A 144,179-nucleotide genomic window follows, 5' to 3' on the forward strand; every position below is an offset into this window, starting at 1 on the left:
TTAGTGTGTGTTAGTAGCTTGAAATAACCTAGAGTTGTGAGGTCTAGGTGACAACAACATATAAATCCCAACATACCATGATTCTTATGCCAATGGGGGTGTCCACAAAAGTAGTGACTCTCTTATTAACATAATTGTTAATTGGTTTTGAGATGAATATGCATGCTTTCTTGACCTCCTTCTCCTCCTTTGTGGGACACATTGTGTGTTAATATGTATGAATAATAAACACAGAGTAATAAACATGATATTGAAGAACCAAATATGTTGCATGTTGGCATCTTGGAATAGCTTCTTCAACTTTAAAATGTTTTTGCCTCTCTCTTCTCACCATATTAAATTGGGTAATATACCATATTTATGCAAAGTCAACATTCATAATTTCTTAGAGAGCAATCAAAATTATATTGACTCCTTGTGTGCTATCCTATGTTGGTTGCGAGGTCTTGTTTGTAGCATCATATAAGTCATAACATACCATGATGCTTATGCCAATGGGGATGTCAACAGAGCTAGTGACATCCTACTAACATAATAGTTGGTTGGTTTAGAGATGTATATGTATTCTTGTTTGACATGCCCCCATTTTTTGTTAGAGGTATCATGTGGTTAGATACACGATCATAATAGACAACAAATATTAAAAATGACATCAAGCAATGGAATATGTTGTGTGTTGACATCTTAGAGTAGTTTTTACGACTTTGAATTAGTCTCACCTTACTTTTCTCACCATATTGAATAGACTATTATAATATAGGGATGCATTTATATTCTCTTTACAATCTTTATCAAATGAAACAAAAAGTGTTTTAAACACTTGTAACTATGCCATTATAATCTCTATGCTAATGATTAAAGGATCATTGCTATCATTATTGCACAATCCACTTAATCCATTATTCATCGTTTCATTGTCAAAGTGACTTATTAATTTTAAAAATAACTCATGTTAACATGATGAACTTGTCATTTTACACTTGATTTTGGGTTGCAAAAATAACTATAATGATAAAGCTTGATTTTGGGGTTGCAAGAATAACTATAATGATAAAGTTTAAATTCTCTCATGGTTAATGTGGTGTTACCTATACAACACCATTAACTTCAAAATTTAAGTAGCTTAGCATATATAACTTCATTTTACAATTGATTCTAAGGTTGTTCTCTTACATGTCTCACATTCCTTGACTAACTTTATGTCTATGGTGATCATTAGTTTGGTGAGATTATTGAACTTGTCATTTTATTTTTGATTATAAGTTTTGGTGAGTAACTTGAAAAATTAATTAGCTTAGCATATAAAACTTTATTTTACAATTGATTTTAGGGTTGTTCTTTTATTTCATGTCTCACTTTCCTTTGACTAACTTTATGCCTATGGTGATCATTAGTTTGGTAAGATTATTGAACTTGTCACTTTATTTTTGATTTTAGGTTTTGGTGAGTTTATTAAGGTTGTTATTATGTATTTTAGTTTAGAGTTGCAAGGTCTATTATAATAATAACTTTAGTATGTATCATATTGGTCATTTAACTTTATATCTACTTTGAATTTTGATCAATGTTTCACTAGAGTTAGTGCAAGAAATCAAGGTGGCTAAGATAATGTAAACACTTTTTTTTATTAGTTTTAAAATTGATAAAATTTATTATAATTTAATGGTCAATTTTTTATAAGGACCATCATCACTCAATTTCAATTTGTAAATACAAGCTAACTTGTTATTCAAGCAAACCCATACCATCTAAAATCATTTTTTATAAGTTGCCTTGTTATTCAAGAAAAACCATACCACCTAAAATAATTTGTCTTAAGATCATTACATGACTTCTTTATATTGAAAAATAAAATCTTAACTAATTAAAACATTTTTTAAATATTACTCAAAAATCAAATGAGAATTTTACTTAAAATAATATTAACAGGAAAGTCAATATACAAGTACTCTGAATAATAATTATATCTCACTTTAATTTCATAACTTAAATAAAATAATATTTTCTTAAAAAAAATTCTAACTTAATGATTTAGTATTTATTTTAAAATAAAATAATATATATATGATCGAGTTAAGATAATTGGTGACGTAGTATTCTGATCATAAGTCTGCAAGTCTTACCAAAAATATGCATATGGTGACGAAGAATATTGAGCTATATATATATTTTGGGTGACGAAGACTAAAACTCCTCGAAATATGTATATGAATGCTCAACGTGAAATAAAGACCCCTGAAAGTCGTCTATAGCGTTTAGTTTATTTTGAAATATGTGTATGAATGCTCAACATGAAAGAGCTCTGAAAGTCTATTGCGTTTATCTCACCGTGTTGACATCTGAAAGTCTTGCGTTTATCCCACCGACTTTGAGTCTATACCCAAGTAGATAAATTAATGCATCTGTATCAGGCGGCTGAACAAATTCTGAGATCCCATTTTAACTGGCACGCACCATTATCCATGGTTTTCTAAATTCAATACCTGCAAGCTAATTTTATTTTATGTAAGAAAACACCAGTGACAACTTTTCGAAATTGTTCGTTGAATTTGAGGAAATCCCGCTTAGTTCTCAATGCAAATGGCTGGGAAAGTTATGAAGGCTGTTCAGTACAGTGGATACGGGGGAGGCGCTGCAGCTCTCCAGGTAAACTTATTGAATTCTTCAAACCCTATAAATCCTGATGTTTTTATTATAATTGGCTTCATTTTGTTTGAATTATTTGATGCTATGATTGTCAGGCCGTGCCTGGCTGTTCTTGAGGTTATGAATGAAAAAATTTGAACTAGTTGATGCCATTCAGCTTATTAAGTAGATTCCCTTATTCGGCTATTTTACAGTATTTTCTGTTTTGGGTGAAATGGGTTTTTAGGCCCTCTCCCTCAAAATACTTTTAACACTGATGTTGCTTGACATAGAGTAGGATCTTTGTTATTTGCTTAGACAGTTCAATGAAAGTATGAGTTCGGAGTAGTTTGTAGTTATGTTTTTCTTTTATCATCCTTAGAGTTCCGCTGGTCTATTGGGCCGCTTTTTCATTTCTTTAATCAGTATGGAGGGTATAAAATGCTTCTTTAACAATTTTTATAAACAGTAATGTGCATGGCATTTTACACCAAACAAATAAAGGAACGGGAGTGAAGATCTGCTGGGTTCTAAAATCAGAAGATAGCCACTTAGCTGTACTAGTCCATAAACAAGACCTTTCTAAAACGCGAAAGAAGCAACAAATTCCTATCCAGCTGGCCACATCTCAAGAGACATATAAGTACACTTTTGTGCCTTAAACAGCAGTTCACAAGAGTTGAAACAATGAACAAAGTCCTGTCCAGTTTAGCTACGTCGTAAGAGATGCACAGATACACTCTTATTCCTTAGGTAGCAGCTGGTACTAGTCCCGCTCCAGGGGGGAGTTCATCATGACCGTTGGGAATCGGTTTTCAAAAATTAGCAGCAGGCTCAGCATCATGTACTATCGGCTGGCGGCCATCTTTCCCAGATTCATGTTCCGTAGGCTTTTCAGCCTTTGACATTGGAATAACCAGTGTGGGGAACTTGTTACACACTGATGTGCAGGAGGAGGGGAACAGCTGTGGCAATGTTCGTTCGTTAGAGAGTCAATTTTTTTACGTAAAAAATTCATTTGAGTAATAATAAAATGATATATGGAGATTTTATACAAAAAATTCTGTCCCCACATGCAGCCTCCACAAGAACTAGCAAAATATAAGAAATACTCAAAACAGGGGTTTCAAAATCACCCATCTACATATCTAACCAGATTGATGAGTACCAGACTGCTTCAGACATAAATCCTTACCTTTACAAAAGCTCAGGTGCTCATGCAAGGGAGCAGCATGAGGCTGAGCATCTAAATCAGATAAACAATCCCCGCAAGCTGATGATAGGGTCTGTGACTCTGTACTCTGTGGGGGAGAACACATCCGCAATGCCACAACAAATAGAAGACAGCTGAAATCCAGAAACTCTAATGAAGAATGAAGCGCTGCGGTAACGAGCTGATAGTCAGGGTAAGGGATTGGCTGATACCCGAGAGAATAGGGCTACCAAGTAAACAATGGAGGTAGCATCTGCTTGGCCCTATTACTGCAGTATTTCCCAGATTAATGCCTTGTTTCTTATTGTCAACAACAGAAATATTTGAATCTTGAGAGGAGATCTGATTTTCCATATATCCTTCCACCACCATTGAATACCTTCTGGCCCATCAGGGACAAACATAGCCTTGTAGCCAAGTTTTGGCGCATAATTCCTCATACATGGGTTCTTCAACCGCACTTGTTCATCTCCCGGGTTCTTGATCTAACATGGATTAACTTTAGTTTTGATCTCGGCGGATGTCGGTGGCCACCCACCTAATCCACCGGCTCATAGCACAATTTGCTATTTTGGCAGTTTTTCTACAGTTTTTTTTGGTCTTGAACTTCCAAAGCCATTTTGAGGCCCTAAACAATGTTTTTTGGTGAAATCGGCATTCGTCAGTCATAGACTGCTGAGTGTAGTCGAAAAATGTACTTCTTAATTAGACCTTTCCAGTAGTCTACCAACCGCCCCAAACAGAGATTATATCCCAAAGTTACGACCTCGGGAGGATGACTTTCCAACTTACCCTATGGAGGCCCAGAAGCCTTTTGGTGTTATATCTCTGTTGAAAATTGTACTGAGAGAAGGTCTTCTGGCTCGTGCCTTAGCAAGAAAGACCGAGTTTGTCTTTCCTTGACCATGGACGAGTTCGTGGAGACGGAGATTTCATATGAGGTGTTGAAGGGTTAGTTATGTGGACCCTCAATGTAGAAATTTCTCATTTCCCACCCCAGTTTTCAGTTTCACCTTATTTCTCCAAAATAGTTAAATGCCCTTTCCTATATCCATACATTCAACCACTGGAAAATAAATTTTGATGAAAACACAAATTCTGGAAATATTACAGAATGCTGGAAAATGCAGAAATAAATATCAGCACATACAAACAGCCATTCAACACATTTAAACACAGTGATTTTTGGTCAAGGTGACCCTGGAAAAACCCCCTACAACTCTTGGGGAAAACCAGTTCGAAATCTCCTTCTTATTTCTGGAAAATGCTTTTTACAGTGAGAGCAATATTCAGCGAAAAATCCAGCAAGCAAACTTTTACAACTTATCTCGTTTTCCATGCCTCACAGCCAACTGGAAAAACTTGCAAACAGCAAAATAGAATAGCAATAAATGCTGTACGACCTCCTCGATTTTTGTGCCCAAATTTCAGCCTTAAATGTTGTTGTACGGACTGCCTAGAAAAGCGTGCAAGCTGCCATAAATGCTGCTATATGGTTTTCCTCAATTTCTGTGCAGAAAAACAGCAGTACAACTGTACGGATTTCTGCCTAGAAAAGCGTGCCAAGGTACAGCCACTTGCTGTACGGCCTCCCTTGAAAAATGTGCCAGCAAACTTCAGATTTTCTACTCCTCGATTTCTGTGCTAACTTGCTGTATGGCCTCCTTGGAATCTGAACCAAAACTGCTGTACAACCTTTCTAGAAAATCGTGCCCAAAATCTGCCTTTCACTGTGTGCTAACTCAGCTGTACGGACTTGCTGAAACGCTGCCTTGGAATGTGTGCCAAGCTGTTGCCTCCTTCTCTTCACTGTCCAGAAATCTCCCTTGCTCTCTTGCTCTCCTTCTCTCAATCTGCTTATGAAAGAATTAATGACCTTTTCCTTCTTTCCCTCCTTTAATCTAACCCTAAGTGACTTTTGGGGAATCCCTAAATCCAATGGCTGAAATAGATTGAGATCTAGGGCTGAGATTAAATGCTCATTTAAATCTCACTTTTTATTTTTTAATTCACCCCACTTTAATAAAGACCCACTTAGTCATTTATGTCCAAAATCACTTTTCCTTTCTAATTTTACATTGACTTTATTAAAGTCACTTTAAAATTAGACTTTAGTAACTTTATCACTTAAAGTCACTTTTAAATTAGATTTGACTTTATAAAAATTATAAAGTCACTTTAGGAGAAAAATTAAATTCTTTTGGACACTTTTCCCTATGCCAAAGATCAAAGCCTTATTGAACCACCTGTCCTTCGGTACCAAATTTCAACACTCCCTCTTACCGAGGAAGGTGTTTCTCACCACACCCATTTTGTCTCTGAAGTAGACATGCTTGCCTCGTGGTAAGGCTTTGGTAAGAATATCTGCAACTTGCTCATTAGTGGGAATATACTCAAGTTTCACAGCTCCCTTCTGAACATAGTCTCTGATGAAATGATATTTGATCCCGATATGCTTTGACCTGTCATGGAATACTGAATTCTCCGTGAGTTTAATGCAACTCTGATTATCATAGTAAATTACTGAAGGTCTCAACGGCTGACCAAATAAGTCAAACAACATCTTGCGAAGCCAGATGGCCTCACAACTAGCTAGATTGGCTGCCATATACTCTGCTTCTGCTGAACTCAATGCCACTGACTGCTGCTTCCGGCTGAACCATGACACTACTGCCGAACCCAACCCAAAACAGCACCCTGAAGTGCTCTTCCTATCAGAAGCACAACCTGTCCAATCAAAATCAGTATAACCTGCCAATCTCACTCCATCCCCTTGCCTGTAGTCCAGACCATAATCCATTGTCCCCTGTAAGTATCGCAAAATGTGTTTTGCAGCCACCCAGTGAACCTTCCTAGGCTCACACATAAACTGACTCATCGTGTTGACTGCAAAACAAATATCTGGTCTAGTGTTGACCAAATACATCAAGGAACCAATTAGCTGCTTGTACAATGTGGGATCCACCAACTCGGAATCCGAAGCATGAAGCTTCTTCCAGTTGGTGATCATCGGTGTCAACATGAGTTTACAATCCTCCATGTGGAATCTGCCAAGGATGTCCACAATATACTTCCCCTGCCTTAGGAAGAAATGCCCCTCCTCCTGCCACACCTCCAAACCCAGAAAGTAATGCATTAAGCCGATGTCCTTCATCTCAAACTCCGCCGCAAGATCTCTCTTGCAGTGCTCTATGAGTCTCTCTGCACCTGTAATGACCAAGTCATCCACATACAACACCAGAATGAGAGGCTCCTCACCTATCACAATATAGTAAAGGTTCAGATCTGCCTCACTCTTTGTGAAACCCATCCCCTGCAAGTATGTATCTATCCTGGAGTACCAAGCTCTGGGAGCTTGCTTCAGGCCATAAAGGGCCTTCTTCAATCTGCACACATGGGACTCCTTCCCATGCACCTCAAAGCCCTGTGGCTGCTCAATGTACACCTCCTCCTGTATGAAGCCATTGAGAAATGCAGTCTTCACATCCATCTGGTGGATCTTCCAACCCATCTTTGCTGCTATCGATATAATGGAATGGATCGAAGTATATTGAGCCACGGGAGCGAAGGTCTCCTCATAATCAACTCCCTCTACCTGGGAGAACCCTCTAACCACAAACGTCACTTTGAATTTCTCAATGCTGCCATCTGCAGCATGCTTTACTTTGTAAAGCCATCTGGAAGTAACCACGGATTTGCCCTCAGGCCTCGGCACCACCTCCCAAACATCATTCTTCATTATAGAAGAATACTCCTCCTGCATGGCCTCTCTCCAGGCCTGCTGGCTAGCTGCCTCCTCATAGCTACAAGGCTCAGAGTCAAGGATGCTGGTAGCCATTGCCATATAGCTACAAAACCTCTCAGGTGGTCTACTCTCTCTGACCGGCCTCTTAGGCCCAACAACAGATGTGGCATCTCTCAAGGTGTCCTGAAGCCACTTGGGCTTCCTCTTCCCTGAGCATACTTCTCCCATTGGAGAATGAAACTCCTCCTCATCATCATCAGGAGCCTGAACTCCTGACTGTCTGTCTGCTGTCCTCCTCCCTGCACTTGAACTTGTAGAAGCTGAGGTACCGTGTGAACTGTCCATCAGTGGACTCCCTAGTGAACTGCTCTGTGGACTGCTTTGCACGCTGCCCGGAGCACCACCCCTCTGGCTCGGCGAGCCACTGCTCACTGACGGACCTGACATCGTCATAGATGTACCTCCGGATCGTCCTGATCCCTGCCCACTGGATCCCTGCCACTGACTCAACTGCTGCTGAGGGTCTGGCTGATCCAGATACTCTAACTCTCGTGACCTCCTAAAGGCCCTGTCCTCCTCGAACTTCACATCCTGTCTGACAACAACTTTCCTTTGTGCAGGAATGTAAATCCGAAAGGCCTTTGAGGTCTCACTGTAGCCCACAAGATACCCTTCTCTGCAGTGGGCTCTAGTTTGGTCCTCTTCTCCTTGGGTATGTAGGAGTATGTAATGCACCCAAAGATACGAAGATGACCAATGTCAGGCTTTTTCCCAGAAAAAGCCTCCTCCGGAGTCATGTGCCTCAAGGCACGATGAGGACTCATGTTCTGCAAATAAACAGCTGTGTTGCAGGCCTCTGCCCACAAGAACAATGGCAACCCTTGATCGTGTAACATGGCTTTGGCAGCCCCCTCCGATGGATCTGTTCTTCCTCTCCGCAACCTTGTTCTGCTGGGGGTTGTAAGGAACAATGAACTCCCTCCTAATGCCTGCCTCCGCACAATAGTCAACAAACTCTCCAAGGGTGTACTCTCTCCCATTGTCCGACCTCAGGGACTTGATCTTCCGACCTGTCTGTGTCTCCACAAGAGCTCTAAACTCCTGAAATCGCTTGAAGACCTCACTCTTGGTCTTCGAGAAATAAATCCAGGCCCTCCTGGAGTGGTCATCAATGAATAAAACATAGTACTCATATCCACTCAAGGAAACATGAGATATCCGACTGCTCACATAAGAATGAATCAAATCAAGTATCCCAGTCGCTCTGCTGTCACTGCTGGGAAAAGGGGATTTGGAAAACTTGCCCATTGCACATCCTCTGCAAGTATCAAAGTGATCAGTACTGAAATCTAGCACACCTGTAGTGATCTCCTGCAAGGTCCTCAAGGCTCCATGATACATATGCCCCATCCTGCGGTGCCAAATCTCACACAGCTCAGAACTGCTAGCTTTGCTGTCGGTACTACTGCTCAATGCCAAAAGGGGTTGGAATGCAAACTTGTACACCTTTGCATGGCGTACACCTATCACTCTAGCTGAATCCGTTGGAGTGCCCTTGGGATACATCAACACCTGTCCTCCCCTGAACAGTACCTCATATCCTTTGTCCCCCAAAGCTGAGACGGATATGAGGTTCTTCTTCATCCCTGGCACATAAAGAACATCTGACACCTTCAAGGGAGGTTTGGACTCCCTCTGAAATGTCAGTGTCCCCACACCGACTGCTCTAACAACTCTGTCATCACCGAGTACTACCTCTATATTAGTGCCACTCTCTGAAAGCTCTGAGAAGTACTCACAGACTCCTATCATGTGACGTGAAGCCCCACTGTCCACATACTAGATACCCGAAGATGCTCCGCTAATCGAGGGAAAAACATGCTCCCTTTGAACCTATGTGGCAGGTGCACTAGAGGACTCACACGCAGTGAACCCAAACTCCCAGTCAAAATGATCTGCAAAGTCCTCAACCTCTGCTGAAGCTGCGATGCTCTGGTTCTTCCCCTTCTTCTTCTTCTTCTCCGGACACACAACTGCATAGTGTCCCATCTTTTGACAATTCCAACACTTCACCTTAGAATAGTCCTTCTATGTGTTACCTTGTTTACCCTTACCTTTGCCTTTGCCCCCACCATTGCTTGTGGAAGCCTGCTTCTTCCCTTTGCCTTTCCTGCCTCCTGCCAACAGTGCTACATCCTCATCCTGCTCAACTGGCTTGGCTGCCCCAAGCTGACCTTTCCTGATCTCTGTCTGAATGCAATCATCCCAAAACCTCTCCCATGTGGGAAGGGTCTCACGTGCACAAACCCCATCAGCAAAGTTCATCCATGAACGGGCGAGGCCATTCACTGCAATCCGCACCAACTCAGTGGGTGGAATGACTTCTCCAACTTCTGCCAATTCATCTCTCACATTAGTAATCTTTGTGAGATATCCAGCTGCACTATCATTACCCATCTTAATGATCTTCAGCTTCTCCTTCAGGACCATTTTCCGGTTCTCATTGGTACTCTAGTAGAGATTGGACAATGCTGTCCACATCTCATGGGCATTTCTCTTTCCTCTCACATGAGGAATGCAATGGTCTTTGACTCCGTCTAGAATTAGTCTCTTACCCTTGTTGTTCTTTTTATTATAAGTAGCTAACTGAGTAGCATCAGTAGGCACAACAACAGGGTTTTGTGTGGTATGCACCTTAATGTCCCAGACTTCTGTCTCCTCAAAGATACTCAGCAATTATCTCCTTCCAAACGCTGTAATTGGTATGCCCATCCAACCTATCCTCCACCCTCAATCCCAATGACATCTTACTGTCCTAAAACTGAAAAATAGCACTGCTGTAGTAAAGATAAAATTGTTGTTTGTGAAAAATCAGCTTGCTGGAATTTTCCTCCTTGCTGTCCCAAACTGCACTTCAGCACTCAAGCTCTGATACCATGTAGAAATTTCTCATTTCCCACCCCGGTTTTTAGTTTCACCTTATTTTTCCAAAATAGTTAAATGCCCTTTCACATATCCATACATTCAACAACTGGAAAATAAAATTTGCTGAAAACACAAATTCTGGAAATATTACAGAATGCTGGAAAATGCAGAAATAAATATCAGCACATACAAACAGCCATTCAACACATTTAAACACAGCGATTTTTGGTCAAGGTGACCCTGGAAAAACCCCCTACAACTCTTGGGGAAAACCAGTTCGAAAGCTCTTTCTTATTTTTGGAAAATGCTTTTTACAGTGAGAGAAATATTCAGCAAAAAAATCAGCAAGCAAACTTTTACAACTTATCTCGTTTGCCGTGTCTCACAGCCAACTGGAAAAACTCGCAAACAGCAAAATAGAACAATAATAAGCGTTGTTCGGCCTCCTAGATTTTTGTGCCCAAATTTCAGCCTTAAATGCTGCTATACGGACTGCCTAGAAAAGTGTGCAAGCTGCCATAAATGTTGCTGTACGGTTTTCCTCGATTTCTGTACAGAAAAACAGTAGTACAGCTGTACGGATTTTTGCCTAGAAAAGCGTGCCAAGGTACAACCACTTGCTGTACGGCCTCCTTTGAAAAACGTGCCAGCAAACTTCAGATTTTCTGCTCCTCGATTTCTGTGCTAACTTGTTGTACAGCCTCCTTGGAATCTGAACCAAAACTGCTGTACGACCTTTCTAGAAAATCGTGCCCAAAATATGCCTTTCACTGTGTGCTAACTCAGCTATACGGACTTGCTGAAACGCTGCCTTGGAATGTGTGCCAAGCTGTTGCCTCCTCCTCACTGTCCAGAAATCTCCCTTGCTCTCTTGCTCTCCTTCTCTCAATTTGCTCATGAAATAATTAATGACCTTTTCCTCCTTTCCCTCATTTAATTTAACCTTATGTGACTTTTGGGGAATCCCTAAATCCAATCGCTGAAATAGATTGAGATCTAGCGCTGAGATTAAATGCTCATTTAAATTTCACTTTCTATTTTTAAATTCACCCCACTTTAATAAAGACCCACTTAGTCATTTATGTCCAAAGTCACTTTTCCTTTCTAATTTTACATTGACTTTATTAAAGTCACTTTAAAATTAGACTTTAGTAACTTTATCACTTAAAGTCACTTTTAAATTAAATTTGACTTTATAAAAATTATAAAGTCACTTTAGGAGAAAAATTAAATTCTTTTGGACCCTTTTCCCTAGGCCAAAGATCAAAGCCTTAGGGAACCACCTGTCCTCCGGTACCAAATTTCAACACTCAAGTGGCAATTCGAGTTTGGAATAGGATGAGTTGGGAGCTTCAGTTTCGATTGAGGCAAGTACGAGTTATAACTCCAAGTTATGATTGGAGAGAGATCAGTTCGAACTCAGTTAACTTGTCAATCACAACTGCTGTTCTAAATTTGTTAATTGCCTAATTTTAGCATGGATTGAACTGATAAAAGGAGGACGAAGGCACAACTTGTATCATTATTGTCTTGCACGAGTTTGTGTGTGAGAGAGTTCTTTGTTGTGGCAGCGTATTTTGGAGGAGCCAATATGCAGTTTGTAGAGAGCTTCCTTGTTGCAGATTTGTGCTAGGAAATAGGAGTTGAGCCCTAAGTAATAGGGAGCCCCTTGTGCTAGGAAATAGGCAACTTGTGCGCAAGGAACTCGGGCCTATCTCAGTGCAAGGAAGCAGGTGAGTAGAGGTCGAGTGTTTGCAGGGTGTGTCCAGCTAGTATAGTGAGGACAAGTGTGTTCTTTGGGTCACTGTTTGCCTTGTAAGAAATCAGATTGCTCAGTCTCTATCAATAAAAAAATACTACAACAAAGAAGGGGTTTTGCTAAGAAAAAATATTATGTCTTTTGTGTGACTGTGTTTTTATCTCTTCGTTTTATTCCGTTGCTTATTTAGTGTTAAGAAAATTTTGTGTCTTGGTGAAAGAACGTTTAGTTTCAGATTATTCATCTAAGCAATTCCAGGATTTTCGTGGAAAATTAACAATCTTCAAGGGTTAGGTTATTGGATGTTTAGGGTTTCTTCATTGCTTCTTTATGATAAAAAGGCCTTTGAGCCTCGTTGTAAGACAATCCGGAGAAGGTGTGTAGCCATCACATCTCTTTTCAGAGATAAGCTATCATCGTTCGAGCTAGTTTGTTTTCATTCTACATTTTTATGGTTTCAACACTTTCCATTTATTAATAGAAGTCAAGTTTCACTGTATTTATGTATTTTGGTTACAAATTTGTATATCATTTCGTTCCCTTCATAAATTCGTATCAATGCTATTAGTGTGGTTTGCTCTTAATTTTTTTTTTGTGCATGTCCCCAACAAGGTTGGGGTATAAGGAGTTGGGACTCAAACTGCTTGACTCCTTGCAAACCGTCCTTGCCGACCTTGATGGCTTCCCATGCTGGAAGAAAAGAAAGACGAGGGAGCAGGAGATCCTATTAAATTGTTGTTCGAGGAGGCCCTCGAGTGACAAAGGAATGAGATGATGGATAATTTTTCCCAGATTTTTCGACGAATGCCAATAGGCGACATATCTTCATCAAGTGGCCACTTTGGAGGCATCAACCCCTTCAAGGTACAAGTTAATTTTAATATTCTTATATTTGAAGGCCAGATAGATGCAAATGCTCTATACAAATGGTTAAATCTGCTAGATGGGTATTTTTCGCTTCACACTTTTTCCAATAGAGAAAATATTACCTTGGCACTTCTTAAGGCTGCCCCCCATGTCAAGGATTGGTGGGAAACTTACCGTGAACAAAAGGCCATCGAGGAATTTGCACTATTTTCAATCACACCCACTTGGGACTCTTTTGGGGATGTTGTTAAGGAACAATATTACTCTGTTGGAATGTACAAAGACCAATACATGAGATGAACCACACTACAGTAGGATAGAGTCCAAATAGTGCCAGAGTTCACAAGTACCTTTCATACCTTACGCACCAAGCTGGGTATCAAAGACTCTGAGTGACATCTGGTGCTCAAGTACAGTGGCTGTCAGCACATATACATTTAGATAGAAATGGAGTTTCTGGACATATCCTCACTTGGTGCAACATACTAATATGTTGTCAAAATTGAGCAAAAAATTAAATAGAAGAATCGAGACTTTGGATCTGCGAATTCCTCAGAGGAAAAGCAGGGCAAGGGCATCCCCAAACTGCAAAACAAAGGACAGAGCTTGGGTGGACCACTCTAGGAAAACCCATCTAAGCCACAAACAAAGAATGGTAATGGGAAGACGAAGAAAGACACGGGAAAGTGGTGCAATTTCCACAAGAGCTCCTCTCATATCACTGATGAATGTTGTGCAAAGCAGCCAATGGTGTCGAGCTAAAATCCTCAGAGTCAGATGTAGATTCCGACTTTGAACTAGAACTCAACAAGGGGAAATAGATCATTGATGCAGAATCCAGTGCCACCATTGCGACCACCAAGGTCTAGCAAAATGAGCCTGAAGATCCGGAGGAAGGTGAGTGCTTCTTTCATTCACAAATGTGGGTGAAGGGTGCTGCATTGCATTTCATTGTCGATAGTGGGAGTCAAAAGAACCTCATCTTAGTAGAGGTCGTTAAGAGGTTTGACCTGCTGACAACACCACACTCATATCCATACACCATTAGGTGGCTCCACCAAGGATTAGATGTTTGCGTCAACCAACGATGCCGCCTATCCTACAACATCAAGCCCTTCAAGGATGAGGTATTGTGTAATATTGCTCCCTTTGAAGTTTGTGATGTTATTTTAGGCCAACCATAATTATGGAAGCATCATGTTGTATATGACTCTAGACCTCGTAGTGTTATTATTACTTTGGGTAGCCTCACATACTACCATTTCTTTGATCTATGCTAAGCAATGCAGTAAGGTCATTTCCTAGACCAAGAAATTTGTTTTCTTCCTGATTCGCTCTCAAGGTAAGGAGAAGATTGTGGCTACATCCATGGTCTCCACACAAGGCTCCTCCATGTAACATAGGCAAGTGGACAAGGATGTGGAAGAATACAAAGACATCTTCTTCTCACTCACTGGGGTACCTCTACACTGTCATGTCAAGCATTCAATTGATCTGACCCCCGACGCACCTCTACCCAATGGGCCAATCTACTGTTTTTCTCTTCTAAAAAAATGAGGAAATCAAGAGATAGGTCCAAGAGATGCTCCAAAAAGGGCACATTTGATTGAGTTCTTCACCCCGTGGAAGCCCAATTGTAATCGTGCAAAAGAAAGACTGGACTTGGCGACTTTGCATTGATTATTAGGCCCTGGACGAAATCACAGTCATACTGATTCCCTGGTTTGATGATCTTCGTGAGCGGCTCAAGGGGGCCAAGTACTTCGATAAGATTGATTTGAAGTTCGGCTATCATCAAGTCCTAATAGAACCAACTAATGTATGGAAGACTGCTTTCAAGTCCAAGGAGGGTATTTTTGAATGGTTGGTCATGCCCTTTGGTTTGAAGAATGCCCAACAACTTTCATGAGGCTGATGGATGATATCTAACGACGTTTCACCAACTCTTTTATGGTTGTATATCTGCATGATATTCTCATCTTTTGTAAGAGTTGGGTAGAACACTTGCAGCATGTTCAATAGGTGCTTCACACTCTGCGACAACACAAGCTATACGGTAACTTGGAAAAATCCTCTTTCGGCGTGAACAAGGTCCAATACTTAGGCTACATTATTGATGAGCAAGGTGTGCATGTGGATCTAGCCAAGATCCAAGTCATTCAAGATTGGCCAATCCTAACGACTCTACCAGAACTTTGCAACTTCTTGGGCCTTGCTAACTTCTACCAAATATTCGTGTTGGGTTTCTCTTATGTCGCTTAGTCCTTGTAAAAATTTCTGTTTTCCCACCTCGGTTTTCAGTTTCTCCTTATTTCTCCCATGTAGTTAAATGCCCATTCCCATAACCATACATTTAACAGACTGAAAAAAATAAATATTGCTGAAAACACAAATTCAGGAAATTTTTCAGAATGCTGGAAATTGCAGAATTAAAAATCAGCAATCAAAAACAGCCATTAAAACACATTAAAACACTGATATTTTTGGTCAACTTGACCCTGGAAAAACCCCCTACAACTCTTGGGGAAAACCAGTTTGAGAGCTCTTCTTTATTTCTGAAAATTGCCTTTTTACAGTGAGAATTATTCAGCAAAAAATCAGCAAGCAAATTTACAACTTATCTCCTTTCCCGTGCCTCACAGCAATCTAGAAATTACAACAAACAGGACAGCAATAAATGCTCTACGGCCTCCGTTTTGTGTGCAGAAAAATCAGCAAACTGCTCCTCAATTTTTGTGCAAAAATCTGCCTTTCAATATGTGCTGAATCAACTGTACAAATCTGCTCAACTGCTGCCTTGGAATGTGTGCCAAGCTGCTGTCTCCTTCTCCTCCCTGCTCAGAAATCTCTCTTGCTCTCTTGCTCTCCTTCTCCCAATCTGCTCATGAAAGAATGAATGACCTTTTCCTCCTTTAATATAACTCCAAGTGACTTTTGGGTGATTCAAGTGACTTTTGGGTGATCTCTAAATCCAATGGCTGAAATAGATTTAGATCAATGGTTGAGATTAAATGCTCATTTAAATCTCACTTTCTATTTTTTTAATTCACCCCACTTTAATAAAGACCCACTTAGTCATTTATTTCCAAAGTCACTTTTCCTTTCTAATTTTTCATTTACTTTAAAATTAGACTTAGTAACTTTATCACTTAAAGTCACTTTTAAATTAGATTTAACTTTATAAAATTATAAAGTCACTTTAGGAGAAAAATTAAATTCTTTTGGACACTTTTCCCTAGGCCAAAGATCAAAGCCTAAGGGAACCACCTGTCCTCCGGTACCAAATTTCAACACTCCCTCTTACCGAGGAAGGTGTTCCTCACCACACCCATCTTGTCTCTGAAGTAGACATGCTTGCCCCGTGGTAAGGCTTTGGTAAGGATATCTACAACCTGCTCATCAGTGGAAATATACTCAAGCTTCACAACTCCCTTCTGAACATAGTCTCTGATGAAATGATATCTGATCCCGATGTGCTTTGACCTGTCATGAAATACTGGATTCTCCGTGAGTTTAATGCAACTCTGATTTTCACAGTAAATCACTGAAGGTCTCAACGGCTGACCAAATAAGCCAAACAACATCTTGCGAAGCTAGATAGCCTCACAACTAGCTAGACTGGCTGCCATATACTCTGCTTCCGCTGAACTCAGTGCTACTGACTGCTGCTTCCGGCTGAACCATGACACTACTGCTGAACCCAACCCAAAACAACACCCTGAAGTGCTCTTCCTATCAGAAGCACAACCTGCCCAATCAGAATCAGTGTACCCTGCCAATCTCACTCCATCTCCCTGCCTGTAGTCCAGACCATAATCCACTGTCCCCTGCAAGTACCGCAAAATGTGTTTTGCAGCCACCCAGTGAACCTTCCTAGGCTCACACATAAACTGACTCATCGTGTTGACTGCAAAACAGATATCTGGTCTAGTGTTGACCAAATACATCAAGGAACCAATCAGCTGCCTGTACAATGTGGGATCCACCAACTCGGAATCCGAAGCATGAAGCTTCTTCCAGTTGGTGATTATCGGTGTCGACATGGGTCTACAATCCTCCATGTGGAATTTGCTAAGGATGTCCACAATATACTTCCCCTGCCTCAGGAAGAAATGCCCCTCCTCCTGCCACACCTCCAAACCCAAAAAGTAATGCATCAAGCCGATGTCCTTCATCTCAAACTCCGCCGCAAGATCTCTCTTGCAGTGCTCTATGAGTCTCTCTGCACTTGTAATGATCAAGTCATCCACATACAACACCAGAATGAGAGGCTCCTCACCAATCACAATAAAGTAAAGGTTCGGATCTGCCTCACTCTTTGTGAAACCCATCCCCTACAAGTATGCATCTATCCTGGAGTACCAAGCTCTGGGAGCTTGCTTCAGGCCATAAAGGGCCTTCTTCAATCTGCACACATGGGACTCCTTCCCATGCACCTCAAAGCCCTGTGGCTGCTCAATGTACACCTCCTCCTGTATGAAGCCATTGAGAAATGCGGTCTTCACATCCATCTGGTGGATCTTCCAACCCATCTCTGCTGCTATCGATATAATGGAGTGGATCGAAGTATATCGAGCCACGGGAGTGAAGGTCTCCTCATAATCAACTCCCTCTACCTGGGAGAACCCTCTAGCCACAAACCTCGCTTTGAATTTCTCAATGCTGCCATCTGCAGCATGCTTTACCTTGTAAAGCCATCTGGAAGTAACCACGGATTTGCCCTCAGGCCTCGGCACCACCTCCCAAGCATCATTCTTCATTATAGAAGAATACTCCTCCTGCATGGCCTCTCTCCAGACCTGCTGGCTAGCTGCCTCCTCATAGCTAGAAGGCTCAGAGTCAAGGATGCTGGTAACCATCGCCATATAACTACAAAACCTCTCAGGTGGTCTACTCTCTCTGACCGGCCTCTTCGGCTCAGCAACAGATGTGGCATCTCTCAAGGTGTCCTGAAGCCACTTGGGCTTCCTCTTCCCTGAGCATGCTTCTCCCATAGGAGAATGAAACTCCTCCTCATCACCATCAGTAGCCTGAACTCCTGACTGTCTGTCTGCTGTCCTCCTGCCTGCACCTGAACCTGTAGAAGCTGAGGTACCGTGTGAACTGTCCATCAGTGGACTCCCTAGTGAACTGCTCTGCATGCTGCCCGGAGCACCACCACTCTGGCTCGACGAGCCACTGCTCACTGATGGACCTGACATCCTCATGGATGTACCTTCGGATCCTCCTGATCCCTGCCCACTGGATCCCTGTGACTGACTCAACTGCTGCTGAGGGTCTGGCTGATCCAGATACTCCAACTCCCGTGACCTCCTAAAGGCCCTGTCCTCCTCGAACTTCACATCCCGTCTAACAACAACTCTCCTCTGTGCAGGAATGTAAATCCGAAAGGCCTTTGAGGTCTCACTGTAGCCCACAAAGATACCCTTCTCTGCGGTGGGCTCTAGTTTGGTCCTCTTCTCCTTGGGTATATAGGAGTATGTTATGCATCCAAAGATATGAAGATGACCAATATCAGGCTTCTTCCCAGAGAAAGCCTCCTCCGGAGTCATGTGCCCCAAGGCACGATGCAGACTCCTGTTCTGCAAGTAAACAGCTGTGTTGCAGGCCTCTGCCCACAAGAACAATGGCAACCCCTGATCATGTAACATGGCTTTGGCAGCCCCTATGATGGATCTGTTCTTCCTCTTTGCAACCCCGTTCTGCTGGGGGTTGTAAGGAACAGTGAACTCCCTCCTAATGCCTGCCTCCGCACAATAGTCAACAAACTCTCCAAGGGTGTACTCTCCTCCATTGTCCGACCTCAAGGACTTGATCTTTCGACCTGTCTGAGTCTCCACAAGAGCTCTGAACTCCTAAAACCGCTTGAAGACCTCACTCTTGGTCTTCAAAAAATAAATCCAGGTCCTCCTGGAGTGATCATCAATGAATAAAACATAGTACTCATATCCACTCAAGGAAACATGAGACATCCGACCGCTCACATCGGAATGAATCAAATCAAGTATCCCCGTCGCTCTGCTGTCACTGCTGGGAAAAGGGGATTTAGCAAACTTGCCCATCGCACAACCTCTGCAAGTATCAAAGTGATCAGTACTGAAATCTGGCACACCTGTAGTGATCTCCCGCAATGTCCCCAAGGCTCCATGATACATATGTCCCATCCTGCGGTGCCAAATCTCACACAGCTCAGAACTGCTAGCTCTGCTGTCGGTACTACTGCTCAATGCCAAAAGGGGTTGGAATGCAAACTTGTACACCTTTGCATGGCGTACACCTATCACTCTAGCTGAATCAGCTGGAGTGCCCCTGGGATACATCAACACCTGTCCTCCCCTGAACAGTACCTCATATCCTCTGTCCTCCAAAGCTGAGACGAATATGAGGTTCTTCCTCATCCCTGGCACATAAAGAACCTCTGACACCTTCAAGGGAGGTTTGGACTCCCTCTGAAATGTCACTGTCCCCACCCCGACTGCTCTAACAACTCTGTCATCACCGAGTACTACCTCAATATCAGTGCCACTCTCTGAAAGCTCTGAGAAGTACTCACGGACTCCTGTCATGTGACGTGAAGCCCCATTGTCCACATACCAGATACCTGTAGATGCTCCGCTAATCGAGGGAAAAGCATGCTCCCTCTGAACCTGTGTGGCAGGTGATCCTGCACTAGAGGACTCACATGTAGTGAACGCAAACTCTCGGTCAAAACGACCAGCAAAGTCCTCAATCTCTGCTGAAGCTGCCACGTCCTGGTTCTTCCCCTTCTTCTTCTTCTTCTCCGGACACACAACTGCATAGTGTCACATCTTTTGACAATTCCAACACTTCACCTTGGAATAGTCCTTCTGTGTGTTCCCCTGTTTACCTTTACCTTTGCCTTTGCCCCCACCACCGCTTGTGGAAGCCTGCTTCTTCCCTTTGCCTTTCTTGCCTCCTGCCACCAATGCTACGTCCTCATCCTGCTCAACTGGCTTGGCTGCCCCAAGCTGTCCTTTCCTGATCTCTGTCTGAATGCAATCATCCCAAAACCTCTCCCATGTGGGAAGGGTCTCACGTGCACAAACCCCATCAGCAAAGTTCAACCATGAACGGGGGAGACCATTCACTGCAATCCGCACCAACTCAGTGGATGGAATGGCCTCTCCAATCGCTGCCAACTCATCTCTCACATTGGTAATCTTTGTGAGATATCCAGCTGCACTATCATTACCCATCTTAATGTTCTTCAGCTTCTCCTTCAGGACCATCTTCCGGTTCTCATTGGTACTCTGGTAGAGATTGGACAATGCTGTCCACATCTCATGGGCATTGCTCTTTCCTCTCACATGAGGAATGCAATGGTCTTTGATTCCGTCTAGAATCAGCCTCTTACCCTTATTGTTCTTCTTTTTATACTCAACCAACTGAGTAACATCAGTGGGCACAACAACAGGGTTCTGTGCGGTATGCACCATGATATCCTAGACTTCTGCCTCCTCAAAGATACTCTGCATTCTCTCCTTCCAAACACTGTAATTTGTATGCCCATCCAACCTATCCTCCACCCTCAATCCCAATGACATCCTGCTGTCCTAAAACTGAAAAATAGCACTGCTGTAGTAAAGATAAAACTGCTGTTTATGAAAAAATCAGCTTGCTGGAATTTTCTGAGTGAAAAATCAGCAACTGTGATTTTTCCTTTTGCTGTCCCAAACTGCCCTTCAGCACTCAAGCTCCGATACCATGTAAAAATTTCTGTTTTCCCACCCCGGTTTTCAGTTTCTCCTTATTTCTCCCATGTAGTTAAATGCCCATTCCCATAACCATACATTTAACAGACTGAAAAAAATAAATATTGCTGAAAACACAAATTCTGGAAATTTTTCAGAATACTGGAAATTGCAGAATTAAAAATCAGCGATCAAAAACAACCATTAAAACACATTAAAACACTGATATTTTTGGTCAACTTGACCCTGGAAAAACCCCCTACAACTCTTGGGGAAAACCAGTTTGAGAGCTCTTCTTTATTTCTGAAAATTGCCTTTTTACAGTGAGAATTATTCAGCAAAAAATCAGCAAACAAATTTACAACTTATCTCCTTTCCCGTGCCTCACAGCAATCTGGAAATTACAGCAAACAGGACAGCAATAAATGCTGTACGACCTCCGTTTTGTGTGCAGAAAAATCAGCAAACTGCTCCTCGATTTTTGTGCAAAAATCTGCCTTTCACTATGTGCTGAATCAGCTGTACAAATCTGCTCAACTGCTGCCTTGGAATGTGTGCCAAGCTGCTGTCTCTTTCTCCTCCCTGCTCAGAAATCTCTCTTGCTCTCCTTCTCCCAATCTGCTCATGAAAGAATGAATGACCTTTTCCTCCTTTAATATAACTCCAAGTGACTTTTGGGTGATCCAAGTGACTTTTGGGTGATCTCTAAATCCAATGGCTGAAATAGATTTAGATCAATGGTTGAGATTAAATGCTCATTTAAATCTCACTTTCTATTTTTTTAATTCACCCCACTTTAATAAAGACCCACTTAGTCATTTATTTCCAAAGTCACTTTTCCTTTCTAATTTTTCATTTACTTTAAAATTAGACTTAGTAACTTTATCACTTAAAGTCACTTTTAAATTAGATTTAACTTTATAAAATTATAAAGTCACTTTTGGAGAAAAATTAAATTCTTTTGGACACTTTTCCCTAGGCCAAAGATCAAAGCCTAAGGGAATCACCTGTCCTCCGGTACCAAATTTCAACAGTCCTTAAGTTAGGTGACCAGGGGCAGAGCAATATCAATTTTTTTCTTGGTTTGAGTCACAACAGAAGGAATTCGATGAACTTAAACACTACCTTTGCTTTGCACCATCCCTCACCCTACATGACTTGCAACAACCATTTGAGATTGAGACATATGCCTCTGACTATGCCATTGGTGCAATCCTCATTCAACACAGACATCCGGTGGCCTATTAGAGTGAAACATTCTCCGATATTGTTCGAAGATATACCACGTATGATAAGGAGATGTATTCCATTGTGCAGGCCTATTGACAATGGAAGCATTATATTCTGGGGAAGGAGGCAATCATCCACACTTATCACAAGCCTATACAATTTACGCAGACAAAAAGGAAGTTATAAAATGACTGCCATCAGAAATGGTCCACATACTTGCAAGAATTCCATTTGAACATTACATACAAGAAGGGTAGAGCCAATCATGTTGTAGACTGCCTCAGTCTCCCCCCATGTATGGCACTAATCGTAGTTCTCAACTCTTGTGGGCACGACACTTTTGGGTGGCCAAAGTTATACAATAATGACTTGAAATACGCTGCCACATACTAGATGATGGCAAACAAGCAAGTTCTAGACTTCCACCTCTAGGGTGTACTGTTGTGCTACTTGGGCCACCTTTGTGTTCCTTCAAGCGAGCATGCCACGCTGATCTAAGAGGCTCATTACAGTTGGGTGGTAGGATACTTTGGTGTGGAGAAGACAATGGCAGTATTGCAAACGTATTTTTATTGGCCAAAACTTCAACAAGATGTTGGTAAGTATATTAAGTCCTGCATCACCTGTGCCATTGCCAAACCAACCATTAAGAAACAAGGCTTGTACACCCCTCTACCTACTCCTAATTGACCTTGGGAATCCATCTTGATGGACTATATGTTTGGCCCTCCTTCTACCAAGCATGGCAATGATTGTGTGTTTGTGGTCATTGATAGATCTTCTAAGATGGCCATTCTAACTGCCTACAAGAAGAGTATCATAGTAGAAGCCACTGCCCAACTCTTCTTTGAACGGGTGTGGGTACATTTTGGGATGCTGCAGACCATCATATCATATCAGGATAACAGGTTCCTAAGCGCATTCTAGTCGAGCCTCTAGTCATTGCTAGATACCAAACTCACCAAATCGACTGCCTTCCACCCCCAGACTAATGGCCAAACAGAGGTCATCAATAGGATGATTATGCACATTTTGTGAATGTATAACTCCAAGCATCCACACACATGGGATGAGAGTCTCCCCTATGTTCAACATGACTCCAACATAGCTCTCCATAGCTCAACTAAACACAACACCTTTCAGGTGCGCCTGGGATGTCAACCATTAGGTTCCATTGATGTCGCACCACCCCTTGCAACTACACAAACATAAATTGCATATGTTCAATCTGGATCCATCAAAGCTTATTGAACAAATTCAACACATCCACTGGCAGGTCCATGATATCTTGCAAAAGGCCAATACTAAGTACAATCAACGCCATGATCAACATCAGGTGCCACACAAGTTTCAAGTGGGAGACAAGGTTTGGTTGCATTTGTAGAAGGAACACCTTGTGGGGTCCCATTGAAAGCTTCGACCACTTCGCCGTGGACTTGTCGCCTCAAAATATAGCAAGTCTTGTAAAGGGGTACCTTACAAGACAAACACTAAACCAAACAACTACAATGAGGTGTGACCCACAGTCACCAAGCCACTACCTCTTGCTCTTTATGGACTTTCACAAATGGGAGGCTTCCCGTTAGATAGGTCACCTATGAGAGATATGCTAGGTTCAAGGATTAAGGTGACACAAGAAGTTTATAGAGGATATATCTTCTTATGTACAAGGCCCAGTCAAAGAAAGAGAGGCAACTCATATCCTCTAAAAAGATCAAACTAGGGCACAATTGACCTAGGGCTTGGGAGATAGCAAGGCAAATGGGATGCCCTAGGATCAATGGGCTAAGAAAAGGTTTCTAGACAATGAATATTAGCAAGAAAATGGTATAATAAACTTTCAACAAGCCCTCAAGTTGAAGCGTTGCAGAACTAGGCTTTACCTAGGGTAAATCTACCTAGGGCAAGAGAATTAGGGCTTGAAATGGAAATATTGTCCACTAAGGGAGGTTAATTTTGAGGCATCCAAGTCTTCCCTTAATGTTGAATCCTTTCACAAGCTTAAACTCTTCTTCTAGGCTAATTTGTACCAGGCCCTAGCTTGGTCACTTATCCTTAACAGGGTTGAAATTAGGAAAGAGAGTGAAAATTTAGTTTTGGGGTGAAATCGTGTTTTATCACCAAATTGACAAGGCCAGTGCCTAGTCCTTGGGATGATGGGGTCAATGGATGTGATAGATTTTCTAAATCTTGGAAAAGAGTACAGATATTTTGATGCCCTAGCACAAAACCCTAGCTATTATCTTTGTGAGGGACCAAGGTCACTTGGGAGAGCTATTACAAAGGTTCACCAAGGGGATTTCCATTCACATTTCATACATGAGTAATGCATGCAATGATGTTATCTAGATTCTATACAATTGATCTTCAATAAGCAAAAACATAATAGAAAAACCTTAGATAATCAGTTCATTTCATGCATTAGACATACGATAAAATTTTTATCAAATGCAAGGCTTACAAGTTACAATATAAAATGTACAAACAATCCTTTATTGATCCAAGATGACTTCTCCAATGCCAAGAAATAGCTCCAATAGACAAGAATGCTCCATAGAATCACATCTCCTCAAGAAACAAAAAGACCAAAATCTCTAAGAGGCCGGATTCAAGTCCCAAGTGATGATGATGAGTTACAATGGTCCTCTTTTCTATTTATAGGAGGTGGATGACTACTAATTAGCCTACAAAACCCCTAAACAAGTTTCATGGCAAAATGACCTTGGGTTACAAGCCAAACCACTATCCTTTTACAAATATGCCTTAATTAACCCACATGTGTGAGCCACATGGCCTTTAGGGCTGATGTCATGCAATAAATGTGCTCCAAATGTGATGTCCAAGTGAGATGAGGTGTCCAAGGTGGTGTAGAAGCATGTCAAGTTCATAATTTGAGGGTTGGCCCTCAAATCCACCTTATTGCCTCCTATGGGGTCCTAAGACCTAGCTAGGGCACCACAAAGTGGCCTCCATGGGTTTCCAACTACTCAAAGTGGCCTCCTATGCTCCAACATTGAGGACTTCTCAGGTGCAACAAGCCCTTCCTAGTCTCTCATGGTGAGACCATCCACATCTAGGCTCTAAATTAGTTGCCACCCATCAATTGGTGTCAAGGCCATCCTGGGGCATGCTGGGTCCCACTGTGTCATCTTGAAGAATCATCATGTTTGGTACAAAGTCATCCAATGTCTTGGGTGCAGGAGGAGCTCTGGTACATGTGTCATCTAATGTTGTTGCTAGAAGGCCCAAGAGTTTCAATGCTTCACTTGTTTGTGCGATTATACTTCTTTGGAAGGCTCAGGTACCTATGGGGTAGGTGCCTAAGACTTGGGCTGCTGAACCACCTAACAATAACAACATAGATTCTAGTGAAAGCAACTAGTCATTAGGGACAATGATCATTAATGCATCTAAGTGAGCCAAACTTGAATGTTAAGGGAAATTTAATACTTAACAAGGACCCCCTTCCAAAATCAGAACCCTGATCTCGCAATGGTGTTTTTCCCTAGGTAGGGGCGGCTAAAGGTCAAACCTATTAGGTGCTTCCAACCCCTAAGGGGAAGTAACATTTACCTGGTCCACCCTTCAGTTGATAAGTGTTAGTGACTAATCATGTTGGCGATGGAGGGGAGAAGTTTTCATGGTCAAGTGCCATGGTCAAAGATTGTTAAAAGGTGCAACTAGGGGCTAATTCCCCTTCCTAGAAGCCCCCCCTTTGATGGCTTATCACTCCATTAGACTACCCTTGATGGCATTCATCTTCACCTCAAAAATTAAAATTTTTGCTCACCTACAAATGCCTCATTTTCAAGTTGGCCTCATTGCCACAAGCCTACCCCTCATCAAGTCAGCCCATTAGGATAAAAAACATGTCTTTTGACCCCATGTTAACCACTATAAATTCACCTAAACACCTCCTCATTTTGGCATCTCAAACACACATCTTCTTTCTCATGTTGTGATTGGTTCGTACAGCCTGAGGCAACATCTTCTCTCCACACGTGCGAAGGGTTTATTGGCAACTTTGTTTTCTTTGCGTTGACTTTCTGTAGTGAACTTTGACTGACATTGACCGAGGTGACTTTGGCATTGTTTGACTTTGATTATTGTGGAATATTCTCTGTTTGGGCAGGTCGCATCTTCTGGCACATATTTTGAGGTTTTTTGGGCAGGTTGACCAATGTTGACTACATGCTGGATTGCAGATATTGACTGCAGACAGTTGATTGATCTTCTCTCTGTTTTGGGCTGAATTTGACCCGTTGAAGGGGTCGAGTTTCTTGCTGCATTATATGAATCAATTGAAGGTTGTTTGACTGCTGTTTGACCACCGTTGATTGGTCTGGTTAGGGCATATTGACTGATCTTAGAATTGCAGACTTTGACAAATCATATTGGGCTTCTTGTTTTGGATATTGATTGGTCATTATTGTACTAAATTGGATCTTCTCTCTCTGCTGAACATTTGATATTAATCAATAAGAAGGATTGGTTGGGTTTTCCCCCTTGTGGGGTTTTGCCCTGGCATTAGCCTAAATCTCTGTGTTCATTGTCTTGGCTTGTCTTCTTGTGCATATTGTTGATGATGTTCTATCTACAATTACTGTCAATAATGATCTAAAGTATATGCTAAGTGATTGTTACTGAAATCTATTGTGATTGCTATTGGAATCTGAAGTGGAATTGCTATTGGGCTAATAAGAGATTGAAGTAATTGTTGCAAGCATAGAACATACCATAAAAACTAAGAAAGGAACTAGTTGATGGGTGAGTCCACACCTCGAGTGTATAGATGTGAGGAGGGAGCATTCGTGGATGCATGAGATACCACTTGGCCCCTGTTTTTCCACCCCTCTTGTGCACCTTTTACTTCTTCTTGATTTTTCTTTGTATTATTTCTTATAGCTCAAGGGTTAGAGCTTGCTTTGAATGATATAACAATTATATTACCCCTTAATGATGAGTCAGTTCACCACTCATCGAGATTAGGACATCAAGGGTTCCCTCTTTTGATGTAATGGGGTGACATGTGCTCAGGAACTAGGTGATGGCCAAATGAGTGAGGTAGAGCTCATGCTAGGCTTTTGCCCATGTGCTAATCTTTATGTCTCTGGCCATCTTTTGCATTTTGATTTTCTTTCTTTTATTTATTTTGCTATGGCCATGATATGCTCTTTCTATTTCTTTTAGCTGCATCAATATCCCAGGGCAAAGTTTCTAGGCCTTACCCAAATATGTGGATAAATGGGTGCCAAATCCCAAAGAACTCATGAGAAGTTGAACTTGAAGAATGGAGGTGAGATATGGGCTTGCAATGTAAGATGGAAGGTGTTAAGTATGATATATAGGAAGATGAAACCATGCTATTTCAATCGGGGCTTCGCAAGTAGTGCCCCTTTTATACCCAAAGGGCCATTAAGGAAGGTCCCACTGGACTAGAATCAAAGATTAACCCCCAATTTAAGGTGAGAGAACAAGATCATGGTCAAAGTCTATCAGTCTTCCAGATTACCCCATAATCCATACTAAATGCCCAAAAGCAAACAAGTTTAAGCATCTGATTGCAAAATGACCAAAGTACCTTTTGAGTGGAAACCCACCTTTGTACATGTGCTCATGTTAGATGGGTGAGAAGCAAATGGCCGATGCAAGTGGTGGAGATATATGACATATCATCATCTAGTTGTGGTTGTCAAGGGTTGCTGGCTATATGGCTAACCGACTGGCTGTCAAGAATAGGAGAAATTTTTTCTATTATGGGATTACCCATTTTGGTGGGTAACAGGACCTTACACCATCACCAAGGTTGTGTGTGACAATGGTTTTGACTAAGTATTCCCCCCTGGGCTGCACCCAATGTTCAATGTGGAACTCCTTCGGTCATACTTTCCACCATTGTTGGACACATCGGAAATTGCAGAGCAACTGACACCCACATAACTCATCCCAGATTGCATTTAATATGCAACAATTGATCAAATCATTGATGCACATATTAAGAGCACTCACCAACAAAGGATCTAGTTATATTGGGTTGTCAAAGCAAGCCAACTCCTGCACTAAGAAAAGTGGTTCCCTAGGGGCCAAGTTCAGCAGAAGCTTCCCCATCTCATGGAAGCACTCAACGCAATGGAAACCACTGCTTCCTAAGGGGGGAGGACTGACCCCGGTGGATATCGGTGGCCACCCACCTATTCACCGGTTCACAACACTATTTTCTGTTTTGGAAGCTTTTCTACAACTTTTTTGGTCCTGAACTTTTGGAATTGTTTTGAGACCCTCAATCCCGTTTTTTGGTGAAACGAGCACTTGACAATTGTTGACTATCGAGTGTACTTGAAAGATGTACTTCTTGGTTAGACCTTTCCAACAGTATACCAAGCGCCCTAAACAGAGATCGTATGCCAAAGTTACGACCTCGGGAAGTTGACGTTCTAACTTATCCTATCAGGGCCCACAAGCCTTTTGGCGCTTCATCTCCTAGGGTTAGGTCATTGGATGTTTAAGGTTTTCTCATTGCTTCTTTATGATAAAAAATGCTTTCAGCCTCCTTGTAAGATAGTCTGGAGAAGGTGCGTAGTTGTCACATCTCTTCTTAGAGATAAGCTACCACCATTCGAGCTAGTATATTTTCATTATGCATTTATAGAGTTTCAACACTTAACATTTATTAATAGAAGTCAAGTTTCACTGTATCTCTGTATTTTGGTTACAAATCTATATATCATTTTGTTCCCTTCATAAATTCGGATCAAGTTTTCCCATATATCCTTCCCATTCAACCTTCTCGTGACCTTACCAATCCTAGCTGTTCTTCTTTTAGTCTTGATGCCAAATGGTCAAGGTTTCAGGTGATGTTGCATGTGCTAAAGTAAGTATATCTTCACTATGTAAAGCATTGATCGCTGCTTCTGAAAGTTTAAAATAATTTCCAAAACCCAACCATCGGTCTTTCCCTATTCTTATCATGTCACCTTTCCCTACCTTCCATGCAAGCCAATTCCCTACCATTGGAAAAGTCTGCACCATCGCTTTCTATATGATGGATATACTTGTTATTGACTTGGATGAGATTCTAATCCAATCTTCAATAGAGTTAGGTTCATTGTATTTTTGAAATAACTTTTTGAAATCAATCTCCACACTCTTGACTACCAATGCTTTACCAAATTGAAATATGTATTTTAGCCCCCAACCTCCCTTACCTTTTGGCTTTGCTACTTGATTAGAAGAATTTGAAACTAAACCTTTTGGGTTTTTCAAGAATGCTTTTTGGGATGTATGCTATAGTATCCTCGTAAAAAAGGATTACTTCTAACATTGATTTAATGTTGAAAATGTAGCAAGCAAGGTCTTCTGGCTTGTGCCTTAGCCAATGAAGACCTCAAATTGTGTGCCTTAGCCAATGAAGACCTCAAATTGTCCTCATGAGTTAGACTTCAGTTAAGATGAGTTATTTCCAGTTTGCTGAAATAATCATCAAGTTAGCATGTGTAGAGTTGGAGCTTCAGTTAAATAGGAGTCTTCATCAATTTGACTATAGAACGAGGTGGCAGTTACAGTTTAGTTAGAGCGAGTTAGTCTCTAGTGTCGATTAGAGAGAGAACGAGTTTAGAACTCCAACAGTGTTACTTGGGAGCGGGAGTGACATTTTTCAGAAGCTCCTGGTTTGGGAGCGAATCCCGGAGCGATTTTTAAAAAATATATATATATATATATATATTATATTTTGATACATATATGTCAACAAAAACATGTAGAATGATGAATTAGATATAAAAAACATAAAAAAACATAAAAAAACATAGATTGATCATTGATCATTGAACCATATCACATCAATCATCTAGAAGTTATAATCTTCATCAAACACGTCCACAAGTTAGTAACATACATATTAAAACATATTGAGTCTCGTGAATCATGATTCATCAAATTCAATCTTAAAGTTGCAACTTCAAGCTTTCAAAATTGAAAATTCAATATATAACATTTATCATCATTGATCACCAAAGTTGTACTTGTAAGCTAAGTTTAACCATTACAAGAAATAATATCTAAGTTTCTAACTATTAACATGAAATGAAATGTTATAAAATGAATTATGAAATGAAATGAAACAACTTTAGTCTTTCACGAAGCATCATATTCATAATTCAGAATCATTACCAATGAGTTATAATTGCCAACTTCAAACTTCAAACTTTCATTGTCACAGTCATATATTGTTTACAAGAAATATCATTACGATATGAAAGAGTCAAGAGTCAAGGGTCAAGGACTCAAGACTCAACAATTATGAAAACTAATAGAAACTAGAAAAGACAAGTAAATTGTAAATCTATTATCTACTACTGCATGTGGCCCTTGCCACGAGAGTCTATTGTATGAGTAGGTCGTGGTGGTCTTCTAGGAGTCTCCTGCATAGACCGACAACCAGAATTAGAAGGCACATGCCCTCCACGTGAGGGTGTAGATGGAGGTGGCGACAACAAAGGAACAAGATTCGAAACTCGAGCACTGCTACTGGATGGTGGAGGTGGCATGGCTGCTGTAGCTACTTCATCTTCATCCCTTATAAGTCCCTCTTCCAGTTCTTCAAGATGTATAGTGCCATCCTCCAAATGGTCATCCTTTGGGTGGTTGTCCCAAATTTTATACGTTGGATCCTCATAAGCTTGATCACAGTAATGACTCAACAACCTCAAGTTGTAGTGCACATAAACCAAGCTTTCTGCTTGGAATTCATTGAGTCTGTTTCTTTTCACATTATGTATGAAGCTGTAGGTGCTCCAACACCTCTCTGCAGAAGAAGTATTTACAACCTGTGATAGAACTTTTTTTGCCAATTTTGGCAAAAGTCCCTGGCCGCCATATGATTCCCACCATGTGAGAGCATCAAATCTGTCTCTGTCTTCCATTGCATGGAAGGTACCAAACAAACCAATGCCACTGAAGTATCTGCCTATTTCAAGGCGCACACTAGCACATTCCTCCCTGTCAGGTATCAACTTTTCTAATGCATCCAAATATCCTCTAGATACCTCTTCATCTAAATGGGGTTTGGTCCTAACCCCACCCCCTGGTGCAGGTTGGCCCAACCAAGATGTAGAGTAGTATTTTGGCGTAAGGATATACACCAAGCAATGTAGTGGAAGATTAAGTTTATTCCATCGTATACACACACAACCGTGAATCAGTTTGTACAAGTCGGGATCATTGCTATGAACAATATCTTTTATTTGCCCCAACATGGTATCCATCTGCTCATACACCTTGCCAATCACTAGTTTATCTGTATCTGCAAACCGAATCATGTGATAAATGGGCTTGGTGAAATCCAATACTTTCCTCACACTTGCCCAAAACATACCATCAAGAGTGGCCTCCTCCACCTATTCAAAACCTCGCTTGTCAGCGGCATTTGTAGCCCTTTCCTTTAATACCTGCCAGTGTGGACTTGATACCATGCTAGCCAATGACTCTCTTACCTTCAAAAGGCACTTGAAGGTGAGGTAATAGCTACCAAATCTAGTCCTTGCATTCTTCAACAACTCCAATCTTGAATCACTGCGGAAAAGGCCATGGGTATTGCTATGATTTGTAATAAATTTTATCATTTGTTTGCCTTTCTTGTACAAATCACCAATCCATTTGTATTGTTCATTTTTGTTCTTAATAACATCGTGCATCAAAAGGTTCAATGTGTGAACCAAACATGCAGACCAAAATATGTTAGGGTATTTATCCTCAATAATTGCTCCCGCTGAATTACAATTAGGAGCATTATCAGTGATGACTTGGATGACATTGTATGGCCCCAATACGGTCAATTGTTTCAAGTAATGCTTTTGTAATGTTGATGCCGGTCTTGAACTTCTCTGAGTAATCATATGCATTTAGAAAGATGGCACCACTAACAGACACAGCAAGAACACTTATCAATGGCTTGCCTTTTACATTTGTCCATCCATCAGATACAATGGACACCCCATGGTCAGTCCAAGAACTTGTCATTCTATTCAAAGAATGTGATATTTTTGCTTCTTCATGATCAAGTCCAACGGTTCTTGCCTTGTCATACCCAGGGCTCTTGTATCCTTTAGGAGCATCATTTATGGCAGAAACCATTTCGTGCCAATAAGGTGAGCGAAGAACATTGAATGGTATCCCACATGCATAGAGAAACCTGTAAACTTTTGAATCCACATCATTTCTACACCCTTCATCAAGGAAATTTGATATGGTTCTACGCCTTAAAGCTGATGACGCTATGCCTCCATAACCACTGCCTTGGGAGGATGCTGAAGGAGTTCTTTGTGCTTGTGATTGTGAGCTTGGTTCAAAGAAAACCCTTGATTTTTTAGATTTGTATTGGGCTTCCTCCTCTTCCCGTATGTATTTGGCTCTATCTGCTGCTAACACACCTGCACAAGTTTTGATTCCTATTTGTTTATCTCCAGCCCATGGCCTTTTCCCGCAGAGGTGTTTTCTAGCACAGGTGTATGAACCTGTGTAATTATTGTTGCAATAGGGGCAATGAAATTTAGTGGTTCCACCCCCTTTTCCTACTTCAGGCCTGTTAACATATTTCCACAATGGGATTTGGTCTTGTTTAGTTTTTTCAGCTGTTGAATCACGTTCACCCTCCTCCAGCTCCTCCTCACTGGGTTTTTCATCAAATCCACTTTGTCCCCCTTCTTCATCCCGTTCTTCATTTTGAACCCTCCTTTTTCTACTCTCCAGCACCATAATAACCAGAAAAGGAACCAAGAAGAAGAAAATGCCAAGAAATATAACCATGATGTTTGAAATTTGTAGTTTTGAATCTGCAAAATTTAATAAAATGGAATGGGAATGGGAATGAGAAAAATGTATTTATTAATTTTATTTATTTAGATTCTAGAAATTAGGAGTAAATTACTAAGTTACTAACCTACCTCAAATCCAAGACTCCTTGCTCCTTGCTCCTCGGCGCTCCTCCTCGCTCCTTGGCTCTCCTTGGCTCTCTCAAGTCACAATGACTTATAAAAAGCCCTCCTTCCCTTTATATAACAAAACATTTCTTAAATTTTTTATTTTTATTTTTATTTTTATTTTATTTTATTTATTTATTATTATTTTTTTTATCGCGCAGATTTTTTTTCCCGCCGGATTCACTCCTAGCCGTAGCGTGCATCGCTCCGGGAGCGAAAAATAAAGCCAGGGAGCGATCGGGAACGATCGCTCCGTGATTGCTCCCGGGCTTTACTTTTCGCTCTCGGAGAGACGGGAGCGACGTTCCCGAATTTTTTTCCGAAAGGTGCTCCTGACCCACTCTCGAGCTGCTCCTGCTCGGAGTGCAGATTGGGAGCGGGATCGGGGGGGGGGGGGTGCTCCCTCGCAACACCGAACTCCAGTGTTGATTGGAGAAAGGACAAGAAGAACTCTTAGTTAACTTGTCAATCAGAACTCGAGTTCTAAATTTGAAATGGGCCTCGTATGTTTGAATTGGGCCTATAAAGAGGAGGACGAAGGCACAAAGGATTCATTGTTTTGTGCACAAAGGTTTGTGAGAAAAAGAAACTCACGATTTTATGAGAGGAGCCTTGATTGTGGAGAGCGCATGAATTGTTTCCTAAGAAATAGGAGGAACAAGTGCGAAAGGATTTAGGAGTTGGTTATGCACACAGAATAGGAGCTAGACTTGCGCTAGGAAATAGGAGCTCCTTGTGCACAAGGAAATAGGGCTCCAGTGCACAAGGATGGAGGATCATTCTTGAGGGGATCAAAGATCATATTATCCCTCATCTCCATGAGAAGAAGACAACATATTAGATGTTTAAAGCCATCTTAAATCTATATTAGGGTTTTAATGATGCCATGAAGCTTGCTATGAAGGAGAAGCTAAGAAGTATCGAGATGAGCAAAGGAGAGCCCATTATCACATATCTTTCAAAGTTCACTCAGATGCAAGATGAGCTAGGTGGAGTGGGCGTGACTATAATACATAGTGACTTTGTGAGTCTTGTGCATTTGGGACTTGATAAGTGTTGGTATCGTTTCCAGGATGCAGTAAGTGGCAGAGAGAATTTCCCAGTTGGGAAAGATTATGGATTGATTGCATTCGAAAAGAAATCCGAAGAGGGACAAGAGCTAGGAGAGAATCTCCAACAGAGGACGAGAACTTTGCCTTGACAGGCAAAGGTAGCAGAGCCAAGGGCAAGAAGGGCCAAGGAGAGGTCGAGTCCAGTCAGAAGGGCAAGAAGAAGAAGAAGGATCTAAGCAAGATCAAGTGCTTCCATTGCCATGAGTTCATGCACTATGCCACTAAGTGTCCTAATCGGAAGAAGGAGTCCAGTAAGGATCATGTGGCTGCAACAGTTGAGGTAGATGTGTTTTCTGCGTAGTTCAAGAAATATTTGTCATTGATAGCTTGCATGGAAAGCTCAACAAACAATAGTGTATGATATGTTGTTTCAAGAGCATCCCTCCACATGATCGAGAACAAGGAGTATTTTAGCCACCTGAAGGAGGACATGTAGTTTCATATTGAGCTAGGAGATGATGGCCAATAAGCAACTAGGGGAGTTGGTGCTGTTAGTTTTGAGAGGGAGTCAGGGAGTTCTCTCCATCTCAAAGATGTTTTCTATGTTCCAGGCCTGAAGAAAAACCTTATTTCAGTAGCTACCTTAAGTACAAGGGTTATGATGTCATCTTCAATAGAGGTAAGGCTTACCTCCAACACTTAGCTTCTGGATGTAAGAAACAAATAGGTGTAAGAAAGAAGAATCTGTATCTACTACAGGTTGAGATTTGCACAACCTTGAGTAGCAAGGCAAGAAGTGTGCAGAGTAGAGACATGCGGTTTGAGGAGAGAAAAGCTCTGAGGGAGTACTTAGAGTGAGAGAAGATTAGAGCTCCCAAGAAGGAGCCTCAACCAATATCACAATGTGAGTCTTGGTTAGTTGGCAAGTGGGTTGACCAATAAGATGATGAGGAGAAGAGACCAAGTCGAGTGGAGGCAGCCACTTTGTCAGTGGCTCCCAGTATAGGGAAAGTTCGATCCAGGTGGGTAGACACGTTGTTTGGGGGGATCAGGAGAGAGTTGGATCTCCCAGTACCACATTTAGGCAAAGTAAACAACCACCGAAATACACGGGGTACATGGGACTTATGATTGAGGTGATAGATTGGGATCATAAGAGCATGGTTGGAAGGAACATGTCTTCAGATCAGATCTCGCACCAGGGAGCATGAATGTCTTCTAGTTCAGAGGGAGCAACTACAGCAGTGGATAACGTGGTAGTGTTGGAGACAGATCCAGGTGGAAGAGGTTATTCGAGAAGTACCTTTCTTGCTAAGAGGGAGTGTTGAAAATGTAGCGAGCAAGGTCTTTTGGCTTGTGCCTTAACTAGTGAAGACCTAAAATTGTCCTCATGAGTTAGACTTCAATTAGGATGAGTTATTTCCAGTTTACTGGAATAATGATTAAGTTAGCATGCATAGAGTTGGAGCTTTAGTTAAATAGGAGTCTTCATCAGTTTGACTATAGAACGAGGTAGTGGTTACAGTTCAGTTAGAGTGAGTTAGTCTCCAGTGTTGATTGGAGAGAGAACGAGTTTAGAACTCTAGTGTTGATTGGAGAAAGAACGAGTTTAGAACTCCAGTGTTGATTGGAGAAAGGACCAAAAGAACTCTTAGTTAACTCGTCAGTCAAAACTTGAGTTCTAAATTTGAATTGGGCCTATAAAGAGGAGGACGAAGGCACAAGGAATTTATTGTTTTGTGCACAAAGGTTTGTGAGACAAAGCAGCTCACGAGTTTGTGAGAGGAGCCTTGATTGTGGAGAGCGGAGGAATTGTTTCTTAAGAAATAGGAGGAACAAGTGCGCAAGGATTTAGGAGTTGGTTGTGCTCAGAGAAGAGGAGATGGGGTCCTAAGAAATAGGAGGCTGAAGTGCACTAAGAAATAGGGCACAAGTGTGCTAGAAAATAGGACCTGAAGTGTGTAAGGAAATAAGAGAAGTGAGCAAGGATTTCGGGCTGCCAAGTGTGCAGGGAAGGAGGAGCAGGATTGAAGCAAGATAACCAAGTTTGCAGAGCCAGTCAAGGAGGCAGCAGAGAATTGGTTGCGAGCTAGAGGGACGAGATCAATTAGTGATCAAGGCAGGTTGACATCAACCATATCAGCTGATATTTGTGAGAGAAGCAGAATGCTTTCTCAAGAGAGACAGATTGTATTGTAATAGTTTCAGTTGCTCCAAGACAATCAATAAAAAAACCACATCAAGGGAGCAGGTTTTCCTTGTTGGGGTTCCTGAGAAAAATAAGTGTGTCAATTGTGTGATGTGTTTTTATCTGTGTTTTTATTCCGCTGCTTATCAATAGTTAAGAGACTATATCTTGTTGAAAGTAAACTAGATTTCAGTTTTCAGATATTCATCTAAGTAGTTGCAGAGTTTCATGGAAATTTAACATTTAACAAGTGCTAACCTTCCTTTCCTAGATAACCATCTGTTGCATCAGTGGTCTATTATTTTCTCCACCGTTGTTATCAACAATTTCCAGTACACATGCAACCACTTATGCTTAACTACTAAAGAGTAAGATTCTTAGTCTTGAAGTGTGTGAATGGATGCCTGTAAAACAAATGCTTGCTAACATGTCATTGAATTGCATCTTCTAGTTGAAGGGTGGTGCAATGGGAGATTTTCATTTCGAATGATTGTTTAATGTTAATCACATAACACAAAATTCACTTATAAATATATCATGATATTCTAAGGTTCTTTAATTACTATAAATGTACAAAATTTTCAGCAGATTTTCATAAAACCTCTGCAGTGTGCAAAACCATTTGGCATTTTTCTCTATGGTTGTTGCGCTAACTTGATAATGGATACAAACAAGTGGCTAGTAGATTTCATGCATGGTTTTGCATTAGTCTATACCATATGCTAGCTACTATAATCGTTCTTCATGTATTTATTTATGAAATTTTTAATTCTTCAATTGCTACAGCAACTAGTGCATTTTTCTTTCTATATTGATAGAGCAATGTTGATGGTTATATCAATGATTTATCACCTGTTCTGATTTTTCACATTTCAGTATGTGGATGCTCCAATCCCCACTCCAAAGAAAGGTGATCTGTTGATAAAGTTGGAGGCAACTGGTCTGAATCCAGTAGATTGGAAAATACAAAAGGGAGAGCTTCGTCCTCTCGTTCCATCAAAATTTCCTTTTATCCCTGGTAAGTCATTTACCACTATTTTTAAGTTTAGGATATTGCTGTGTAACAATTTATTACACGAAGCAGACTACTGTGTGATATTTAACCTCTTTCAATGAACTTTCATTCTGTCCTTGGTCAGTGAATAATTGTTGGAAATTGACAAATATTCAATTTAGTATTTGTTGTTTGTTTTCCATGTATCATTTTACTCATAATATTTGTATCTAGTTTGGGGTATTGTTTAATGTGTATTATCTTGTTTACCAACTCTTAGTTCCTTGATGTTGTTGTGGCTAATTAGCTTAACTAGACAACATCTGGAAGTGGACCCATTTTTTTCTGTTATTTGTCTATAGTAACTACTTAGGGGGCTTGACTAGGCAAATTGCTGGATATGTTAGAGATAATGTTATGTAACTGTTAGAAAAGATAGATTCTTGAAACTTACGTAAGCTAGTACTTCGATATGATTTTACCGGTTTCGCTATGCAATAACTATTGATAAAATTTGCTCAAGGAATGTTTTGTTTCTTCAGGTAAATATAGAGTGCATTTCAATCCATAAAACAACACACAAGATTGTAGAGAATAATAGCTGTATTAATATCTAGTAATGATGCAGCACAATAGGCTAGCTCAAGGTGAGTTGCTCATGTTGATACACAAACCGTTCTCCGAAGTTATCCAACCCCTGCAATATCATTTATGGTATAATAGTGCTATAAGCTTGTTATCATTGTTTAACTACTTAATATCAGCATTAATATAATTGTCACATCTTGATCATTTCACTAACATTAATAATAATATAAAATGGTCATACATAATAATATAAATGTTCACGTGTTAGCAATAGATGTTGGATCTCATTATTTGCTCCTATAATACTTTGTACAAATGGGAGCTCCTACTAAAGCTCTTGATATTTAATCTTCTTGTCTTTGTCTTCAAGGTCATTATCTACCAACACTCAAGCTTGATGATTGTCATATGATATATCGACTCCCTAGATGAAATTTGCAACTGCAATCCTTGACCGTTGATCAAAACATGAGTGCCACTTGTTTCAATACATCCTCTTGACCTCCATGTAGAGATTATGGAGGAATTTTAACCATTGACCAAACTCCTATGTTGGTATGCTTACCAACCGTGCATAAGCACTTGCAGTCAATTCCATAAGCTAATAAACTATTTCACATGAACAACACCAATTTTCCATGAGCAACTGTATCTTACAATTTGAAAGATTCTCAAGTAGTGTGGTCATACCTGGAATGGATGGGTAATCAACCTCCGATTAGGTTCAAGATTAACAAGGCATTCCTTCTTTATGTACCATTATATTTTGGTTTCCAGTTGCTTTTATAGTTTTTGAGTATTTCCTTCAAAAGATTGATTTTTTTACTATTTTTATCTCCTTCAAAAGTCTCCGTTTGTTTTTTTGTTGTTTTCTTATCTTTCATTTTGCCATAGTTTCTTTACCGGTTTATTTGTTTTTAGATTCATCTTCAAGGTAGTGGATGAATATTGAAAGTTATCTTGTGGACAAGACTAGTCAAGCGATGAAGATATTTTCTGTGGTACTCAAGAAGGATGCAGTGGCATCTAGATACTATATAAAGACACAGTTATTCATAGTGAATAAGGAAAGATGTCTAGAGTTATACTTCCAATAAAAAATTGGTATTTTTCCCTTTTATACTATGTTGCAAGAAATGCCACTTCAGGTGCTATATTAGGTGTGTTTTCATACGGAGATGCAGAAACGTGTGATGTGGTCTTAAATGTATCTCCAACTATATGTACATGTCCCTTGTATAGGAAAAACATTACATATGGCAGGAAATGCGTTTCCGAGCTGTACCAATATTTGTATGATGTGTTTTCAACACTAAATATGCCTATTTGACTTGGTTTGACCAAAAATGGCAGGAATTAATTTTAATATTTGAGAGTAATTCCAACCTCATCAGACTTCATATGGGGGATGTTGACAAATCTAGGGCATAGCAATTAAGTGATTTTTCTTCTATTAGTAACTGCCTGTGAGTGCTTTTTACTTCTTTAGATTAGGATCTTCTTTTACTTAGGTTATTAGTGTTTTTCTTCATCAAACAGCTACCAATGCATAAACCATAAAGAGACGAGACACAGAATATAGGGTATCAGCCAGGGCCAAAACCTCTTCCACTTGTGAGGAAAACCCAAACAAATTCTTCTTCTTATAGAGGTTCCAAGCGATGAATATCAAGACCAAGACCCTTGACCTATTTGCCACTCCAAGACTAAGACACAAGTTACCTTAGTCAACGATAGTCAACTTTCTGCTCCTTCCCTTTTCTCGGCTCCTCTTCCACTTCGAGCTCCTTCTGCTTCAAACTTTCGGCCTCCTTGAATTAGGTCTGCAATCCTAACTTAGAAATCCTAGCTTATGCACAAGACCTTATCTTATGCCTTAACTTTCATCGCTTTGGATAGGGTCTTTTTCTAGCTTGTCTTGGCCTCCCTTCTTGACTTGATCTTCTTCCAACTCTACTACCCAAGGGGAATGCTACACTTCTTGGCTTCTTTTGCTGCAACTAAGCTCTTGCTGCCTCACACGTTTAGAGGATATATATTATAAACCCAAAAACAGACCAGAAAAGAACTCGGATTATACTCTTCTCTCCTTCGCTTGATAATAAGCTTCCTCACTGTACTTCACACCTTTTTGCTTCAGACTTGATGATGACCAAAAATATGTGTCAGAAATGATGCCGGGCAACTCTATTTGTCGTTGATTCCCTGTCAAAATAAGTCGACTTGTTGGAGGGTAAGCCAACGTGTCATTTGGAGGAGATCATTTATTCTATTTTGTAGCCGACATGAAGGAGATGTCTTGTGCTTGTCTTGGATGGCTTTTTATACCTATTAAATGACTCATACAAAATGTAACATGCCCAAGAAGGGTCCTTCTTACATGACAGACTCAAATTGACTTTTATGACTAGATGACAATGGGAGCCATTACTAAAAATAAAATTCCTTGCTCATGAAACCCATGAGATAAGCATTACAATAATATTTTTATTTTTCTTCTTTTCATCAATTACATAAAATCACAATTCCACATGTCATTATGAAGACTGAACCTAGTTACATTTTTCAACAAGGGAAGTAAGATGTCCTATCCCAAAATTTAGTGGACTTAACAGTTTTCAGAATTTCAGGATTGGTAGGGTTGCAAGTTGCAACATTCATTGGATTCTATCATGTGAGGTATGGAATTGACATTTAATCAAGAGGACCAAGCCTTTTATGCACCCCAATGTTGGTGGTGTTGATTGTTGAACTCCTCTATCATGGCCTTAGCAAAAATGTACCCTTCACTCAAACTGAAAACATTGATTAGGCATGTTAAGTTTTTTCTATCATATTTTAAGGCTTGGATTAAGCAGTTTCATCAAAGTTGGGTGGTGTTGATTGATGTTGCTAGAGGATTGAGGTAGCAGCAAAGCCTAGATGAGAGGCAAAGGGTGAAACTAATGATGTGGATCATAATATAAGTGATGGTGGAACATTGCTTGTCATTTAAATGTTCTTTCTCTTTTATTGATATTCATATTGCTTTTTTTCGAAGTTTTGGTATAATGTGCTATTTATAAAATGTGTTTTCTTGTTTCCATATTTTTTGGGGGTCACATTTCTAGTATGTTTATGTTTGGAAAACTCATACCCGTTTCCCCATATTGTGCAACTTAGGAAAGTATATATATATATATATATATATATACACCAATTTTGCACGACTCGTACTCGTATAAGACTTGTCACAACATTGACTCGTCGACTCGTATAAGACTCGGAACGACTCTTATAAGAATCATATAAGACTTGTCAAAATACAAAAAAAAACTTAAAATATGGTAAATTTTAATCACAAAATGGAACTAATGACAATTCCAATCCTTATAAGTTATAAAAACCACAATATATGCAATAATTCATAACACCATTTCATATCTATAAAAGTACAACATAACATATTCGATTTTTGTAAGCAAAACATTTAGATACTGAATAAGAAAAGGACTCATGATTCCATAATTAAAATAAAAAATGTTAGCAAGTTCAAAATTTAAATACATATGTCATAAATGATAAATAGTTGTCTCATAACAATCTTGAGTCTCATCACTCATGGACGGCCACGCCTATAATAAGCCCTTGTGGAGCTAGTGGTAACATCAGAAGGCTGAAGCAACTGTGAGGCAGGGGTATTTGGAGTCTCCATTTGAGATGGCAAACTAGAGAGATTCTCAGTCTCTTCATCAAGCCAACTCAAGTCAGGGGCCTCCTCCTCCACAACCCAATCAGACTCTAAATCAATAGTATCCAATAAAATTGGATCTGTATCCTTTGGTTGCACTTGTTTTGTGATCATTCGAAGGTTGTAGTAGATGAAATCCAACTTCTCTAATCTCTCATGCTCCAACCTGTTTCTCTTTTTGCTATGGATGTGCTCAAACACTGTCCAATTGCGCTCACAAGAAGAAGCACTGCAGGGTTGACTTAGAACTATGATGGTGAATTCTTGTAATTGTGGTGCCTCAGTGCCACAATCTATCCACCAATGAGCTGTAAAAAATAACAACAAAGATTATAAAAGAGAACTAGCAAAATTACAAGCTAAGTTCTAACAATTTGCACTTATAAGGCATTTTCTTGTCCTTGAGACGTTGGCTTGAGATGAATCCAAACATGCCAGATGCTTACTTGTACATATCTCATTGTATGTTGATTTTGTCTTGAATATCTTTATTCAGGAACATATTCTCAATGCATATCATGCCACCTCTCATCACCTTGGGATCTGTTTGAATGCTAGACCCCTCATTATAGAATAAGCTCGGATTGAGATATGCTCCCACTCCATGCAATGGTGAATGTAGTTGCCTGTCCCACCTGGAATCAATAATTTTCCATATAGGGAGATATTTAGATTCATTTCCCTTATATAAGGTCTTGATGACCTCTTTGGCCCTGTCCATGCCCTCATAAATATATCCCATTGCAAGTTTCTCTCCATCCACCAAGCTCAAGACTTTCACAAGGGGTTCATTGTAGTTGACAATCTCAATGACTTTGTCCCACAAACTATCACCAAAGACAAATGCTTTCATAGACAATGCCTCTGGTTTTGTGCTATCTTTCCAAAATACCCATTGTTGGCTACAAAACATTCTTTTCAAAGCTTGGTACTCATACAAAAGGCTTTGGAGGGAAAGAAAGTTTGTAGCAAATCGTGTGACAGCTGGGCGACTAAGCTCACCCTGTGTGAATTCCGTCATAAGGTTCAACACCCAAGCATGAATATAAATATACATGTTAATTTTCAGCATTCTTGCACAACATCTTGCACCCTCTCCAACTTCCCAATGTCCTCTAGCATCATGTCTATGCAATGGGCAGCACATGGAGTCCAAAAAATGGTGGGATATTTGGCACAAAGCAACCTTCCAGCTGCCACATAATTTGCTGCATTGTTCGTGATTACTTGGACAACATTTGCAACCCCAACTTCTTCCACCACATCAACCAACAATGAAAAAATCAAATGTGCATCTTTTACATTTGCAGACGTGTCAATGGATTTTAGGAACATGGTTCCTTTAGGGCAAGCTACAACAAAATTTATTATTGTTCTACCCCTCTGATCTGTCCACCCATCAGACATAATTGTACAACCTGTAAATTTCCATGAGCTTTTAATGTTTTCCAATTGTTCCTTGACACACTCAAGCTCGTCATCTAGCTCTTTCCCCCTAAGTGCATTATAAGATGGGGCTTTGTATCCAGGGCCAACACTTGCAATGGCATCCACCATGGGCTAATAAAAATAAGACTTTGCATAGTTGAATGAAACACTGTTATGGTACCAAAGCCTCCTCACTGCCATATTTGCCTCCTTCCTCTTTTTTTCATTAAAACTCTCCAAGGTTGGTTGAGATCCTGGAGTTGTACGAGGACTGAAGAAAGAAGAGGCTATACTCTTCTTTTACCAATACCTAGACTTTGACACTGTGTTTCACTCTGAGATGAAGATCTACCTATACCAACAATCTCATCCTTCCTTCTTGTCCTCTTAGAAATTTCTTCTTTAATGGTTTCCAAAGTAGCTGCCATTTTGGTAGTGACGCAACTTTGACAACATCCCACACCATTCCTAGGAATTCTGGCTAGGTGGTATTTCAGTCTGTTTATGCCTGCATGCATTGTGGCATTGCAATAATTGAACTTGATATGGTGGTCATTATCGACAATGGTTCATTGACCATGTGCCCATGCTGGATCACGGGACTGTCTAGAACCCTTTGGTGGCATGGTGTTTTTTTTTTAATTTTTTTTTGGTTATGATTTTTTTTTAAATTGCAAATTTTTTTGGCCCTGCGCTGAGTTTCTCAGCCACAGGCAACCCCAAACATAAAAAAAATTAGAAAAAAAACAAACAAAATTGAATACATGGAAAGCATTCAAACAAGGTTCATGAAGCCTACCTGAAGCTAAGTCTGATTCAATGAAGTCTCCTTTAGCCTCCTCTAGCCTCCTCTAAGAGCTCCTTCAACCTCCTCTAAGAGCTCCTTCAACCTCCTTTAGCTTCACTGCCCAACACTCATACAAGTTAGGCAAGCTGCCAAACACTCAAATGACAAGTGAATGAGAAATGGAAGGGAGGGAGGTTCTTATAAAGCATTTTTTTCCCTCCAATTTCCTTTTCCTCCACCTCATTTCCAAAAAAGAAAAAAAAAATCAAAATTTTGAACAGTTTGTGGGTTTTGAGGCTCGAAGGGTCCGATGCGGGTCTAATAGGCTATCCACGGGTTCTATACTGGTAGTCGGGTTTCATGCTAAACATGCCAGGTCTGGGTCTTAACTGCGGGTTCTATGCGGGTCATGCTTCAATGATATACACTTTCCTAAGTATGCACACACACACGAACTCCAGTGCCAAACTTGTTGCCTGCAAATTTGGGCAAAGCTTCTAGCCATTTGGAACATTTGTACCCTTGTTTCCAATGCCCCCACGTTCTGAAAACTAGTGCAACAAGTTTGGACATTAATAGAATTATCTTATATAATATTTCCAACACATTTTCATTTCAGAAACTTATAGCTGTTTTTCCCCATATTGTGCAACTTAAGAATGTAATCATATGTTATGATTTTATATAATTTAAATAATATGACTACCACTCCCAAACTTGTTGTTTGTTGTAAATTTAGACAAAGCTTCTACCCATTCTGGACATCTGTATCCTTGTTTCCAATGTCCTTGCATTTTGGAAACTTGTGCAACAAGATTGGACATTAATGGAAATATGATATATCTAATCTTATATGTAATCTAGAACTTTTGTCTCAGTGACTATGACTTTTGTAGTTTCTTTTTCTTTCAATTGTGAGTCAAACTAAGAAACTTGGCGATTGCACTCTTTTAAAATGAGCACCAATGGATTCCTTGTTTTTGTTTGGCTCATGTCTTTTGAGTCATATTCAACTTTGTCTCAACTAGAATTGGTTGCCCCATATCAAGTGAAAGATAGTTCGACTAGACAATCTACATGCCTGCGAGTTGGTGATATCTCAGCCCCTAACTCGCGTCGTCCATTGCCAAATTGTTCAAATTGGCAACTAGGGCCAAACTCCATGTAGGTCATCTTGTTTATGGCAGCTGATATTTTTCTTGGATTCCTCTCATCAAGAGGTGTAGGATTGATCTAACGATCATCCGATTCCGACATGTGTTTATGGAGATATGAATTTATTTGTAATACTTGACAATTTGTCAAGGTCGGTCAGCAAGATAAAGTGTGTGGCACACCCCCAGCTTAACCTCAACGATTCATATAAAAGAAAGATACTTTGTGGCATTATTTCTTCATCTCAACACTCATCTTCTCTCTCCTTATCTTATTGGGCCAGTGTAGGAGCTGTCTCTCTCACATGTGCAAGAAGAAGGACAAAATTTTCTGTTTAGGGCAGCGTTGACTATTTCTAGGGTAGTGTTGACTTTCTGGGCAACGTTGACTATTTATGGGGCAACGTTGACTTTCTGGGTTGCGTTGACCAAGGTGTAGGGCTGCTGTGAATGCGTTGACCAAGTGTTGACTTGTGCATTGCTGTTTGGGTGTTGCGTTGACCAAATCGTTGACTGGTTAGGGCTGACCACAGGTTACTGATTTATTGGCTGTTGTTTTGACCATTGACTGAGCACTGTTTTGGGCTGCTGATGTTTACTGTTGAAGACTGAGTTCTTCAAGATTGACTAGAGGTCAAATCAAAGCTGTTTGACTAGCTTTGACTTTGCTGGTTGCTGATATATTATTTCTGATATAAAATATCAGATTTGTGATATTGTACTATCTCTCTCTCTTTGCTGAATTATTGAAGAATATAGAAGAATTGATCAAAGGGTTTCCCCACATTGGGGTTTGTCCCTGGCTAGCCGCCACATCTAGTGTCTCTTGTCTTGGCTTGTCTTCTATCGATTTATTTACGTTCTATCAACGTTTTACTTTATGTTAATGTGATTGCTAAACTGTGAAATTGAGATTGGGCTAATAAGAAGAAATTGAAGTAAATTGCTCTAAGCATAGAACATACCGTAATTTAACATGGTATCAGAGCTGAGGTGAAGACAAAGGCCAAGCAAGAGCAAGAGCAAGAGCGATCACCGAAAACTGTTGGGAAAAGTCTTAAGACTTCATGGGTTCCTCATCACACTTCCTCGCCGAAGACAAGCTCCGTGAGACGTCTGACTATAACGGATGGAAGATGTCTCCCGATCTGACATTGGAAGAGTAGGAAGTGTTGGACAATGTGAGAGGCAGAATTACAGAGCCTCCATCAAATGCACCGGCTGCTACAAGGAACAAGTACACTAAGGGTGAAGTCAAAGCGAAGAAGATCATCCGGGACTCTATTGACAAGCGCCTGGCGGCCTTCGTTTCCGAGCGGAACACCTCCAAGGAAATCTATGCTAGACTAGTAAGCTTGTTTAAAGTTAGTGATGCAAATCAAGTTTTGTTCCTCAAAAATAAGCTGAAGGAAATTAAGAAGGGCAAAGATGAGGATATGCAATCCGACTTCTTAAGGATCATCGAGATCAAGAATGACCTCCTATCGATTGGAGAAGTCATTCTTGACAGGGAACTGACTATCACAACTCTTGGAGGGCTCCCATCTGAATGGTATGTATTAGAACCACTCTTCTCAACAATAATATAATTCTGGGATTTGAGGAATTGATGGCGAGATGCATTCAGGAAGAGACAAGGATGGAAGAGTAGGAAATGCTTTCATTTAAAGGTAAACCCACTGCTTTCTCCTCTCATGCTAAAAGGAGAAATAATTCCGGGTCTAAATCCAAGGAAAGGCCAGACCAAAAGGTGGAAGGAAGGGAAGATGTTTCGATTGCAATGAATTTGGCCACTATGCGAGGGAGTGTCCAAATAGGAAGGACACATCTCATGACGATGATCAAAATCATTCCCAGGGCAATTCCAACCATAATCAAAGAAATGGCAGGTTCAATGGCAAAGGAAAGAGGAATGCCGGAAATCAAGGAAGTGGTCAACCCTCCAAGAAGGCAAGGAACTCCAGGTATGAATCTAATGTTGTTAACAATAAGCAAGATGAATATTATCTGATATCGACCCTCTCTACTACTTCCCCTCCGGACTCGTTGGGCAATTGGCTTATTGATAGTGGTGCCTCAAGGCATTTCACTGGCTACAAGGAAGCTCTCTCTAATCTGATAGAAAAGGAGACCAACTTGGAGATTATTCTTGGAGATAACTCCACCTATCGCGTAAAGGGTGTAGGGATTGTTACTCTTCAATTAAACAATTCATTTGCAAGAAGTCCTATATGTACCTGATCTCAAGAAGAACCTGGTGTCCATTTCGGCAATGGAAGATAAAGGCTACAAGGTGGCCTTCATTGGTGGCAAGGTATGTGTGTGGAAAAAGAATTTTAAAGATGCTTTCACTCTTGGGTTTCGAGTTGGCTCTCTATATCAAGTTGGAGGAAGTCCGTTGCGAGTCATGTCTTGCAACACATCTTTTCAGTCCAAACTATGGCACCAGAGGTTTGCCCACCTTCATTATAAGGCTCTACCCGATGTGAGACAAATGGTGACAGGGATGCCTGAGTTCAAAATAGAGCATGAAGGTGTATGTTCGGGATGTGCCGAAGGAAAGCTCAAAAGGGGACCATTCCCCTCAAGCCATAATGGACAGACCTCCGATATTTTGCAGTTGGTTCACTCCGACATATCTGGTATGATGCCCGTGAACTCTTTAGGAGGTTATTTATGTTATCTCACTTTTACAGATGACTATTCTTGCAAGACGTGTATATACTTATTGAAAAAGAAGGATGAAGTGTTCTCCTGGTTCCGTCACTTCAAAGCCTTGATCGAGAATCAAACCAAGAAGAAGATCAAGATCTTAAGGATTGATAATGGGACCGAGTATGAATTCAATGAGTTCCATGACTTTTTCAAAGAGGCTGGCATTAAGAGGGAGACCACAACGCCATACACTCCTGAGCGAAATGATGTGGTGGAAAGGAAGAATTGTACGATTGTGGAAGCAGTTTGTGCTATGCTCCATGATCAAAGGCTTCCGAAGTTTCTATGGGCCGAAGCTGCGAATAACGCCGTATATGTTCAAAACTGATGCCCTCGTCAAGCATTGGGTTCCAAGACTCCCGAAGAGATGTTCAATGGTAAGAAACCTGATGTCTCTCATTTTAGAATTTTTGGAAGTCCCGTATATTTTGATGTGTCGAAAGAGAAAAGAAGTAAATTGGGTGCATTTGGAAAGAAGGGAATCTTGGTGGGCTATAGCGAAAACTCTAAGGGCTATAGAATCTATGTGGCTGGTCAAAGGGAAGTCGAGATTAGTCATGATGTCACCTTTGATGAAGATATGGCTCTTAGCAAGGTTGACAATCTTCCTATTCTGAGGAAAACGAAAGAAGCTGACACTAGGAAACCAGATGAGAAGGAAGATGAGACGATGCTCGATGTAGAAGAACCTATGGATCCTATTGATCCCCCTCTGCAAGAGCCTTCCTCTTCTAGGAAGAGGCCCTCATGGCTTAGGGGGACACTTGGTGATGTCGAAGGACACATTGCACCTAGAGGGACTTTCCGTGAAAGTAAGAAGCCAACTAGGTATCAGGGATACTTGACCATTATGAGCACCATCATTTAGGATGAGCCTTCATCGTTCGAAGAAGTCGTGAAGCATCAGGTGTGGAAGGATGCTATGAATGAGGAATACAAGTCCATCATGAAGAATGATGTCTAGGATGTGGTCCCCAGACCTCAGGACAAATTAGTTGTCACCTCGGAGTGGCTTTACAAAATAAAGCATGGAGCTGTTGGGAATGTTGAAAAGTATAAGGCTCGCTTTGTTGCTCGAGGCTTCTCTCAAAGGGAAGGTATAGACTATGATGAGATATTTGCACCTGTTCTTCGATACACCACCATCTGCTCGATCATAGCCCTTGCTGCTTTGCAATGATGGAACCTACATCAGATGGATGTTAAGACTGCGTTCTTGCATGGTTCAATTAAAGAGGAAGTCTACGTGGAACAACCCGAGGGGTTTGAGATCCATAATCGAGAATCTCACGTATGTAGGTTGAAGAAAGCTCTCTATGGGCTGAAGCAGGCACCCCAAGCTTGGTATGAGAGGATCGATAGCTACTTGATGAAGCTAGGATTCACTAGGAGTGAGGCCGATCCAAACCTTTAAGGTTGAGGATGATAAGCCTCTCATACTGGTGTTGTATGTTGACGACCTCTTTTTGATAGGTGCAAACCCTCTCATTCACAAATTTAAGAGGGAGTTGGCCTCCGAATTTGAGATGAAGGACCTAGGACCGATGCACTATTTCCTAGGGCTGGAAGTCTAGCAGAAGCCAGGGGAGATTTTCCTATCACAAGGAAAATATGTGGTGAAGATATTGGAGAGATTCGGTATGGTGGACTGCAAGCCCGTGACTACCCTGATGGAGCTTAACTTCAAGAAGTTATGTGGTAGTGCTGTCGGACCCGCTTTTGGAAATGCTACTGAGTATCGTCAACTCATTGGAGCATTGATATTGCTGGTGAACTCCCGTCTGGATATATGTTTTGCAGTCAACACGTTGAGCCAATATATGGTTGAACCTCATCACTCACATTGGATTGGTGCCAAGAATCTTCTGAGATATCTTCGGGGCACAATCACTCATGGGTTGAGATACACTGCCGAAGATGTGAGGCTACATGGATATACCGATGCTGATTGGGCAGGCAGTGTGGTGGACCGAAAGAGCACTTCCGAGTGCCGTTTCTCTTTGGGATCTACCTCGATATCCTGGACGAGTAGGAAGCAGAAGTCGGTGGCATTGAGCATCGCTGAGGTAGAGTACATTGCTGCAAGTATGGCCTCTTGTGAGGCTGTCTGGTTGAGGAAGCTCTTCAGTGAGCTGTTTGGACATACATTGGATACTACTGTGATCCTTTGATAGAGTGGGATTCGTTTATCAGAGAATCCCGTATTTCATGATTGCTCCAATCATATTGATATCAGGTACCACTTTATCCGGGATATGGTACAACGATTAGCAATAAGGCTCCATCATATCGATACAGATGAGCAGGTCACCGACATTCCGACGAAGCCCCTGGGAAAGGTCAAATTCTTGACTTTTCGAGAATGACTAGGAGTCATTGAGAGACCCTCTTATGAGGGTCTTGTATGATGCATGCATTGAGCTCTCGGAGCTCCGAGGGGGCTTGTGGTACTTCTTGGAGCGACAAGCGACCATAGGGTGACTCACCCTCCCCTAGTGGTGCGTTGTGTACAGGGTGAATGGTTCAACGTTCCCCTGTGATACCTCGTGGCGACTTATGGGCAGGATGAGTGGTTCTCTTGTCGAGGCATCCTACCCATGCAGTCTGGGACTCATGAGAAGTACCTCTCATTTGACCAATGAGTAGGGAAATGAGGATAGGGACCATAGTAGTACCGATGGATGCATCGTGTATCTACCGTACTCCCTATGCTAGGATGAAGGAACTGACTTCGTGTCAGTAAGAGTGATATAACTCACTCTCTCTTGGAATTGATCTGGGATCAGTAAGAGTGGTATGACACACTCTCTGGGACTGACTTCGGGTCAGTAAGAGAGATATTGAGCACTCTCTTTTATCTGGGACTGACTTCGGGCAGTAGAGGATGGTATGATACATCCTCGATCATTTCTTCTTCTTCATAGTTCAGCAGAGCAGAGCAGAGCTGAGTAGTGTAGGGCAGTGCATTTGATGGAAGAGATAGTACCGACGGACAGATGGATTAGCAGATGGAGTTCTCCCTAGTTGAGAGGAAGTATTAAAATTGGCAACTGGGGCCAAACTCCATGTGGGTCGTCTTATTTATGGCAGTTGATATTTTTCTTGGATTCCTCTCATCAAGAGGTGTAGGATTGATCTAACGATCATCCGATTCCGACATGTATTTATGGAGATATGAATTTATTTGTAATACTTGACAATTTGTCAAGGTCGGCCAGCAAGATAAAGTGTGTGGCACACCCCCAGCTTAACCTCAACGATTCATATAAAAGAAAGATACTTTGTGGCATTATATCATCATCTCAACGCTCATATTCTCTCTCCTTATCTTATTGGGCCAGCGTAGGAGCAGTCTTTCTCACATGTGCAAGAAGAAGGACGAAATTTTCTGTTTAGGGTAGCGTTGACTGTTTCTAGGGCAGCGTTGACTTTTTGGGCAACGTTGACTGTTTATGGGGCAACGTTGACTTTCTGGGCTGCTTTGACCAAGGTGCAGGGCTGCTGGGAATGCGTTGACCTGCGCATCGCTGTTTGGGTGTTGTGTTGACGAAATTGTTGACTGGTTAAGGTTGACCGCAGGTTGCTGATTTATTGACTGTTGTTTTGACCATTGACTGAGGACTGTTTTGGGCTGCTGATGTTTGCTGTTGAAGATCGAGTTCTTCAAGGTTGACTAGAGGTCAAATCAAAGCTGTTTGACTAGCTTTGACTTTGTTGGTTGCTGATATATTATTGCTGATATAAAATATCAGATTTGTGATATTGTACTATCTCTCTCTCTGTGCTGAATTATTGAAGAATATAGAAGAATTGATCAAAGGGTTTCCCCACATTGGGGTTTGTCTTTGGCTAGCTGCCACATTTGGTGTCTCTTGTCTTGGCTTGTTTTCTGTCGATTTATTTATGTTCTATCAGCATTTTACTTTATGTTAATGTGATTGCTAAACTGTGAAATTGACATTGGGCTAATAAGAAGAAATTGAAGTAAATTTCTCTAAGCATATAACATACCATAATTTAACGCAACTCCATCCCTTGTGGGTTCTATTATCCACATTCATTACATGGTATGCACCTTTGAGGGAACTGTATTTGCATTGGTGTCAAGGTCTTAGAATGATGATACTAGTACTAGATGCTCTTAAGTTGGGAAGAGTCAACGTTAAATTGTCTGGCATGTGGGTTGTTTGACGCTTTTGGCACCCTCATGCAGCAATGGATATTTAAACCGGTCTTCCATAGGTTTTCTTGATTTGTTCTGTAATCTTTGGCTTTGACACCATCCTTTTCTTTCACGTCCTTGTCTACAGTGTTTGGTTTATTTAGTCTTACATGGATTCATGCCTTGCTCGATGAGGTAAACTTCCAGTCCCCCAAGTATACTTTGCAACAATGGAAGTTGCATAGGGCTTTCATCACTTAGTCTTGCCTATGTCCAGGGAAAACCTTAAGGAGCTAGACGCAAATGTGAAGGTCAAGCATGCTTATTGTGAGGATGGGGAGATCTTGTAGAAAGATGATTTTGTTCTTGATTTGGGTACTAGTCACACCATAGACACCAAATTCTACAAGACTTTGGAGCTATATTGGCATACCAAAATGTTTGTTGCTCATGCTCTCTATTGTCAAGAGGCAAAATGCTTTGAGCTTAACGCTCATTTGGAAAGCTAGAAAAACAAGGCATCTCCTTGTCATCCTTTGTTCTTGGCTCGCAGAGAAGCATGGTGGAGTCATCTTCTCGAATTCTGCAGGTGGCTTGTTAAAATTGGCAACTGGGGCCAAATTCCACCTTAGGATAGCTCATGTGATGGACATGATTATTGCATTGGATTCCTATTTTCGAGAGGTCCAATTGATATAAAGATCATCTCATTCTGACAAGCAAAAATGGAGTTTTGAGTTTATACTTTCTCATGCACAAATTGTCAAGCTCGGCCTCAGTCAAATGTAGGCTCATGAAGCCCAATGGATGTGTCTCCTCACCCTCAACGAAGTGCATAAATAGGAGTGACCTCTCTCTCATTTGGACATCATCTCAACACATCACATCATCTCTCTCCACTCTTGATTGGTTCGTACAGCTCAATGACAACATCTCTCTTCTTCGCATGTGTGGAAGGAGGCCGACTTTCTGGACTGTTTTGGAGGTCAAAAATTTTAGGGAACAGGGCAGCGTTAAACAATGTTGACTTGGACTGTTTGACCATGTGTTGACTTTGATTTGGAGGGAAAAATTCCGATTTCTGAAGGCCGCGTTGATTGGCACGATTTTGAAGGTGATTGGGATAGTTTGACTGGTTTGACTTCAGTGTTGACTCCAACTTTTGACTGCAGAAATTACGAGTGTTTGACAGGGTTGACCGAACTATTTTTGGGTTGACTTTGATGCACTGGGAAAGCCGAATTCTTCTGTTGTTGACCAAGCTACTTGGAGGATATTTTGAAGCTGCTTTGACCATCGTTGACTTTCTGGTTAGGGCTGCAGCTGATTGCTGATTTGATAGGACTGTTTGGTGCAAGTTAATTTGATATTTCTATTCTCTCTCTGCTGAACTATTGAAGAATAATAAGAAGATTTGATCAAAGGGTTTCCCCACATTGGGGTTTGTCCCTGAGATCTGCCATATCTTGTGTCCTCTTGTCTTGGGTTGTCTTCAACACTTGTTTTATGTTCTATTTGCATTTACTATCAATGTGTTTAAGCTAATGTGATTGCCACTGGATATAATTAGAAATTGTCGTTGGGCTACTAAAGAAACATTGAAGTAAATTGTGCTAAAGCATAAAACATACCATTGTTATCTAAAATTAACATGGTATCAGAGCTTAGGTGAAGACAAACCCCAAGCAAGAGTGAAGCAAAGCAATCACTAATAGAAGTTGTTGGACAAGGACTTGGAACTAGTTCCAATTACTACTACATTTTTCTTCAAATTCGAGGACAAGTTTAAGGACAAATCCGACTATCATGCATGGAAGATGACTCTAGATTTGACATTGGAAGAAAATGATACCATGGACTATGTCAAAGGAAGAATAGTAGAGCCTCCTTCAAATGTATCCGCAACTGCACAAAGTACAAGAAAGGTGAGGTTAAAGCTAAGAAAATTATTGTTGATTCTATTCACAAGCCTTTGGTTGCCTATATTTCTGATTTGGAAACATATAAGGAGATGTATGACAAGTTGGTTGGGATGTTCACAGTAAATAATGCAAATCAAGTTCTCTTTCTCAAGAACAAGTTGAAAGACATCAGGATGGATAGAGAAGAATCCATCCAATCCTACTTCAAAAGGATTATCGAGATCAAGAATGATCTCCTATCTATTGGAGAAGTCATTGGTGATAGGGAGCTCACACTTATTGCACTTGGAGGCCTTACAAGAGAATGGGATGTGTTCAACACTACCATCCTCAACAATGACAGGATTCCGGGATTTGATGAATTATTGGCTAGATGCACTCAAGAAGAAATAAGGATGTTGGAAAGAGGCAAGCCCTCAAATGGAAACAATTCTACCGCCTTCTCCGCTCATTCTAAGAGGAGGAACAATGTTGGTCCTAGGAATCAAGGACAAGGGTTCAAGCTGGGATTCAAAGAAGGAAGAAAAGGAAGATGCTTCAATTGCAACAGGTTTCACCACTTCGCTAGAGAGTGTCCTCATAAGAAGGATACTCCAAGAGATGATGATAACAATAACAACAATTTCAAGTGAAATGGCAATCAGAGGAACAACAGGTTCAATAATAAAGGAAAGAGGAATGCTCCTGCTGCTCAAAATGGAAATGGTCATCTTGCCAAGAAGTCGAGAAACTCCAGGTATGAAGAAGTTAATGTTGTAAAGCAAAAATAATTTTCTCTTATTTCTACCCTCACTATCGCCTCTCCTCTAGATACATTGGATCATTGGTTGATTGATAGTGGTGCCGTAAGGCACTTCACTGGGTACAAGGAGGCCCTCTCAAACTTGGCTGAAAAGAAGACGAATATGGAGATTATACTTGGGGATAATGCCACTTATCCCGTGAAAGGAATTGGGACTGTTACTCTCCACTTAAATCAATGTTAAACTCTTCATTTACAAGAAGTGCTATATGTACCTGATCTAAAAAAAAAACTTGGTTTCTATTTCTGCGATGGAAGAGAAAGGTTTTAAGGTGACATTCATTGATGGGAAGTTTTGTGTTTGGCAAAGGAACCCAAGAGATGCATTCACTCTTGGATTCAGGGTTGAAGGTCTCTATCAAGTTGGAGGAAGTCTGTTGGGAGCAATGACTTGTGATACTTCTCTTCAATCCGAATTATGGCACCGAAGATTTGCTCACCTTCATTTCAAAGCCTTACCTGATGTAAGGAAGATGGTCACAGGTATGCCCAAATTCAATTTAAATCATGAAGGTGTTTGTCAGGGATGTGAAGCTGGAAAACATACAAGGGGACCATTCCCCTCAAGTGAAACTCAAACCACCGATATTCTTCAATTGGTCCATTCTGATCTATCAGGTATGTTTCCCGTGACATCTTTGGGTGGATATTTGTACTATGCTATTTTTGTGGATGACTTCTCCCGCAAAACATGGATCTATTTCTTAAAGAACAAGGATAAAGTATTCAAATGGTTTTGCGCTTTCAAAGCCTTGGTCGAGAATCAAACAGGGAAAAAGATCAAAATATTGAGGACCAATAATGGGACCAAATATGAGTCAACAAAATTCAAAGACTATTGTAGAGAAGCTGGCATTAAGAGGGAGACCACCACTGCATATACTCCTGAACAAAATGGTGTTGTCGAAAGGAAGAATCGTACTATCATAGAAGCCACCCGTGCTATGCTACATGATCAAGGTCTTCTGAAGTTCTTATGGGGAGAAGCTGCCAACACCGCTGTGTATGTCCAAAACAGATGCCCACACCAAGCTTTGGACTTCAAGATAGCTGAAGAAGTATTCACTAGTAAGAAACCTAATGTTTCTCATTTTAGAATTTTTGGTTGTCCCGTATATTTTCATGTGCCGAAAGAGAAAAGAAACAAGCTAGATGCATGTTGGAGGAAAGGAACATTTGTGGGTTACAGTGAAAATTGAAAGGCATATAGAATCTATGTGCCTGGTCAAAGGGAAGTGGAATTAAGTCATGATGTCACTTTCGATGAAGATTCTGCTCTTAGAAAGCTCCGAGATCTTCCTATCTCTAGGAAGGACAATGATGATGCTGATGCAGAAAAGCAGGATGAACCTCCATCTAATAAACCAATGCTCGATGTGGAAGGTCCGACGGATCCCATTGATAGACCTCCTAGTGAGCGCTCTACCTCAAGAAAAAGACCTTTGTGGCTCAAAGATAGTCTTGAAGATGCTGAGAAACATATTGCATAGAGGGGGACATTTCGTGAAAGCAAGAAGCCAAATAGGTACCTAGGGTACTTAGCTGCCATGAGTACCATTTTACAATTTGAGCCTTGCACATTCGAAGAAGCCGTGAAGCAACAAGTTTGGAAGGATGCGATGAACGAGGAGTATGAGTCGATCACTTCAAAATGGCTCTACAAGATCAAACATGGAGCTGATGGGAGTGTTGAGAATTTCATGGCCAGATTTGTTGCTCGAGGCTTCTCTCAAAAGGAAGGAGTAGAGTACGATGAGATATTTGCATCGGTTGCCTGATATAATACCATCCGTTTGATTATATCCCTTTCTGCTTCGCAAGGATGGAACCTACAACAAATGGATGTCAAAATTGCCTTCTTGCATGGTTCGCTGAAGGAGGAAGTATATGTGGAACAACCCGAGGGGTTCGAGGTTCAAGATCGCGAGACACATGTATGTAGATTAAAGAAAGCCCTCTATGGGTTGAAGCAAGCCCCTAAGGCTTGGTATGTGAGGATCGATAACTATCTTATGAAGCTGGGATTTACAAGGAGTGATGCTGACCCAAACCTATACTTCAAGATTGAAAAGGACAAGCCTCTCATTCTAGTCCTTTATGTGGATGATCTCTTTCTGACAGGTGATGACCCTCTCATTCATCAATGCAAGAGGGAGTTGGCTTCCGAATTCGAGATGAAGGACCTAGGACTGATGCATTACTTCCTAGGGCTGGAGGTCTGGCAAAAGCCAAGTGAGATTTTCCTTTCTCAAGGAAAATACATTGTGAAGCTACTTGAGAGATGTGGAATGGTGGATTGCAAGTCCGTGACTACTTCGATGGAACTCAACTTTAAGAAGCTATGTGGAAGTGTTGCTAGGCCCGGATTAGCGAACCCTAATGAGTATCGTCAACTTGTGGGGGCCCTGATGTTTTTGGTCAACTCCCATCCTAACATACGCTTCGTTGTGAATATGTTGAGCCAATATATGGTTGAGCCTCATCACATTCATTGGATTGATGCTAAGAATCTCTTGAGATATCTCCGGGGCACAATCCACTATGGACTGAGATACATTGCTAGAAATTTGAGGCTGCATGGATATTCAGATGCTGACTAGGAAGGCAGTGTGGCAGATCGTAAGAGAACGTCTGGGTGCTGCTTCTCTTTGGGGTCTGCTTCTATATCCTGGATGAGCAGGAATAAGAAATCGGTTGCACTAAGCACTGTCGAGGCTGAATACATTGCTGCTAGTATGGCCTATTGTGAAGCTGTTTGGTTGAGGAAGCTCTTCAGTGAGCTATTTGAGCACGTGCTGGATACCACTGTGATATTCTGTTACAACCAGAGCGAGGTTCGCCTATCAAAGAATCCCATGTTCCACGGCCGCTCCAAGCACATCTATATCAGGTACCACTTTATCCGGAATACGGTACAACGGGGAGCAATAAGGCTCCAACACATTAGAACAGATGAGTAGGTCGCATACATTCTCGTGAAGCCTTTGGGAAAGGTCAAATTCTTAACCTTTTGAGAGAGACTTGGAGTCGTGGAACGATCCTCCTATGAGGGTCCCATATGAGTTGGAGACAGAGCTCTGGGAGCTCCTGGGGGCTTGGGGTACTTCTTGGAGCTATGAGCGACCATAGGGTGAGTGGTTCACCTTCCCCTGTGATACCCAATTATGGTTGACATGTGTGTGGGGTGAGTGTTTCACTTTCCCCTACCTGGACACATGCATGTAGGGTGAGTGGTTCACCTTCCCCTACGATTGACATATGCATAGGATGAGTGGTTCACCTTCTCCTATGGCATATGAGCAGGGTGAGTGGTTCACCTTCTCCTGCTGATGCCCTGGCACACATCCTACCCATAGAGTCTGGGACTCATGGGAAGAACCTTTCATCTGGGCAATGAGTTGGGCAAGGATGGTTAGGGACCATCGCACTAGTGATGGATGCATCGTGTATTGTCGTACTCCCTATGACTAGGATGCATGGTGTTCAATGACTTGATCTGGGATCAAGGATTGACTTTTGTCAATGGAGAGTGGTATGATTTTATGACTCACTCTTGATCACTTCTTCTTCATTATTACTTCATGGTTCAACAGAGTAGGGCAGTGATGGTACAGGATGACAGGATGGCATGATGACAGTTGGATTGGCAAGTGGAATTCTCCCTAGTTGAGAGTGAGTGTTAAAATTGGCAACTAGGGCCAAATTCCACCTTAGGACAACTCATATGATGGAGATGATTATTGCATTGGATTCCTCTTTTTGAGAGGTCCAATTTTGATATAAAGATCATCTCATTCTGACAAGCATAAATGGAATTTTGAATTTATTCTTTCTCATGCACAAATTGTCAAGGTTGGCCTTAGTCAAATGTAGGCTCATGAAGCCCAATGGATGTGTCTCCTCACCCTCAACGAAGTGTATAAATAGGAGTGACCTCTCTCTCATTTGGACATCATCTCAACACATCACATCATCTCTCTCCTCTCTTGATTGGTTCATACAGCTCAAGGACAACCTCTCTCTTCTTCGCACGTGTGGCAAGAGGCCGAATTTTTGGACTGTTTTGGAGGCCGAAAATTTCAGGGAACAGGGCAGCGTTGACCAATGTTGACTTGCACTGTTTGACCATGCGTTGACTTCGATCTGGAGGGAAAATTTCTGATTTCTGAAAGCCTCATTGATTGGCATGATTTTCAAGGTGATTGGGATAGTTTGACTGGTTTGACTTCGTGTTGACTTCAGCCTTTGATTGTAGAAATTACAACAGTGTTTGACTGGGTTGACTGAACTGTTTTTGGGCTGACTTTGACCCTCTTGGAAGGCCAAATTCTTCTACCGTTGATCGAACTGCTTGGAGGACATTTTGGAGCTACTTTGACCACTGTTAACTTTTTGGTTAGGGTTGCAGTTCACTGCTGATTTGAAAGGACTGTTTTGGGCAAATTTGGTATTTGTACTCTCTCTCTTTGCTGAACTATTGAAGAATAATAACAAAATTTGATCAAAGGGTTTCCACACATTGGGGGTTTGTCCTTGGCATCCGCCATATCTTGTGTCCTCTTGTCTTGGCTTGTCTTATGCACTTGTTTTATGTTTTATCTGCGTTTACTGTCAATGTGTTTAAGTTAATGTGATTACTATTGGATATAATTGGAAATTGTCATTGGGCTACTAAAGGAACATTGAAGAAAATTGTGCTAAAGCATAGAACATACAATTGTTTTCTAAAATTAACATGGCTCCAAAGACAATCCGATTAACATACAATAAAGGATTCTCTTCCAGGCTCTTAATTCTAGGTCTTATGTTTGGATTTATAACCCTTTGCCTCTTTAGTTTCTTTTTTCTTTTCTTTGTATGAAACAACTTTAGAAAATGGTGGATTTGGTTTCCTTTTTGTCATATCTACCCCACTATTTAATATGTATATGTCAATCCACAATGTTTTCCAATGTTCTCTTTGCCTGGTTTCCCTTTGGGCAAGATTCTAGGGCTTTTTTTGTTTTTGTGATCTATTTGCTCAAATTGTCACTCCAAATGCCTCTTACAGTGGATCTTGTCTTCTTATGGTCGAGCGGATTCTATAGACGCTATGCTCTATGTATTTTCATGATCTAATGATAATAGATTAGAAAATTGTTGACTCATTTTCACTCATAATCCATAATATATAATTTCTTTTTGATTCTCCATCAACTCATAAAAAGTGTCATATTTCATCTCCTCTTGGTTATGTTATGAATATCCCAAACCCCGAGGGTTAGTTCAATTGGTTGAGCTCCCATTAAAGCACCTCTGCTATTGAGACGTCACACGTTCAATTCTCTTGACACTTTCGGGGACAGACTCCGTGGTTGAGCTAGCAGGAAGTGATCCTTTTGGGTAGATCTTCCTGGTACAATTATTCTGTGGACGTGGTAGCCGTCGATCTCTAGGGATTGTGAACTGTTACCACTCAAACTAGTTGAAGGCCTAAAAGGGACTCCTTAAGGGATAACTACTAGATCAAGGGCAATAATGGAGACTTAGCCCATTGTTACCTCAGCTAAGACTCCCTACTCTTTACGGATTTTCACCAATGGGAGGAAACTCGGTATATGGAAAGTCACTCGTGAAGGATGAATCAACAAATGGATGTGAATTGACCTTAATGATCCTTTTCCTAGAAGGAGGTCAAGAATGGAGCTTGCTTGCTCTTTAATCAAGGTCCGAAGCTTTCTAGGAGGAGGTGAGGATTGAAGGGCTAGGTTGAGGGGATATGACTTGTAAAGGAGTTTCCCAATCCCTAAAATCCTTATTGAGATTGATATCCCAAGTGGTTCTAGAAGACTTGACTTTTCAAAGGCATGGGACCACACGGGACCAAGTGGACCCATCCTAGGTTAAGGGGAGGGAGTTTAGCAACCAATGATGATCTTAACCGAAACAATGAAGGGGAAAGGATTAAAACAAGAATTTCCACTTAAAGGTGTCAAATTGATCCTCTGAGGTACTAGCCTAGGGAACACCAGGGCAAAGTTTGATGTCAGAGCTAGGGCTTGGGTTATCTCACAACTCCACTGTCAGGATTGCTTCAAAATTGGAGGAGGCCTTGAGGACACTCTAACATAGTAGAGGCTAGGAGATCGAACTTTTTATATGGTTATTTCATCGAGAAAGTGATGCCCTAGGTGACCCAACTTGGCTAGACCTAGAAGAGGAAGGGAAGAGGTGGAGAAAAATGTTCTTTGAGTGATCACCTATTGGTGGACTAGTGCCTAGTCCCTTGGGGAGAATGGAGTCTAGGAGAATGATGATAAAGGAACTCGTATTTCGGTCAAGGAGGCCTTTAGGGCTACTTCGCTTGGGCTTTAGGGCAAGAAGTGACCTCAAAGCTTTTATACTTCGCTTTGAAAAAAGAGATGGTTTATCAAGATAAATTCACTGGTGGAATTATCCTAGGAGATTTCATTCATATACATGGCCCAAAAATTGAGAGATGCTATATAGAAACAACAATTCCACAATTTTGCAATTATGCAATGCAACGATTAGACCTAGTATACCGAAGATCCCATTCAATGCATATGAAAAAAGTAAAACAAGAATAGCATTAAATGTGTGTACTTACATGTAATAGAACATATCCAACCATCAACACTTTGACAATAAAGAAGCTCCAAGATAAAATACTCCAATCCAAACATCAAAATTCATCCATGCTCCAATTCATCATCCCAGAAAAAGTGCGAAATTCTCTAACAAGAAAAATGATCCAATCCAGAGTGATGATACAAATAAATTCACATCTCTCATATTTATACACTCATTAGGAGTTCGAATTACCTAATTTGAGCCTACATTAGCCCATCAACTAAAATAATGTTCAAATAACTATCTATTGGTGACAAGCCCACCAAACTAGCTCATAAATAAAATAATAAGCCTCCATGGAGGTTGAATAATCAATGATGCATGTCGTTGGGCTCTCTAAGAGGCCTGATGAAGTCCATAAGTGCCAAAATGATGAGTTGGACTTCCAAAAGCAATGGACAAGGGGTTGGCCCCTTGTTCTCCACATAATAAACCTATGGTGCTCCCAATGGTTGTGAGGGCACACAAATGACCTCATGGGTCTCCAAATAAGTTGAAGATGCCTGTAGACCATTTGTAAGGGCTCAAATGATGGTGTAGGTGATGCCACATCATCCTACAAGTCCTAGGTCAGCTGCCAAGTGCATGGTACATCTGTGGGGCTGGCTGGGCAAAGGTGAACCAGGTGCATCTTCTTCATCCAATAGGTGAATCTCGAGCAATCTCTGGGGATCCATGGAGTTCTTTCTAGTGCTGTGGAGGCCCATGGCTCTCAACACACACCCTACATGTGCCAATGTAGCCCTTTGGAGGGTTAGGACCCCATATAGGTAGACCAAACCCAAGATGGAGACCACCTGCAATCCTGCATAAGATCCAATGTGTTCCCTAGCCTTCCAGTACAATAAGTCATCAAGAAAATTGAGTAAAAGAGCTTACAAACTATGGACCATAGGTGGGGACTTCATAATGGTTTTCCCTTCCATAATGGCTTTAGCATGTGCTAATGTCTCCAAACTCCAAATGAGGTTAACCAAGTATCCCATTAGATGGTTTCTACTTTTAAAGGGGATAATATGTCCAAGGGACATCTTTTAAAAGGTGGTGGCATGTGATAAAGAGGTGAATGGAATAGGGAATGCGAAGGGGCATCTCGGGCCACATGCTGGGGTACAATGGTAGCTAGTAGAAGGGAAACCCACACTTGGGTATATAATGTATAGGAGGGAGAAATTGTGGTACATGAGGTTAACTGCTTGAGTCTTAAGGGGTAAGAGCATGATGTATGAGATATAGCAGTGGATACCCCCTTTTAAGGTAGGGTGGTTCATTGCCCACTAGGGGTTGGGACAATCATGGTTTCCTATATGATGAAGGAGGCTCATAGAACCTGTAGGAACCAGGGTGATGGCCATGATGATGGGGTAGAGATCATGTATTGGCTTTTGCCCACGTGCTAAATGTGTTTGTCTCGACCATCTTTTGCATTTTGTGGTACATTTTCCTGTTGAATGTGGCCAATTATGCTTTTACTTTTCTTTTTAGCTGCATCAACCTCCGGGGCATCATTCTGGGCCTGACCCAATGTGTGGGCAGGGGAAGGGGTGATCTAGCATTATTTGGACCTAGTGGAGGAATGTGGACCCAGGTGGGAGAAATTGTGAAATTTTTTGAATCCAGACATTAGAAATATACTACAATCATTGGTTTATCATCTCCTACTTGTTTTTTTCATTTAACAAGTTATTTAATTACTTAAACAACGATAAAAACACTATTGCAGCCTACACATACATACATATCATGAACTGAAATAAACTGAGACAATCACAAAAGGGACACCGTTATTTTTGGACAATCGTCCCCAGAAAAACCCAATTCGGGAAAACCAGTGCAGCGTATGGAAGGTTTGTATTATTAAGCAGATTTCGGAATACAACTAGGGTGCCAAATCCAGCTCACCCAACAGAGAATAAACCTGGCAGAAGTACCTCTATCCAGAGACAGATATTTTGACATTTCCAACAACTGGATGATCAAACCCCACAGATGACAACTATTGTTCCTAATGCTGGGCAACAATGGTTACTCCAAGCTTTGCGCTGGAATTGTGTCACCTCCTCTAGGAGTTGCGTCACCCTCTCTAGGAGTTGTGTCACCCTCCCTAGGAGTTGTGTCACCCTCCCAGTGATCCTCCCTTGCTTAGAAGTCGATATGATGAACTGTTGCTCTCTCTGCCCCACAAAAAACCCCAACACTACCTCTAGGGAACAACGTCAGCCCCTCTAGCTTCTGTGTCAGTTCCTCTAGCCTCTGCATCAGCCCCACTAGCTTCTGCGTCAGCTCCTCTAGCCTCTGCATCAGCCCCACTAGCTTCTGCATCACCCTCTCTGGAGCTGCGCTGTCTCTCCTGCTATTTCTTTGCCTCTCTGCTATGTATCCTCAGCCTTGGATTGAAGTCCCTTTGTCGAACTGCCCCTCTCACTGCAACTTAGAGCACTTAGCTTGACTTTCTCAGCAAATCAACCCCCAGAAAAATCGAACTCTTTGATCTCCCGGTGTATCTCCAACTGACCCTCAAGCCTCCTCTTATACTTTTCCAGTTGATGAATCAACGACCATGATCTAATCTCTAATCAACGACTAAGATTAAAACAGGTTTGATCCTCGTCACTTAGAACATTCTCACCCATATTTTTATTAATACACATTAATATTTTTATTTTCCTAAGTTTAGACTTAGGAACTCATTAAAATATTAATTATTTTAATAACTCCTCATCCGGGTGAAATTTCTCCAAACGATTTTTGGGTTATGGAGATCTCATGTGTTCTAGCCCCTCCACAAAATTTCGGAGCTAGAGCACATCCGATGCTACCAAAAATCAACACTCCCTCTTAGCGAGGAATGTGCTCTAGTAACTCTTCTCAACATAAGCACTACACTGATCCATTGCATCGGTCCTCTGTGCTGTTGATGCTTGGCCTACTGTCCTTCATCCACTGCACCGCTACTTCTTGTACTGCTGCCCATGACTCTGCCACTGCCACTGTTACATATGTACTGTAGCTCCCTCTCAAAATGTTGCATCAAGCTGCCGATAGCACTCCCATTGCTAATTGTTGCACTGCAACTCAGTTACTGAGAACTAAGCAACTGAAAATTCACCCAAACACTGACATCCTGGTCAGTATGGATGCCTCGTGATGTTGAAGCTACCTCTGCTGCTAACCTGTGCTGACCCTTTGTTGCCACTGCGCTGCTATAAACTGCTCTGTGCCTCTCGCACTGCTACAACATCCACTGCACTGCCTCAGACTTTGGCACTCTAGCAATGCCACTGTTGCTCCATAACAACTCGCTCCAACCAACACTGGTCATTTTGCTACTGTCGTTAAGGGCTACTGTAGCCGTATGTGATCCAAGAGTTTGGGCACCTCAAGGATCCTGCTCGCATGTAGTCCTTTCGATTACAACTCTATGTCGCCCCACCTCTTCTCCAGAGGCGCATGATCACTCATGGTGCAATCGTCATCCTCGCCTTCCTTGTCCGCTTTCGCTGTAGCAACCTTCAATTCAGAAGCTTCCCCCTTGCCCTTCTTTCGGGGGCACTGAGTGGGATAATGTCCTAGTTCCCCACAGTTGAAGCATCAGACCTTGGTGATGTCCTTCTTCTTCCTCTTCTACTACACTTGCTGTCCCGACGATGCAAGAGCTGCATCCTCCTCCTCCTCCTTCTTGACTCAGGCTCCCTTGCTGCTATTCCCTGTCTTGGTCATCCTCCTGAGCTCTTCTTGTCGAAGAGCTGCCCACATCTCCTCCCAATTGGGGAGAGTCGCTCTGCCCAAGATACTTTGGACAAAAGTCTCCCAGTCCTCGGTGACTGCATTTAGGGCAGTCCTGACCATGAACTCAGGATCTAGTGTAGACCCCACGGAAGTCAACTGGTCGCGAATCCCTTGCAACCTGAGAAGGAAAGGATCGATCTCCTCTCCTTTCTGCATCTGGTACTGTCTCAACTGATTTTCTAATAGCATTTTCCGTTGCACGGAAGATCCCTGATACAAGGTGGTCAGTGCCTCCCACATCTCCCTTGCTGCGTTCTTCTCAGTAATGCGTGGTACTACACAATCTTTGACCCCGTGTAGGATCATGCACTTGGCCTTAGCTTAGGCCTCCTCGTACTTCTTCAACGGATTAGCGTCGACCGGTTCAACAACTACCTTCAAGGCATAGTCCTTGATGCAATGTTTGTCTAGGATTGCTAGGATCCTGGCCTTCCAGATGACAAAATTGGATGCTTCATCCAATCTGTCTTGATCCCTCAACCCATTCATTGCCATCTCTGCTAAAAAATAGGACTAGTTCTCTTCTCCCTCTCCTGCTGAAAATCTAGCAACACTTGGATATGGATTTCTTTGGCGCAAGAAGCCCTCTAAGGAACAAGCTCCTCTAGACTCCCTTTGAGTCCTGATTTCTTTAACGGAAATCCTCTGGCCAAATGTCGAATCACTCCTCCCCAATCCTCCTTTGCAGCTGCTACCCAGATCTAGATTTCTTTGGTTAGAAACCTGTCAAGGCAGTGACTCCCTCTACCTTGGCTCTGTCTCCACAGACATTGTTCTGCACCAACAGAAACAGTGTCCCCCCAGCTTCACTGATCGAATCTGCACTGCTTCTCCAGCCCCAACAACTGACTAAATTGAGCCTCTTAGGCTCTGCTCTGGCCCAAAGAGCTGACGCAGTTACTGCGTGGGCTCCTCTCTGGCTTTGCGTTACCCTATGCAGGCTCGAAATGTTGACGCAGGCACTGCATGAGCCTCTACGTCACTCCTGCAGTTGCTCCTCTGCCTCTGAAACAACGTTGTCACTTGGGACAGCTACTTCTCTGCAACAAATTCTCTCGATCTCTTGACTAGTGTCTTCAGTCTCCTATGATCTGCTATGCTCCGATACCATGCGAAAATTTCTGAATCTACACATCATAAATCCTATTGCAATCACTAGTTTATCGTCTCCTACTTGTTCTTTTCATTTAACAAGTTATTTAATCACTGAAACAACAATGAAAACAATATTGCCCTACACATACATACATATCATGAACTGAAATAAGATGAGATAGTCACACAAGGGACACTGTTATTTCTAGACAATCGTCCCCAGAAAAACCCAATTCGGTAAAACCGGTGCGGCGTATGGAGGGTTTGGATTATTAAGCAGATTTCTGAATACAACTAGGGTGCCAAATCCATCTCACCCAACAGAGAATAACCCTGTCAGAAGTACCTCTATCCGAAGACAGATATTTTGACAATTCCAGCGACTGGATGATCAAACCCCATAAATTACAATTGCTATTCCCAGTGTTGGGCAACGATGGTTGCTCTAAGCTCTGTGCTGGAGCTGTGTCACCCTCCCAGTGAGCCTCCCTTGCTCAGTAGTCGATATGTTGAACTGTCGCTCTCTCTGCCCCACAAAAAACCCCAAAGATGCCTCTAGGGAACATCGTCAGCTCCTCTAGCTTCTGCGTCAGCTCCTCTAGCCTATGTGTCAGCCCCACTAGCTTCTGCATCAACGCCACTAGCTTCTGTGTCAACCTCTCTGGAGTTGCGCTGTCTCTCTTGCTGTTGCTCTGCCTCTCTGCTATGTATCCTCGGCCTTGGACTAAAGTCCCTCTACCGAACTGCTCCTCTCACTGCAACTCAGATCACTTAGCTTGACTTTCTCAGCAAACCACGCCCCAGAAAAATCAAACTCTTTGATCTCCTGGTGTATCTCCAACTGATCCTCAAGCCTCCTCTTATACTTTTCTTGTTGATGAATCAACGACCGTGATTTAATCTCTAATCAACGGCTAAGATTAAAACACGCTTGATCCTCGTCACTTAGAACCTTCTCACCCATATTTTTATTAATACACATTAATATTTTTATTTTCCAAGTTTAGACTAGGAACCCATTAAAAATATATATTATTTTAATAACTCCTCATCTGGGTGGAATTTCTCCAAATGATTTCTGGGTTCTGGAGATCTTATGTGTTCTAGCCCCTCCACAAATCGGAGCTAGATGCTACCAAAAATCAATAGAAATGATGAATGACGTTATAATGAGTGGAAAGAGGGCAATATATGTGGATGAGGGAGCGGGACCACGCAACCAAAATCAAGGTTTCCCGTGAAATACTATCCCTAAAGCCAAATGGTTAGTAAAAGAGATCCCATAAGACTAGAATCCAAGGTTACTATCCAAAAGAGATCTAGGGGACAAGAGCATAGACCTAGCCCATTCTTTCCACTGAATCACCCCATTAATCCATGCCCAAAAGTGTCCATGATAAGCAAACTACAATACTCAATTACCAAATGACAAGGCATACCTTTAGGTTTGGGAAACCCACCTTCAAACATACGATCATGGTAGATGGGTGAGGACCCACATGGTTGGCTCAGGTGGCGAAGAAATGACACAAGAAGTTAGTTGGTGGTTGCAAGAGGTTGTTTGTTGGCTGCCGACTAAGAACCATCTTGGAGAAAAAATTTCTTCTAGGGATTTCACCCACAAAATGGTGGCTAACATGAACCACATAGAACAAAAAGAAGAAGTTATGAATATAGTCAAATTCTCAAGACTTGTGTAGAGATCCATCTCCTCAAAGTAATCTCCCGTACTCCGTATAATACTTATTGCCACACTACTCTATATACTTGGGCAATTTTCCATCTATGTGTGGAAGATTCTCGTGTTCATTCTTCCGCACAACCTTTCTCACGCACAATTATTATCCTTGCACAATCGTTTCTCTGCACAACCATTCCTTGCACAACCATTCCTTCACACACTCTGACTTCCACTCTCAGCCCACTAAAGAATCCCACACTCTACTAGTGATAGTTCTATAAGAGTGATCTCCTTCTCTATAATGTATACTTAATGAAATTCATGAAAGTATGCATTGCACACCTTCTTAGGGAAATTCATGACACATTAAGAGAATTTTTTGATAGAGGAGGAATGACCTGTTATAGAGTTTTGTGAACCCAACGTTTCGGACTACTAAGTGAGTCCATCATTAGGGGATGCGTCAATAGATATTCTGAAGATATTAATGATGTATCCATGAGCTATATTTTAGGTTAAGTTTTGCTCTGGGTAATCTTAATTTCTCGAATTCTGATGCGCTGTCCATCATGTCCCTTCCATGGTAGGACTTGATGTTATTAAATAATGAATCCATACAGGAAAGGAGATGACCTATTATAGAGTTTTGTGAACCCAACGTTTCGGACTACTAAGTGAGTCCATCATCATGGGATGCGTCAATAGATATTCTGAAGATATTAATGATGTATCCATGAGCTATATTTTAGGTTAAATTTTGCTTTGGATAATCTTAATTTCTCGAATTTTGATGCGCTGTCCATCATGTCCCTTCCATGGTAGGACTTGATGTTATTAAATAATGAATCCATACAGGTAAGGAGGAGGAATGACCTGTTATAGAGTTTTGTGAACCCAACGTTTCGGACTACTAAGTGAGTCCATCATTAGGGGATGTGTCAATAGATATTCTGAAGATATTAATGATGTATCCATGAGCTATATTTTAGGTTAAGTTTTGCTTTGATAATCTTAATTTCTCGAATTCTGATGCGTTGTCCATCATGTCCCTTCCATGGTAGGACTTGATGTTATTAAATAATGAATCCATACAGGTAAGGAGATGACCTGCATTTGGTGTCCATAATCTTCATGTTTTTGCTTTGATGATTGCTTGATGAAAAGAAGATAAAGAAGCTAATAAAAACATAATATCACAAGTAATTAATAATTATCAACAAGAGAAAATCTTTCTGCCTTTCCAATTTTCTAACATGGTATCAGAGCTTAAGGTGAAAGGAGGAAGGAAAAGGCAACCTGAAGATCTAGCGAAAGGAGAATAAGGGGTTTCAAGGTCAGGTCACAAGGAATATAAGATATCAACGTGATAAATTCAATGAAGGGAGAGAACAAGCTAGAAGGAGCCTTTAACTATAGGGCCTGGAAAAAAAGGATAGAAATTTTCTCGAAAAGAACAAAGTTTTGAATCTCGTTCAAGGAAAAATCAAGAAGCCTATAGATGAATCAATTGAAGCAGAGAAAGCAAAGTTCAGAGAAACAAAGATATTGGCTATGAACCTAATAGTGGATGGAGTAAAGGATAACCTCATTCCATATATATCCAACATAGATTGCGCTCAAGAAATGTATGAGGCTCTATCTAAATTATTCACCATCAAGAATATTGGTCAAATAGCAAGTCTCAAGAATGAATTAAGAACTATCAAGATGACGAAAGACGATACTGTGGAATCCTACTTTATGAGGATACCTAGAATCAGAGATGAACTCCAGGCAATAGATGAAATTGTACCAGAAAAAGAGCTCGTAATCACTGCTCTTCTAGGACTACCAAAATCTTGGAGTGCCTTTGCATCAGGACTTACCAGTTGAAAAGATACACCAACATTTGAGCAAATGTGGAATGCATGCAGTCAAGAAGAAGCTCGAGTATCATTAGTAAATAACAAGGAGGATGAAGAAGAAAAAATCACTAATGCCTATTCTGCTCATCACAAGAAGAAGGGAACCTTTAAGAAGTTCAAAGGACCAAAGAAGAAAGTTGACCTATCCAAAATTGAATGTTACAATTGTCACAAGATGGGTCACTAAAAAAGTCATTGTCCAAAAATTCCAAGCAATAAGAAGAGAGAAAGGGAACATGTGAATGTTGTTGATGAAGGCCCACCAAAGAAGAACAAGATGGAAGAATCTGAAGTCAAAGAATTATTTGCTAGGGACTTTCAGGGACACTATCGCTTTACATATCCTTCTATTCTAAGTTTCAAATTGTTTTCCCTTATGTTTTGATTTCTAGAATTTGTAGGTCTAACATGTCTTGTTAGAACATTTTTGAATTGTTTTGATAAAGTTGTAGTGTCTCTCTGAAAGATTGGATTAAGAGGGAGCCTCCACCATTTTACCAAAAGATAAGTATTCTATTCTTTTTTTTCATCTTTTCATGTTTGGTTTCCTCCTAACATCAAGATTTGTTTGAATTGTATGCTAATAACCTCTCTTTATATTCTCCTTGGTTAGGAAAACCTGCTGAATACTCAAAGGTTATGGAAGAAACTTCAAAGGATAAAATTTCTGTTGAAAATGAAGCCCTTCAAGAATGGATGTCATACAAGGTTTGTTAAGAAATGACTCAAAGGTATGTCTTAGACTATAAGCTTTGTTATAAAATTCTCTTCATATAAAAGGTACGATCATTCTTCTTTTTGAAATTTTCTTTATATTACTGACATTGTTATGATAGGATTTTGAATCACAAAGATTCTTGTTAGGGTGATTAATCATTAGATTGAATCTACCCTCATGATATTATTTGATCATTCTTTTGTAACCCTAACTCTTAGGGTTCACTATAAAACCCTAGCCTCTTATTGCTAAGGTTATGTCAATATTATGAAACCCTAGTCTACTTAGGGTTGAGAGAATTCTTATTCGTTTGATGTTTTGGTATTGTTATGATAGAAAGCCTAGCCCTTTAGGGTTTGCTGTTAATATCTAAGTGATGTATTGCAACCCTAGATATTTAGGGTTTATGAACTAAACCTATGCAATATCTATAGTAAGATTCTAGGAATGAAACCCTAGGTGTATATTGGATCGAAACCCTAGCTTGGAGAAAATTGTTGTATATCTATCTTTGATGTATTAATGTTTGTGTCTTGAGTTTACCTAGTAGATATTAATGTTAAAAGTATCCTAGATATGCTAACTTAATTGTTAATGCTCATGTTTTAGTTTGTGAAATGTAGGGTTTGTAACAAAATCCTAGTAGAAGATTGATATTCTAGGATATGATCGTTTCCGATATGATTTGGTTTTGATCTAGGGTTTGCAGCAAACCCTAGTAGAGTCCAACATGTATAATAGAATTGTTATTTGATTGAATTGATATCTAAGGGTTTGTCTCAAAAATGGAATCCAGGGTTTACAATAAATCATAGTAGAATCTGTCATATATATCTGAAAATAATATTGAGGCCCTAGATATAATGAGACTGATATCTTGTTTGAATTGATTTAAGTTTTGATAGTGTAGTCTAGGGTTTGTGACAAATCCTAGCAAGAAGTTAAGTATGAGCCTCTTGTTGATTATGAACCTAACTAAGTTTAGGTATTTGATGATTTGATGCTTCCATTGTAGTAACATGATTTTGATATAGTTGACTTCATGCTTCTGTATTTGTATTTTGGTTGTACTTGCTGTTTAAGTTGTGCAGGTACATAATCTTCAAGATGTTGAAGATGTTCATAAGTAAAGTTGACTTGATAATATTGGTAAGCATGGCGAATGAAGTTATGATAATCAAAATAACCTTGATGTTGTAAGAAGGAATGAAGCCATGATAGGTTCTCCGTTGTTATAAAAAAAAGTTGTTGAACTCTTGTTGTCGCTGCTACAACACCCTCCAAAATTTTGGCCTACACTCAATTTCAGAGCCTTCCTTGGTCTTGTACATTGTCGTCGCAAACATTGAAACTCATTCCATGTGTTTTCTTGAGGAGTTTTTGTCCCCTTTGCAAGATAAGCAAAATGTTGTCTTTTCGCATGTTAGCTGTCGCATCATGTATATAAGCCTGTTCTGGTGGTTTCAAGAGGTCACCTTTGTGTAAATGAGTTGTTCTAACCTTGTAAACATCTATCGCACTCATTTCCAAAGTTTTAAGCATTGTCGCACAAGTGTCGTCACAGTTGTTGCAAAGTGTATCTTAAGTGTCGCACTTGTCGTAAAGTTGTCGCACGGAGGGAAATGCATTGTCATGTGTCCTAGATGATCTATGTTGTTGTGTCGTCAAGTATTCTAAGTGTGTGATCACAATCAAAGTCTTATCACTATTCACATCAGTCTAACCGATCTCGCACTTAACCATTTTTTGAAAATCTTCCCGACCAAGCAACTTAGCTTCACCCGGCTTCCCTGAGCTGCGCATTGCGCAGTCTCAATCCTCTATCTGTGACCTTGCCTCTTGGCACTGTGCAATGCGCAGTTCCTGTGTTTGAGCACTGCTGCACTGCGCAGTTCTGTGCTCAAGCCCCAACCTTGACTCCCAAAATTGCGCAATTCCTCTTCCTAGCCTGGTCTTAACTGCGCATTACGCAGTCTCTAGCCTCAATCTCATTCTTGAGCTCCTGAATTGCGCAACTGAGAAGTCTCCCTTGTCTCCCGGAACTGCGCAATGTGCTCTCCCAGTGCTCATCCCCTCAGCTTGTCACAATGATCTCTAGAATTGCGTAGTTTGTTCCCTCAGCCCATCTTGAATTGCAGGTTGTGCAGTCTCAAGGCTCAAGGCTCCCCTTGATTGCTTGCACTGTGCAGTCACTGAGCCCCTTTCCCAGCTTTCCATCTGGTTCCGGCTCAATTAATGGATTAATATGCACAATCTTAGACTAGGGATTTTTCGGGCTAATGTCATCTCGTCATGAGTGAATTGCATGACATGGCGAGATGATGAAGAAGGAGATGAAGGAGTGAAACATGCTGAAAGACATTTTTGTAGCTGAGTATGCAAGCTGATCAATCAAGAGAAAGCAAAGGGACACCAGTTTGTTATCACCATTCAAGACTTGAGACCATTGAAGATTCCTTATCACCAAGCCATGCGAAGGTTAAAAGAAAAATCATTCTCAAGCATATCCTCAACATACAGTGGCAGCAGTGACTTGATATTGCAACATCATCAAGCAAACTATGTCAGCAGTGTTATGTCATGTCATGAGTCGTCACATGCCACACCATTGTGGTTAATGATGTAAATTATGTTCCGAAAACGTATTGTAAAGTGGAAGTCCAAAGGACATGTATGGAATATGAAGAGTCATGTAAAGTTGAAAAGTCATAGGAAGTCAAACAGTCATGAGGGTAGATGAAGAGTCATAAGGAAGGTGCAGCATCACTTCCTCATTGTTATATATACACCTTCATTTTAAGTGAAAAGGGCTTTTCACCTTGGCTCCTCCTGCAAGGCATTAGATGTTGAGAAATCTAGGGTATTCAAAGTTAACAATTTCTCTGCTTGATAATTGCTTGTGATATGCTTTTACTTCTTAGCTTATGAACTTTTCTTTGTTAGCTTATTATTGTGTTCTCTTCATCAAGACAATTACCAAAATAAATAAAGACAAGTGACGTAGTATGTAGGCTTCTTCAGCCAGGGCCAAAACCTCTCACCTCTTGAGAGGAAAACCCGATCAAAATTCTTCTTCTCGATCTTCAATTGATAAGTACCAAGACCATGACATAGACCCTTGACTCTAGTATCCTCCCAAGAGACTTGTCACTAACCTTGATGCTCTGCCTCTTCCTTTGCTCGCCTTTCTTCTTGACCTTGAACTGCTTCACCTCGACTCCTTCTAGAGAAACTCGATCTCTATCTTTTGTACTGCACCTTCACAACTTCCCTAGAGAATCTCTGTCTCTAGGTCTTCTATAGAGAAACTCGGTCTCTTCTTCGACCACCCAGAGTAGTCTTCTTTTGCTGCCCCGGAAGATACCTTCTTTCGCTATCCTAGAAGAAACCCTACTTCGCAGGTCCCATAAGAATTATTCTTTGTGTGCCCAGAAGAATCCTATCTACTACCTCCTTCTCTGATCCAGAAGATCCCTTTTTCGCTACCCAAGAACCTTCTTTGTTGCGCCAGAGGAGTGACTTTCGTAACCCTAGAGGAAACCCTTTCACTACCTTTACTTTGCACTTCCTTCTGCACCCTTCTTCGCACTTCTCTTACAACAAAATCAAATTGAATTGCTTGCTTTGAATGGAGGCCGAGTTCTCCTATATATACACCTTCTCACTGGGCCTTTAGGCCAACTTAACAACTGGAGTTAGGCTGACTTGTTCTCGTGGCTTCTCCATCGTTTGTAGGCCGACTTGAAGAGGTTTGGTGACAAGTTCTTGGAGGATATTTTTATAGACAATATTGACCTTTTACAAAGTGTAACATGACTTCATTTACATGACAACGAATCTAACATTTTATGACTAGATCATAAATAAATCCTAAAGACTCTCACTGGGAGTCTTGACTCAAAAACAAGGAATAATGTGAATGTTGAAGTTGAACTAGTGCAATTTTGGTACCCCATTTTATGGAAACACGAGCCTCTCTTTCATTAGAAGATTTAGATACATGCTGATTGGAGCTAAGCCTCAGAGAATAACTCGAGAAGCACAAGGGTTTCTTAAAGGAAAAGGAATTTGTGCATATGAGGAGAATCATACTTATATCATAATTTATGGGTATGAAGGAAGCCCTTTGTTGCTTCCTATCATCGTTTGTGATTGATATTTGGTTGCCAAAGTCTATAGACAATATTGTTCTTGGTCTATCCTATTTGATAAAAAGAAAAAGAAGCAATTTATTCCATTATCCTTCCATCTATTTGATGTTACTATAAATAATTCTTCCCATTTACATGAAGTATTTGAGAATCTCAAAGTATTTAACTTAAAAGAAGTTGAACCTATAAAAGGGTTTGATCCTGAAGGATTATCTTCAGAACACCTAGCATCTATGAGATATGGTAACTTATTCACCAGATTTTGCAGATGGAATAGGAGATAATGACTAAAAGGCTACAAAGAAAAAAGAAAAAGCCATAAGGAATGAAGACCTAGCTATCAAAATCAACGTAACTCTTGGCAACAACAACTAAAACAACACAAAGAGGAAAAAGTGCCAACAATGTACAAGCTTCCTCCACTCTTCAAGGACATGAGAGTTTCTCCTCTGCACGTAAGAAATAGGAAGCAAACACATCCAAAGGAGAGAGTAATGATAGAGCTTCTAAAGGAGATGATGGTGAGGAACCACCTTAGATTGATCTTGAGAAAGCTCATGTTGTTGCTTAGTCTAAAAGTAAGAAAAGCCCTGTTGACCACTACGTGTCAACTACCCATAGCAGTACACCCCCTTTTATTGCAAAAGGGATAACGCTTGATCGATATGTAAGTGCCATTCGACTGCCATCATCAGCCCGATCATGTTATGTTGTAAACCCAGTCTGCATGTATAAATTGTAAATAATCTTAGCAGATCTGTGTCATATATGTAATTGCATAGGTAAATCTAATTTTCTAGTGATGATCTACGTTCTGGAAGGTTTTTTATCTTACTGATCCATGATCGGCAGAGTTTTCCTTCAGCCTAACCCCAAAGCTGGAATGGATTTTGTCATTAGAATCTTAGGGGAATCCTAGTGTGCTTCGAGTCTATGTAAAAGTAATTTGGAAATAATCCTAACTATTTGGTTAGGTTATTACAAATTGCTTGATCTGCTAGATTATGTTTGTGTCACAGAACTGGGTGGTCTATGAGGGTCTATGTCAAATGGCTTTTCCCCCTTGAGATGTAAAATTGTAAAGGTCATGATGTAAAGTGTCTTGAGGGTTAGAATATGTTTTATCCCCTCATAAGTCCTAGGTCCTAGGTGTTTTTTCCAAAGGCTAAGTTCGAGGGTCTAGTAAAAATAATAAAATAAAAAAAAATAATAATAAAAAAATAAAAAAAACTAAAAAATAAAAAATAAAATAAAATTTAAAAATAAATTAAAAATAAATAAAAATTTGAAAAAATAAAATAAAATAATAATAATAAGTCAAAGTTTTGAGGAAATAAATGCAAGATTTTAATTTTTTAATATATTAAAATGCATTAAAATCTCGACGGATGAGATTAAAAGAGATTTTGATCCTCATCGATGGTCGAGATCACTTTGACATGGATCACTCGAACTAGCTGTTGGGAAATTTTTCTTTAAATAGGGTGTCAGGGGTCATTTGAGATCATTGGATCTTAGAGTCGTGTGTTAAAGAAAGCTCTCTTGTGGTCATTTTATGTGCAATAAAGAAAAACTTTGGGGTTGAAATCTTGCTGGTGTTACGCTTCTGGAAGTGCTGTAAGATGTTTTATTTTTCTGCATAATTTTATTTTCAGCCATTGATGATAGCTTGATGAAGAGTGATTTTAAACACAGGTATCTTGTTTGGTCGCTAGGGTTTGAATGGTAGTTAAATTTCTGAATATGATGGCAGGTATCTCCATTACATTTGGATTTTAGTATTTTTTCTCCTTCTTCGTTAATGGTTGAATTAAGTTGTGCAGGAAATCCTTTTTTTTGAAGATTACCGGGCGTTCGGGGAAGTTCTCGGCTGAACCAGCCAACTGCCGGATTGCGTTTTCTGAAGAGCCCAACCAGTTTTTGATCCCAAGCTTATCATTTGAAACTTTTGTTGCAGATGCATGAATGGTTTTCTGAAGCACCTCACGTTAAATATTAAATTTTTTTATTTTTGTGGCATACTGATAAATCCGGCTATTTAGAGCCTTTAAGCTGTAAATATTGTAATTATTTAACTGGTTCTAGGGTTTTAGTTTTGTTTCTTGCACATTTTATTTCTGGGTTTTCAGTTTTTTTTGTTACTTGTAGGTTGCAGGTTGGAAGAAAACAATTTTGTCCGAAGCCAGATCTAGGCCGTGGAGGGTAAGATCTGGCCTCAACATCATTTTTGCAGGGATACTCTTCAAAGAAGTTTCAAGAGGGTTTTTCCAGGCTATGTATTTGCTGCCTGGGATTTCATTTTGATAGAAATTTTCGATTTTTTTTTTTTTACGCTGTGGCATCCTGGGGTTTCATTGTGTTATAGGAACATTTTAAAAATTTCAAGGCAAATCTGTGTTCTATTTTATATATTTCCGCAGTCATTTCAAGCTCCACACGCAGCTTCAGCTCCACCTCACGTTGCCATTCCTCCAGAGATTCCTCACGCAGTTGCTCACTTCACTTACGTTCTGCCATTTTTTCATGCAGACATCTCTAAAACGCTGCTTAGCTCGTGTGGCTCACCCTCACAGCTCCAGCTCATTTCTCACGTTGCTACTCTCCCAAATCGCATTTCTCTCCGTGATCATCCATTTCTCTTTGCCGCGCTGCCCCTGAAACCTGCAAAATCAACGTAGCTGCCAATCCATCGCTTATCCCTTCCACGCATGCTCGTATCTATTATTGTTGCAGCCTCCAGATCCATCCATCCTCTCCTCATCCGCAGCAATATTTGTTTCCCACGCAGCCACATATCCGTTGCTTCCTACCTATCGTGTTCATCCTCATCACCTGCAAAAAACCTCGCGAGTTCCTCATCTCATCCACGCAAACCTGCAGTCAGCAACACAAACAGTTCTGCGGCCATTTATCTCTGCTCCAAACGTTGCCCATCATCTGTTGGCTTGCAGCTTCCTCATCCACATACCTACAAACACAAGCAAGCTTCCCTTCCGCGTACATTGCTCTGCTGACCTGCTTAACAGCAAATGCACATTCTACTTTTTTTTATTTGAGTTTCATTTGTTTATATTTATTTTAGGCTTTGTTTAGTTACGGTTGGTATATTGGATTTCCCTTTTTTATTTCCTTTTTCATTTTTTGTATCATATATGCAAATTAGGGTAACATATATAGTTGGGTTAGCTTAGGGTCTAGTTCTTTGCTTTAGGTATTTTTAAGTTTAGTTTAGTTTTGATTTTGATTTTAAAATAAATCAAAAAATCATAAAAAATAAAAAAATAGTTTTTTTTTTTTTAGTTTTAAAATTTAGTCATTGATCTTGATTTATATTTTAATCACCAAATAATCATAAAAATAATAATAATAATAATAATAATAATAAAAAACAAAAAAATTCTTCAAGGTTTTAAAAAAAAAGGGGTTCTTTTTTATTTATTTTTAGAATCTTAGTTTAGAATAGATTTTAACTTTATTTAGATTTTAGTTCTTCTATTTTGATTTTTTTTTAAATTTAGAATTTTAAAAAATAAAAAAGTTAAAAAGGGTTAGTCTTTAGGTTATATTTAATTTAGATTTAAGTTTAGATTAGATTTTAATTTTATTAGGATTTTAGTTTTGTTTTATTTTTAAACTTAAAATTTTATAAAAATATATAAAAAATTATTTTTTTTTGAAAAGATTAACTAAAAATCGAAAATTCTTTTTGGTGTCTTTTGTGGTATTTATGTTCCACTTCTCTATAGTTAAATGCGCTTAAATGTTTATTTAAAGATTAGCTATTGAAAAGTGGTGAATCATTTTGTGGGCTGGTTAGCATTTGAATTTCATGGTTGAGTAATGAATTTTGATCTTTTGAAATTTAATTGCTAGAACATTGCGCATCTATTGAATATTTTGCATCTGGTGAAATTAATCGTTGCTTGGATTATATAATGCTCATGACATGTTTGATATTTTGTAAATATTTTCAAGCAATCATTAAATTACTTCATAAGCAGCAATAGCTAATTAATTACTTGGTTTTCATTGACTCCATAAGGCACTGGTCTTAAGCATTTAAGGATCTAATCAAATTCTAAATCAATCAAGTGCTTGTTTTCCCCTGCTGTGTCTCCCGACCCAACTAGTTCCCAGTTAGTCTTCCTTTTTCCCATAGGGTCTACCCCCCTTACCTTGCTTTAGGGAGACGGATTAAACGGAGAGATCGGGGATCAGGGTGACAGCACCCGGTCTGAGCGTTGTCGCACTGCCTGGACAATCTGTGCGACAACAAGCCCGATCAAGAAGGATTGAAAATAACCTGAAGGCCCTATAGATGTGGAAGTTGATAGTGCTATGGTACCCCATTGGGTAGCATTGAGGGGAGTGGAAATTCAAAAGATTGCAGAAGAATTGGGTCACGAAGAGCCAACGATTTTTCAAGATCAATCCTTAACTATACATAACACCCAATATAATTGAGAAGCAAGAAAATTGCAAATTGAAAAATCTCATATTAGAAGTAAAAAGGTGATAAAGCAATGGAGATCAAAGGTGGATGTTTTAGGTGTTGAACCTGTAGGACTCCTAAAACTACACTTGAATACAAGAGATGTTCTTGCCCACTCTGTTTTGGAGCAAGAATTGGAAATTATAAGATTAAAGAGGAATATAAGTGAACTAGAAGAGGCTTTAAGCCCTAAACCTCTATTTATGACTCCATTATCCATAACTTCCCCCAATCAAACACCTCAAACCACACCAAGCACATCCAACAAAATAAAGAAAGCAACCAAGTTGCTTATAGGGATAAGGATGTATATTTCAGAAAAGATCAAAAAGTGGTTAAACATCATTTTAGAAGCATCAGATATCAATTTAGAATTAAGAAATATTTCACAAAGGATTTCATCTTGTACTGAATATTTGAATAGAGATGTAGAACATGATTGACATTTTTATGAAAATGATTTAAATACATTCGTTGCATGGGTTTCAAATCTGGGTGATTTCCAGAGAAGTCAACAAGGATTGTTGTCAAATCGGAGGATAAAGCAAGTAAAAGCAAGATGGTTTGCAAGGATACAAGTACTACAGGACTCCATTGCAAGCTGTTTGAAGGTTAACGACAAGAAAAGTAATGCTTTCTTTAAAGCAATTAATTTGTCGAAGATCTGGAAGGGCTGCAAATTGCAATTACTAAGGGATCCCCTATTGATACCAAATAACCAATTAGAAGAAGAGATGATTGTAATAAGAATGTCATGGGCTAATGCATCCGATAATCCAACTAATTTCCCAAAAGATGAGACTAAAAGATGGTTATTTACTTTTGTTAATGACAATGATGACCCCTTGGCAACCATTGATCAACACACTCAGATTTAAAATAAATCTAGGAAGAAATCTTTGCACCCAAGGTTAAGTAGGATATTACAGTGCCGCCTAAGGAGTATATACAAGACTAGCTTAAAAGATCCTTATTGAAATTGTTAATCCATAATAACTACCATAGGTAGTTATACCAAGAAAGCTCAGAAGCCCAGGATATATATATACTCCAACACTTGGATGCTACAAGGAGAGAGACCATTTTGTGAGTTTTTATTTTTATTTTTTATTTTTGAAGTAATTTGCCCCTTTTTCTTTCCAGTCTTTGATCATCCAACTTTATTAAGCGTGTTTTTCATTTGTAAAGCTGATCCCTGACTGTATTTTTCTTTTCTTCCAAGTTATTATACATTTTAATTGGTCAACAGCAGCCCCATCCCAACATGTTAGGGATGAATGCATTTCTTTATTTGTTAAATTATCAACAACATTTTTTTTTGTAAGTTAAAGATCCTTTTATTAATCACAAATAGCAAATTACAAGCATAGCATTTCCTATAACGTCATGGTTTGCCACTAGGGAAACTAGACCAACAGTGATATTTGAGGATTTTAGTTAAAAAGAGATGAAGTTTAAACAGTTACATATCCATTTTTCTGTACTTATTTGAATACTAAGCATTTCTAGCTTATAAGAACATTTACAAAATTAGCTAAAATGCTGCATATAAAACCAGAAAGCCCTAACATAATTCAAAATGTTGGCTGCACTGTAGAGAATGAGACAACCATGTATCCAAGAATTTCTAACTATCAGGAACATGCTATGAAGAAGTGGACACTTCAATAGGATCCGCTGGGTTTCATGGTGATGCTGGGCCTTTCCCATGAGCGAGGATGGCCTTTATGTGAGCCAGGGGGAGTGCCATGTCCCAATGTTCTGCTTGGAGATCATCTAATTACAAAATTATCTCTCATTTTGCCCAATTCCTCTCAAGGAGGACTTTACCCAAAAGAGCCTTCATATGCCAGTACAACTCGATGCTGGATGAATATTGCTTCTATCAACACTTGGTATTCGACACCTAGTTGGCCACAAAAGCCAAAACTTCAACATCAATGAATTTGTCTCTACCAGCCAAGACTTCAACTTTGCTTACTAGATTCCTCCTGGACTTTAGGGGGGTTATACAAGTGAAAAAGATGAGTAGTAGAGTGTGTGAAGGCGAGCTATGGAGCTACTCTTCACGTTGCTGGAGGAGCCTCTTTGGCTTCGAGCTCGTTGTCTAGGCATTATGGAGGGAACAAAGAGCCACACGTTAAAGCAAGAAAAGATCGAGAGCACAGAGAATACCCACTGGGAAGAGAGACTAAACCAATAGGTAGTGCAAAGACCAATCGACGAGGGGAGACTCCAAGGGGAGAGAAAGGCCTAGGGGAGGAAGCACCTCTTTAAAACAACTAGAAAAACTTGAGCCACAGATCCTGAGCATGCAAACCACAAAAGAACCCAGGGGGGAGAAAACTTGAAATGAACACAATAATTATAAACCAGGAGCTTGGTAATACGAACTTGAAAGGGGGCACTATTGTTGTTATTAGAGGTTGATGATACCTGAAACTCAGCGCTAATTGAAGACGATGGACTAAAAGACCAGAGGAGCTCATTAAACCATCCCTAGCACATAGCTACACCAACTCTCGACCTAGAGTCTTGCTTGAAACTAACAAGGAAACAACATTGCGCCTAAGGAAACTTCCCTCTCTAAGAGAGAGGCACCATAGAGAAAAGCTCATCCTCACCGAGTCTGAGTTGTAGATACGTAGTTCTACCCACTCCTAGGTTTCATTATGTAATTAACAACACCTTTGATACTGCTCTTTAGACTGTGGCCTCGGATCATTAATTTGAGCATGATGAGATTGGATGTGTGAACATTCATCCATGCCATGTGATATCCGGATGCGGGAGGGAGGTGGCCATGTCTGCCCCCTCTATTGAGTGGGGTGATGGCTGTGGTACTGACCCCACCCACCGTTGTATCTCTGTTCCCCACACCATATGGGGTTAAGTATCAGAAACATTGTGTAGTGGGACAGGCATACGCTTTATTTGATCTTTAACTTCAATGTGGAATATTTTTGACTCTCGTAGTGAGCTGTTTTGGGGGTTCATGTCATTTGTGGTTTCAAAGGCTTCTATATTAAAGCATAAGATCTCAGGAATGTTCTCCTATGCATCTTATGGTTCTAAATGAATAAATAATCTAAGGCTCTCTGAAATATCTGGGCCATTGTTTTACTTTTTATCTTTGTATATTGCTTCAAACTATGATGGAATGAGTTAGGTATTTTTGTTGTGAGTTTATCATCTTTTCCACTGTATTTTTATTTACTGTTTTTCTTTTTAAACCACCTGGTCCACTCACAGGTGTAGAGTTTTTAATGTTTCATTTATTTATATGAGCAAATTCATATAAAATCTGTGTGAAAGAGGAGCCCACCTCTATAAAATAATAGAGGGAATTGAAAAAATTCCCTAGGAGGTTGACTCTTGTCCCTAATTGGAAAGGAGATCAACAAAAACTTAACCAAGAAAAAAAAAGATTGTTGGTTGACTGTATTGTCTCTTCTAAACTATATTTTCCCAACCAGGTCAGGGAGTGCTTCTCAAAATCCATATTGTGGTGCTCCTATGATGCCCATGTCATTACATCCTGTGACAGAATGTCTAGTGGTAGTTGGAGCTTCAAATTGGACAATCTCCTTTGCATTAGGATATGTATCTTTTCTCTATTTCTTTTGCCTTTTTTTTTTTAAATTTAAGTAATTTCATTTAATTACAGCCCTGTTGTTTTGAAACTAATGTGTGTGCTCAAAGAAAAAAGCGAGATACAGAGAGCTTGTCATCATAACTTTTACAATGTTTTCATCTTTTCAATTGTGTTATAACAGCGGTGGATATTGCTGGTGAGGTTGTGTCAGTGGGACCTGGGGTCAATGATTTTACAACAGGTGACAAAATTGTGAGCAGGCTCAGCCTAAGAGTAAGTAGTCATAATTATCTTCTATAAACCTTCATCTTATGGATGTATTGCATAGTTTTCTTTATTATCATGTGGGTGTCTAAGAAAGACTTTTGTTAGTAGATTGGTGCATCCACCTTAAGACTGAAATCATTTGAAATGCTTTATACTTGAATAGACTATCAAACGTAACTAGCAAACCTTTTCACTGCATTTAGTAATGCCTCTGTTTAGGTGCACCTTTCTCAGATGCCCTTTTTTTCTGCATAGTTTTCACTTTATAATCTTGAAAATGTTTGCTCTTTATCGTTTTACCATACCTTCTTCTAGCGTTTTTTCTTCTGGGCCCTTGTTGAAATTTGTCATTTTCTAGCTTGTCATAGGTGATTCCTGATCCTTCCAAATAACTGGATTATTTTGTCAGTAGATTAGTTTCATAATTCATTGTGGTGTTCAGCTTGTAACTGATTGTCATTTGCAACTATCTCTCAGCTGATTTGTCTGAATTTAATTTTTATGAAGTTCTACTCTGGCTTACCAAGTGCATCTTTATAGAGTATACAGGTTTTCGTTTGCTATCAATGCATTGCTTCTTTCTTTGTAGTACGTACAAAATTACGTCTGATCCTGTCACTTGTAAAGAGGAAACTGTTTCCATTTTGGAAACAGGGTATGGTATTGCAAATGCCACTTTCAGAATTTTAAGAAATGGGGAAACTTTTTATGTATTATACAGTTCTATGTTTGCTATAAATGCATAGCTTCTTTGTTACTAGCATGTACTGAATTACGTTTATTCCTGTCACTTGTAAAGAGGAAACTGTTGCTGTTTCTGAAACAGGGGTATGGTATTGCAAATGCTGCTTTCAAAATTTTAGGAAATAGGGAAAGTTTTTACATTAATTTATTTACATAAAATTTGAAATATTGATAGATGTAAACAGTTAAAACATTCTGCTCTCTTTTTGTAAACAAAATTTTCACTATTTTTTCTTTTTATTTTTTGAGTTTTCATTGTATTTTCTATGTTTTATTATTTGTGCTATAGCCTTTGTAATAGTAGGAGCCATCTCCTACCACTTCCGAAAAAATAACAAAAGAATTGTTTTTTGGGTGCTAGAAACCCTCTTTCTGTTCAAAACTATCCCAGGCACAGGAAATTTCTGGGAAACCTTTGTAGACTGTCTGTGGATTTTCTACGAGTTTCTGCTTAGAAATGCTTCCGGCTGAGAATGTGTGGGGTGGGGCGCATTTTTAATATCGTGACCTTCAAATACAATAATAAGGATGGTTTTCCTGATTGCCTAAATTCCCACACAATATATTGTTCTCTTTCATTTAATTATTCGCATAGCAGAAGCCTAAACTCAGAAATATCGTTCTCTCCTTTCTGTTTGCCCTGATATACATGTGGGCCTATTTTATCGGGCTTTGATAACTGTCCACTACCTTGACTATCTGCAGTTACTTACTGCCTTGAATATCATTGGTTGGCTGTATCAAGAAAATTTTTTGGTAGTCTATTCAGAGGAGATCTATGTTGTTTTCTATTTTTTATCCAGTGTCATATCTGTAGGTTTTAACCCTGTACAAAAATTACCTGCATACGAATTCTTAAACAAAGAAAATAAACAATGCGAGAGCATAACACATAAAACACATATGCACAGAGATTTTCCCCTGGATCCCAAAACCGGGACTACCAGCTTGATTTTTCATTATGTTCCTTTCAATGTTACAATACATATTTATACATGCCGAAGCATCCAATACCATGGACCGAAATCCATCGTGTCCAATACCATGGACCGAAAACCATCGCGTCCAAAAATCATGTGCGAAAATCATGCACAGAACCATAGGTGGGTCCGCCCAACCTAACATAGGGTCCAAAACCAAAATTTTCTGGGGCGCTGCCCCGGACCCCATAAAGTGGGGTTACGGGTGCCCTTCAAACCCCCTATTAACTATGTGGAAAGAATATAACACAACCCAATAATATCCCACTTGTTTTCTTTCCACAGGGGGCCACAGGAGAGCTTAGTCATTTTTCCAGCCCTGAGATGCCCATTGCTTCTCTACACCAAGAGAAATTCTCAGAGCTCACAGATTTTGTCAATGTATCTGCAGTATTCTTCAAAGTGTCCACCTTTACCAGCAACACCTTTCTGTCTTCTATCATATCTCTCACAAAGTGATACTGAATATCAATGTGCTTTGTCTTTGAATGATAAGCAGGGTTCTTTGCCAAGAAAATTGCACTTTGGCTGTCACAGTCTATTCTTATAGCTCCCTGTACTAACCCCATACTTGAACACAATCTCTGCAACCAAACCGCTTCCTTGCTTGCATGAGTGGCTGCCATGTATTTTGCCTCTGTAGTTGATAGTGCCACTACAGATTGTTTCTTACTCATCCAACTGACTGCACCTCCAAATAGGTTAAACACATACCCACTTGTAGATCTTCTCTGATCCAGATCTCCAACCCAGTCTGCTTCAACAAAGCTATGAATATCCAACACTTTGTCCAATCCTGGTCTTCCTTGGTAGCACAAACCATAATCACTAGTGCCACGCAAATACTTGAAAACCCGCTTCACTGCTGTCCAGTGCTCCTTCCCAGGTTTTGACATAAATCTACTCAATACTCCCACTGCATGTGCAATGTCTAGTCTAGTACAGACCATTGCATACATCAGGCTACCCACTGCACTTGCATATGGAACACGGGACATGTTCTCTTCCTCTTCTTGTATCTTGGGACACTGTTCAGCAGATAACCTCACACCTACAGGAATAGGAACCTTCATTGGTTTACTATCCTGCATATTAAACCTCTGCAGTATTGTCTCGACATACTTCCTCTGGTTTAACCAGAGCTTCCTCTTTGCCCGATCTCTTTTAATTTCCATGCCCAAAATATAGTTTGCAGCACCAAGATCTTTCATGTCGAATTTGGAGGACAATTGGGTCTTCAAATCTTGGATAATTTCTTTGTCATTTCCAACCAGCAACATATCATCCACATATAAGACCAGATAAATAACACGGTCACCAATTAATTTAAAATACACACAATGATCTGCTTTGCTTCTGGTGACGCCAAGTCCCCGTATAAATGTATCAAATTTCTGATACCACATCCTTGGTGACTGTTTTAACCCATACAGAGACTTCTTTAACTTGCATACCAGTTCTTTCTTACCCTTCACCACAAAGCCTTCAGGTTGCTTCATGTAGATTTCCTCTTCCAAATCCCCGTGAAGAAATGCTGTCTTCACATCCATCTGTTCTACCTCAAAATCAAAAGCAGCAGCGACAGATAAAAGTAATCTAATAGAAGTTACCTTGGCAACAGGAGAAAAAATATCACCAAAATCAATTCTCGGCACCTGGGAATAACCTTTTGCTACCAACCGAGCTTTGTATTTCTCCACCTTTCCTTCTGCATTTGTCTTCTTTTTGAACACCCATTTGCTGCCAATGGGTTTCCTTCCAGCGGGCAACTCCACCAGATCCCAAGCTTCATTTTTGTGCAAGGATGCCATTTCATCAACCATGGCCTCTTTCCAGAGTTTTCCATCCTCTGAATCCACTGCTTCCTTCACAGTTCTGGGATCAACATCAGTAACAGACAAAACAAAATTTGAACAGAAAGCAGATGGACTATACCTTTCTGGCTGCCTTCTTTCTCGAACTGATTTTCTCACAGCCGGAGTTTGTGGCTCTTCATCTTTTGATTCCTCCTCTGCTACAGAGTCTGATTCTTCCTCCTTTAGTTCAAACTCTATCTTCACAGGTTCCTTTGGTTGGACTTCATGTTTAATAACATCTTTCACCTCTCTGAACACCACATCTCGACTGTACACAACCTTCCGTGTGACTGGGTTCCAAAGCTTATAACCCTTTAAACCATCTTTATACCCAATAAAGATGCACTTTTCAGATTTAATATCCAACTTGGTTCGTTTCTCCTTTGGAACATGTACATATGCATCACATCCAAAGACCCTCAAATGTGAAAGAGAGGGTTTCTTACCAGTCCATACTTCTTGTGGAGTCTTATCCTCCAACGCTGATGAAGGTGACCTGTTGACCAGGTAACATGCAGTATCCACCGCCTCTGCCCAGAATTCCTGTCCTAACCTGGCACCACTGAGCATGCTTCTTGCCCTTTCCATCAATGTCTTGTTCATTCTTTCTGCGACTCCATTTTGCTGAGGTGTATATGGAGTAGTCTTCTGCCGTGCTATACCACACTTCTTACAGAATTCTTCAAATTCCTTGCTACAAAACTCTCCACCATTATCTGTCCTCATCACCTTTATCTTCTTCTCTGTCTGATTTTCCACCAAAGCCTTAAATTCTTTAAATCTGTCAAAGACTTCATATTTCTTCTTAAGGAAATATATCCATGTATTCCTTGAGAAGTCATCTATAAATAATACATAGTACACAGACTTACCCAGTGATGGAACCTTCACAGGTCCAAACACATCACTGTGCACAAGCTCTAATATCTGTTTCGTCCTCTTACCACCAGAGGGGAAGCTCACCCGATTCTGCTTCCCATATACACAATTTTCACAGAAATCAAAATCCAAAGTGCTATTATTCATACCTTCTACCATACCTTTACCATGAAGTATTCGAAGGCCCTTCTCTCCAATATGTCCAAGCCTTTGATTGTTGGAAATAATACTGAGAGGGGGGGTGAATTAGTATTATCTAATTCTTTTAATAAATCTTCTTTATTTGTTCTTTGAATTATTTTTGCATGTCAGTACCATAAAATAATGAGCATGAACAAAAGAAAACAGATAGTCACACCAAAGAACACAAGATGTAAGGTGGAAACCCAATGTGGGTGAAAACCACCTGCTACAATATGTCTCTATCTTTTTTCAAATTAGAAACTCCTTTTACAATGGTTTTGTATAGGTGCAGTCCTTTACCAGTACGCAGGCTGCAACCTGCAGAGAGCTACAACTCTCTCTCTCGTTTTCCAGTCTCTCCTGGAAGGGAGCTACAACCCCCTACTTCTTTTCTTACAAGGACCACTTTTCATAAATTTTCAAACTGGATCCATAAGCATCAAATGATCATCAAGAATAAGAGAATCAACCAGTCAACTGTAGTAACCAGATCAACAATAATAGGACCAAACCCAGAACACAACAATGATAAACAAAGATTTTAAGAGAAGTAAGCACCCTGCTCAACTGCTCGCCTGCTTACGTAAGCACCCTGCTCAACTGCTGGCCTGCTTACTGTACTCACCCTACTAAATTGCTTGCCTGCTTACAGTACGCACCCTGCTCAACTGCTAGCCTGCTTATGTACGCACCCTGCTCAACTGCTAGCCTGCGTACCTCGCTCTGAGTCCATTGAACTGCCTGCGGACCCCCGCACCTGCAATCCTTCTGTGCCTGCGTATGTACGCACCTGCAACCCTTCTGTGCCTGCGTATGTACGCACCTCTGCCTTTCTGTGCCTGCGTACCTCCGCACCTTCAACCCTTCTGTGCCTGCGTACCTCCGCACCTGCACCCCTTCTGTGCCTGCGTACCGGCGCACCTGAAACGCTTCGTCCTTGCGTACGTACGCACTTTTCTTTCACTGTACCTGCGTACCTTCGGGCATAGATGATTTCAAGACTTCAGAAATAACCCAGACAGTCAGATCTACAGATTTGAACATGCGCCGAAGAGATCTCGGTCCATCAGTAGATTCGCCTTGTTTAGATCTAGACCAGATCTAGCCCTCATAAGATATTCAACCAAAAACATGCTCAAGCCAAATGATCTCCTTTGCTTTATATAGGAAAGCTCTTCCTTAAATCATGGATCAATACCACAGGCCGACACCATAATAACACAATACCGTCGGCTAAATACCAAGAGTAAAACATAAGAAAACCCCACATGTGAATTTCTTTGCCTTGAAATGTGTGCACTGGGGGTACGCACCTCCTGAACGGCTGACCTGCGTATCTGGCCGCGGTCCCTGCATGGTGTACCTGCGGGTACGCACCTTCTGAACTGATCTCCTGCGTACTTCTTAATTTTCAACAAATTGAGAGCCTTGCCACGGGAGTTGCCATCAAGTACAACATCTGTAACATATAGCCATACCAGAAACATAATGCCAACAATCTCCCCCTTTGGACTTGATGGCAACCTCACAAACTTCAACTTCATTCTCCCCCTTTGACATCAAGGGCAAAGGGATATGCTCCCCCTAAGAACATGCTCCCCCTGAATATGAACCAGATCTGCAACAAAGAACCATAATCCACCATGAAAGAGATAGAGACATATTGCAGCTACTTCCAAGATCTCCTTCTGAACATCCTCCATAATGCCAACAATGCATTATATGCTCCCCCTGAACCTGTGCCATCAATCTTCAACCAATCAGCCACCCAGCACATGTACGCATATACCATGCGTACAACCATCAATCAGAAGAGTTTCAACAATAAGATGATGCATCAACAACCCCCAGCTTTTGCCTGAGGTATTCAAAAGTGTCCCTGGGCAATGGTTTGGTGAGTATATCAGCAACTTGTTCCTTAGAAGGAACATACTCCAACTTGACCTTCTGTTCAAGCACTTGTTCCCGAAGAAAATGATACTTGATTGGTATGTGCTTGGTTTTTGAATGCATGACAGGATTCTTTGAGATGCTGATCGCACTTGTGTTATCACATAGAATGGGGATAGGTGGTGTACAAGTGATTTGAAAATCCTGCAAAGTCTGCATCATCCAAAGAAGTTGAGTGCAACAAGATGCAGCAGCAACATATTCTGCTTCAGCTGTAGACAAGGCAATCGAACTCTGTTTCTTGCTGAACCAAGATACCAGTCTGGAACCCATAAAGAACGCACCACCACTTGTGCTTTTCCTATCATCCACGCTTCCGGCCCAATCTGCATCTGTATAAGCATGAAGTGTGAGATCTGTATCTCTGGGATACCATAAGCCATAATTTTGAGTCCCTTGAAGGTATTTGAAAATTCTCTTCACTGCCTGAAGATGAGTCTCCTTCGGATTTGCCTGAAATCTTCCAACTATTCCAACTGCATGCATGATGTCCGGTCGGGTACCTGTCAAATAAAGTAAACTTCCAATCATAGATCTGTAAGTTGGTTGATGTACTGCTGCAGATTCATCATTTGCACTGAGGCTACATCCTGTGACCATGGGTGTACATACTGGTTTTGCATCTTCCATACCATATTTCTTCAAAATCTGTTTGAGATACTTGGTTTGAGATAAAAAGATTCCTCCTTCTTTTTGTTGGATTTGCAAACCAAGGAAATATGTCAGTTCTCCTAGCAAGGACATTTCAAATTCTTTCTGCATGACCAAGGCAAAGTTTTGACTCATAGCTTCTTCATTGCTCCCAAAAATAATGTCATCTACATACACAACAAGTATTAGCAATTTGTCATTTTCAACTTTTATATAAAGATTGCTATCTGCCGATCCTTTTGAAAAGCCTTGTTGATGAAGATATTTGTCCAAACGGTAGTACCAAGCCCTTGGAGCTTGTTTGAGACCATAGAGAGCCTTTTTCAATCTGCATACAAGATTTGGATCATTTCCAAGAATGAACCCATCTGGCTGTTCAATGTACACTTCTTCTTCCAAGTCTCCATTCAGAAAGGCTGATTTCACGTCCATTTGAAATACTTTGAAGTTTTGAAAACTTGAGAGAGCAAGGAACATTCGGATGGCCTCAAGTCTTGCAACAGGAGCAAAGGTTTCTTCAAAGTCTATTCCTTCTTGCTGCGCATACCCTTTACAAACAAGTCTGGCTTTGTTTCTAATTACTTCTCCATTTTCATTCAATTTGTTTTTGAAGACCCATTTTGTCCCGATAACATTCTTATCTTTTGGTCTAGGAACCAGCTCCCAAGTGTTGTTCTTTTCATTTGCTCAAGTTCTTCATCCATTGCTTTCACCCAACATTCATCTTTGCATGCCTCTTTCACATTTTGTGGTTCAGTAGAGGAGAGTAATGCCAAATAGCTTGAAGCTTCTGCAACTGTTCTTCTTGTTTGTACACCTGCTTCTTTCTGCCCCATAATCTGAGATTCTGGATGGTTCTTCTGAACATATCTGGATGGAGTCTTTTCTTCTATTCTTGTTTTCTCCTCTGGTTCTTCTTGAGGTTCTTCTTCTTCATCATTCTGTCGTTGGGGGTAGCCTTCATCTTCTTCGATGTCTTCATGATGTACTTGCCTAGGAATGTATCCCTTCTCATCAACCACTACATCAATGCTGTCAACAATTCTGCCAAGTCTTTTATTGTAGCATTTGTATGCTTTGCTATGTGGAGAGTAACCAAGAAGAATGCCTTCATCTGCTCTAGGTTCAAGTTTGCCAAGCTGCTCATCAGTATTCTTGATATAGCATTTGCTCCCAAAGATTTTGAAGTGCTTTACTGAAGGAGTCCTACCACTCCAGAGCTCATGAGGAGTTTGAGTGCTGTTCACCCGGACATTTGTTTTGTTGAGAATAACAACTGCAGCATGTGCAGCTTCACCCCAGAAAGTTGCGGGAGTTCCTGACTCATCAAGCATAGCACGAGCCATTTGTTGGACTGTTCTGTTCATTCTTTCCACAACTCCATTTTGCTGAGGAGTTCTTGCTGTAGAGAATTCTCTTCTTATCCCATGTTCTTCACAGAAATCGAAAAATTCATTTGAAGTAAATTCCCCACCTCTGTCGGATCTGAGGCACTTAATTTTGTGACCTGATTCATTTTCAACCAAGGCTTTGAAGGATTTGAATTTTTCGAATGCTTCATCTTTGTGCTTCATAAGTCCTAACCAGACAAACCTGGAGAAATCGTCAATGAATAATATCAAGTATTCTTCTCCTCGAGGTGTTCTTTTCCTGAAAGGACCGCATGTATCTGTATGTACTAGCTCAAGAGGCATGCTAGCTGATCCTTCTTTCTCTGGAAAGTTAGTTCTGGTTTGTTTTCCAAACTGACATGATTTGCATATGGTGTTGTCAGGAATTTTGATATCTGGAAGATCGCGAACTGCCTGATATTTGCATGCTTTCCTTATTTGTGAAAAGCTTAGATGTCCCAACCTCCGATGCCATAACCAGTGCTCATCATCCTTGCTCAGATAGCATTGTTGTTGTCCTTCTTCAAATATGTACAGATTATTTGGAGTTCTTTTGCCTTTGATCACTGTTTTACCTGTATCAAGATCACGAACAAGACATCCATTTGATCTGAATATAACCTCGGTTCTTTGATCACACATCTGGCTGACACTTAGAAGATTATGCTTCAATCCATCAACATACAAAACATTTCCAGCCTTGACCTTTTCTTTTAACTGAGCAATGCCTTTTCCTTTTATAGTTGCAGGAGTATCATTTCCAAAAGAGACTTTCTTTCCCTTTTCTAGAGTAGAATAAGACTCAAGTTTTTCTTTATCACCTGTCATATGCTTCGAACATCCACTGTCAATGTACCATAGATTTTCCTGTCCTTCTGCATAAAATGCTATCCCACATCTTTCTGTTTGAGGTTCCTTTATTCTCCATGTTTTGGTGCTTGAGGCTTGTTCCTTTTTCTGCTGAAACCTGCTCCTGCATTCAGAGTCTTCATGACCAAAGTTATTGCAAATAGAACATTCAACTTCATTTTCAAGAACCGAAAAGTTGTTATAGGTCCTTTTTGTAATCCCCGTCATACTTCTTTGTTTTTGAGCTTCCCTAGTCATGATCGTTTTATATGCAACACATTGAGCTGCTTTGTGACCAAAGTTATGGCAAGAAAAGCATTGTCCATTGAAGAAACTTCTGCGGTTATCGAATCTACCAGCCAATTGATTGTAATTTCTATTGTCATCTATTCTTGAACCAAATTGAGAAGATTTTACCTGTGGCTGGTTGTAGCTTTTGTTCACCCTTAAGATGGATTGCCCCTGATAGTTTCTGTTTGTAATTCGTCCCTGCTTTACCTGATGATCTTCATTGTGCTTTTGCTCATTTCTTCTTGCTGCATCAAGATAACTTTTTGAGGTGGATGCTTGAGAAGTTTCTCCATTATAGCCCAGACCTGTCTTGTTTAGTGGAGACCGCTGCACATTGATAATCTCATCCAAAGTTTCAGATCCTTTGACAAACTTGAGATTAATAGCTTTTGTTTTCTCAATCTCTTTTCTAAGACCAACAATTTCACCTTCTAATTTTTCAAGATGTTTTTCCTTTTCATCAATTTGAAATTGTAGAGTATCAATGATCATGTTCTTTTTTCTATACATCTCTTGAGTCTAGTAATTTCATCATAAAGGTTATCCACATCTATAGCATCCATATAATCATCATCTTCAAATGCCATTAACAACTTATATTCATTACCTTGTTCATCTTCATCACTGTTTGATAGACCATCACTATCTTCATGAGTGTAGTAGCTTTTCTTATTTGCATTCTGTTTCTTGTTCCATCTAGCAGGTTCCTTTCCTTTATCCTTATAAGGACATTTTGCAGCATAATGACCTACTCTTCCACAAGCAAAGCATTTAAAAGGTAACTTACCTCTGAACCTTCCAAAACCCCTTTGAAGATTTCTGACAAAATTTGATTCTTCTTCCTCTTCTTCTGGGACGTGGCTCGCTTCATAATAATCTCCTTTGCCTGATGCCTTGAAAACAGCTTCTCTTCTGTCTGATGGACCTCCCTTTCTCATTTCATAAGCAGTTAGAATTCCATGTAGCTGAGACATAGTAAGAATTCATAGATTTTCCTTTTCTTCTATTGCAGATACTTTAGATTCAAACTTGGGGGACAATGATCTTAGAACCTTTTCAACCACAACAGCCTCTTTTATTTCTTCACCCAAATTTTTCATACAATTAACAACCTCATCTACCCGAAGAAAATAGTTAGCCACACTTTCATCATTATACATTTTGAGAGTCTCATACTGAATTCTGAGAGTTTGAAGTTTAGCACGCTTTACCTGTTCATCTCCTTCATAGCTCGTGACAATTTTGTCCCATATCTCTTTTGCGGATTTATAGTGCATTACCTTCATGAATTCTGATTGAGATATACATCCTAATAGAGTACTGACTGCTTTCGCATTTGTTTCATACTTCTTTTTCTCGGCTGCATCTGTAGGAGTAGCTGAAGGAAAAGCGTAGCCTGTCTCTACATTGTCCCAAACTTCTGTACCAAGAGATTGAAGATAGGCAGTAACTCTTACCTTCCAATAATTGAAGTTTGTCCCATCAAAAACCGGTGGCCTGATTGATGCTTCTCTCTCGTAGTTGCTCATGATGAACGATCTACCTTCAAGCGATCAAGCTTCTCTGAAGGACCTGCTCTGATACCAATTGTTGGAAATAATACTGAGAGGGGGGGTGAATCAGTATTATCTAATTCTTTTAATAAATCTTCTTTATTTGTTCTTTGAATTATTTTTGCATGTCAGTACCATAAAATAATGAGCATGAACAAAAGAAAACAGATAGTCACACCAAAGAACACAAGATGTAAGGTGGAAACCCAATGTGGGTGAAAACCACCTGCTGCAATATGTCTCTATCTTCTTTCAAATTAGAAACTCCTTTTACAATGGTTTTGTACTGGTGCAGTCCTTTACCAGTACGCAGGCTGCAACCTGCAGAGAGCTACAACTCTCTCTCTCGTTTTCCAGTCTCTCCTGGAAGGGAGCTACAACCCCCTACTTCTTTTCTTACAAGGACCACTTTTCATAAATTTTCAAACTGGATCCATAAGCATCAAATGATCATCAAGAATAAGAGAATCACCCAGTCAACTGTAGTAATCAGATCAACAATAATAGGACCAAACCCAGAACACAACAATGATAAACAAAGATTTTAAGAGAAGTAAGCACCCTGCTCAACTGCTCGCCTGCTTACGTAAGCACCCTGCTCAACTGCTGGCCTGCTTACTGTACTCACCCTGCTAAATTGCTTGCCTGCTTACAGTACGCACCCTGCTCAACTGCTAGCCTGCTTATGTACGCACCCTGCTCAATTGCTAGCCTGCGTACCTCGCTCTGAGTCCATTGAACTGCCTGCGGATCCCCGCACCTGCAATCCTTCTGTGCCTGCGTATGTACGCACCTGCAACCCTTCTGTGCCTGCGTATGTACGCACCTGTAGCCTTTCTGTGCCTGCGTACCTCCGCACCTTCAACCCTTCTGTGCCTGCGTACCTCCGCACCTGCACCCCTTCTGTGCCTGCGTACCGGCGCACCTGAAACGCTTCGTTCCTGCGTACGTACGCACTTTTCTTTCACTGTACCTGCGTACCTTCGGGCATAGATGATTTCAAGACTTCAGAAATAACCCAGATAGTCAGATCTACAGATTTGAACATGCGCCGAAGAGATCTCGGTCCATCAGTAGATTCGCCTTGTTTAGATCTAGACCAGATCTAGCCCTCATAAGATATTCAACCAAAACCATGCTCAAGCCAAATGATCTCCTTTGCTTTATATAGGAAAGCTCTTCCTTAAATCATGGATCAATACCACAGGCCGACACCATAATAACACAATACCGTCGGCTAAATACCAAGAGTAAAACATAAGAAAACCCCACATGTGAATTTCTTTGCCTTGAAATGTGTGCACTGGGGGTACGCACCTCTTGAACGGCTAACCTGCGTATCTGGCCGCGGTCCCTGCATGGTGTACCTGCGGGTACGCACTTTCTGAACTGATCTCCTGTGTACTTCTTAATTTTCAACAAATTGAGAGCCTTGCCACGGGAGTTGCCATCAAGTACAACATCTGTAACATATAGCCATACCAGAAACATAATGCCAACATTGATGCCACAACATGGTCTTCTCTCCAGAGACCACTAGATTTTATACTCCATTTTCAAGAACCATAGAACTATTGCACCCATCAACAACAGTGCTACCTTGCAGCTTGTACAGAGTTCCAATCCGAACTCCCCGCATCAATATCAGTGCTCCTCGAACCATCTTGCAGGTATCTTTCTCGAACACTGTCTTTACACCTGCATCATCCAACTTGCTTACAGAAATCAGATTTCTGGCCAATGCAGGAATATGCAGAACACCCGGAAGTGTTCTAACCCTTCCACCTTGCAACTTCAACTTTACTTTTCCGTGACCAATGATTCTAGCCTTCCTATCATCTCCTAAGAAGACATCACCACCATCGTATTTCTCATACTCGCAGAACCACTCTCTATGGGGAGTGAAGTGAAAGGATGCACCTGAGTCAATCAACCATGCCTCATGATCTACATGTGTACTTGAAGAAGCCAAGTACACATCCCCACCTTCATCTGAGGTGGTTTTCGCCTCTATAGAAGGAGCATCATCAGATCCCTTTCCTTTATCAGGAGCTTAAGATTTACAATCCCTTCTGAAGTGCCCTTCCTTTCCGCATTTCCAGCACACCACCTTTGTAGGTTTTCCTGGAGATTTAGATCTCCCACTCGATGACTTATTTTTGTTTCTGTTCAGGGACCGTCCTCGTACAGACAAGGCATCACCATTCTGGCTCTCCATATTTTTTCGTCTCATCTCCTCCGTCAACAAGGCTGAGACTATTTCATCAAACTGCAAAGCAGTTGCATTGCTACCTATTGCAATAACCAGACTATCCCACGAATCTGGTAGAGAACACAACAAACTGATGCACTTATCTTCATCTGAAATTTTAATCTCAACAGATGATAACTGACTTACCACAGTATTAAACGCATTCAGATGCTCTGTCACCGAGTCTCCATCTTTCATCCTCAGGTTATACAGCTTTTTCCGCAGGAACAATTTATTCACCAGAGACTTAGATTGGTACAAAGTCCCTAACTTGTCCCACAAAGCCTTCGCCGTAGCTTCCCCTGATACATTCAGCAATACTGAATCTGAGACACACAATCGTATTGTGCTCTTTGCCTTCCGATCCAACTTCTTCCATTCTTCATCGGTCACTCCTGTTGGTTTAGTACCCGGATCTACCGCGATCCACTGATCTTTATCCACCAACAGATCCTCTATCTTGAGTTTCCACAACTCAAAACTCTGACCTTTGAACTTCTCAATCTCTATCGTTCCACTGCTCCCATCTTCTTTCACCACTAGAATCGATCTCGCAGATCTCTCACTGAACAGGGTCTACCACAGGCCCGAGCAAAAAACCCCTCAGCAACAAAGGCGTCCCCTTGAAGCCAAAACAACGCTGATACCAACTGTAGGTTTTAACCCTGTACAGAAATTACCTGCATACAAATTCTTAAACAAAGAAAATAAACAATGCGAGAGCATAACACATAAAACACATATGCACAGAGATTTTCCCCTGGATCCCAAAACCGGGACTACCAGCGTGATTTTTCATTATGTTCCTTTCAATGTTACAATACATATTTATACATGCCGAAGCATCAAATACCATGGACCGAAATCCATCCAATACTATGGACCGAAAACCATCACGTCCAAAAATCATGTGCGAAAATCATGCACAGAACCATAGGTGGATCCGCCCAACCTAACATAGGGTCCAAAACCAAAATTTTCTGGGGCGCTGCCCCGGACCCCATAAAGTGGGGTTACGGGTGCCCTTCAAACCCCCTATTAACTATGTGGAAAGAATATAACACAACCCAACAATATCCCTGGGGAGATCCCCCAGGCACTTTCTCTCATTCCCAGGATGGTACCCACGGTGAACCCTAGACCTTTCAAGGCACAAGGTCTGTTCAACAACTCATGAATAGGTCATATGTAGCTCATCAACAATCAGCTCACTAAGAGCAAATATGTCACAAGCACATGGCAACCAAAAGATGAGAGCAAGCATAGAAGATATGATGAGCTTTGGCTTTGGATCTTGGGTCTTTGAACTCCCATCTGTGCATCCTCTTAAAATATTATTCTTATTGAATGTTGTGATTCGTCATCATAGAACATAAAGTATTTGAAATATAGGAAAACTTAGAGGCATTATCTGTCATCATAAATATCTATTGTTGTTTACTTCCCTGAATAGCATTGGCTTGGTATATCAAGAAAGTTTCCGTTAGTCTATTCAGAAGAGATCTTTGAATTTTTGCTTGATGTATATTGAAGAATGCTTCCTTGCTCCTGAAATCTTTTGACAATTCTTATTTTCTCATGGTTTTCCCCTTGAAGTAGATGTCCTCTATAGCCAATTTTTGCATTCAGTTGATGCAGCTGCTACTGTTTCCTTATCATGCTATTTTCATTTACAGGTATTCTTGTGTAAATATGCTCCTTGCTTCTGATTTTAATAATTATACTTTAAATTCCACCCAATGTTCCCATCTGAGTTTATCTTGTGGAAGACCTTTTGTGAATGCTTTTCCTATTGGACATTCTTCCCTTTTTCGTTGCAGGCTTTATGCCACTTGTTATATGTTTTCTCACTTATTTATTTATTGAATTACTATTTTCTTAAGATCTTGAACGTGTGTATTTCGCTATTCTTTCCCTCCGTATTAGGTGCATGTTATCTCCGCCTGTATTAGATATCTTGCCTGCCTTACAGTAACTAATGCTAGGATGGGTTTTCGCTAGTTTTTGAGAACATTTTGAATGGAGTTGTTGTTGTTGTTGTTTTTTTTTTCCCTTAATTTCTTATATCTTCTTTTTTACATGGGGTTCACTGCTGTTTTATACATACTACCAGTAGTATTAGGTGTTACTGAAAAGTTACTTAGTGCTTTCACAGAGGGGAATCCAAGGTACTGCAGGCATTAAGCTTGACGGAATATGAATGACGGTTTACCGTGAGCCTCATGATGGTGGATAAATATTCATTGAATCTTCACGAGGTGGGGTGTAACCGTTGGTGTTAACTCATTATTATTATGTGTGTTATATCGGCGATCACAAACCCCTTAAGGCATGCTGTCTTCAGAGCATCTACACAGCTGATTATGTTTTCTTGGAGGCATTATCTTTATTTGGTTGCAAGGGTTTGACTTGGTTCCTGATTTGACTGCTGGCAAGGTCCCTTTGTAATGTGTGCACCATACTGTGAAGTTCTTTGTTCTGGTTGTTTAGCACGAAATGTTGATGCTCCTTGGTATAATATTTGACATCATTGACCTCCAACCCTGGATTTATTCACTTAGCGTTCTACATGATCCGGTTATATGCTTTTTATGAGGCTTCCCTAGGAGTTGTGTTTGCACTACCACATTGTACTCGTACTGGTTGTATCCTTCAGTCCTATTGGACATTCGTTGGACATCTTATCTTCCTACATTAAGTTTAGAAGTCTTGAGTTGATTTTCTGATTTTCTCACTGTCATTGTTGGGTGTTCATTTGTGCTTCTTTCCCTTTCTTATTTCTTGTGAATTACTTTTATTGTGAGATGAACTTTCAACACCATATAATTTATAATTTTTCCCTTGCCAATAAAATTACATGATTTGTTCTTCGAGGTTGGTGGTATAAATATCCAACTGAATCAGCAATTCAATGCCTGCAGCCTAGTACCATATCCATATCCATCTCATCAAGTGGTGGAGTGTAGAACCCTGTTTGCAGTTCCAAATCTTGTACATGTATAGAAATTTTACAACATCTTCTTACTCCTCTTACTTTCTATCCATTAGCGATTGTAACTGTAAGGTTATACAAAAGGGTTTAATTGCTTAGACAAATTGATGCCTACATTGTTATCAGTGCTGCAAAAATATACTAGTATCTTTACATTCCCATTTTTTATGATTCATTTGAGCTTTAGGGTCCCTAGGTTGTAATTTGTTTCTCATGGTTGCAACTGAAATTTTGGTTTGCTTCTCTTTTCTTGGGTCCTGAGTCTTATAAACATTCATTAGGTGAGGTGGAATATCGTTTCTAGATGGTTGTTGTGTTTCTTCTTTTCGAGTAATGGTTTTTTTGGGGACACTTTTTATTCCTATTTTGTTGGGCATTGATATTGATGCAAATAATATATTTAGCATTGTTTTTTCATTGTCAGATTTTGAATTATACCCAATAATGATTTTGTTACCTAGGTTTGGGTTTTCTACTTTCATCTTGTGCACTGTTTTTAAGTAGTCTATCGGTTTTTCTTCATTATCAATGTCTTGGAATCCATTTTTTACCACATATACTACAATTGTTTTGTTTTCCTTCTTGCCCTTTATTGAATGGTGATATTTAGTATCGCTGTAATGACTTTATGCATTGTGATTGTTTGTCTTCTTTGGTGGTTCAAAGGCTATCATTTGTTGACTAAGGAACTTCCATTTGATCATCTTTGCCACGCTTTTAGTTTGAACCAAGTTTTGAGGTCTTGATAGCATAGGTTCATTGCATATGCTCGATGAACTAGGTAAACATGCCATCTTCTTCGACATCTTGAAATCTCTCAAAACAATCTTCTATTAATATTGACCAAATAACCGAGAAACCAGTGGTTTTCTTTGACCACCATGTGACCCAATTGCAAGAATTATCTTCGAAGTGTAAGGATGCCATTAATATCTTTTCCAATTTGTCAATAGATGGACTCATAGCAAAATTTTCTCATCTTATTAACCCACATGATAGCCTTTCTATTGTCTTGTCCATTGTATTGAGGTATTTCAATTCTGATTTTATTGAGATAACAAGTGCTATGTTGATTTCTTTGATGACTTGTGTTTGACAAGTTTGGGCTTGTTTGCTAATTTTGATAGGTTAAAGGTTGTGCCCTAAACTGATCAAACATTTAGGTCAGTTGGTCAATCATTTCTTATGGTCGTTACGTATCTTCAACACTTCTCCTCCGTTGTAGTCGTTTTCATTATAAAGTGTAGGCAATGTATTTTAATTTTTTTCTAATAATTTCGTTTTCCAATATCTTTTTATATCATCTAATTACTGTGTCAATTTTGTTCCTCAATCCTTTTTGTTCTTTCCCTATGGTTACCAAAAAAGTGCCTTTCTCTCAACAATTCATATCTGGCTGCAATTCATCACCATTTTGGCCCCATCTTCTTTCTTACGGACCCCACTTTAATTTCAGTTTATATGTTATGCATCACATGTTCATCCCAAAACTCAATATAAATGAACTTGCAACGACCTTTTTATCTTCTATCTACACACACATATATATATCATGATTATTTGATGAGGACGATTGCGTGTGATGGTGCTGGGGATAGTTGTGATGGTGTCTGATCTGATATGGACGGATGGAAACTAAGAGGACGATGAATTATAGTGGGAGTGATTGGCCTCAGCCAAGACGAAGGATTCCATGACAACAGTGAAGGGCGGAGAAGTGGTTGACAGGCACAGGAGTGCCTAAGCCCTACGTTATACCCAGATAGAGATCCAATTAAACCCCACGAGAGCAGTGTGAAAACCATGAATTTGGCCCACAGCCGGCTCGGTACCAATGGATTAAACGGTGCCTTATTATATATATATATATATAGAAGGCACAAAGTAGGTGTAACCTTTGGTGTTTCATCTTATGATATATATATAAAAGATTGAATAATGAATTATTGCTAACAATGAACTTGGTGTGCATACTGCAAATGATTACTGATTAGTCAAGAGGCACAAAGTGGGTGCAACCTTTGGTGTTTCATGTTATTATTATTATTTAAATAGTTTTATTACAATATAGTAATAATTTTTTCAATGGAATATACATTCTGAGGTTCATTTCAAGGATGGTACCCAGGGTAAATTGGCTGGTTGCAGTTTTGGCAATTTAACTCAGTGGGAACATAGAGTGAGGCCCAATGATCCCCATAGAGTGAGGCCCAATGATATCTACAGAGGTAGCCAGCCTGAGGACTTGACCCAATACCTCCTCCTTCTAATTCACAGAACTCAACAACTTGAGCTAACCCATTAGGCTTACAAAATAATAATAATAATATAACAATAGTCTAACTTAAATTCACAGCCTAGCCAAACACCAAATTGATGTATATAACCTCCTTGTTTGTAGAACAAGTAAACCCTCCTGTGCTGTGCTTTGACTGTTTTATATCAAAGAGTACCTACCTTATTCCCGTTGGATTTGAACAGGTGACCTCCAAGTAGGAATTTGCTTTCTCAATTATCTATTTATTCCATTACAGTATCTGCATAAGAGATTGAAAGTATGTATTCCCTTACTCTTTCTCTCTTTACTTGAAACTTCTTATCTCTATCTGTATTAGATATCTTGCCCTATGTAACTATTGCTAGAATGGTTTTTCACTAATTTTGAGCAGATGATGTATTCCCCTATTCTTTCCCTTTTTAGTTTGATCATCCTATCTCTATGAACTAGAAATCTTGCCCTACAGTAACTATTGCTTAAATGGTTTTTCTCTAATTTTGAGAACATTATGTATTCCCCTATTCTTTCCCCCTTTATTTGAATCATCTTATCTCTATCTGTACAATATATCTTGCTCCCCAGTAACAATTGCTAGAATGGTTTATCTATATTTTTGAGAACATTTTTAATGAAGTTGCTTATTTAACTTGTTATATCTTCTTTATTTGGGGTTCATTATATCTTCTTTACATGGGGTTCGCTGCCGCTTTTTACATACTTCCAGTAGTCTCAAGTGTTATTGAAAAGTTATGTATTGCATTCACAGAGGGGTTTTACCGTGGTTCTATTGCAGAGTGGAGGTGGCCTTGCTGAATATGCTGTTGTACCGATCAAGACAACTGTGAAGAGACCTCCAGGGGTTTCTGCTGAAAATGGTGCGGGCTTGCCTACAGCTGCTTTGACTGCATTGCAAGCAATCCGGGATTCTGCAGGTGTTAAGCTTGATGGAAGTGGGAAGGAAATGAATCTACTTATTACAGCTGCTTCAGGAGGGGTTGGACATTATGCTGTGCAGGTATATCATTAGTTCCACAGTTTATAACCATATATTTCATATTAGATATAATTTGAGAAAACCATACTTTATGTGGAATTTAGAGAGGTTTTATGTTGATATTTTACACAGATAGCAAAGCTTGGCAGAGCACATGTTACTGCCACTTGTGGAGCCCGCAATGTTAGCCTAGTTAAGGAATTAGGAGCTAATGAGGTCTTGGACTACAAAACACCGGAAGGTGCAGCCTTAAAGAGTCCTTCAGGGCGCATGTACGATGCTGTGATTCATTGTACTTCCAACATACCATGGTCAACATTCCAACCTAATCTTAGTCCTAATGGCAAAGTGATAGATATCACCCCAACTTTTACGTCATTGGCTACTACTTTTGTAAAGAAACTGACTCTGTCCAGTCAGCAAATTGTGCCATTGATAGTTTCAGGAAACAGCAATGACTTGGCGTTAATGGTTAACTTGGTCAATGAGGGAAAAGTGAAAACAATTATAGATTCCAAATATCCCCTGGAAAAGGCAGCAGATGCGTGGGCAAAGAGCATGGATGGTCATGCCACAGGAAAGATTGTAGTAACATGTGGAGAGTAGAGTTTGTCGTGTACATTCTTGGACATGCATGGACGTCTAGATTGACGTGTAAAATAGTGCATGGGAAATAAGCATGGTGGGCATCGAAACATTGTAGTAACATATAGAGAATAGCTTGTGGATGACGTAAGTTATTGTCAACAATGCTATCATTCTTATATGCTCATAAAGCATATAAGATGATCAATAAGCAGATCAATGTATAGATATGGTTAGTCTATATTGGAACATATTTTATCATCTCTCATGATTCACTAGAAAGGTAGTCTCTCTAATAATTATTGTAGCCGTTATCTTCCATTAGCAGCAATAGTCGTGACAGTGAAGCATCTACATACGAGTCACGTTCATTGGTGAAGCATTTGAAATTATTTCATATTTACATAATCTTTTATTTTCATTCTCTTGATATTTGCATTGAATATGCCTATTTGAGGTGGAAATTGAGGTGGAAATTTCAACAAGCGTGCTCCTTTTCTTTTATTCGATTTGATTTGATGATAACGTCATAAATGCATTCCAGGGTTGATTTATTCAAGGATAGTCATAACATGATTATATAGCATGCCTCTCGGCATATATGAGATTGATCACATTCTATAATCTGTAGCAAGACCTGTAGGAGTTTTATCATAGTACATATGTAGCTGATGATATAAAGCTAGTGCCTATCAATAGAATCTGAGTAGTATACGAATCAGTCAATAGCATAAAGTTTTTCTGAAGTATTTTTCTCATGAGGCTAGTGTTACTTTTCCTCTGATTTATTTTGACTCATCTAAATCTTGAACATGTACTGTTTTTTTCGCTGTTAATGAAATTCCAACGTTTTTCGTTCTGGAAAAAATAGTTGTTAGATGTGAAATGAAAACTAATTAGATAATGAAATGGACAATGAAATAAGCGATATACCAACAATAATATGAGTTATATCAACAATAAATAAATCAGATTTAAGCTAGTAAATTAACTATGGAAATGATTAAACTTCAATGTGCTAACTAGCTCAAATGAAATATGTGAGTTAGAGATTAGATCTAACAATTAGATCAGCGGTTAGAATGATGAAATGAACAATAAACTAATTTAGCAAAGTGAATGCAAAAGTTAGCCTCTAACCACCTACAAAATTCTCCTTCCAAATGAGGATATAAGGATATTGAGGGGAAACCCCAAACTCCCTCAAGAAGGAATTTTCTTTTATTATTTAAAGAAAAACCCTATTATATAGAAGTGAGGGTTTTAGATTTTGAGGAGGGTTTACCATAAAGGGTTTTAGAGCAAAGACCCTTTCCTCAAAATATAAGAAAAATGAGAATTATTTACAATGATTTAATTACAAGATTTACAATGAGAAAGCTCCTCAAAAGAAACTCACTTTTCTTGTAATGGATCTCGCTCAAAGGTTTGACGTCCAAGCCTCAAGAAGAAAATGCGTAGGAGAGGGAGAGAACGCCTCTTTTTATTTGCGTCCAAGAGGAGGATGAGGCCTAAAAAATATAGATCTTGTGATTTTTCAAGCCTTCTTGTAGATCTCTTCAAAACGTATTCAGGAAACCCTCTTCTCAAGCCTTCCTCAAGGAACTGTTGAGAAATCAATGCAAGTAGATTAGGGTTTGATTCCTCTTTCTTAATAATTACCCATGAGTTATGTTGGCTTCTTTGACCTCTTTATTATCTTATCTTTCATCAAGCAATTACCATATTATGTGTGTATGATCAGAAAACAAGAGACACAAGATGTAGGCACTATGCCAGGGAAAAACACCCCTAGAGGGGAAAACCCAGTAAAAAATTCTCTTCCTTTAATAATATTCTTTGAGACTCTTCAACCTAGACGAAGACCAAACCTTCCCACCACACCAACTTAGCCTTCCAGATCTTCAATCCCTTTGCAGCGACACTTTTACCCCAACAACTTCGACTATGCAGCAACTTCCGGCATCAGGCAACCACTGATAACAATAATAATTGGAAGACTTCGATCTCCCAAACTAGGGCACGAAACAAAGAGAGAGTAGCTCCAAAATTTTGATTTTCTTCTTCTCCTTAGACTTGACCCAATTTTAGCTTCCTTTTACCCACTTCGCATTTTTCCAGCTTCCTTAGAGATATCAAACTAGCTTGAGATAAGATGTTGCAAATGAATTCGACTTCCTTCTATTTATAGGCTCCAAGTGTGGCCAAATTGGCATCCTTAGGCCGACTTGATCTCTTCTAGGCCCAATTGGTGTGGAGGTTACATAAATTATATTTGACTCAATAGTAAACCTTTGTACATGATTCAAAAGCCCAAGAAGAGTATCTTTAAATGCACAGTGACTCTATAGACTCAATATTAATCCTATGAGTCCACAATGGCGACTTTGACTATTATAATGATGACCCAAGCATGAAACCCATGCTTTAATAAGTCATTGACACAATAATAAAAGTTCTTTTTATTCTTTTGACAAGTACATTTCATGATAACTCAAATACATTAATGAAGACAAAACCTAGTTACATTTTCCAACACTCCCTCTTAACTAGGGAGGTATTCATAATATACCAATACAATGAAAGATATCAAACTATATGAACAATGAAGAGTTTAGGCACTGTAATGTTATGGACTAGATTCTTGACTAGGGAAAATCTATCCATTGGTCTCTCATCAATTTAGGCACCGCAATGCCATGGACTAGATCCCTGATCAGGACAATCCATCCAAGTGGGAATAAGGTGGACTCAAGCTTTCAACCTCTGTAGGTACCATCAAGCTTACTTGCTAACCACCAACCCAGGGACCCGGGGGCGTATCCATGGTTATAGCTCTATGGCCCACACCACCCTCCCTACTTTAGTACCTAGACATCAACACAAAGTGCCGACCAGATGTCCTCCTAGGCAATGCTTCACTCACAAAGCCTCGACAAATCTCTTCCAATTTCTTATCATCAATACAATCAACAATATCTACTAAACCAAGCATGTTTCTTAGATATTGAAACTTCTTATTAGGAAGAGCCTTCGTTAGTATGTCTGCTACATGTTCATCTGTCGAGATATACTCCAACTTCACGATCCCATCCTGCACCAGGTTCCTAATAAAGTACAACTTATTATTGATATGCTTCGTTCTAAAATGAACACGAGATCTCCAGACATCTTGATACAACTTTGATTGTCACAATTAATCACAGTAGGACCTAGCAACTTATTGTTGATATGCTTCGTTCTAAAATGAAATACGAGATCTCCAGGCATCTTGATACAACTTTGATTGTCACAATTAATCATAGTAGGACCTAGAGACTTCTCGAACAAATCTGTCAAAAGCTTCCTTAACCAAACAACCTCCTTTCCTACTTCACATGCAATCACATATTCTGCCTCGGCACTACCTAAAGCAACATGATCTTGCTTCCTACTCATCCATGAGATCATAGTAGCTCCTAGAGTAAAACATCCTCTAATAGTGCTCCTCCCATCGGTCTCACTGCCACCCCAATCAGATACTGTGAGCCAATTAGTTTGACTTCTTTACTATCATACTTTACGCAATGATGTATGGTTCCACGAAGATACCTCAATATGTGTTTGAAAACTATCTAGTGATCATGACGAGGCTCCAACTGAAACTGACGAAGAATGTTTACTGCAAAACATATATGTGGCCTAGTATTTACCAGATACATTAGGGAACCCACCAACTTTCGATAAGAGGTAGGATCCACGAGACTAGAGTCAGAGCCCCTCAAATTCTTGAGATTGGGGATCATAGGAGTAGCCATCGGTTTGGAATCCACCATCCCGAATTTCCGCAACAATTTTTTGATGTACTTTCCTTGCTCCAAATATATCTCTCTAGGTCTCTGCCATACTTCTAGACCCAAGTAATAGTGCATTAGTCCTAGATCCTTCATTTCAAATTCATCTACCAACATCTTCTTGCATTCTTGAATTCTTCACTCCACATTGATGATGAATAGATCATCCACATATAGTAGAATAATGACAGGCTCATTATTCACGACCTTGATGTAGAGATTCAGATAAGAAAAACTCTTTACGAACCAAATTCTAAGTATATATGCATCCATCCTTGCATACCATGCCTTAGGTGCTTGCTTCAAACCATATAGGGCCTTCTTAAGTCCACAGACATGAGAGTTCCTATTATTAACTTCAAAGCCTTTGGGTTGTTCGATATACACTTCCTCATCAATGGTCCCATTCAGAAATGCAGTCTACACATCCATTTGATGAATATTCCAACCCATTGTAGCAGTCAATGAAACCAAAGATCTAATGGTAGTGTACCTTGTTGTGGGTGCACAGGTTTCTTCATAGTCAATGCCTTCCTTTTGAGAGAAACCCCTTGCAATGAATCTAGCTTTGTATTTGTCTATACTCCCATCAACAACATGTTTGATCTTATAGATCCATTTGAAGGTGATAACCGATTTGTCACTAGGCCTAGGAACGATTTCCCAAACCCCATTCTTCATGATGGATTGATATTCTTCCTGCATCATCACTTTCTTCCAAACCTCTTGATGAGCAACTACCTTGAATGTAGATGGTTCAGCTTCAATTAACTTTGTCATATATGCAACATAACCAAAATATCTTTTTGGTCTTTTACTTTCCCTGAAGGTTCCTTTCATAACTTCATGTCCTTCAACATCTTCTAATGTAGATTTTAACCAATTTGGCATTTTCCTTATGGTTGGGATGACCACCAATTGAATATGCTCACTTGGTCCTTCTTCTTCTTCTGCTGCTTGATTTGTAGTAGGATTTTCATGATGATCTTCTTCTTCTTGAAATATTGGAACTTCTTCGTCATCAAAATAAATAGGAATATCCTTTGATTTCTTGTAGGTTTGATTTTCATCGAATATGACATCCCTGCTTACTTCGATATGTCTTCCTTCCTTAATGTAGATTCTATATGCTTTTGAGGAGAGACTATATCCAACGAATATTCCCTTGATACTTGTAGAATCCAACTTCTTTCGCTTGTCCTTTGGAACATGGATGTATGTTGGACTTCCAAAGATTCATAGGTGATCCACACTTGGCTTCTTTCCTGTGAATACTTATTCAGGTGTTATATTATTAAGACTTCTATGAGGACTTCTATTTTGAATGTACACGACTGTCATTGCTGCTTCTCCCCATAAGAATTTTGGTAGGTTTTGATTAAGGAGCATTGTTCGAATGCCTTCTTCAATTGACATATTCTTCCTTTTAGCCACTCCATTTTGTTCAGGATAATAGGCAACAATGAGCTCCATCTTAATTCCTGCGTTCTTACAATATGCAATCAATTCCTTAGAAGTGTATTTCCCACCATTGTCAAACCTTAGAGTTTTTATCTTTCTTTCAGTTAGGGTTTCCACTTTGGACCTAAACTCCTTGAACTTTTCAAATTCTTCATCTTTTGTTTTGAGAAGGTAGAGCCATGTCTTTCTAGAATGGGCATCAATGAATGTTACATAGTAGAGATAACCTCCAAGTGATTTTTCAGACATGGGCGCACACACATCAGAGTGGATGAGGTCTAATATCTCCTTAGACCTAGTTTCACTATTCAGAAATGGATTTCTTGTATGTTTTCACAAAGAGCATCCCTTGCATACTCCTTTATGATCTAAATTCATATTGGGGATGTCATGAACTTATTGACTAAGAGTAGGGATGACCTTATTATGTAGATGACCATACCTCCTATGCCATAGCTCAATGGGGTTCGTTTCCATGTGAACCAAATCTTGAGGAGGTGGTGTAATAACTCTATAAGACTTCCTTCACGAACTCCAATAACCCTAGATTTATCAATGCTAGAGTCTTTTCCCCAAACCAATACTTTTCCATCAACAAAAGAAACTCTATCCCCTTTATCTTCTAAACAAGAAATAGAAAGAAAGTTCTTTTTCAATCCTGGAACGTATAGAATGTTGTTGAGGTATAGCTTCAATCCATTTTCCAGCTTCAACGATGTTGATTCCAAGCCTCTAACAACTTAGCTTTTGTTGTCACCCAATTCCATTACATGAGAAGATGACTCCTTTGATCATGTATGGAGTTGTTTAATTTCTCCTGTCACGTGTCTTGATGCTCCACTATCAATGATCCATGTCATCACTAAGAACCTGTAAGAGTAGCCAAGAATCCTTAACTTTTAACTTTGTTGAATAAGTTGTGGGTGTGATTCTTGATCCAGCTTCCAGCAGTGTTGATACCCATATTCATGTAGTTTAACGAAGAGGGAGAATCCATGCCAACAAAGTGATCTTCAACTTTTATTGACCTTGCTCTGGTACCATGTTGAGAAATCAATTCAAGTAGATTAGGGTTTGATTCCTCTTTCTTGATAATTAGTTGTAAGTTATGTTGGCTTTTTTTACTTCTTTATTATCTTATATTTCAGCAAGCAGCTACCATATTATGTGTGTATGAAGATCACAAAACAAGAGACACAAGATGTAGGCACTATGCCAGGGAAAAACCTGATCCAGGTGGATATTGGTGGCCACCCGCCTATTCCACCTAGACCCCCCAGTCAATTTCATATGTCTCCTTGTTCATTTCAACATTTATTATTTTTAATAATTTTTCAGGTCTTGAACTTCCGGGGCCTATAGAAAAACCTATAGTACTTAGAGAGACTTTTCCAACAAGGTATCGTACATGCCAAACGGAGATAATATGACCAAGTTACGACCTCAGGAAGTTGGCTGCCCAACTAACCCTAATGAGGCCCACAAACTCTTGGTGTTACATCTCCTGGGGTTAGGGTTTTGGTTGTTTAGGGTTTTCTCATGTTTTCCAATAATAAATAGGCCCTTGAGCCTCATTGTAACACAGTTCAGAGGCATGTAGCTGCCACATCTCTTCTCAGAGATAAGCTACCATCGCCCGAGCTATCTTATTTCCATTCTGTTTGTAAGCATAGTTCAATATTTTTCTATTAATGAAATGAAGTGTTTTCCTGTTGCGTCTCTCTCTTTATGGTTATATCTGTAAGTTGTGTTCCCATTTAAGTTAATATCAGTGGTATCAGAGCGGTCTGCACTTTCTCTATTTTTCTTTGCATGTCCCGAACGAGGTCAAGGTATAAGGAGTTAGGGCTTGATATGGTTGAACCATTGCAAGATTAGCCTCGCAAAACTCGATGACCTCCCCTCGCGGAAGAAACGAAAGACAAGGGTGCAGGAGATCCTTTCAAAATGTTGCTCGAGGAAGCCCTCGAGCGATAGAGGGAGGTGATGCTGGATAAATTTGCCCAGATCCTTCGACGACTACCCATAGGGGATGCATCTTCATCTAGCAGCCACTCTGGAGGCGCCACTCCTTTTAAGGTACAAGTTAAATTGAATCTTCTCATATTCGAAGGCCTGATAGATGCAGACGCCATAGATAAATGGTTAAATCTATTGGAAGGGTATTTTTCAGTTCATGACTTTTCCAATCAGGAAAATATTACTTTTTCACTTCTTAACGCCACCCCACATGTTAAGAATTGGTGGGAAACCTACTGTGAACAAAAGGACAAGAGTGAACCCTCATCGTTTTCAACCGCATCGACTTGGAATTCTTTCCGAGACGCCATCAAGGAACAATATTACCCTGTCGGGAGCTATGAAGACAAATACATAAATTGGACCATGCTACGCTAGGGAAGGGACCAAGATGTGCCAGATTTCACAAATACTTTCCATACCATTCGCACGAAGCTGGGTATCAAGGATACTAAGAGACATTTGGTGCTCAAGTACGGGACTATCTACACAAGTACATCCAAGATGAGATGGAGTTCTTGACATTTCCTCACTCGACACGACGTATCGGTACGTTGTCAAGATTGAGAAAAAGTTTAAAAAGAAGAAGCAGGACTTTGGATTTGTGAATCCAAAGCAAGGAAAAGGCGCCCCTAAACCATAGAACAAAGGACCAAGCCAAGGCGACGCTACCTAGGACAACTCGCCAATGTCGCAAGCAAAGAACAACACCCTGAAGACGAAGAAGGACACGGGAAAATGTTGCGAGTTCCATAAGAGCTCCACTCACAATACAAGTGAGTGTCAGGCCAAGTAGTCACTGCTGGCCGAGCTAAAGGCTTCCGAATTAGAGGAAAGTTCCGACTTTGAATCAGAACTCGATAAGGGAACTAACAAAGGGAAGCAGATCATTGATGCAGAGCCAAGTGCCACCATGGCCACCACCAAGATCCAAAAGATTGAGCCCAGAGATCCAAAGGAGGGGGAACACCTCTTCCACTCACAGCTGTGGGTGAAGGGTTCTCCGTTGCAGTTCATTTTCAACAACGGGAGCCAAAAGAACTTCATTTTAGCAAAGGTCGTGAAGCGACTAGGCCTAAAGACTATAACACATCCACATCCGTACACCATTTGGTGGCTTCACCAAGGATGCGATCTTCGTGTTAGCCAATAATGCCGCCTTCCCTACAAAATCAAGCCCTTCACGGATGAGGTACTCTGTGACGTTGCTCCTCTTGAAGCTTGTGATGTATTGTTAGGAAAAGCATACTTGTGGAAGTGACATGATGTATATGAGTCTAGACCTCACTCTGTGATTATTACTTTTGCTAATAAGTTGTATAGGATACCAGAGGTAGCCCCGCCTATCGCCGTCTCTTTGATCATTGCAAAGCAATGTAGTAAGATCATTTCCCAGAACAGGAAATTTGTTTTCCTTATGATTCACTCTCAGGGAAGAAGAAGGTTGTGGCCATGGCTTCTAGGCAGGTCCCCTTTGCACAACAATAGTAGATGGACAAGGTCGTGGAAGAGTACAAGGATATTTTTGCCTCACCCACAACAATACCTATGCATTGTTAGGTCAAACACTCCATCAATCTGACCCTGGGTGCATCGCTACCCAATGGACCGATCTATTGACGCTTTGTTATGGAGTAAGATGAAATCAAGAGGTAGATTCAGGGACTATTGTAGAAAGGGCACATCAGCCCAAGCTCATCACCTTGTGGGAGCCTGATTATATTGGTACAAATGAAGGATGGGACCTAGAGTCTCTGTATTGACTATCGGGCATTGAACAAGATCACTATCCGAAATAGGTACCAAATCCCACAGATTGACGACCTTCTGGACCAGCTCAAGGGGGATAAATATTTCAGCAAGATTGAATTGAAGTCAGGTTATCACCAGGTGCCTATCAAACCCTCTGATGTGTTGAAGACTGCCTTCAAATCTAAGGAGGGCCTTTTCGAATGGTTGGTCACGCTGTTCAGATTAACAAACGCCCTTGCAACATTCATGAGACTAATGGATGAAATCTTGCAATCCTTCACCAATGAATTCATGGTGGTGTATTTAGATGACATCTTGATCTTCAGCCAGAGTTGGGAAGAGCACCTCCACCATATTCGACAAGTCCTTCAAACCCTACGCCAACACAAGCTATGTTCTAACTTGGAGAAATGCACATTTGGCCAGACCTAGGTTAAATATTTGGGGTACATCATTGATAAGCAGGGTGTACATGTGGACCCATCCAAGATACTAGTCATTCAGGATTGGCTAGCCCTAACCACTCTAACAGAGATCCACAACTTTTTGGGTCGTGCCAATTTCTACCGTAGGTTCGTGTTGGGATTCTCTCATATCACATGGCCTTTAAGTCAAGTCACCAATGGCAGAGAAAAAGAAAAGTTTTTTTGGTCAGGAACCCAACAACAAGTGTTCTCTGAGTTGAAGAATCGCCTCTGTTCTACACCACTGCTCACATTACGAGGCCTGCAACAACCATTTGAGATTGAGACATATGCCTTCGACTATGCTATTGGTATGGTTCTTACATAGCATGGGCATCCAATGATTTACCACAGTGAGACACTTTAATACACAGTCCGAAATTACCCCACTTACGATAAATAAATGTATTCCATTGTGCAGGGTTTTCGTCAATGGAAGCATTACATTATGGGGAAGGAAACAATCATCCACACAGACACAAGGGAAGTTACAGAACTATCACCATCAGGAATGGTCCACCTATTTGCAACAGTTCCATTTGAACATTAAGTATAAGAAGGGTGGCACCAATAATGTTTCTGATTGCCTCAACTGACCACTGGTCATGGCACTGATGATTGTGCTCGACTCCTGTGGGCACGAGACTTGGGGTGGCCGCATCTTTACAAGAGTGATCCAGAATTCGACAACATATACCAGACACTCCTGGAAGGGAAGCACGTTCCAAATTTTCACCTTCAAGATGCGTTGTTATGCTACCTGTGACACATCTGTGTTCCTTCAAGTGAGCGTCCTAAGATGATTTGGGAGGTGCACTATAGTCGGGTTGCTGGACATTTTAGAGTAGAGAAAACAATGGCGGTATTGCAGAAGTATTTTTATTGCATGAAACTTCGTCAAGATGTTGGGAAGTACATTAGATCTTGCACCACCTGCACCATTGCCAAACCAACCATAAAAAAGCAAGGCATGTATACTCTACCCAGTCCTAGCCGACCTTGGGAATCTGTTTCCATGGGTTACATGTTGGGCCTTCCTTCTACTAAGCATGACAACAATTTCATTTTCGTGGTTATTGACATATTCTCTAAGATGGCCATCATGACATCCTTCAAGAAGAGTATCACAATAGAGGCCACTACTAAGCTCTTCTTTAAGCGAGTATGGGTACACTTTGGGATCCCATAGTCCATTGTCTCAAATCGGGATAGCAGATTCCTAAGTGCATTTTGGTCAAGTCTTTGGTCGATGCTGGATACAAAATTTACTAAGTCCACAACTTTCCATCCCCAAACTGATGGCCAAATAAAGGTTGTCAATAAGATGATCATACACATTTTGCGCATGTACAACTCAAAGTATCCACACACGTGGGATGAAAGTCTCCCCTATGTCCAACACAACTACAATAGATCTCTCCACATCTTAACTAGCCACAACCCCTTTTAGGTAGGGCTGGGATTTCAGCCATTATGCCTTATTGATGTGGCCATACCATTTGCAACCACTCAGGTAGATTCAACTCACATTCAGTTTGAAGTTGAAAGGGCTAACAGCTTCATTGAACACATTCAACACATTCGTCAATAGGTTTATGATATATTGGACATAGTCAATGCTAAGTACAAGCAGTGCCATGATCAACATCGAGTGTCGCACAAGTTCCAGGTGGGCGACAAAGTTTGGCTACATTTGCAGAAGGAGCGCCTTGCTGGACCCCACCGCAAGCTTCGCCCGCTCCGATATGGGCCATACACCATCACCAAGGCCGTCGGTGACAATGCCTTCGAGCTCAAAATCCCACCGTTCCTTGGTTTGCACCTAGTGTTCAATGTAGATTGACTTCGACCATACTTTCCACCATTGTTGGACACATCTGACATTGCAGAACAACTCACACAAACAAAGCTCAACCCAGACTGCATGGAACATGCCACAACTGATCAGATCATGGACACACAGATCAAGAACACTCACCAACAGAGGATACAACTATATCGAGTTGTCAAAGCAGGGCAACTTCTTCACCAGAGTAAGTGGTTCACCAGGGACTAGGTTTAACAGAAATTTTCTCATCTCATGGAGGATTTGCACATAATGGGGACCATTGCTTCCTAAGGAGGGAGGAATGATCCAAGTGGATATTGGTGGCCACCCACCTATTCCACCTAGACCCCCCAGTCAGTTTCATCTGTTTCCTTGTTCATTTCAGCATTTACTATTTTTAGCAATTTTTCGGGTCCTGAACTTCCAGAGCAGTTTTGACCCCATAAACAGTGTTTTTTTGGGGTTCGCGCTAAAGCTACAGCGAAACCTATAGTAATCATAGAGACCTTTCCAAAAAGGTATTGTACGCGCCAAACAAAGATAATATGACCAAGTTACTACCCTGGGAAGTTGGCTGCCCAACTAACCCCAACGGGGCCCACAAACTCTTGGTGTTACATCTCTTGGGGTTAGGGTTTTGGTTTTTTAGGGTTTCCTCATGTTTTCCAATAATAAATAGGCCCTTCAGCCTCATTGTAACATAGTTTAGAGGCATGTAGTCGCCACATATCTTCTCAGAGATAAGCTACCATTGCTCGAGCTATCTTATTTCCATTCTATTTGTAAGCATAGTTCAATATTTTTCTATTAATGAAATGAAGTGTTTTTTCTGCTGCATCTCTATGTTTATGATTATATTTGCAAATTGTTGCATTCCTGTTTAAGTTCGGATTAAAACCCCCCTCGAGGGGAAAACCCAGTAAAAAATCCTCTTCCTTCAATAGTATTCTTTGAGACTCTTCAACCTAAACAATGACCAAACTTTCCCTCCACACCAAGTAAGCTTTCTAGATCTTCGACCCCTTTGCAGCGACACTCCCACCCCAATAACTTCGACTATGCAATAACTTCTGGCATCAACCAACAACTAGCAGCAACAATACTTGGAAAATTTTGATTTCCCATACTAGGGCACGAAACAGAGAAATAGTAGCTCCAAATTTTTGATTTTCTTTTTCTCCAACAATGTAAACTTTGAAACGGGAACTATAAAATCAAAACGGGAACTCTGGCAAAAAAACCCCGAAAAAACATCAAAAATAGTGCTAAAAATGAAAAGTGTGTATACTGGAATGGTGGTTTTTTTTTTAGGGTCAATTTTGAACATGTTTTAAAAATGGCAGTGAAAACGAAATTTTTGTGCAAAATACAGCTTGAAAACAAAAAAGTGATAATACTGGAATGATGATTTTTTTTAGGGTCAATCTTCAATTTTTTTTTTTAAATTCCAGTAAAATCAAATTTTTATGTGCCAAACAAAGTTGTTTATGAGGAAAAAAACACATTAATGTTTTTGGTAAAATATCATTTTTTTTTCCTAAGTATAAATTCAACATGTTCTCAACCATAACATGCTAGATACAAAAGAAATTGAAATTTTCTTAACTATAAAATTAGAAAACCATGACATTATGAACAAATTACATTACTAAATGAATTCAAAAGTCATTATTTGTATATTGAATAATACATACATTATATCTCTAATATAATGTTGCATTGTAGATATTTTAAACAATAAAAATTATCATAACTAAGACATATAATCCAACAACATAAAAATGCCTCATAACTTTTCATTTAACAACATATGGAAATCAAAAATTTTATTTCAAGATATGATGTATACATCAGTTATATAAACTGTCTTAAACAATTGTTCAAAATCACTCATATTTTCTTGCACACCATCAGAATTCACATCTTCAGATGAGTCACTGGACGCTGACGAAGATGTTCCATATTCTTCTCTTTCATCAACTAGTGCCCCATCTGAGTCCACATGCATGCCCACCATTTCAAGTTTCAAAATTCTTCTAGATCTAAGACTGGTTTCAGTGAACTCCCATCTCAACACTGTTCCTTCTGGTAACAACCTTTTTAGAATCTCTATCATCTTGAAGTGAAGAGTTCCTTTCTTTGTTAAATTGAAGTCATAAATTTGTATGTCAACATCCTCCAATTTTAATATGTCTGTGCGGCGGCGGTTTATATTTGTACCCTTTTTTTTTTTTTTTTTTCTTTCTGCCATTTTTTTTGTCAACTACCATCTTTGGCTTATACACACCATTGAATGAGTGTATATTTGTGGCATACCAATGTACTTCAACACTTGTAACATCCTCATTTTCTGTAAAGACCTTTATAACTTTAGCAACCCAGAATGGATAGCTGGGATCTCCATCTGCTAGCATTGCTATCATGCAACCCTCCTTAATATCTTGTACTGAATCCCTGTAAAGGCCCTCCATGGCTTCACGTTGTGCACTAGATCTTCTAGAATCAATATACATCTCTCTTTCCTCTGCCTGTGAAGAATTAATAATACCTTGAGATTGTTGTTGTTCAACAATGTTTATTTCCTCATGTTCATTCGACACATTTTGTGGCCAAATAAATGGATTTTTCAAAGGTGTATCTTCATTTGTTGTTGTTGAAATGATATTACTTTGATTATTGAAAAATGACTCCCACCAAACTGAATCAACAATGTCAAAGTACTCATATGTATATCTAATACATTTTTTAATTTCTTCTAGGCAATCAAAATAATTTATATCTCTATTTTCTCTGCATGCATTATGAACTTCACCAACTGATTGTAATAACAATATTTTTGATGCAAATATTGGATGATCTGGAATGAACTTCAAAAATTGCAAACCTGATGACGGTGCCCATTCTGCAGTAGTTGAATACTTCTTGCCCCATATTAGTGTTTTTCCATCAATTTTTTTGATATGAAATTGATGTTGGAAGCTAATGACATTAATTTGTTCAATGCATTTCCCCTCACCATATGATCCCAGAATAAACCTTCGCATGTCAACATTTTCTTCCAACACATCAAAAGTAGGCTCTGGCATGTATGATTTCTTACTACATTCAATTAATGGTGGCAAGCTCCCAACTTCCTTCTTCCTCAATGTGACTGAAAAACGACTGAACATCTGATCAATATGGTCATGAGTGTGCCCAACAAGAAGGAAACCAACCTTTACCTTTTGAAAAATTCTCAATTCAACAAGTATGTTTAGATATCCAAAAACAACATGATTTTTGTTTTCACGGCAAGTGTTGTCCAATTGTAGATACAAAACTTCAGGAAGATTACCAAACCTATGAGAAAGCACATCATGAATTATGGTTATGGTCAGATTTGCATCATTATGAATATTTGGAGTTGTGAAGTACACCCTTGGCAACATTTTCCCATTGAAGACCATACAACCGACCAAGTAATACTGAATAAAATTTTCCTCCTGTAAATTTTTGGGTGTGCGAACAAAATGTGGTAAAAGTGTTTTTTTCTGGTACATACCATCAATTATTAAACCCAAATATTTATTCAGATTATCATAACACTTCTTTCGATGCTTGTACAAATTTTTCCTTTCGTTTGTTTGTTGTTCGTGATGCTCCTGAAGTTCTTTGACAATTGAATCTACACAACATAAAAGAAAGCCATTAAGAAATATGTTTTCATAGTTGATGACTATACAATTTTAAAAGTTAAAGTTATGAATACTTACCTCTTTCTGACCCTTCAAATTTGTCCCTTTTTGATTTAAGAGAAGCATGTACTGCAAATCCCCATCCTTGTCTTCTTAGGAATACAAACATTGTTGAATCCTTTCTTCCATACCTTCACAAAATATTGATATGTAATAAACCGGCGATGTCCCTCATCACCTTCTGCATATTCTTTGTATAAGTTGTAGATTTCTCGTCTTGAAAAATTATCTGGAATATGTATTGTCTCTCTATTTGGCACACTCTCTATGCTTTGAAAAGAAATCTTTCATTCATGACATTGCAGTTTTTGATAATGGCCCAAACTATCTTTTATGACGTACTTTTGAATAAAATGTGGGGCCCTTTTCCAATTTTTCTTGAATTCTCGAGAGATGAAAATTCCCAATCAAATGAAACATTTTGAAAGCTTTTCTACAGATAAATAAAGTCCTAATATGATAATCATAACTTGAAAATTTAGATTGCATGCACCCAACTAAATATGAATTTTGCATGCTTTTATTCATTGACAAATATCTATTCTTGCTCTCTAATGCAAATTTGAAATCCATATGTTTCAAGCAATCTTTTTTGCAACATTCACTTGAAATGAGAGCGCTGATAGAACTTCTTCTCGTCAGATATTCTGCTCTACCCCTTGTATAACTAGAACATCTTGAATTGATACGAAAAGGTCTGCTCCTACTCCTCGATACAATATTTCTTGGCAACATATCCATCATTGGATCATCATTTGTATAAGGATTTTCATCATCATTAAGAGGAATGTTATCCACACTATGATCAACTGTGCTTTTCAAATACTGACTTGAAGGATATTCTTCATCTTCCCCTTCTTTAGTGCTACTGTCATAATCCTTAGAATTCGGACTAAATGGAAAATTTGACTCGAACTTTAATGGATATTCTTCCTCATGTGCATTGTCAGCGCTGCTCTCATAGTCCATATAATTAGGAGTATGTCGAAAATGTGACTGTTTACTTATTGAATATGCTACATCCTGTCCTTTATCACTGCTAACTTTATACTCATTAGAATTAGGACTAAGTGCATCATCCTGTCCTTCATCACTGCTGCTCTCATAGTCCTTAGAATTAGGACTAAGAGGACACTGTGACACTCCATTCTTTTGAAATTCATCATCACACTCTTCATCACTGTTGCTCTCATAGTCCTTAGAATTAAGACTAAGTGGACACCGTGACACTCCAATCTTTTGAAATTCATCATCCCGCTCTTCATCACTACTGCTCTCATAGTCCTTTGAATTAGGACTAATTGGACACCATGACACTCCATACTTTTGAAATTCATCATCATGCTCTTCATCACTACTACTCTCATAGTCCTTAGAATTAGGACTAAGTGGACACTTTGACACTCCATTCTTTTGAAATTCATTATCACGCTCTTCATCACTGCTGCTCTCATAGTCCTTAGAATTAGGACTAAGTGGACACCATGACACTCCATTCTTTTGAAATTCACCATCATGCTCTTCAACACTGCTGCTCTCATAGTCCTCAAAATTAGGACTAAATGGAAACCATGACACTCCATTCTTTTGAACTTCACCATCATGCTCTTCATCATTGTTGCTTTCATAGTCCTTAGAATTAAGACTAAGTGGATACCGTGACACTCCATTCTTTTGAAATTTGTCATCAAGTTCATCATCACTACTGCTTTCATAGTCCTTAGAATTATGACTAAGTGGAATCTGTGACTCTTTATTTATTTTAAATTCTCCATCCCCTCTTTCATCAGTGCTGCTCTCATAGTCCATAGGATCAGGACTAAGTGGAAGAATTGACTTTCTATTCATAGTGGAAGAATTCCCGCTATATTCATCAATATGAATAGAGTTGTTACGCGATGAAGATGTTGATGTTGTATAAATCGAAACTTCACTATCAAGACAATCCATCCCTTTCAAATAGAATATGTTGAATGATACAAATGGAGAGTCTCCTAAAGATATTATATAGCTTAGAGAATTAAATTTTCCCTCCAAAAAGTTTCATGAAAATATTTCCCTTCAAAAAGTTTGTTAGATTTATTTCCCTTCATTATTTTATTCTACAATTTATTGAAAAATGTAAACTAATTTTTTTTATGAAATAAATCATTAAAGTTAAAATTGTAAACTACAACTTCTACATTAATTATTTTAATAGTTAAAGTATATAATATTTACTAAACAATTGAATGTTTTTTTTAATTTTTATAATACATTCTAAAACAAATTAATCCCACATTCACCCCACAGTAAAACAATTCCATAATATTCGCTTTATCATATTTTCCTTCGTCGCCATAAAAAATTAACATGTCAAATTTTTTAAAACAAATTATCCCAGATTAACCTTATGGTAAAACATCTCCGTAATTTCACCTATATACTAAATTCCATTATCACCATTACTTACATCACATCAAGGTTTTCTGAAGTTCGTTGAAAGACTTGCGAATTTGTGGAGCAGCTATATTGCTATCAACAACATATTCAACGAAGAATTTTCGCAATTGAAAGGTTAGTTAAATTTTTTTCCTTGAAAAATTTCATATTAAATTAGTTTAATGAAGTAGATTTTTTTTTTATTTTTTTTTTAAATTAATACTTTTTGTGAGCCAAATTAACCAATACGTCCGTCGTGAGCATGGTGGGCCCGACAAAACTCACGATGGTAGCCCACCCCGCGGCACCACGGCGGCCCGTCCGCCCACCCGGTGGGCTATTGGGCGATTCTGGGAATCGCCCAATAGCCACCCCGGGCGGGCGGGTGTGAGGGAGGGCGGGTGAGGGTCGACGGGAGGGCAGGCGAGGGCGATTGGGTGAGGGCGCGTGAGGGCAGGTGGGTGAGGGCGGGGTGGGAGGGTGGGCAAGGTGGGAGGGTGGGCGAGGCGGGTGAGGGTAAGGCGGTAGGGTCGACAGGTGAGGGCGGGTGGGTGAGTGTAGGGTGGGAGGGCGGCGCGGGTTGAGGGGGGGTGAGGGCAGAGCAGATGGGTGGGCGCGGGAGGGTAGGCGGGTGAGGGTGGAGTGGGCAGGGTTGGCGGGGCGGAAGGGCGGGTGAGGGCAGGGGGCGCGGGGCGAGGTGCGTAGGTGAGGGTGGCTGGGCAGCTGAGGGTAGAAATGATCCAAATGGAAAATGGCATCAACCCATGGTACTCATCCACCCATATTATTCATTGACCCATGGTATTGTAAATGGCATCCGCCCGTGGTATTGTAAAATCCACCCATGGTATTCATTCACCCATGGAATTGACCCATGGTATTGTAACTGGAAAAATACTATAAGTAACAAGTCACATTTTGTAAAAGGACAGATTGTCCGCCACAATGTAGCCTTTACAGTTCAGAGACATGTAGCCACCACATCACTTCTCAGAGATAAGCTACCATCGCCCTAGCTGGTTTATTTCCATTACTGTTTGTAAGCATATTTCAGTATTTTCCGTTAATGAAGTGAAGTATTATTTCCGCTGCATATCTGTGTTTATGGTTATCTCTGTATTTTGTTGCATTCATGTTTAAATCCAGATAAGTGGGTTTTAATAAAAAGTTTCTTTGGGGATTTGTTTATTGGATATTCTCCTATTTTTCTTCTGGCATTTCAAGTTTTCAGATCTTGGGGGTCTCTCCTCCAGAGATCCATTTAAGTCTTTTATATCTTGGGGGCATCCCCCCAAGATCTGGATCAGTGGTATCAGAGCAGGTTATGATTCCATGGGCGGCGACTTTGCATATCAGATCTGAAACATTTGGTACAAACTTTACAAAAAAAAATACCAGATTTGGATTCCTCTCGAAAAATCACCCAATTTAAAAAAAAAATGGGTCGAATCGGAGTTCGGATGTGGGAGATATCGCTGATTTAAAATCAGCTATTTTATCAGAATTTTTGTGACGGCGAAACTATTGCAGCACGAATCTGAGATCTCAGAGTGTCCAGATAAGGATTTCCAATTCATGGGAAGATGCAAAATGATCCTTCTACTTCTAAAAACAGGTTATAATAAATATTCTGAGTTATATTGGCCGAGTTATGTCCATTTTAACTTTGGAGCAACATTCAGAGTGGGTTTCCATTGGAGACGTGCCCTCCCACCCCACTTCAGTAGGCACTTGCTTCACATTCTTCAGTTTCAACATAGCAGCATTCGGCTTGGGTTATTTGGAGACGTGCCCTCCCACCCCAGGCTATGTAGGCACCTGCTACTTCATCAGCAACCAACATCATGGTTATGGGTCAACCGCATAAAATCCTTGTCATTGAAGTCCATTTGCTAGGCCGCACACTGTTAGAATCACAGTTGGTCACAAGCATTACAGGGTATCTCTATCCTCGGATCTTCATTTATCAGGGTTTTGGGTTAACCACATAAAACCCTTATCTTTAGTGGCTCTTCATATTCAACAAAGGCTTCACAGGAGGGAACTTTACGCAATGGGGACCATTGCTTCTTAAGGAGGGAGGAATGATCCAAATGGAAAATGGCATCAACCCATGGTACTCATCCACCCATATTATTCATTGACCCATGGAATTTACCCATGGTATTGTAAATGGCATCCGCCCGTGGTATTGTAAAATCCACCCATGGTATTCATTTACCCATGGAATTGACCCATGGTATTGTAAATGGCATCTGCCCGTGGTATTGTAAAATCCACCCATGGTATTCATTCACCCATGGAATTGACCCGTGGTATTGTAACTGGAAAAATACTATAAGTAACAAGTCACATTTTGTAAAATGACAGATTGTCCGCCACAATGTAGCCTTTACAGTTCAGAGGCATGTAGCCACCACATCTCTTCTCAGAGATAAGCTACCATCGCCCTAGCTGGTTTATTTCCATTACTGTTTGTAAGCATATTTCAGTATTTTCCATTAATGAAGTGAAGTATTATTTCTGCTGCATATCTGTGTTTATGGTTATCTCTGTATTTTGTTGCATTCATGTTTAAATCCAGATCAGTGGGTTTTAATAAAAAGTTTCTTTGGGGTTTTGTTTATTGGACATTCTCCTATTTTTCTTCTGGAATTTCAAGTTTTCAGATGTTGGGGGTCTCTCCTCCCGAGATCCATTTAAGTCTTTTAGATCTTGGGGGCATCCCCCCAAGATCTAGATTTAAACATGAATGCAACAAAATACAGAGATGGAGGGCACGTCTCCAATGGGAACCCACTCTGAATGCAGGAATCATTCGGAGTGGGTTCCCATTGGAGACGTGGCATCCCCCCAAGATTTGGAGTGGGCAGCTGAGGGCAGGAATGATCCGGATTTAAATAGGAACACAATAAAATACAAAGATAACCGTAAAGACAAATATGCAGTGGAAATAATACTTCATTTCATTGTTGTAAAATACTGAAATATGCTTACAAATAGAAATGGAAATAACCCAGCTATGGCGATGGTAGCTTATCTCTGAGAAGAGATGTGTCGGCTACATGCCTCTGAACTGTTCTCCAAAAATTGTGGTACAATGAGGCTCGAGGGCCTATTTATTGTTGAGAAACAATGGGAAACCCCTTCACATTCCAAAACCTAACCCTAGAAGATGAAATGCCAAATTGTGGGCCCCGTTTTTGGGTAAGTTGGTACATCAACTTCCCGGGGTCGCGAATTGGTCATACTATCTCCGTTTGACGCGCATAATAGCCCGTTGGAAAGATCTCTCCGAGGACTACGACGGAAAAGACGATTTTTTGACCAAAACATTGCTAGCGGTGGATTTCCCAAAAAAACGTCGTTTAGGGCCTCAAAACGGCTCCGGAAGTTTAGGACCCGAAAAATTGCTGAAAATAGTAAACTGTGCTATAATTAAGGAAACAGAAAAACTAAAAGAGACTGCTGTGGGGGTCCAAATGGGATAGGTGGGTGGCCACCAACATCCACCTGGATAAGTGGGTGGGGCGAGGTGGGTGGGTGAGGGTGGCGTGGGCGTGTGAGGACGGGCGAGGGCAGGCATGAGGGAGGGCGGGTGCGTGGGCGGGCGGGCGGGTGGGGTTGGGCCCTGCGGCAGGTGGGTGGGTCGTCGGGGTGGCACGGGGTGGGGGTGCAACGCCCATCCCGTGCCACCCAGGCGGGCAAGAGGGCTGCCGGGGTGGGCGACGCAGCCCCACCCGCCTGCCCACCCACGCCCACCCGCCCGCCCGCCCGCATTTGCCCGCCCTCACTCACACCTGCCCACCCTCGCCCGCAACCGTTCGCCTGCTCGCCCACAACCGCCCACCCTCGCCCGCACCAGCTCTCTCGCCCGCCCTCACCCACCCTCACTCGCTTGCCCGCCCGCCCTCACCTGGCCTCCCAGCCCGCCCTCCCGTCTGCCCTCACCCGCCCACCCCCGCCCTCACCCACCCTCCTGCCTGCCCTCACCCACCCGCCCACCCTGCCCTCGCCCGCCCGCCCACCCCGCCCTCGCCCACCCTCTTGCCCGCCCACCCCGCCCTCACTCGCCCACCCGCCCTCACCCACCCGCCCGCCCCCGCCGACCTCAGCCGCCCTCCCACCCTCCCTCACTCGCCCTCTCGCTCGCCCTCACCCGCTCGCCCAACCCGCGGTGGGCGAGCAGGCTGCTGGGGTGGCGCGGGGTGGGCGCCGCAGCCGCACCCGACTGCCCGCCCTCGCTCTCTCGCCCGCTCTCCCTCCCGCCTGCCCTCACCCACCCGCCCTCCCTCCCGCTTACGCTCACCTGCCCACCCTCTCCCGCTCGCCCACCACTCGCTCTCCCACCCGCCTTGACCCGCCCTCTCGCCTTCCGGCTCGCCCTCACTCGCCCGCTTGCCCGCCCTCACCCGCCCTCCCTACCTTGCTCTCTCTCGCCCGCCCTCCCACTTGCCCTCACCCGCTCGCCCTGACTCGCTCGCCCTCAACCACCCTCCCACTCTCACCCGTCCGCCCAACCCCCGCGACCGGGAGGGCAGACCATTGGGGTGGCGCGGGGTGGGGCTGTGCCGCCCACACCGCACCACCCCGGTGGCCAGTCCGCCCCCGCGGGGGTTGAGCAATTCCGGGAATCACCCAACCCCGGCGGCCAGTTCGCCTGGCCGCGGGGGTTGAGCGATTCCGGGAATCGCCCAACCCCGACGGCCAGTCCGCCCGGCCGCGGGGGTTGAGCGATTTCGAGAATCGCCCAACCCGGCGGCCAGTCCGCCCAGCCGTGGGGGTTGAGCAATTCCGGGAATCGCCCAACCCCCGCGGCCAGGCGGGCGGGTCATAGGAGTGGCACGGGGTGGGGCTGTGCTGCCCACCCCGCGCCACCCCATCCCCTGTTGTCACGTCCCTACACCTGCGGTGATCTTTCAACCGCTTATAGCGAGGTGCGACACCACCAAACACTTTCTTTTCACCAATACTTATGTTCATAGACTACGCCTAACCATTCGATACTTAATTTATTTACGTTACCAAGTATTATTATGTTTTTTTATACAAGTGAAAGCCCATAACATTCACATAAACAACATTATACAAGAGAAATGCACAATAGCATAAAGGGAGGGGCAACTCCCTGCAATATGAGTCTATCTGAATATCAATATATATAAATTTTCCACTTTTACAAAGTATAAGCTAAATCTTGGGAAACCCCAAATTTACACTTAGTCAATTTTCCAACTTCGGCAAACTCGGTTGCTCAGCTCGTCAGCACCTCCGCACGGTCGCTGCACGACTCACCAACCCTTCGCTTCACCTCGTCGTACGATCATGTTGTTTGCCCAACTTGGGCGCGCCTCGTCATAACCAAGTCGCCACACACGGGCGCCTCCGCACGAGTCACACCTCCGTTCAAAATCTCAACACTTCACAAAAGTCACACCGTGCATACTTGCACGATAGACGGGCGCTCACCCGAGTCACCCAAGAACCCGTGCCAAGTCGTCGCACAAACCGGGCACCACACCCGTGCACGCCTCTCTCCAACCGATAACCAAACTTGTGCCTTGTGCCTTGCCCAAGAATGGGTGCATCTCCAAATTTGCGCCTTCTTCTTTTCAATCTGCACTTCGCACCTTTTCCTGCGCCCTTCTCTTCATAAGATGAGAAAAGTTGTTGTTGTCAAATGAGCTCTACGCCTTGCTAGTTTATATGAGTGGCAGGGCGAAGTCTTGGCTGCCCAGCCGACTTGCCCACACCCTCATTTCCATCGCAAATGCTACAAAACATGAGTCGGTCTTTCCTTCAAACGCTCTCAACCATGGTCGGCCCGCTACGTTTGTTGGTCGGCCTGTGGGAGTTTAACCAAGCTCCCACGCATATATATAAACCTCCTCGCTCTCTTCCTTGTGCGCATTATACTTATCACTGTTGCACATGAAGCCGTGAGCTCGCACTTCAAGGCAAAACTGCAGGTCCTTACATCCTCCTCCACCTAAAGTCGTTGTCGTCCTCGACAACATGCCACCTTGGTAGCCATCCACCAAGATCATCAATATCTGTCTCATCCATGATGTCAACTCCTCCACATACTGCAAACATCCCTGCAACATATGTAGAACCACTGTCTCCATCATGTCTCGTCCCGACAACCATCTGTTACCAAGATCACCATACCAAGGTATACACCCCATCGGTATGTTATACATCGAAAATCATCTCAATCCATGACCATCGACCATCTCGTCGCAATCTCCACATGCTGCTCTCCCCATCATGGAAAGTTGGCCCCTCCATCTCAAGCTACATGCTTCCTGCAACATCTCATGTTGACCTCATCATGTTTCATCCTCGTGTGAACTACTGCCATGATGCTCCAACACAATGCTAACACATCTCTGCACACTACTAGTCCCCATGTTTGAACTAGTCGGGTGATCAGTCCAACTATCACGCTCAAACCATGAGAGTGAACATCCTCATGTCACCATCAGTCGTTTCTCAGAACATCCTATCACATCCTCAACTCGATCAAGAATCCATCCCCATATAAGTGCAAGCCATGTTCAGGTCCATGAAGTAACCTCCATCTCGTCCGTAACAAACTGTCCATGATGTTTGGTGTCAATGTGCTGCATGAAATCAGTCACATCTATCCCAACATCATCATCCATATGTGTATCTCCTCAATGTGAAGAGATCATCTCATCGAACCAACTCTCGATGTGCCACATCCAGGTCCATGAAGCAACCTCCATCATATCTGTATGTGCCATCCCTCAAGTCATAGAAACAAGTATACACCTGTCTCATCCATCCATGTGCTGCCCATGATCATAGATCAATCAACTCCCATGTGTCAAAAGTGGTTAAGTCTCGGCTCAACCCATGCCCAAGTGTTGCCACCAAGGCATCATCACTCCAAAGTGTCTCATATCAAGTCACAACAATCTCATGTCATCATGAGCTCCATGAATCACCTCCAACCAACATCCAACAAGCATACAAGTCTCGGCCCAAAGGTCTCTACAAGATGCCTCAGCTCTCCATGTAGTAGGAATGCTCCATAGTCTGCTCACAACTCCATCCAAGTCCATGGCCTTGTTGTACAAGAGTGCACAACCTCTCCATCAGCTCATAAGTGAAACATCTCCATGTCACATCAGCAAATCTACCTACACAACATCCCTGCCTTGGCACTCCTCATTGGATGCCCATAAGTGACACCTCTATAAGTGCTCCTGCATAATGTCCCTGCATAAGACTGCCATGCTCCATGTCTCCAACCTGATGTCCATGACTAAGTTGCCCATGTAGTCCAACTAAGTAGACTCATCACAACAATCGGTCATCCTCATCCAAGTCTGCAATCTTCGGTCTAGTGAACTCGGTCACCCAACCATATCATCATCATCACGAGTCTCTTCCATCATAGCTCCCCCACTAAAGGTTCCACCAAGACTTGCTCTTGGTCTCGGCCATGAGAAGTCCACCCAAGTATTATCATACCTCAAGTGTGTGCCCTCCAATATGTCCATGAGTCATGCCGGGCACTTAGCCAATTCTCTATGTGGCTAAAGCATGACCCAATCCTCCGCAATGATCATCATGTTCCTCCCTTGTCATGGGCCTTTGTACCTTTTATCATAAGGTCACAAACAACCCCAACAAGTCCTGCAACAATCAACAATCCTTGCTTCTCCATACAAGGTCTCATCATAGACATCCATGGTAAGATGCCCCTTTGCATCGGCAAACTGGTGTTGCTCTCCCCTGCATACGGTTCATCTACCAAATGCTCAACTGAAACACAAGTATCAATAATACTTACATCATCATCATGAGGCTCCTCCATGTGAGTATCCTCATCCACCCATGTCTGCAAAATGCACGATCCTGGTCCAACTTGATCAATTTCAAGTTCATCCTCCACCATTGTCACATCTGCAACATCTTCAGTGATCATGGCTTCCTCTTCCTTATCATCGCATTCTGTAGCTTTCTCCTTATGAGTCAAAGCTATGGAATGCTTCTCCTCAAGAGTTAGCCATTTCCACTTCTCTCGAATCAAGTCCTGCCTTATCTCCAATTCTCTGAGTTCTGCATCAAACAAGTCCACTTCCTTTGCAAGTCGATAGGCTTCGTCCCTATTCCTGTCAGAAATCCCTTCCTTGACCAAGGCACGAAGAGCATCCTTTGCTTTGAACAAGCCTTTGCCCCATTCTGCAAACCTTTGTTCAACCTCCCTTGATTCTTCAAGTAGACTCCCTTCAAATTCCTTGAAGGTTGCAAAACCCATTTCTTGCAAGATAGACATCCTTCTTGACTCTTCACCATTCACCAGGTTCTCCCTGCAAGACCGAACCAACTCTTGTTCGACCTGTATGTGAAACTAGCTTCCTTCGTCTGCATTCCACCTGAATCAGCTCTGATACCACCTGTCACACCCATACACCTACGGTAATCTTTCAACCGCTTATAACGAGGTGTGGCACCACCGAACACTTTCTTTCACCAATACTTATGTTCATGGACTACGCCTAACCATTCGATACTTAGTTTATTTTCGTTACCAAGTATTATTATGTTTCCTTTATACAAGTGAAAGCCCATAACATTCACATAAATAGCATTATACAAGAGAAATGCACAACAGTATAAAGTGAGGGGCAACTCCTTGCAATATGAGTCTGCCCGAATATCAATATATATAAATTTTCCACTTTTACAAAGTATAAGCTAAATCTTAGGAAACCCCAAATTTACACTTAGTCAATCCAACTTTGGCAAACTCGGTTGCCCAGCTCGTTGGCATCTCAGCACGGTCGCTGCATGACTCAGCAACCCTTAGTTTCACCTTGTCGCACGATCGTGTTGTTTGCCCAACTTGGGTGCGCCTCGTCGTAACCAAGTCGCCACACACAAGCGCCTCCGCACGAGTCACACCTCCGTTCACAATCTCAACACTTCACCAAAAGTCACATCGTGCACACTTGCACGATGGGCGGGTGCTCACCCGAGTCACCCAAGAACCCATGCCAAGCCATCGCACAAACCGGGCGCCACACCTGAGCATGCCTCTCTCCAACCGATAACCGAACTTGTGCCGTGTGCCTTGCCCAAGAATGGGCGCATCTCCAAATCTGCGCCTTCTTCTTTTCAATCTGTACTTCGCACCTTTTCCTGCGCCCTTCTCTTCATAAGATGAGCGAAGTTGTTGTTGTCAAATGAGCTCTGCGCCTTGCTAGTTTATATGAGTGGCAGGGTGAAGTCTTGGCTGCCCAGCCGACTTGCCCATGCCCTCATTTCCATCGCAAATGCTACAAAACATGAGTTGGCCTTTCCTTCAAACGCCCTCAACCATGGTCGGCCCACTATGTTTGTTGGTAGGCCGTGGGAGTTTAACCAAGCTCCCACGCATATATATAAACCTCCTCACTCTCTTCCTTGTGCGCATTATACTTATCACAGTTGCACATGAAGCTGTGAGCTCACACTTCAAGCCTGAACTACAGGTCCTTACACCCGTGGCCGGGCAGGCGGGCCGCCGTGGTGGCGCGGGATAAGGTTGGAGTGCCCGCTCGCCCGCCTGGCCACCTACCTGCCCGGCCTCCTGCCCGCCCACCCGCCCGCCCTGCCGCGCGCCCTGACGCACCCTCACCTGCCTACCCTCACCCGCCCTCACCCACCCGCCCTCCCCCACCTGCTCGCCCTCCCGCCCTCACTAGCCCAACCTCTCGCATGCCCTTGCCCACTCGCCCGCCCTCACCCGCCCTCTCGCCCGCCCTCACCCGCCTAGTCGTGAGGTTGCAGAAGGTCTATTAGTTGTAAAGAAATGAGCTTCTCTAATGCCTGGACCTTAACGCCTGGTAAAACTATCAAATTGGAAGGCGTTTGTGAGCTAGCCATTGGAAGGACAACTTATCAGGTGAGCTAGTGGGTGTAGGGGGAGATGGTTCCCATACCACAACATGGTTCTTTTGACTGCTTGACCATTATTGTGAAATGGTCAACTCGAGGTACATAGTATTATAATGATACTGTAAGCTCTCCGGAAACAAAAAGGGGTCGACCTGTAGTTTCTATAGACTTGTAGTAGCCAACACAACAATAATAGCGACAACACAGACAATGAATAAAAGTCTGAATAGCTAAGTTACAGCTAAGTTAGTGTGATGAAGGTAGATAAGCTGAGATTCAATGTTTAAGCCACTAGCAGAAATATAGAGTAAAAGAAGTGAAATATGTGGATTGGTACAAGATCTGAGTTGAATGGTATGAATCAGATTACCAGAAAAATCCAAAGTAGCAGTAAACGCCAAATATGTATTTTCTATAATAGCAGTAAACGTCCAATATGGATTTTCTATACAACTTCAGATCATAACAAAGATGATCTTGAGGTCAACATCTAATGTGCACATAGTAACAGTGAACTCCAAATATGGATTTTCTATACAACTTCAGATCGTAACAAAGATGATCTTGAGGTGAACATTTAATGTGCACATGTGATACCCTTGCCAAAGCTATGATGTTGGCAGAATTTACATGCTTTATGAAGGGAATATTTTGTAGGTGATTTGAAAGTACAAACTTCCAGTTTTCAGCAATGAAACAAAGAAGTTCCACATATAAATTTTTAGATAGACCATTCACCCAACCAAATGACTTAATGCAACCAACATACCAATGCTATGAAACATTTTCCACATTCAAGAACTTCAAGATATTAGAAAACTGACTTATCAATGCAGGGATGGACTATTTTGTCTTTTCCAGCCAAGAAAGCACCCAAACTGCTATGCCGACCTTGTTTTCTTGCTCTCTCCAGAATGCTTTTAAAAGTTTGGCAGTATCGTCCAAGTTTCAGAGTCCAGGCTGCTCTGCCGACCTTATTTTCTTGCTCTCTCCAGAATGCTTCTAAAAAGAAGGTAGTATTGTCCGAGTTTCTGTTGGCCTACCGAAATCTTTGTCAAGAATTTCGTCCGTCCTTATCTGCGCCTAAACACAATTTCTAACTTGTAGCAGCTCTGAGTACTGAGGGGTTTCAACGGGGATGTATTTATAGAATTGAGATTTTGATGAAGAGGGCTGCATTTCAGGAACAGAGTCGTCAGAGTCATCACTGAAAAAAAAACCCTTCCTCTTTTACCTTCAATGTGATGTTTTGAGTAGCAAAGGAATGAAAAACCGAGAGAGAAGAAGGTCATTGATTGTGTGTGTCTTGGTGGAGATTTGCATGCATCCCACGTTCAAATTGTGATGACATGGTACTGGATGCCATGTTTGTAAAGACAACAACACGTATACATTCAATCATGGAATGGTCGAAATTGTGATGACATGGTACTGGATGCCATGTTTGTAAAGACAACAACACGTATACATTCAATCATGGAATGGTCGACACTTGGAAGCAACTGCTCCACTTCACTTACAACCAGTTTCGTCCAATGTCTGTCGAGCGTAGAGCTTTCTTTCCACCGGACTTTCGAGTGTAGGTGCAAAGGTTTTCACCATGACTGGGAAGTTTTCACTGAGTACAGTTGTTGTTGGAGGTATTTCCACTTGCTGAAAGGGTTAAAGAGATGTTTTCACTGAGTACAGTTGTTGGTGAAGGTATTTCCACTTGCTGAAAGGGTTAAAGAGATGTACATTCACACTGACATTGTTGGAGGGTTTGAGTTGATGCCTAATCCTCTTTCAAGATATTACAAGAATCTTGGAAGTAGTTCTTCCAACATATTATAAGAATTTTTGAAGTAGAGTTGCAGATGTGTTGAGCAAAAAATACAGGAGTTGTTTTTAATGCGGTTTTTTAGACTTTTTGGTGTCAGAATTCTGTGGAAAAAATTGAGGTGAAATCTTGATTTGTGTTATTTAAATTAGTTTTTTAATTGTATATATGGATTCAGCACCCTAGAAAACCCCTAGGGTACTTCGATTGCACATGATTACCCATCAAACTTGTGATTTCAATAAATTCCTGCCGGATTTTAGAGAAATTTGACCGTAAAAACCCACCGTAAAAGCTTCCAAAAAGTCGCACTAAAGACAACTCCAAAAACACATAGAGAAGTGCCAAGACTCTGGGATGATCAACAATTTTCTCGCAGATTTTAATTATTTTCTGCCCAACCCAACGTCACCATGTTCTTTTAATTATTTATTTTTACTTCAATTTTTTATTTTTATTTTTTAAGAAATAATAAATTTTATATTTAATCATTTTGTTTTCTTAAGATGAATTTCTCAAACTTTCTTAATCATGAGTGTACCTTTATATCTTTAGGAACAATTGCTAATTTTATGTATTGCTTGATGATATTTATCCTTCTTTTTTATTCTATATCCATATTTTTATTTATAGATAATTCATCTAATCTCAATAATTCTTTTTGATTAAGCATCATATTTTTCTTTTACATTTTTGAATATTAGAATATAATTATTTATTTGAATAACTTTTTCAAACCATTTATATTGGTATTTATGTCCATACTCATTATACCATTGTGTAAAGGGAATACAATTGTGGAAACATAATATTCCTACCTCAAGGAGATGACAATTGATTTGCTTTAAATTGTGGGCAACTTAAATTGGAATCAATTAAAACTCTATGTAGATCAATATTTTCCTTATGTAATTCTAAAGTTTTATAATTATTTATTTATTTTCTAAATGACCAAAATATAAATATTTTTTTATATAATTATAAAGTTGTATAGTTTATTTATTTATTTATTTTCTAAATGGTAAAAATGATGAATTCCCTCATTAAAATATGCACTTAAAACAGGCAAATCTTAATTAATGTCACACATTTAAAATCAAATTTGTTTATTTGATATCCTGGAAAATATTAAACTAATAATTTATTTTTGAACCCATGCTATTTATTATATTTAAATTTAACATTTTTTTCTATTTAAACACTTAAAAAAGAAAATGAATAACCTGATAGGTAAGTTGGTGTGTATAATTATAATTTCATTGCTAATCTCCCTACTCATGAGCCATTAATGTTATTGAGCTTCCTTTTGCATCAAATTTTTTAAAATATTACAATACTAAGATTTAGGTTTTTCAAAATACAAACCAAGATCATTTCTCTAGATTTATTCAACTGAAACACATCCCATTATGTTAAAAATGTGGAATGAGTAGGGTGCTTGGTAATCTAAACAATCATCACTAGGTGCTTGGTAATCTAAACAATCATCACTCATCCATAGGTGGCATTTTGTATTTTGCATGCATAATTTTAATTGGACACCTGTTAGTGTGCATGCATCTTAATGTCTCAAAATGATTACTTTGATGGTTATGATATAATGCATAGGTTAATTGCACCAAGCACCCTTGGCTTCTCTTTTTAGGGTGACTAAGGGACAAAAGTATGATTAAAATATTTTTTAATAAACGATTTATTTACCAAGAAAACATGATTATATACCCAAAACATCAAATATACTCAATATGCATAAGCTAGGGTTTTGTTACGAGTTTTCATGTAAGTAGCCATATATCTTATTTAGTTGCTCCAATAAATGTGATGTGTTATTAAATATTATTGGTATATTAATAAATTATGATATACAAGTAAATATGTTATTTCACTTCAAACTATGAACATCCAGGTTTCTATTTTACTCATGTAGTTAAATATTATAGTCACTTAAAACTATAAACATCCAGGTTTTTATTTTACTTAGGTCGTTAAATATTACTACTATAATAGTAGTTTACGTTATTAGTGTCATGTAACTATATTATTTCACTCATGTAACTATATTATTTCACTTAATGTGATGCTTTACAATGTTATTGAATAAATAAATAAACAATAATAATGATAAATAAATAAAAATAATGATAATGAATTATAATAAATAAATAAATATGCAAATAAATATTATTAAAGAAAAAGATAAAGATAGTAATGATAATTTATAAAAAAAAGATAAATTAAAAAAAAAAGTTAAGCTATGGATAAAAATGTATAATGACGAGTGGATCATGTGTATAGATTAATTCTAAATATATTGTGCAATTGAACTTATGATTGGTTGAAAAAACTAAATTAAAAAAATAGGTTAAGCTATGGATAAAAATGCATAATGATAAGTGGATCATGTGTATAGATTAATTCTAAATATATTGTGCAATTGAACTTATGATTGGTTGGGGAATCATTCCCAACAAGTTGATTATGTTTATGAGAGATTTTTTGGCTTAAATCACAAGATATTTCATTTGTCGACCCGTTTCGAACCAACTACTGTGATTCATCATCAGGACAAGTTGAATGAACAGATCAGGCTTTGCATGTTAAATAGATAGAGCAGAAACTCCAATGGCTATAAAACGGCGATTTGACTGGATTAGTTAGGACCAGATTAGGGTTATAACCATTATTTAATTAAAAAGTAACTTTGGTTAGTTAGATTCTTATTAGAACAAAGGTAAATGGTCCATTTATAAATATATATTAGAAAATAAATTATAACCAAAACTAATATACATTAATAGTCATTAGTTATAAAAATTAATAAATATATAAATATGCCTAAATATCTAGATTCAAACATAAGTCAAAGGGGATGTTCCATATATTAATATATAAATAAATATTAAATTAATTATGAACTAAATTAATATTAAATAATAGTTATTTATAGAAGTTTAACAAATATATATAAATAATAGGGTAATTCAAGGTTATGATAATAGAGTAATCTAATCATATTATAAATATATATATATCTAAATAAAATAAATTAATCTAAATTAGTAGTAAGAAATCCAAGTTATTAAATCTAAATATTAGAGTAGTTAGTTATAAAAGTTATAAATATTAGGGAAATATATAAATTGTGGGTTATATAATTTTATTAAAAAAGATAAAGGGACAACTTATACCCTTAAGATTCTAAAAATATATTAAGATAAAATAGTTAAAAATAAATTAATTTTAATTCAATAGTTATCTATGAAAGTTAGTTAAATATATAAATATTAGAGTAATTTAAGGGTTAGAAAGAAAATGCTAATATTTAAAATTAAAGGTTTATTTAAGGGTTAAAATAATCAAAGATTAATTTCAAGCTTATATTCTTTAAGTTATTAGCATGAATAAGAGCTACTACAAGAACTTCAAGGAACAAAGGCCCCAAGGAACAGGAAACTAGGGGAAAAAATCTTAAAAGACAACAGGAAAAAACAAAACAAAGGGAAGGGAAGGCAAGAAGACCATGACTAGGAGGAGAGGGCTAGGACCTAGCAACTACTGATCCTCCAGCCATCCTCTCTATTGAGATTGTTATGCCTTTTTTCAATCTCAAGCGCTTCCCTAAGTTTTCGGTGATGGAATTGGGACACTCTAGCAATCACACTAGCCTCCTCGATGCAAACATGATGATTGGTTTTCTCAACATGCTCTACTAAAGCAAAAGACTTGGCTCTCCTATGCTTAAGGTCAGCTGCGTGCTCACTAATCCTTTGATTAATGGAGCGACCGGTCTCACCAATATAGGGGGTCCCACATGAACAAGAAATAATATAAACCCCTTCATGTCCTTGGGGTCGATGGGATCCTTCACAGATGTGTTCACAAAATTATCAATAGATTAGTTTCTTCATCTTGTAAATAAAATTATTTACTTATGTGCAAATTATTCAATTGAAATTGAAAAATCTTTATTCTATTAGTTAATGCTAAAAATATCTATCCATATTATAAATTAAATCATTACATATGATATTGAAACTATAATTCTAACCATTAAGCTTAATAAACCTTCTAATTAAACTATACACATATATAATTATATATTTAATAAATTTAAAATTTATAAATTAAAAAAATAAATTTAAAATAAATAAATCTAAATTTAAATTAAATAAAATTAAAATAAAAATATAAAATAAAAATTGTAAGTAAATCCCAAAGTTACACACATTGCCAAAACTGATTTGCTTATTCTCTTCCGAGAATCCTAAAGTTACATACATTGCCAAGATTGACTTGCTTATTCTCTTCCAAAATTTCAGAGCACTTTACTACCATGAGAATGATGTGACCCATTTAATGGCAATAAAGCTTATTTCTTATCTCACCATTTATGATTAAACAATATATAATATTCTCATTTGTGCACTTTCACTACAATTTTATTTTGATGTGACCCATTTAATGGCAATAAAGCTTATTTCTTATCTCACCATTTATGATTAAACAATATATAATATTCTCATTTGTGCACTTTCACTACAATTTTAGATAATGAAATTTAGATAATGAAAATAATGGCTCTAAACAATATATAATATTCTCATTTGTGCACTTTCACTACAATTTTAGATAATGAAAATAATGGTTCTAAAATTGAGGAGGATATTGATTTATGAGAAATATCTAGATCTTGAATTCTCAAGCAGTGGTTCTAAATCATTAATTATTTAACTATAAATGATTTGTTCTATATTTGCAATGAGTGACATGGTTTATGATGTTTTTAGATGTACTTTATACCAACCAGGAGATAATTAATTGTACTACTTGTCTGGTTATGGCCACCTTTGGGTTTGATTTTTTTTTTGGGTAGCATGAAGGTGTGTTATTGCACAAACAACATTTGATCATTGGGTATTCTTCAAGGCATTGTTGGTTATTTTTTATCTGCATCAACAGATTCTCTATGAGCGTTCTGTATGACGTGAGGGCTTCACAAGGCACTACTTATTGGAAAATAGATCAATCGAACATTCAAACTGTATGACATCTATGTAGATTTATCACAGGAGTGATCAATGACAGTCAAATCAATTTAATTTTCTCCCTTTCACCGCTCGAGATCGAAGGAAATATGGAGGCCATGGGGCATCAATGAGTTTGACCAGTTCCCTAGGGTTTTGGAATGACAGTCTTTTGAATTTTTAACATGGAGAAACTCACGTTTTATGGATAAGTGAACAAACAATGGACAACGGGGCAAGAAATTTCAGAAGCTTGTGGAAACAAATGATCTAGGACAAGTGAAAATTGCCTCATCCGCCAAATCTGGGAAGTGGGGTTAGGTCAATGCCAAATAGTATCGGGGCATTTTAAAATGAATACCAGCCCATCTAAAATGGGAGGAGACAAGGGAAGAAAGGTCTCAAAGGGAAAGTACTTGGGCCCTTCTCTATAAGCATTCAAACAAGTCCCTTATGAAAACATGTGGCAACAACAAGTCCAGAGGAAAAGTCATTGATGTTTTTGCCTTCTATAGTCCCACATCCACACCTCTCACTTGGTCATCTGATATTTATGTGAAAGAATTCTTAAATGCAAAACATAGGTTGGAGGTTTTAGAAGCTAAAGAGCAGGAAAGAGATCATAAAATTCATATAATAACAACTGAAAACAAGGCTTTAGTAGAAAGCATTAAAGTTTTGAAAGAACAAGTGACATTGCTACAAGAATCCCTTCTGATAGGAAAGACAGAATGGCAGCGCATGAAGGCGGATGTGAAAACATAAAGAAATATGTAGTGGACAATACAGAGTTGGTGAATGTGAAACCATCCTAGGATAAAGGGAAAGTGGTTTCCTAAATAAACAACCATGAAGAGAAAGGGAGAGAAGAAAGGAAAGGATATTCCACAAAAGTTTCCAAAACTTGGGCTCAAGTTATTATTAATTCTGCTAATAGGGAAGGAGAAACAAACATTCAGGTTAATAACATGCAAGATATAGAAAGAAAGGAAAGATAAAATATAGTAGCAAGCATAATTATTAAAGGGGTGAAAGACTATGGGAGAAATGAATGTACTTTTGACCTTGCAAGGGACTTCTTGAAAGACAAGTTTCTATGGCAAGGACAAATATGCCAAGCATGGAGGGTGGGTAAGTTTAACGGTGAGAAAGAAAGGCCCATAAAAGTCATCATGCCTAGCTTGCGTGATAAATATATCATTCTAAGAAACATACATCTCTTGAGGGGATCTCACTTTTTTCTAGAAGAAGATTTAATTGTAAGAAAACAGGAGGAAATGAGGGAGGAAATGTCAAAGGTTAGGGCAACAAGAGATGAAGGCAAGGGAGCATGGATTTATAAAGGTAAAGTTGTGATAGCACAATTTGGACCTCATTCTAAAATAGAGCAGTAAGATGGTAATAAAGAAGAAGAAACCAACTCTTCAACAAGAAATTAGGAACCAAGGTTATTATGGGAAAGCAGGGACAAAGACTCAACTGTGAGTCTTGCATGTCAAAATAAATAGAAATCAAGTGATACCCAGGTTTCCTTAAGATTAGTTTGTTGGAATTGCAGAGGTTACCAATGGAGACGAGGACTTGGCTTAGGCCTTATTACGGAAGATAGAGACATAATTTTCCTCATAGAAACACATGAGAATGAAGGGTGCAAGACACCTTTGTTTGAAGGATACTGGAAGATGGAAGTGTGGAACAAGACAACAGGGAATGGAAAAGTACATGGGGGTATCATGGTAATAGTGAGGTAAAAATAAGGTTGTCTCATTTAGTTAGAAAAAGAAGACTCAAATAAACAATTCATTTGGTTTAAAAAATTAGAAAATGGAAATCACATCAGAATTGCGGCATGCTATTGTACGCCGCAAGTTTCAAAAATCTACAAAAGTAGAGGGCTTGACCACAAAGATCCCTTTGCATCCTTAAAAAAAAATATTGCAACATATTTTGAGCTAGGTGAAGTGCTTATAGTGGGTGATTTCAATGCAAGGACTGCAAGTGAGCAAGCTAACATTCTTTGTTGTAAAGAAGACTACAACCCTATTTGGCTTACAAAAGAGAGTAATCACCAGTGGGAAAGAATTTCATAGGAAAAGGGATGCAATCTCTTTGGTGAGAAATTGTTTACTTTATGTGGGGCTTTCGATTTAGTCATTTGTAATGGCTTGTCTAGATGGGCAAAGTCCAGTAATTTTACTTGCAATACTTACAATGGAGCAAGTGTAGTAGACTATGTAATGTGCTCACATGGTTTGTGTGAGAAAATGGAGGAAGTTTTGATTGGAGATCAACTTTGGGATTTAAAATCAGATCACAAGCCAATTTATTTAAGCTTCTCTTGGACTGGAAAGAAGAAATTAGAGTAAAAAACAAAGCGTGTTCAACCAAATCTCCCAAAGGGCAGAATTCTTTTGACTCCAGAAAATTGTAATACATTCAAAATGACTCTAGAGAGGATCTTCGAGAAGGATAAAATCCTAATTCACGGCCTTCATAGTCACGAATTAACACATTTAATTCAAAGCGCACTTGCATAGTGCAAAAGAGAAAAAATTAAGAAGTCTGAAGCAAATTGCTTTCCGGTTAATGCTTGGTTTGACAAGGAATGAAAAAAGGCAAGGAGAATGTTTCAAACAAGGATAACATAAAGCTCAAAGTTTACAAGTAGATATTAATAAAGAAAAAGGTTGATTTCATGGTTTCAATGAGGGAAGAACTAATCTTCCTTGGGAAAAATAATCCAAAATTATTCTGGAAAGAGCTCCAACCGAGAAAGATGCAAACTGAAAATAATATTACAACTTATAAATGGTTTGACTATGCAAGTCAACTCTATGAGCAGGATCCCAAGGTTGACCCTCTTCCCTTGGTCAACACTAATACTAAACGCTTCACTGTGCAAGAGGTAGAAATGGGTATCAAGAAGTTGGGTGTTGGAAAAGAAAAATACTTAGCTGAACTCCAAGCAGAGTATCTAAAGTGGGGCTCAAAGATTCTTGCACCTCACATTACAAAATTTTTCAACAACATCCCACAACAGGGGTTTCCCACAAGTTGGACAACTAGTCTAGAAATACCTCTTTTTAAGAGTGGTGATGTCAATAATCTCTCCAATTATAGGACCATAATGATAAACCCCTTGTTTGCAAAGTTATTTGGAAGCATGCTATAAAATAAAATCAGCAAGTGGGCAGAGTAGCCGAGCAACTACCCTACACTCAAAGATTGTGTAGAGAAGGCTAGCCAGCCTTTCTCTGGAAATTGCGCAGAGCAGACCAGTCAGCACTGCTCTCCAGAAATGCGTAGTTCCAGCTAGCTTGCACTTCTCTCCAAATTGCGCAAAGCAGGCTAGGCCAGCTGTACTGCCTTTCAAAAATGCGTATTACTGGCCCAGCTCCACTGCTCTCCAGAAATGCACAGAGCAGCCTAGGCTAGCTGCACTGTTCTCCGGAATTGCGCAGAACTGACCAGCTGCAGTGCTCCCTGAAAATGCGTAGAGCATCCAAACATCATTGCTTTGGGAATTTGTGCAAATCTGGACAACCAGCTTGGTCCACTCAGTCTAGAAACATCGTATATGTTTTCTCTCAGTTGTTGTCCGTCGCATGTGTCGACAGGTTTCTCGATTCCCTCCAAAATTGCACAATCCTTCTTTGCATGCTAGGCATATTTTCTTGAAAAAGAAAAAAGAAAGAAAGAGAAAAAGCATCCCTAGATTTTAGGGATCTAATTTTAGCAGCAGAAGTTACATGAAAAACTATTTTTAGAAACTCCTCGCCAAGTTTTGCTTTTTCCCAGATTTGTGGCATGTGTGTCATAAACCCAATTTCGCTAATTATACTTAAACGACGCCTCAGAGCTCATTCTTCACATTCGATCTTTGATCTCTGACATTCCTGAGGCATCTAGGAACCTTCGGCACAGTCAGCGTAACTTTTCTGGGTAAGTTTTGCTTTTCATGCCTTTTGCCGCTTTTTCTGTTGCTTTTTAGTTTTCGGGTTGTATGAGTGTTGTTTCCTTGTTTTTATTGAACGACCATTGCCATTTCAATTTGTTTTAGATTGTAGAAGTGTTGTTTCAAATTTTGCATTACCTTTCCTTAGTGTCGCATACATAACATTGTTTCTGCACTCATAGTCATCGTTTCAACGACTTGCTTAATGAGATTCTTGGTTTTGTTGTTTGAATGATTTATGCACTTGCTCTAGTTGCATGCATGTTTATTTCACTCATACTTGCACCATTTTCGCACACACATTCAGTCCTTCATGTTTTCAGGTTGCCATTGGGAAGATCTGGGTTGGCTTGGTCTGGATCTTGTCTCTCCCAGCATTCTTTGCACATTCCTGGCAGTCAAGGCTCTGCCTTGCCTATAGGAATTATGCAGAGGCTGCCCACACTATTTCCTAGTTGTGCTCTATGTTGAAGAACAGTGTAACTAGGTTCGATATTTGTAAATGTAATTTTGATCTTTGCACTTATGAAGAAAAAGAAATATTATTTTTGTAAATTATTCGAATGAGTTTCTTGCTCATTCCATAGGTCTAGGAAATTCAAAGAATCAAAGTCATGTTAAAGAGATCTTCTTGAGCATGAATATGGGTCAACCTAGTGTCAAGCAACCCTCCAAGACAAGCACCATCCTTCAAAGAAGAAGCCTGCAAACAAAACGATGAAGAGATCAGTTAAGTCGGCCTCAAAATATATTTATATGACACGTCGGCTCATATGTGGAGACACAACAATTCAAGGTGACACGTCGACCTATTTACAGAGACATAACAACTATAAATACCCTGCTGGGGTCACCACAAAAGCTAAGAATTTCAGACAAGTCTTTGTAACTGCGGAAGAGAACAAAACCTCAGCATACTCTGAAATATTGGTGATAAACACAGTGACATCCTCGCATTCTTATCTGAAACCTCAAACAAGTAAAGTGACACAGATTTCGGATGGAGACACAGTCATTCAGGTTTTTGATGGAGAAGGATACCTGTAGTTTCTCAGATGACACAGTGGCTCAGAATCTTGGGTGAGTACAGTGGTTAAGTGTTTCTCGGGTGATCACTGTCTCGAAGTACAATACAGTATCAAAGCAGCACTACAGTATCTCGGTGCAAGGAGTGCACAATCATTGAAGAAACAACAGTATCTCCGTGCAAGAAGTGCACAGTCATAGTCTTGATGAAGATCACATGACACTCTGTCTCGACATCTGGACAATGATAATCATGATCTCAATGAAGACATTGTATCAAGTAATGAAGATCTCAGTGGTGAAGTGATGATGATGATGATCTCAGCTGTAAAGAAGAAAAGGATTGGTGTCTTGGTCTTGGAGTGGCTCAGTAAGTCAAGGGTCATGGTCTTGGTGTTCGTCAATAAGAATCTATATAAGAAGAATTTTGTGCGGGTTTTCCTCTCCAAGAGGGAGAGGTTTTGGCCCTGGCAGAAAGCCAACATCGTGTGTTCTTGTCTCTTTATTTTTGGCAACTATTTTATGAATATAAAAAGACACACTCTAATAAGAACAAGTGAAGAATGTGCTAAGAAGAAAAACTAAAAATACCTCACAAGTAGTTATCATGCTAGAAGAATCACATTAATTCTAAACTTCCCTAGATTCTTCAACACTCTACGTGATCCTGGGAGGCAGTGCCCAGTCCTGACCACTGGAACTACACAATGTACAGTTCGAGCCAACAACCCAGCTTGACTGTTCTGCGCATTGCATAGATTCAGTCAGTCGTCAACCTCACTGGACTGCGCATTGCATAGTTCCAGCCAGCAATCAGCCTCACTGGTAGCTAGGACTGCATAATGCATAGTTCCAGTCGACAGTCTCTCAGCTTCCCGAAGTCAATGCTGCGCAATCTTGCCCAACAGTCACCAATTTGTTGTCGGAATGTTTCTCGAGTTATTTGATGTTTTTAGATGACATTGTCTCGCCATGAGTGTTTTCTCTATCTCCAAGTACTACAGTTTTTTGAGAAACTTCTCAGTAGTACATGTATCACGGCCTCTAAGAGATCTAGATCAAAACACACAGTTGAAAGTATTATTAGGGACGTGATTGAATAGGGGTCTATGAGCTTTCCTGTGTACACAGACACACACCTGTTCATTGAGAAGGACATCAAGATCACATGGAAAGACATCAATACTAATTTATCAGGAAACTTTGAGGAGAATCTAGAGGACTGACAGGTCTCTGTGAACATCCATAAGTCAGGATTGTACAAGGTTGCATGCAGGTTTCCCATGTTCCCATGCCCATATGTGATCCACTGGATATACTCACACACTGATCCTAAGACAATGATACTGAGCAATGCCAGTGGAGAAATGCTTGCTTCCTTTAGGGTGGAGGATTATCAACATATATATCATTTTCCATTTCCAATGAGCATGATGGATGCACCATTCTACACTCCTAATAGTAGCACGAACACAAGAGACATCTTGAAGAGTCGGGTAAAGGAGCCAACAATACACCCAACCAGATATACAGGACGAAGACACTCAGGAAGGCATATCAATTCTTGGCCATATTCGCATGCCACTTGTATGGCGAAGGGAG

At 40.2% G+C, this 144,179-nt stretch overlaps 1 protein-coding gene across 1 annotated transcript; it reads left to right on the forward strand.

The window, feature by feature from the left end:
- Positions 1-2,124: 2,124 nt before the first annotated feature.
- LOC149242919 (chloroplast envelope quinone oxidoreductase homolog) lies at positions 2,125-103,750 on the forward strand. The gene is made up of 5 exons (XM_089374386.1): positions 2,125-2,646; positions 37,169-37,310; positions 82,814-82,905; positions 102,541-102,762; positions 102,874-103,750. Exons 1-5 carry the CDS (start codon positions 2,575-2,577, stop codon positions 103,345-103,347), a joined length of 1,002 nt encoding a protein of 333 aa, XP_089230512.1. The 5' UTR covers positions 2,125-2,574; the 3' UTR covers positions 103,348-103,750.
- The last annotated feature ends 40,429 nt before the right edge of the window (positions 103,751-144,179 follow it).

The sequence above is a fragment of the Pinus tabuliformis genome, chromosome 8 (assembly GCF_031772625.1).
Source record: "Pinus tabuliformis cultivar Carrire ecotype Pingquan chromosome 8, CPIR1, whole genome shotgun sequence".
NCBI lineage: Eukaryota > Viridiplantae > Streptophyta > Pinopsida > Pinales > Pinaceae > Pinus > Pinus tabuliformis.

What these genes read in the sequence shown, in the direction of transcription:
- LOC149242919 (XM_089374386.1), top strand. Translation starts at nt 2,575, where the DNA reads ATGCAAATGGCTGGGAAAGTTATGAAGGCTGTTCAGTACAGTGGATAC. An exon ending in TGAGCAGGCTCAGCCTAAGA is followed by an intron (nt 82,906 to 102,540) that starts GTAAGTAGTCAT and finishes GTTCTATTGCAG; the next exon opens with AGTGGAGGTGGCCTTGCTGA. An exon ending in TTGGACATTATGCTGTGCAG is followed by an intron (nt 102,763 to 102,873) that starts GTATATCATTAG and finishes TATTTTACACAG; the next exon opens with ATAGCAAAGCTTGGCAGAGC.